Source organism: Pecten maximus, chromosome 11, assembly GCF_902652985.1.
Source record: "Pecten maximus chromosome 11, xPecMax1.1, whole genome shotgun sequence".
Taxonomy (NCBI): domain Eukaryota; kingdom Metazoa; phylum Mollusca; class Bivalvia; order Pectinida; family Pectinidae; genus Pecten; species Pecten maximus.
In genome coordinates, this window is record NC_047025.1 from 4619316 (window position 1) to 4763494 (window position 144179).

A 144179-nucleotide genomic window follows, 5' to 3' on the forward strand; every position below is an offset into this window, starting at 1 on the left:
AGCACTTTTTGCTTTACGGTCCAAATGCAACCGCTTTCAATTAAATATTAAGACATTGTTAAATCTTTTTGATTTAAATTACTCTTGTGAAATATGGGGGAGGTATAATTGTACAGTAATAGAAAAAATTCATTTGGAATTTTGTAAAAATATACTTGGTGTTAAGAAATCTACCTGTAATGCTATGGTTTATGTTGAATTAGGTCGATTGCCACTGGCAAATGAGCACATATTTAGGATGATAAAATATTGGTTTAAGTTATTAAGTCATGAAAATTGTATCTTGAATGAAGTTTACAGTTTTTTGTTACTAGAAACTGAAAACGTTTATCCAAAATATAATTGGTTAGTATTTGTAAAACAGAAACTTTTTGAACTTGGGTTGGGTTTTATATGGGTGAGGCATACTCCTTCCGACATCAGATTATTACCTTTGATTAAACAGCGTCTAGAGGATCAGGCTAAGCAGACGATATTTAATTCTTGAAGTATTTCTAGTAAGTGTGACTTATATAAGTATCTTGTAGACAATGTCACTTTAAAATATTATTTAACCAAGTCATTACATAAACAACATAGAATTGCAATAACTAAGTTACGCTTGTCTACACACAATCTTGCTATAGAAGTTGGTAGAAGTAGAAATATTGACAGGAAAAATAGACTTTGTATAAAGTGTACTTAAAACGAGGTTGAGGATGAATTTCACTTTTTACTTATATGTCCTAAATATTCAGAGATAAGGAAGAAATTTATCAAAAAATATTACTGGTACAAACCTTCTGTCTTTAAAGTTTTAAATTTACTGAACTCAAATAAAATAAAGGAACTACACAGATTAGGTCAATTCATTATACACGCAAATAAACAGAGAATGATGTAATATGTGTTTAATTATGTTGCAAATGTATTGATAAATGTATATATAGATTAATCGTAAATATTATAATGTACCTTATGTAATATGTATATTATAATGTTAATGTTCATCTTCATATGTTATCCTTTGTATTCTGTACAATATGTAATATTATGTAATATGTTCTGTACATCACTGATTGGCTGTCAAGCCAAAAGTAATAAAATGAAAAATGAATTGAACTTCAACTTCACAGGAAAACAGAACATCTACCATCAAAATAATGATGTTATCATGACTATGTACAAGTCAATATAATAAGGACAGCGCCCGGTCAATTTATCCGGACTTACGTTAAAACTAATAGATGAATAAAACAAAAATCCGTTTTTTTTTCCGTTCTTACCTGGCAATCCAGACCGGGTAACAGAAGAACAATGAAAAACAGCACGGCCCACACCTGTGGTAGTGGGAAGTAAGTGATGGCCTGTGGATAGGCTACGAATCCCAAAGAAAATCCACCTGTAATTAAAGTTATACTCATATCGATCTTGTTGGTGTGTGGAGTCTGATTGTGAAGGAAACCGGGGTACTCAGAGAAGAAAACAAACGTAGCCATGAAAGTGACGCCTATACCTTTTCACGACCAGAGAATCGAACCGCGGTCACTTTGGTTTAACTAAAGCGGATGTTAGATAATATCTAATAGATTAAACAATTACTATATGTTAGGGTCAACACCAAAATCGATATATAAGCCACATACATGTAATTATGGCAAATATGAAGTGACAAAAATGTCAAAGGTGTGGTTGATCCAAAACGTCTTACGATTGGTTTTCGGCAAAATAATTTTGAAAGTCTAAAACCTAAATGTAAATCAGATTAAACGATCTAACATATTATTTTTGAAAATTATAAGCCAGGTTTTGTTTTGTTCTGAGCTGTAATGTAGCTTGTGCTTATTTTAAAATAAAAAACAATGAGCCCCAAAAGGGAGATAAATCAAGCATAACATAAAAATTAGTTTTCTCCCTTACATTAACCGTATGAAGCAAACGCATGGATGGTTCTGACAAATACAAGTATATATATATATAGATATTCATACTTACCAACCTGAGGAATATGTTTTGTAATAGTTGGGTTTGGCTATGATTGATTAAAACATTGTACAGACAATTACTTTTATTTATCTGTTTTTATAGATACACTCCATCTGCTGATTTAGCAAATGTAATTTTAGCGAACATAGGCTAATTGATTTTCATCAAAATAACATACATTTGCTCCGCATTTCCCCACAAACATAATGCTAAGAGGCAGTTGCCACTATACGCCTATAACACCCAGTGCCTCAGGCTATAACACCCAGTGGGTCATGTGACATAAAAAGGCGGAATTTGTTGTGTTGGTTTAGGTTTATTTTCAATGTTGACGAAAATGGTATAACCATGTAAATGTAAGTATTGAACAGTCGTTTTAACGTTGCAAAAGTATATGAAATAAAATATATAACATTTCATTTCAAATTTTGTAAATTGCAACTAACCTGATGTTATGACCTTGTTGATTGGTACGTTGCTCTCATGTGACAATACACCAATCACAGAGAAGATAACAAGTCCGTTAAGGAGGCCGTAGCAGACCGTCATCACCGTGCTAATTATAGCATCACTACAACAAAAACAAAAGTCGGTGTCGATACTGTACATAAGTCCGAGAATATAACAAGTTCGTTAAGGAGGCCATAATTTACCGTCAACAACTTGTTGATTATAGCACCACTTTAACAACAAGAGGCCTAATGGGTCTGTATCACTCACCAAGTATTCATTTCCAGTCCTTCGGGTAATCAAAATAAGCTGGTGTTTTTTTTGTATTTTTAAGCAAATATATGACCACTATGAACTTGAATATGGGTGGCAATGTAATTTCGCAAACAACTTTGTGGCGTTGAAATGAAAAGGTGGACTACTGAAGGATGACCTCCATAAGCTCATTGGACATGCGGGTTTCTCTATTATACACTAAAACTTCATATTTGGGAAAATGTGTCAAGTACCGAAAGAACGTCATTCTAATCTATATTTTGAGAAAAACACACAAATATTAGCCCCAACTCCTACTACAAGTATATAAACAAGGTGTCACTTAAAGATCGGACGATGCATCGATCGAGGAACGGAAGTAGACTATCTACATTAGAGCTGTTTTAAAACAGGGAGTCTGATTGGTCGACAATTAAAGTTAATGAATATTTTCACAGAGCTGTCGAACAGTCAGATTGCCTGTTGCAAAATCGCTTTATAATAGATAGCCTACTTCCTTCATTTTTAAATCATTGTCACACGACAAAAGGTATAGCATGCATTGATATTTAAGAATTCTGAACAAAGGTTCATCACTGAAGTATGCGTGCATTTGATATTTTAGTCATATTTAAATGAAATTCAAAGTGAATCGAAGCTCGCCCCTTCCTCTTCCGACTTTTCGAATGTTACACCTTGCTGATAAAGTAAGAGTAGGGGTTGATATTTTTTTGCTATAAATACTAAGGAAACATGAAACATTCTTACGAGCCCCTGTGATAATGATGTGGAAACTAAGAATGAAACTTTGGAAAAAAAATTATACCTTAGGAAAATTTTAATCAGTCTTAAAATACCTTTGCGGAAAAACAGTTTGACAATGGTTCGAAGAACCCACCAGAATCAAGTTATATCTGTGAATGTATCGCATGTCAAACTGTACGCATATCCCTTACCCGTACCCTTACCGGAAGCAGTTGTCGGTAAACTTGTTGTGACTTCCGTACATAGCAAGTCCTCCCCAAGCTGGCCCCAGAGTATAAAAGGCCATGAAGGCCGCTTCTATCCATACCTTGTAGAAAAATAACACGTGACTGTACACGACTTGATGAGATTATGTTCAAATTCAACAAAATATTTTAACCATTATAAATTATATGTGTCTTAGGAATGAAAAGTTCTAAAAGAGGATGAATAATGTTAGATACTTTCATTCATTTACTTGCAACACAGGGTTTTTAATCACACAAAAGGAATTATTGAAAACATTCAACGGAATAAGGTGGTCTTGAACAAAAAAGATTCGGAGAAAAAATATTTTCGTTGAAAAGATATAAAGTTGATTTCCAGACAAAATGCAAAAGAATTTCATATTATATAAAGTTTTGTCAGTTGCCAATTATTTCGCAAGATACTGACATACCTCGGAGTGAGACAGGCGCTCGAAGTCTGGTGTAATAAAATAAGCCATCCCAGTGGTTGACCCCGGAAGCGTGAGAGCCCTGATCCAAATGACGAATGTGAGTACTATTGGCGCAATAGCTGTGACGTACATCATCTGAGGATAGGATGACGTTCATTGTAACAATGACGTAACACGTCTGTGACGTACATCATCTGAGGATAGGATGACGTTCATTGTAACAATGAATGTAAGGAACGACAACTCTAGGTAGGAGTAGAGAGAAAGTGAAAATATCAGTTCTGTTAAGTTAAGATAGAGAGTTCCACAACGACCAAATTAGCGATCACATCGAGTAGTGATTGAGAACTTTTAGTATAATTTGCCTACCTTGCCAATGGACTGTATACTCCTGACGAGAGACAACCAAATGATCACGTGACACCCCAGTAGATAGAGAAGATATTTCCAGTTCAGCCTGCCAATATCATCCAGTCCGGTGGAAATATCAAGTACCTTGTAGCTTCGTATAAAAAAGGCGTACAGTGATGGCAATAGAAGTGCATAAAAATGTCCCATACCCGCCCCCGCTAAAAATAGTAGCAATGACCTTGACATTGACACCCCCCCCCCCCCCCCCCCCCCCTCCCATAAAAAAAAGACTGAAAATCAAACTTGTTCTGTAGCTACTCATACTGAAGTTGCATACCAAGTTTCAACAACATACATTGAAGTATGGCTGACAAAAGTGCAGAAAACTGAATTGAGGGAAACTGAGCGAACGGACATACAGACAAGATTCAGTTATGGGGTGTGGTCTTTTGTCCGTGAACTTGTGGGGTGCAACGCACAAGTTTTAATGAGCTATGGACATTACATTTAATTTCCGTTCATTCCGTCGCTAAAACATCACATGCGCAGTGAGGTTTAATGATGAATTATGGGAAAAACCCTAAATTACATTCAATTTCATCTTCTATAGGCGACGAAGATATTTGCACGGAATGAATCGTTAATTCACCCCACAAGTATATCTTAGCGACTACGGACGGACGGACAGACGCGGAGCTATAGTCCCTCGGTTTCACCGGTAGGGGGCTGAAAATCATAGAGTCAAATATCCCAGACTTCCATATCAATCAAAGTCTACGTTCTCTAGAAAAGAGCAAAAGCAGTCACATTTAATTTTTTGCTTTTTAAAATGTTTACCTCCCATTCTCAGAACGTTTTTGAGGTCGGTTGCAACAGAAACTTACTTCCAGAATTCCTCCACGGACGACATCGGGATCAGCGTGGTGACATTGTCTCCAATGACAATAGATTCTGGTGACGAGGAATACAGAGGCTGCAGGTATAATATAATTAGTATGGATAATATTTCTATAGATGCTGTTGATAAAAGTAATGTACAAATGATTTAATCAAGGATTAAAGAAATATTAATGTAATATTTAGTTTAAACAATATTTTAATTATATTCAAATACTTACACACAACATCAAAATACTAGTCATATATACATATAGGATTTGAAAACAAGCTAAAAGCTTATACTAATATATATGGTTAGTCAATGGAATTCTAACGACAACTGTGAATTTTATGGGGAAAAATGGTGTAGAACTTCAGCTTTTGTTTTTGTTTGAAATGTACACTTTATTACACGCTCATGGTAAAAAATAAACCCAAGTGTTCCGGAAGAGTTCTCGTCTTCTGTTTCATCGTCGACTCCCGCCAGGTAAATTTATGAAGCATATGCGCGGGTCAAGCAGGAAAATACCGAAATAAAATCTAGGTTATTGTTAAGTACGGATTTTATTCATTTTCACAAGCATTTGCCGCAATTTTCGCACTGAAACAAGAAACGGTTTTGTAGCAGTAACTTGCACCTTGTCGTTGCTATGGAAACCATGACGTCACTTGAAATGTGATTACATACCATGTCAGTTGTGAGATTGAAGGTTGAATTGAAGGTGATGTTGGTGGCGAGTGATTGACCGGAGTGGACACAGGCCGGAGTGTTCCAGGCATTGTTACATGACGTCCAAGGGAGTTCGGACGAAAACGAGGCTATGATGTACTCGATGATCCAGGGTTTATGAAGCATGGTGTACGCAGCGACGATCCAGTTTATGATGAGGAACGCAATGCCAAATCCTAGTCAACAAAGCAAGAAAAGTGGGTACCGCTGTGTCGACCAAATCTATAAATCCTAGTCAACAAGGCAAGAAAAGTGGGTACCGCTCTGTCGTCCAAACCTATAAATCCTAGTCAATATAGCAAGAAAAATGGGAACCGCTCTGTCGTCCAAACCTATAAATCCTAGTCAACAAGGCAAGAAAAATGGGAACCGCGCTGCTGGTCTAAACTGGCATAAACAGATACAAACAAACTCGTTAGATTTACATAAATATTATTATTATCAAACACTAAGCGTCGTATTATCTTGTAAACCGAGTATTACTGACTCAATCGTCCCACAGTCGGGTACTTTCCAGTGTCGCTAGGGGTAAAATAGTCATGATACAGAAAATGAATGGAAATCTATCATTGCTAATGTATGAAAAAAGTCTGAAATAGATCTAAAGAAAAAATTGTGAAAAATATTGATAACAAATTTCAACTGTAAAAATCCAAGATGGATACATGTTGGCGATTGTTGACAGGCACAAATAGCGACCAAAAGAAATATACAATATATCTGAGAAAGATCAATGAAGACAATAACGGGGAATCTGCACATTAAGTTCCACAACAACAACAAAAACAACAAACAAACAACAAACAAACTAAAAGACGGAATTATGCATTAGTATTACTGCGTTCTCGATCGCTATGGTCGCGACCATTATTTTTTTTAATTTACTGGCGCTAAAACATGATATTCTTACCTCTGAATAATGGACAAAAGTCCCACACACGCCAAGTCCCTTTCCCGGAAAATTGTGACGTCATGATCTCCAGAAAGTACAAAGGAATCCCACAGACAAGCATGAAGAAAATGTACGGAATCAAGAACGCACCTGCCCAATAAGAATAAGAAATCATTATGACGTCATCACAATGCAGTAATGACGTCATACCATTGTTTAGATCCTCTTTGTCATTTTTGTGATTAAATTGTCAAATATTAAAATTTTATTAAGCTGAATATCAGATTTTTGATATATTTTGCATCGCAACGAGATTTTAACCGTTGAATTTTCGTTAAAAAAATATAAATAATGTAAAAGAAGTAAATTTGCTGTAATGCTGAAGCATAACAAGTCCTTTGTGCAACACATAAAAGAGCTTGAGCACAAAGTCGAGGTAAACATTCCATTCTTGGAAATGGTAATCAGGGCCCAGATGTTCAAAAGGTGATTAAGCTAATCACAGTTTAACAATCTTATAACACTAACTTGACAAAATTTCATGAAACTACAACACTCCTCAGTTTCCTCATACCTGCCGATTTTAACGAATATACACTCAGAGGTTTTGAAGTAAAGGCAAAACGAGATTTTCACTTATCAAGTAATTGAGCTAATCAACTTTTAAACAACTGGACCCTGGTATCTGTACAATAATTAGTCGGGTACGAAGTACGGTGACGTATAGATGACGTCAGATACTCCGATATTTTTTCGGCATAGCCGTATAATTTTCTTTTGGCCCCGGATATGACGCGACAGGTGGCGTTACTGGTCAAGATGAAGTATGTGATTGGTCAAGGTAGCGGTAAATGCAAAATGCAGATATGCAGTTTTAAAAAACGAAGCAAAGATTAGATTGAATGCAAGCTGAACAAGTAGAATATTTTTTTAAATGACACATTAATAAAATCATATTCCTGATTCAAATGCAGTTTTACTATTACCAAAAATGATTCAAACTGATATAATTTTGTTATTCGTACTAAAATGCTTTAGTTCGTTAATTTATTTCATCGTCAGTTTTACATTATAACCATCAGCATTACAACTATGCCGTTTTTCTTTTTTTAAAGATATTTCTTGTTTAAGTTTACCTCCTCCGTTTCGGTAGGTTAGATACGGTACCCGCCATATATCCGTTAGGCCAAGCGAGTAGCCGAGGAGAGAAATTATGAACTCTTTTCTCGATGACCATTTCAGCTGACTCGCTTCTGCCAGAACATGAACTTCGTCTTTTGAAGATTCTAATCCATTTTCCGTCTTTTTCTTCATTTTTTTTCTGGAACTAGGAACAGGTCTACACTCCGCCAAATACCGCTAGTACCTTTTCAATTGTTCATGAATTGTCCAGTGACCTAGACTATTTAATACAGAGCATTGATTCAAGATCATGTTTAGTTATTATGCTTGGATATAATTGAACAAATCTTATGTCTGATCATAACATCGACTTTGCAGCTAATATATATATATCTCCCACATAAAGTTTAATATATAATTTAATTTAATTCAAATCCACGCGTTTATAAGGTATCTCGTTTTTGACGAATGTATGCAAGCTCATACATGTACATTAGAGTTCAATATGTAGGTTCTAAAAGTACATCGATGGTGGACCATATAAACTGGTGAATTAGAAACATTAAACCCGCATATTAAGTATGCGTAACAATTCTGACGAAGGCAGGAAAGCTGTGATGTTTAGTTTCAAAAAAGTGAATTGCAAATATTTAAGATGTTCGCACACAACTTCCAAAGGGACGGCTGCATATGATTAGGTTACCTGATTTGTCACGAGGGCTCGAGAAACAAAGACACTATTTTGCTATTTTGATATGTTGGAAAGTTCAAGAATTATTTAGAAGTACATGTACACTCTTATATAATGAAATTCTGAAGTTATAGGTTCATATTTTAGCAAGGACAGATTTTCCTATTCAGTATTTAACTTCAATAAAAATAATTTACTTTTAACAGCTTTTTGTTTTAATATTTTCCAAGACTAATCACTCTGGTGACTGTACCATCTTAAAATTCAGGTCGCATTTCTCCAGAATTCTGACGATTTTCGGCTCATCTGCTTCATTCCTGTCTGTTAAGATTTGCTCCGTTATTCCATAAACCATGCTGGTGTCTTCGGCAGTATGCTTCAGTGAGGTAGCACTATAAATCGGCGAAAGTTCCGGCCTATCACAGGGAGACTTAACACGAACATATCGCAGCGTCCCAAAACACACACACGCACTCACCACATGCATGAATGTCGCTCGCACGAGAGGCTGTCCGTAAATCGGTATCGATTGTCTTAGGTCTTAGACCAGTCCGAATGATTCCGGGTACCTGTTTTCTTTGATATACCCCTATCATCCACCCCTAATAGTATATTAAAGCGGGTAGTTGGAATCATTCGGAATAGTCATGGAGTACCTGGTATTATTTGAATTTCACGACGGCTTGATAGTTCTTCTTTCAAAATTTTATCTTCGATTGGTCCGTGTATTCGTCCATGGCGTCTTACAGACTGCTGGGCCGTTTTCGTTTTTGCGGTCCAAACGGTTGGTCCAGTTGGACAGATACTGTTCGTTATGAAATAAAAACGGACCTAGATTGTATATTATTTTCAGACGAGCCTGGACAAAGACTCCCAAGGCCTGTATACCATTTGCAGGTCCGTCAAGATATATGTTTGAAATATTACATCTAAAAACTAAAGAACCGGTTTGTCCGCATAAACGAACAGGCCCCTGGATACATTCATCGAAATAAACTAGACACACTTCTTATGAAATGCGGCTTAACTCAATGGAAAAAAATACGTGTGCAGTCCAAATCGAGAAGTGCTTCTAGATCTCTTCACACATACCTATCCCATCAACATTTTCCTTGCAGCGCTCTCATTCCAACATAAGACTGGTCATCAGCCCTCAGTTTCTGATACTAGCTTATCTCCCCCCCCCCCCCCCCCCTTCTTCAAAACCTAGATCAGAAATATCCTGGAGATCAAAATCATAAAGGTCAATCTTATTTGATGATTCTTATATTCTAGAGACAGGGGGCCAGTCCAATTCCAACTCTTTAGCCTCCGGACCGATCCATGATTTAGTTAGGATGGGGAATCTAGTTTCTTTTCTCCTGGTCTAAAACTTGTACACCTTTCCCCCCTCTTCCTTTGGCATGTTCCAAGTATGCCATGACTCCCGCAAATGTATCGTTTACTTCACGATTTTGAATGCAGTTTGACCCTACTAGAGCAGGAACGTCAACTTTCTTGACAAAATTTCCCCTAGGGTGGGTAAGTACAACTTTTTCCTGGTTCAAACTCGGAAAGTATTTTTTGTATCTATAAACATAAAATTCGTCTGAATTGATAACACACACTTGTATAGCTAATTACATGATGTTTATTTCTTTGGTCTAAGGTTGATGATAGGCACACAAAAGACAATGAAAATTTGATACTGCTGGCGTACAAATGTACAAAAAGATTCAATGATAAACATATCGTTAATTTTAAATTTTTAGGGATAAACAGAAAGTTTTTTTTTGTTTTTTTGCAAAACAGATCAATAAAATTCAATTATCTGGCGACTAAAATAAGCTAATACAATATTTTATAATTAGGAAGATTTCAGTAGCCTTAGATGGTGTTAAATTGTACATAGAACAATTATTTACTAACAAAATCTTGCCATATTTCTTAAAAATAGCTCTGGTGATAGATTAATCAGATGCAAAATCTCAGCAGGATTTGGGTAATGATTGGAAATATAACTTTGAAACTTGAAAATAGCTTTTCAAATTCCCAAAATAAATCATTCTTTCAGCATCAATACCGCAATGATCTCGAGTTCAAGCTGAAATCTAAATAATGGTTTTCATCACAGAGTTATTTCCCTTAATCCATTTTTTCCTTTTATTTTTTTAAAACAAAGAGTTATCTCCCTTCATCCAATATTTTTTTCCTTTATTTTTGACAAGTCTGCGACATTGTTTCAACATTAATGTATTATTTTTCATACAAACAGAAACAAACACATATATGTAAGTTATCCTAGGAAAAGTAATCACAACTACAAAAAGTACATGATTTAAATAAGAAAATACATAAAAAATTGATCTACCTTCAATTCATATGCCAATTTAAAACAATATCAAAATCTTCAATCCAATAAATTTACTATTTCCATACATAAATGAAACACTATTAAACAAATCTTACATAATAACCAGAAAAATGATATGGTCAAAAAGTTTTAAAACCAATTTCCTCTAAAGGAATGACATAACATTAATGGTTTTAGCTAAAGCATATTCCTTGAAGTCCAAAATAAAAATTCCCTTCTAATTTCTTGGAAAAAATATGAGGCCCTGCAGGCCGCTCTATACATTTGCATACCTTTTTATATGTATACTTATATCTTCATCATAATATGTTATAAATTATGTAAATGCACAACCGTGTAAAGTTTAAACATATACAATAGTTTGTAAAATAACTTTGAATCTATAAAGATTATAAAATTTGATCTTTAAAATAAAAACTAAAAAGGGATAAATACACATTTCTTTTGGAAGAACGATGTAAATTAAAATATAAAACCTGGAATTAAAACATGCTTTTTTAAACCAAAGTTTATTGTTCATATAGCACCTTATTTGCATACAAAAGTGAACTAGAAAATCATGCTGAAATTTCCCCAAGAAGTTGTATTTGGAGTACAATGGACTACGCCCTTGCTCAAATTATAAAACTTGGTAACAAGCAATTGGATATTTTCATTTACATCTCAGATTGTTCAAACCGACTGCAGTTGAAATAGTTTTTGGTCCCTTTCATTTCAAATTTAATTTTTAACAGAAAAGATATAACTTCATTTCAACATTATTGAAAAAAAAAATAAAAAAATTGACGGTAATTTTTCTATTGTCTTCATTTGAACATTTCATTTTTAAAACTTTGGCATAATTATTCCACAATTTTCGTACCATATAACCCAAACGATGACCCTTGGCCAGTTGGGTTAATCAACATCAGTTGTGTGGGCATAAAAAGGCTGATAACTCTTCCTCATATTACAAACTATTTCATAATTTTCTAAACACAAAAATCCAAGGGACACCCCAACATTTGTGACAATGACATATATATATAGAGTATCTAACACGAATGGTTTGACCTCAAAGAAAACGTTTTGTTTTATAAAATATGCAGTTTATAACAATTGGTTTCTATAACTATACAAAATTCTGTACAGCTAACAGTGTAGGTGTCAAATCCCCATATTGGTGGGGCAGAAAAAAAAAATCTTCAATTACCAAATTCATCAACATACAGCTGATCAATAAGAACATAAACAAAGGAAAATTCCCACTTAATTTTGAAAGACGGAAAACTCGGACATATAACAATCTGTTTTTTCCTATTTCTCAAGAAATTCCTAATTCATGAAAATTTGTTACAAGGAAGAGAAAATTCTCAAGCTAACAAGATTCTATATTATGCATTTAAAATGGCATAATGCTCTAAAAAAGGTTTTACCAACTACAAATACCTAGATGGTGAAGTTATGAGAATTAAAGCTATAATCGGATTGTAACATCTGTGGGTTTTTGACATTGATCACAAAATCTGAATTTGTAGATGTTTCATTAGCATAGGATAAAACAATTCATACAAACTTGTAAAAAAACTAAAAAAAATTAGATATGAAGCTTTTTTGTTATTTCAATTGTTGTGGGTTTCCTTTTTCTTTTTAGGAGACAGCTGAAGCAAAAAATATGTATTTTTTTCAGAATTTACAAAACATTTTATAACTTTCTCTATAGATATTATCATCATTTTATGTATTCTATACATTAAGATAGAGAACCACTTGACAGGACTTGAAAGTTGTTGTCATGGAAGTAATATGAAAATACAAGGTCCGTCCTTATTTCTTAAATGAACTCTTGTAAAAATGGTCAATCCGTACACAAGAATAAAAATGGCCCTGGACAAATTTTGCTGTCTATTTCTTACCAAGGACAATATGTTTAAAAGTTCTGATGAAGATGATAAAACATATATCCAGATAATGAAACAAAAAACAAATTGACAAGACGATAGCAACACATCATACGGTGGGGTAGTTACAAGGCAGGTCTGATATAACCCATATAAATTAACATAGACTTTAAATAAGATGACCGCTAGATGACCGCTAGATGACGGTGTGAATGATTACCAAATAATGGTGTAACATATATAACAGTTCACAATCAAATGCCACTTGACCTACAATGGTCAACTTAAGTTATATGCTACTTTACTGTGACATGGAGAATTAAGGCTGTATGATACCTTACTGTGACATGGAGACTTAAGGATGTATGCTACCTTGCTGTTACATAGAGACTTAAGGCTGTATGCTACCCTACTGTGACATAGAGACTTAAGGCTGTATGATACCTTACTGTGACATAGAGACTTAAGGCTGTATGATACCTTGCTGTTACATAGAGACTTAAGGCTGTATGATACCTTACTGTTACATAGAGACTTAAGGCTGTATGATACCTTACTGTAACATAGAGACTTAATGCTGTATGCTACCTTGCTGTAACATGAAGACTTAAGGCTGTATGCTACCTTACAGTGACATGGAGAATTAAGGATGTATGCTACCTTACTTTGACATGGAGACTTAAGGCTGTATGCTACCTTACTGTGGCATGGAGACTTAAGGATATATGCTACCTTATTGTGACAGGGAGACCTAAGGCTGTATGCTATCTTACTGTGACATGGAGAATTAAGGATGTATGCTACCTTACTTTGACATGGAGAATTAAGGCTGTGTGCTACCTTACTGTGGCATGGAGACTTAAGGATGTATGCTACCTTACTGTGACATGGAGACTTAAGGCTGTGTGCTACCTTACTGTGGCATGGAGACTTAAGGATATATGCTACCTTATTGTGACATGGAGAATTAAGGATGTATGCTACCTTACTGTGACAAGGAGAATTAAGGTTTTATGCTACTTTTATAGTTTATTGTGATGCAAATACTGTAAATCTTCCATTAAGAACTCCACACTTGGATGTAGGTATTTTTATGACTCATCCATTTCCTGAAAACATGCTTAAGAAATGACATATTTAGTTTAACAGGAGAGACAACTCTTCCACAGATCTCATTTGTGACATGTAAGGTAGAATAAAACAGGAATTTGTTCTAATAAAATCACAACTTAACAATAAAACAACAGTACAAATACTGACATGTTTGATTGGTAAATAAATTAATTCAATCCACAATACTACAATTAATGTGTTGAATTAATTTGTAATGCTAATTAACGTTTCTACTGTTCAAGTTACAGTATTTTGCGAATTCTTGAAATAAGCCAGACGCTAACACATCAACTTTGAATCAAAGTGTCGGGAGTGCTTATTGCCGGGCAAATAGGTCATTTTCACAGAACTGCAACAGAAGTCATCAGGGATAACTCTGGAGGGGGCCATTTGCCCCATGTTTTCCAAAATGGCCCACCAAAACTCACAAATTTCTTCAATTTTCTATGTTTTGGCCCATACGATTTCTGAACTCTTGTCAAAATGGACCATGATTTTTGGGTCCAGGGTGAACCCCGAGTCATGGGTGAGCTTATAATTATGGTGGGTACTGGGCATGACCTTATTGTTGGAGAAATACATTATATACACAACAATTTCATTACTGTAACTAAATTAATTCACATAAATACCTCTTAACATAGCATTTGCCATATATACGCTTAACTGCGTAACCTAACAAACATATTTCTTAAAACATAGTATTCCACATGTCGTATGCTTTTAGCATATACTAACTCAGATTTTTCTAAATCTATAGCAGATGAATAGTAACTTTAAGTCACCATGCGATTTCTGAAAGTTACTTTCAACTTAATTTGTTTTTTATTATAATGCTAGTGGGTTTTTTTTTGTGTGAAATATTCACATTGTTCAACCTTCTAAATCAACTTCAGGTTCGTCATCGTCTTCATCATCATCAACATCATCATCATCCTCAAATTCATCGTTGATTTCTTCTTCCATCTCCATAACTTGCTCGTCTATTCTGTTCATCTCCTTAATAATCTTTTCTTCCTGTTCGATGTTGTCGACCTCGTCAGGTGGCGGACAGTTGGAGCAGCGAGGACTGTTCAGGCCGTAGTTGAGGCATGTAGGACCAACACACTGACAGCAGCCGTGGTCATGAAACCATCGGTACTGACTGGCCCCCATGGACTTACAAGCATCTTTACACTTCTGCATGGCGCTACATTCGGACATGAACGCCACTGTACAGTTAGTGTCTTCCTGTAACTCCGGCTTTGTCCTTTCTCTTTTACCTGAAAATACAAAAATAATATCGGTATCACTTCCAATTCCCTGCAAAACGTGTTTGGACGAATTTCTATAATTGTAATCTACATTGTAGTAATGCTTATAAAAATACTGTACTGATTTCGCCGAATCAGTTCGCTGTCATTTTGACTTGAAAAGAATTAAATCCCAAGCAACTTAAAGCAAGCTCGCCTGATGAGGGAATGAGCATGTGAAGCTTGAGCTTGATCAATCCACTTTCGGTTATTGTTCGGAAATGATGATGCAGATGAACAGACAGACAGAATGGAGGACAAACAAGGGCAGTAATATAGAATGTAATACCCCTTACAATCTACAATCATGGGAATAATAAATTTTAAATTGATCAGTCTAAAATAAGAATGGTAATTCAGTCGAAAAATGAAAGAGGAGATTGCCAAACAAAAATCATGCAAATACTGAAATAAAATAATGAAACAAACAAAGAGCAATAACTTTAGCAAATATAATTGAATCTGAATTCTTTTTAAGCAAACATATCTTCATATCATGAATAGAATTGGTCAGAAAAACGTAGGAGATCTACGTACGGATCCAGAAAAAGCATGAATACTGAAACAAGGGCCCAATGGGCCCAAATCGCTCACCTGCAATGCAGTGATCTTTTCATATATGAATCCTGCAGTTATTTGAAAGCATGCTACAGGACCAATATAATGTCTCTCTGCACTTTGGCTTTTCACTAAAAGTCATTTAAAGATTTAAGCATACTTGATTGACGTGACCTTGAATGTGAGTCAGGGTCATTCATTTGAAAAAACTTGGTAGCCCTTCACCCCAGCATGCTACAGGCCAAATATTAGGTCTCTGGGACTGTTGGTTATTGAGAAGAAGTCGTTTAAAGATTTTAGCGTTTTTGACTCCTGTGACCTTGAATGACGGTCAAGGTCATTCATTTGAACAAATTTGGTAGCCCTTTACCGCAGCATGCTACAGACCCAATATCAACTCCCTGGGACTCTTGGTTATTGAGAAGAAGTCGTTCAAAGATTTTAGCCTTTTTGGCCCCTGTGACATTGAATGAAGGTCAAGGTCATTCATTTGAACAAACTAGGTAGCCCTTCGCCCCAGCATGCTACAGACCCAATATCAACTCCCTGAGACTGTTGGTTATTGAGAAGAAGTCGTTTAAAGATTTTAGCCTTTTTTGACCCCTGTGACCTTGAATGAAGGTCAAGGTCATTCATTTGAACAAACTTGGGAGCCCTTCACCCTAGCATGCTGCAGGTCAAATATTAGGTCTCTGGAAGTGTTGGTTATTGAGAAGAAGTCGTTTAAAGATTTTAGCCTTTTTGACTCCTGTGATCTTGAATGAAGGTCAAGGTCATTCATTTGAACAAACTTGGTAGCCCTTCACCCCAGCATGCTACAGACCCAATATCAAGTCCCTGGGTCTTGTATGTGGCTATGTAGAAGAAGTCGTTTATTTTTTTTAGCATATTTGACCCCTGTGACCTTGAATGAAAGTCAAGGTCATTCATTTGAACAAACTTGGTAGCTATTCACCCCAGCATGCTACAGACCCAATATCAACTCCCTGGGCCTCTTGGTTATTGAGAAGAAGTTGTTTAAAGATTTTAGCCTTTTTGACCCCTGTGACCTTGAATGAAGGTCAACGTTATTCATTTGAACAAACTTGGTAGCCCTTCACCCCAGCATGATACAGGCCCAATATTAGGTCTCTGGGCCTTTTGGTTATTGAGAAGAAGTTGCTTGAATGGAAAGTTGACGCCGGACGGACGGCCGGACGACGGACACCGCGCCACGGCATAAGCTCACTTGCCCTTCGGGCAGGTGAGCTAATAACCAAAGGGAATAACTTTTGCACAAAAAGTTGAATTGTAATTCTTTTCAGGGAGATGCAACTTCATATCATGAACATATAAGGTTTGATTTACCGAGCTTGAAAGAGATTGGTCAAAAAATGAAGGAGATTGTCAGTCAAATGAAAGTTTACATTGTACGAACAACATTATACCATAACACTATCGTCAAATTTGAAAAGGGAACTAACATTATTGGGCAGGGGCTTATTTGCAGGTAAATATTGGTAATTCGTGTTAAGTTGAATAAATGTTTAAGCATAAGATTTTCACTGATTGTGCGTAGAAAATGCTACAGTTTTAGTGTTGTGCTGGCTATTATACATATATTACCTATACAGTTAACGTTTCAACAATAAAACTGCTCCTAAGATAAAATAGGAGAGAGACTTGGAATCAAACTTCTGTAGTTATACCTATTAAATTCTTAAATTTTCCTACCCTACACATAAACTGGTGTTTTTCTTCAAACATCAAAAACGCCTCAAAATCAAATTAAGCTGCTATGTAGCTTTTAAATTAAGTTACTGTTCTAAATCTCTTCAGATCAGGAAATGGCTTGTTGCTGGTACATGTATATACTCAAATTACCTTCCAATACACAAGTGAAAATATCTCAATAGATGTACCTCTCATCTGGTTGGCCAAGTATATAACTTGTACATGCATTTTATAAATTTGGAAATGATGTAGAACAAGTCCAGTAAATTAAGAAATTCAGTACAAAGCACATATCCAACATGTAAATATTATAAATTTGATATTCTATAACACAAATTTCAAGTGCATGATACAGTATTGATCAACCACCAATATGCCGACTTTCCCAGTGTAAAAATTTGGTATAAAATTTTGGGGTGAACCTAATATTAACCACTTTTAACAAAGTTTTTTTTTAATTAGGGATAATACAAAAATGAAGAATTTGAAGCTAATTGAGGTAGCTTATTTATTAACAGGGCAGCTGATGATAATGATTTTTGAGTAAAAAAAAAAAAAAAAAAAGGAACTGAGTACATGTACAAAGTTTGTATGTAAATACAGGTTTTGAACATAAAAAAGTTTTTTTTTTCCAATCTCAAAATTAAGCAAAATGAAAGTCTGTTTCTTGGAATCAGTCCAATATCTAAAATCAAAATCTGGCAGACAATTCCGACTTGTGGTGAAAATTCGTTTTTTAAAATGTAAATCCAATTTACATATCATAATGTCATCGATATGCTATTGTCACGTTTTCTGCCTGCCAGTAAATTTAAAAGTACACGCAGTATGCTCATTTGTCTCACAAAAGGTCGCCCTTAAATAAAATTCATTTCTATGTACTGTCGTTGTCAATGAATTTTCATTACATACGGCAGACATGTACAAAATTTATGTATGTATGTACGGATTCAAACAAGGCCTGTCTGAGTATATAGTCTACAAGTGCACATGTTAATCGCGAACTGTGGTAAACAACTTGAACACCTGCACAAACTAGAAAGCTCTTGAGCCTGATAGCTTCTAGTCATTGTACACAGTCTGGCCGTTCAATACAATGTGAGGCATTGGGACACCTGTGTGTATGGAAGGTTGTATAGGGGAGGAGATGGGGGAGAAGCTGTGGATAGGAGTCAGGTGCATGTGGGGGTGATGAGGGGTGGGGAATTCAGGGCTAGTGGGTGGAGAAGAAATGTATACCAGTATATGGAAGGGGTGGTGGTTATTGGGAAGGAGATCTAGAGGTGGAAGAAGGGGTGAGAGGTTCAAGGGGGAAGGAGAGATGGTAGTAGGGGTGGGAGTTAAGGGAAGGAGAGATGGTAGAAGGGATGGGGGGTTCAAGGGAAGGGGAGATGGTAGTAGGGGTGGGAGGTTCTGGGGAAGGAGAGATGGTAGAAGGGGTGGGAGGTTCTGGGGAAGGGGAGATGGTAGTAGGGGTGGGAGGTTCTGGGGAAGGAGAGATGGTAGTAGGGGTTGGAGGTTCTGGGGAAGGAGAGATGGTAGTAGGGTCGGGATGTTCAAAGGAAGGAGAGATAGTAGTAGGGGTGAGAGGTTCTGGGGAAGGAGAGATGGTAGAAGGGGTGGGAGGTTCTGGGGAAGGAGAGATGGTAGAAGGGGTGGGAGGTTAAGGGAATGGAGAGATGGTAGAAGGGGTGGGAGGTTAAGGGGAATGGAGAGATGGTAGAAGGGATGGGAGGTTCTGGGGAAGGAGAGATGGTAGAAGGGGTGGGAGGTTAAGGGAAGGAGAGATGGTAGAAGGGTGGGAGGTTAAGGGAATGGAGAGATGGTAGAAGGGATGGGAGGTTAAGGGAATGGAGAGATGGTAGAAGGGATGGGAGGTTCTGGGGAAGGAGAGATGGTAGAAGGGGTGGGAGGTTAAGGGAAGGAGAGATGGTAGAAGGGATGGGAGGTTAAGGGAAAGAGGGATGGTAGGAGGGATGGGAGGTTAAGGGATGGAGAGATAGTAGTAGGGGTGGGAGGTTCTGGGGTAGGAGAGATGGTAGTAGGGGTGGGAGGTTCAAGGGAAGGAGAGATAGTAGTAGGGGTGGGAGGTTCAAGGGAAGGAGATCTAGAGATAGTAGTAGGGGTGGGAGGTTCAGGGAAAGGAGAGATGGTAGAAGGGATGGAAGGTTCAAGGGAAGGAGAGATAGTAGTAGGGGTGGGAGGTTCAAGGGAAGGAGAGATAGTAGAAGGGGTGGGAGGTTCTGGGGAAGGAGAGATGGTAGAAGGGGTGGGAGGTTAAGGGAAGGAGAGATGGTAGAAGGGTTGGAAGGTTAAGGGGAAGGAGAGATGGTAGAAGGGGTGGGAGGTTCTGGGGAAGGAGAGATGGTAGAAGGGATGGGAGGTTAAGGGATGGAGAGATGGTAGAAGGGTTGGGAGGTTAAGGGAAGGAGAGATAGTAGGAGGGGTGGGAGGTTAAGGGGAAGGAGAGATGGTAGAAGGGGTGGGAGGTTCTGGGGAAGGAGAGATGGTAGAAGTGGTGGGAGGTTAAGGGAAGGAGAGATGGTAGAAGGGGTGGGAGGTTCAGGGGAAGGAGAGATGGTAGAAGGGGTGGGAGGTTCAGGGAAGGAGAGATAGTAGTAGGGGTGGGAGGTTCTGGGGAAGGAGAGATAGTAGTAGGGGTGGGAGGTTCTGGGGAAGGAGATATGGTAGGAGGGGTGGGAGGTTAAGGGGAAGGAGAGATGGTAGAAGGGGTGGGAGGTTCTGGGGAAGGAGAGATGGTAGGAGGGATGGGAGGTTAAGGGATGGAGAGATGTAGAAGTGGTGGGATGTTCTGGGGAAGGAGAAATGGTAGAAGGGGTGGGAGGTTAAGGGATGGAGAGATGTAGAAGTGGTGGGATGTTCTGGGGAAGGAGAGATGGTAGAAGGGATGGGAGGTTCTGGGGAAGGAGAGATGGTAGAAGGGGTGGGAGGTTAAGGGAAGGAGAGATGGTAGGAGGGATGGGAGGTTCTGGGGAAGGAGAGATGGTAGGAGGGATGGGAGGTTCTGGGGAAGGAGAGATGGTAGAAGGGGTGGGAGGTTAAGGGAAGGAGAGATGGTAGGAGGGATGGGAGGTTCTGGGGAAGGAGAGATGGTAGGAGGGATGGTAGAAGGGGTGGGAGGTTAAGGGATGGAGAGATGTAGAAGTGGTGGGATGTTCTGGGGAAGGAGAGATGGTAGAAGGGATGGGAGGTTCTGGGGAAGGAGAGATGTAGAAGTGGTGGGAGGTTAAGGGAAGGAGAGATGGTAGGAGGGATGGGAGGTTCTGGGGAAGGAGAGATGGTAGGAGGGATGGGAGGTTCTGGGGAAGGAGAGATGGTAGAAGGGGTGGGAGGTTAAGGGTAAGGAGAGATGGTAGGAGGGATGGGAGGTTTAGGGAAGGAGAGATAGTAGGAGGGGTGGGAGGTTAAGGGAAGGAGAGATAGTAGGAGGGGTGGGAGGTTCTGGGGAAGGAGAGATAGTAGTAGGGGTGGGAGGTTCTGGGGAAGGAGATATGGTAGGAGGGATGGGAGGTTAAGGGATCGAGAGATGGTAGAAGTGGTGGGATGTTAAGGGAATGGAGAGATGGTAGAAGTGGTGGGATGTTAAGGGAAGGAGAGATGGTAGTAGGGGTGGGAGGTTAAGGGAAGGAGAGATGGTAGAAGGGATGGGAGGTTAAGGGAAGGAGAGATGGTAGAAGGGGTGGGAGGTTAAGGAAAGGAGAGATGGTAGAAGGAGTGGGAGGTTAAGGGAATGGAGAGATGGTAGAAGGGATGGGAGGTTAAGGGAATGGAGAGATGGTAGTAGGGGTGGGAGGTTAAGGGAAGGAGAGATAGTAGGAGGGGTGGGAGGTTAAGGGAAGGAGAGATGGTAGAAGGAGTGGGAGGTTAAGGGAATGGAGAGATGGTAGAAGGGATGGGAGGTTGAGGGAATGGAGAGATGGTAGTAGGGGTGGGAGGTTAAGGGAAGGAGAGATGGTAGTAGGGGTGGGAGGTTAAGGGACGGAGAGATGGTAGAAGGGGTGGGAGGTTAAGGGAAGGAGAGATGGTTGGAGGGTTGGAAGGTTAAGGGAAGGAGAGATGGTAGGAGGGGTGGGAGGTTAAGGGAAGGAGAGATGGTAGAAGGGGTGGGAGGTTAAGGGAAGGAGAGATGGTTGGAGGGTTGGAAGGTTAAGGGAAGGAGAGATGGTTGGAGGGATGGGAGGTTTGGGGAAGAAGAAAGGGAAGAACAGGTTGGGGTCTAGGGGAAGGAGAGATGGTAGAAGGGGTGGGAGCTCAGGGTTCAGCAGAAGGAGAGATAGTAAGAGAGAAAAGAAGTTATGGGAAAGGAGAGATGGTAGAAGGGGTGCATGGGGGTCATAAATTTGTTCATCTTATTTTTCATAAAATTGTTTATCTGTTTGATTTTCATTATGTTTTTTTGCAATTAAAAATGTCAATAAAGATGTGAATCAAATTGTTCAATAAATTTAAAATATTTACAACCATTACAAATCAACAGAAATGCTTAGTTGTAAGTTAAAAAGTTCCCTGTGGGGAGCCCCCCTCTCTCTAAGCCTCAGTTTGCCAGTTGGGAATGAAGGAACACACACCTGTGTCTGTCAGTATCTGGAGGAGAGCCAAACTTTTTCCAAACAATCTTATAGAATTTACATCCACCTTCATTTGAACTTTTGTCAAAAATTTGGTTACATAATATGGTTAGACGCAAATAAAGAGGAAAAACTTGTATAATAGTTCAGAGATTAAAATCTTTCCAAAATTATCATCTCAAGAAATCTGTGCTCTCCCCTCCATTAGATTAAGGGTGTTTGACTTGAAAAAATTCTTTTCATAGTTTAAAAGTCTCGTTTGTAATATTTTACCTTTAATTGTTTGCCTGTCAAATTAAGATCTCGCCAATGATAGAAACTGTTTGACATTAAAGAAATTAGTTTTTTAAAAGGCATTTATGAATTATAAATTTCTGCTTCAGTAATCCCGATGTAAGATGTTTCTTTCATAAAACAAGATAAGAGATGAGGAGGCCTTTAACTGCTTATCAAATCCCTCTGTTTTCCTTTTCCATTTCGTTTTTCTTTTAAATAATTACATATACAACAAATCTTCATGCAAGTTTAATATGCCAATTCTGTCACCAAACATGTCCAAATTAGCTACATGATGATTTATGAATTCCATTTCTAGGGTTTGCTGCCAACATAAATTTGGCATAAAACACATATACATACCAAATTCACAAAATATAGAGCCAGGTTTGCTTGAAATCTATCTATTTTGGATGGAGCATATGCATGATTTATGAAAATAAAAATCTTGTCAATATAACGTCTTTTACATTAGTGATTACGGAATATAGACTAGAGGGCTTTTGTTGTGGGATTTTTGAGGCAGTAAATTAAATCGGCCCCATTCAAAATTATTTCATATTTAAGCAAAATCCCAGTTTATTTCTGAATTTTTTTTCTCAATTCACCAATTTTCTTCCCAAAATGAGACAAAGAGGCCCCAACCAGTAGAGAAAGCCAGGCATGCATGCGCAGTTACAATTGTTGAAATATTTATATTATAATTACCCCGGTTAACCATTTAATCTGGGTGCAATTTTTGAAGAGGAAAATCTGATTGATATTAAACTGTAAATAGACTCACAAATCAGATGTGAAAATACTCATATTCTTGGCAGTTGACTATTAAAACACAAAACTAGCTACAGAATTTCATTTTACCAGATGTAGATGAAGTTATATACAATGTATATATGCAGTCTACGATTATGATGCAAAACCACCCGGGGTATATATAGCTTCATTACCATAACAATAAATTCACTAACCCATTAGCTCTCCGACAATGTGTGCTAATACCAGGGTTTTTTTGCAGATAAAATATTTTTGAATAGAACAGGATTTCAATTATCATTATATACAAAATCTGTGTTTGATAACATCTGCAGATGTGGTATATGATAAACGCTGCTTTTATTTGACAGATACGTATGGGTTGTCAGCATATATCTGTCTTCTAACGAGAATGATAACTGACAGCAATGGTCCTCCTGATGGCGTTGATGAACATTAAATTTAATTTCTTGTAACACTTTAAACTTATCACTATTGTCGGACACGATCATACATCATTGCCAATAAAATTCATTAATATGCATGCTGCCGTATAATTTAAATTTATAAAATATTACCAAATTATAATTAAATATTTGAACTTGAAATACAGTTTTACAATGATATCTCGTAACTACATTTGTGACGTCAACAAATTAAAGGACTTACAGATGTCGCCATTTATTATTATTGATCGAATTTTTCCCTTTTAATTTTTCCAGGAGCTTTATATATATGTATACTGTATAAGAGCTTTCTTTTTAACATTTCACTGTAATGATATAAGTTTTCATTTTTTCAGTAACAAATTTTTCACTGTTGTACAGTTGTTTTAAGTGCACCCCGGCCCGTTTGTGTTTTTGTAAGAGTGACAGTACGTCACATTGCGCTTATTAGGTCAAATATGTATATCATTACCTATAAATAATAACCAAAATCCTTGAAATTATCAATAAACATAATACTACTGTATGTATACAAACTTCTCAAATTAATTCTATACAACTGCAGGACTCCACCTCACAAATATACAATAGATTTCAGGATGAAAAATTCTGCCAACAGTTTATTTTTAAACAACTATGATGGCCTTTATACAATTCTTAACATCAGTTTAACAAAAATACACTTTTAATGACTTTAAAAATATTGAAACAACGTGTACAAAATAGCTTCATTATACCAGTTCATGTTTCCTCAAATCCCTTCATCCAAGGCTGACGATTTCCATTTTACCTGAGAATATGTATAACACAGCACACCTGTACAGGTAAGAAATCGTCGGGTAATTATAAGCGGCACTGATCGTGAACACCTGTGTGGTGTCAGGTTTAGATGAGAACCCAGCATTATTATCCCTGTCACCGACTTTTCTACCAGATCACTGTTCGCTATCTTTTAGTATATAGCTACAATGGTATTCTTGTTCTAATCAACTCAAATCAAACCGACAGACATCAAAGAAAGTTTATCCCAAAATCTGACTCAAGATTGTCGAGGACACAGTGGTATATGTGCCCCTTTGTACAATTTTGTACTATACATTAAAGCCACAAAATTGTACATTCTCAGGTACATGTGTATGACTAATTAGGCGAAACTAATATGTCCATGTATGTTAAATTTTTGGTTTCCTATTCCATGTTTTTTTTTTAATTTAAGTATGTTAACGTACATGAAAAATATCAACACAATTTCTATGATTTTGTGGTTTTTTTCTACTCTTTCTTTTGGAAATTACTATTTTGGACTTAAGATCTGTGAGTCATCATAAAAGATGAATTATCAAATGAAATGGTATTAACAAAACATCCAAAAATCATGGTCAGTTTTGCGTTTGATTCCGATACATAGATTATATATATATATATTATATACAGTGGAACTTCGTTAACTCGAACTCGATGGGACCACGAGAAAACTTGGAGTTATCCGAGTGTTCGAATTAAGCGAGCTGTCATTTTTGGTGCAAAGTTTGGTCAATATTTGTCAACATTATATAATCATTTATAACTCCGCTCTGTCGCTCATCGGTTCAGTGTAAAGACTGGTCAATACATGTAAATGTATATGTAATATTTCGTTCTGTCACTCGTAGTTTGGTGTAGTTTTGCCGATATACAGTCTCGATAAAGTTTTTTTCACTTAGGCCTAGTCACTTCAATAACGATCCGATATTCATGTCATGTTTGCAAAAGGAATAACGATAAAATGGAATTCAACCGAATAACAATTTATTAATGTCATATCAAATAACCGATTATATGTAAAACGTAACATAACCATTATCTTATATTGGACATATAAACTACTGTTTGATAGTCCAACTTACGTTTTACCGACAACCACACCATTTCCATGTGTATTAGCACAGGAAGTTGGTACTGCGCATGTGCGTATAAAATGTTACTGTTACTGAGTTGGCGTTTTATCCGATTTAATAGACAGCACTGACCGTTACAGTTGTACTCTGAACACCTTCGCAGTTGTTATGCTATTGTTTCAGCAGTAAGTAAAACAGTACTTTTTATCACAGACAGTTGTTGTTATGATTCCACCGACAATTTTCTTTCATGAATTTATGAAACACTTATAATCGCGTATAATAATCGGTAGAATTGTAGTGCCGTTACAAACGGAATTTCGATGTTGAAAAAATGTTGGCGTTTACAACCGATCGTTGTTGAGTTATTCGATCATTTTAAGTAGGATTTTTATTGTTGGGACCAAATTTTCACTTCGTATTATCCGAGTTTTTCGAGTTTTCTTAATTAGAGTTTTCCGAGTTTTTTTTACTAGGATAAAGAGAGAATTCGGCCGGGACTGACGAAGTTCTTCGAGTTAAGCGATCTAAGAGGACAAAAAAAAAAAAACGCCTGCCATCTGGGTTTTTTTCAGCCTAGATCTGTAATCATGATGTCAGATAAAATTGAGATCACTATCGACAGCAAACAGCTGCAGAACTTAAATCACTATAAAGCTTCAGACTTATGTGTTAATACTACTATATACACATCAGGTGTGTCGAAGATGGAATCTCAAGACACATTGGATACACATTTACATGGTAAAATGTAAGGTGTTAAAAAGAGAGTAGCTTGTTTTGAGGGCTTAAACCACTGATAATATGGGTCAACGTGCGCTCCATTAATATTATAATGGTTAAGAAAATTACATATCTGATAAAATTTTCCAAAACTTACAGTTTTCCCAAGAAAATTTCTTTCCTAATTTCTCAATTTTCTTTCAATATTTCACAAAATGGCATCATCCGAACCATTGAAACAGCCCTTCCCTTATTTTTTATTCAAATTTTCCAAAATTTACAGTTTTCCTCAAGAAAAAAATTTCTTTCACGATTTCTCAATTTTCTTTCAGTATTTCACAAAATGGCATCATCCGAACCATTGAAAAAGCCCTTACCTTATTTTTTTTTTTTTTATTTATTTTTTAAAAATTTTTCCTATTTATGATGGGGGGGGGGGGTATCAGACATCAGTGAAAACAGTTGCAAATGGAATTGACTAAAATACACAGGAAATGCCCGAGGGCCTATTTCTAAATTGATGGGTTATCATGTCTGATTCATTGTAATGACAGACAGCAGGCGGAAGCACCATGGTAAAGGTTACCATGTAAAATTACAGTGAGAACGTCTGGTCTATTACAGAAGGTGAAACGAAGGTCGTCTGCAGACAGACACTTGCAGCCATCTCTCAAGGTGCACAGAAATAATACATATTGGTTCTTCACGAGTCACAGCGGGCAATTAACTTGAGATAAGTAACGGCCTGTATTATATAACAAGTGCATGATAAAATTTTAGTTGGAGCAGCTCGGATATTATTGTGAATTTTTCATTCTTTTTTTTTGTGGATATTTTTTATTTGCTTTGATTACCTGGGGTATATATATTCTTCGTGAAAAAATTCATGTATACATATAATTCATAATGAATTTGAATTGATATGTGACTTTTTCATTTAGTCTGTGTTTAAATATTTGTGATATAAAATTATATTCAAATTGTTATACTTTGGACATACAATACATTTATACGGCTATCATCCAGAAAATCAAGCTATTTTACTTATTAGTACCAATGAAATAGTATTTTTTCAGTTTCTGGAAAACAAAACCCAACAAAATATGAGCCCCATGATCCTATTTTACAGTATTCCAAACTTTAATAGGAATTTTATGATTGGAATTTCATTCAGATATATCATGGACACAAGCTTCTAATATAATTGATAACAGTATGATTAAAACCAAGTATGAAATTATTCTGTGTTATAAATATTGATTATTTACCTTTAATGAGAAGAATATTTTTGACAGGTTTAGCGTCAGAGGCAGGGTATGTGAAGGATTTCCATCTCGCTAATAAATCTTCCTCCTCTGTCAGAACATTGAAGAGTTCGGGGAGTGGTTCCTTTAATTCCTCTACAGAACTGGAGTTATCCATACCCTCCTCATTATCTTTGGGCTTACATAATCCTGTAACAAACAATAGGAAATTAGCGACAATTCAGCAAAAAAATATAATTTCTTAAACACATGTAACATACCAAATATATACTGCAAGCTATTTTTATCTGGTGCCAAATTTAGCTATATACTGTAAACGTGGTTATTTTCGCGAGTGGTTAATTTCGTGATTTCATTATACATGTGGAAATCATTTTTGCGATCAACCCACCTGCATTTGTAGTTCAAATATACTCAATCAAATAAATATCAAAATAATACATGTGGGGGAAATTTTCGCGATCAAAAGGGATCCGTGTAATTAGCGTAATTTTCCCCCTCACGTAAATTTCCACATTTACAGTATGCTAAACTACGATTGAAAAGCTAACAATGGAACACAGCCCTATAGCTAGCTAGCATTTCATCAACTATTGGTGATTTTGTTTCAACACCATCTCTTTTTCATATTTGTCTGTTTATTGAGGACTTCTGTTATCTATAAAATGTGAATATTTGGACTCCATGATCATGACGATGAAAACACTTTTTATCAGCCGGTAAACATATGAATATGGCCATGGTCATGTATCACTTCAGCTGTCCATGCCATGGAATGTTTATCTAGCAAAAAAAGCCATTCTAAGGCATTACTTGTAGTTTTTGGGATCAGATTTAAAACTAGTACTGCCTCATTATAAATCAGGTGATGAACTACGTATACAGCTGCACCAGTCTAACCTGCAGATATAAGAGTATATATATGTGTGTGCATGTTTCTGGCCATGAAGCAATTGAAGGTGTTTTTTTTTGCTTTGTTTTGTGTATGGACATATAGGATGTTTTGTTTGCATGCTGGGTTTAATTTATCGCCCTGTGATGACAGCAAGCGTAATTTTGAGGCAGGGTCTCCTTGTAGTAGTTGGTGACTACCTCACTGAACAATGTACAGGAGGCCTGCTGCACGCCACCCAGAGCAATTACATAATTAGGGTTACAAATGTCTTACTCAAGGACTACCACAACGACACAGACTGGCCGGCCTGTTTCTCAGCTTCCAGAGAAACACAAACTCACATGGGACGCACGCATGGAGCATCGATCACTACACACCTTGGATCTTCACCTGAGATTAAGTTTCCAGCCATCAAAGGACTGAGCTATCTACCATGGTCCCAGCTGGCATACATATGCATGAGATGACCGTGATTCTAATGATATCATTTTCAAACAGCCACCTCATTTACACCAGGGACACTACATATACTACAAAGTGCTTGCAATTAGCCGTACCCAAGATAATTTTTTCTACTCCATCGGACAGGTTTTTAAAGAATTATGTACAGCTAATAAGAATCATATTTTAAAATCCATGCATGTTACAACAACTTTCAAAAGATGTATAGCTTGGTAACCTACGCTTGGATGTCCAGAGTGTAAAAAGTTGCTGGCTATTTATCAAATTGTCTGTCATGGCCAATTATCTGGTACTCATCAGCTATACGTCAATTCTGATCAAGCTATTTACATGGAAATAAAGTAGTTATAATCAAAATTTGGACTGGAGCCACTGGACGTTTTTGTGTTCATGTTATTACTAACTCCCAATCCCTCTACAATTCATGGCTGCCGTCCATTAGATGAATATTTAAAATCAATAACAACTTAAAATCGTCTATATATATATAGACATGTTTATGTGGATTGGTTTTTATTATGTTCAAATTTACCAAAATATTTAATGGTACTAGTACATGTACAGAAGCTTAAGATCGGAAGAGCTGTGACTTGACGAATTTCCATGTATGGCAATTTTATAATCTTTAATATTTCCTGTTGGAGAATATTATGAATTGAACATTAGATTAAAGCATTTTGTAAATTAATTCATCACATCATTTGATGTCAAAACCAGAACCTCTGTTCGCATCAGACAGAATAGCCAATGAATCGCCTTTTCAAAATCATCATTGATAATTTCTTTTTTTTAACTAATTTTCTATCTTTTTCGATATATCATGCAATGATGCATATGGACAACAATGATTTAAGTAATTCCTCGGACAGACTTACCCACACAAGCACAACAGTCCATAAACAAACTGTCCAGACACAGAGTGCAGTTTTTAAGGCACTTGGAGTTGGTAAAATTCCCAAAGTCACATGAACAAGCGTCTATGAGAATACATTTGCTCACAATAGGACCACAGATGGCTTCATTACAAGCTTCCACAATACACAGACTTCCCAAAATGGTCACCAAGGTGACACAGAAAAATGCACAGCCCTTCATCCTGTACAGTGGTACCTGAAAAGAAGGAAAAATTTTAAAATCACATCATAATGAAATAATTATAAATCAACAGCAACCGGCAAAGTAAGGGAGATAACCGACAAAATAAGGGAGATAACTGGAAGCAACAAATCAAACTTGGATATTTTTTTTAATAAGTTGATGGTTACAATTCCAAAGGTACATGTGCTTGGAATCGACAGAGAAATCATATTATATTATTTTAATGTCTTTTTTACTTGACTTTTGCAATAGACAATAAATATGATTTTGACTCTCCAGGGATCTATCTACAGATTTTCACTACTGATTATGTGAAGTTAAATTTCTCCTCAGGATTTTGTTCCATTTTCCCCCTCAGACTTCTGTTAATTTCCCTTCAATATTGAATTTTCACTCATTTTGAAGGCAATATATCCCCAAATCCTCCAGATTTCTTTCCTTATTAACCATTTGCTGTTTTCACTTGGAAGAAGTGGTTTTTTTAAGGTAAAAAACTGAAACTTTGTGATTTTCCCCCTTTTCAGAACATATTTACATTTATACCTCTTTTGTCTAAAAAGTTACATAGTTTCCCCTTAATTCTAGATTAATCCGTGTCTGCTCTCCCGTTTTCAAGAATACCATTCTTCAATGTCTATTCGACATATATATTATACATTGTTTGATAATTCTGCCCTTTCAGATTTGTTTGAGTTCTAGATATGAAATCAATACATGAATTATTTTTGTAAAAGCTTAAGGTATAAATTTAACCAGGCCCTTATATAAGGTTTACATGAATGTGTTTGTCCTCAATCTATCAGTCTAGTGTCTGGTTATAATGAAGGAATTCTTCATAAGGCAGTTATCTAATTCTTATAATATATTAATTAATATAACAGCTCTTTTAATGGCTATATATAATATTCCTAAATATATTGTTTCCTTTTCTGAAATGAAAATTGGAATGATAATAATAATTTTCCAAATTTTTATGAAAACTTTGTCCTAATTGATGTACAATGTAAGCAAAAGTTATTGTAAAATTGAGGTTAAAAACCTTAAACCACCGGAAGTTCACATTTTTTAAAAACATAAATGAATATAACTGTGATTTATCTAGGAAAACACTGCCCCATATAGTGCAGACTAGACCATCCTTAATATAATTACCTGTTTTTACTCCCTTGTTCATTAATCAGTCCATTTACCATAACATAAGGCCACATTAAAAATATATTTGTTTCTTTTCTCATGACTAAATAAGTTACCAAGTCACTATAGGATTAGCAATATAGACAGTGTGCCATATAAACACATCTTTAATTTGTAGATTTATCAGGCTATGTGAAAGTGAAATGGCGCAATTGTAGACAAGATTTGTACATGTGTTGAAGGGGGAGGGGGGGGGGGGGGGGGGGGGGGGGGGGGGGATTTTAAGGAAAAATATATAATGTAAGTATGTATAATGTTCATGAGCTAAATGATCAAATATATATCAATAGCATTATAATATATTTGATACAGAGATCTAATATCATACATACAAGCTTATAAATCTACATCACTACATGTATAATTTATATGAATTTTTTTGTTTTTTAATTAGCCAAAAGTCAAATAAATCAAGCCATGATTGTGTCCTGGCCATGGTGAGTCATGTATTTTATATATATAATTCAACAGTATCTTTATATATAGTGATCACGATCGACAAACTCATCCTAGTTTAAGACAATTTAATTATATGACTTGTTACTTGTTGGAGTAATTAATCTAATTTTCTCTTTCAAAACTTACTCAAAAACATCCCTTAATTCATAAGGTAGTTCAACAAATTCTGTTTTATGTGTATACGTACCTACTTTAAAAGGTTGTTGTTGTTTTCATTCAAATATGTGATGGCTGAAATAAACATTTCAATTTTTTCGGTTTGGTCTGGTGAAAAATGAATAATTATCAATGAAATTAGTTGAATAGCCAACTCTACGCTTGGTTGAAGACGAGAAACAATTACAACTTGGGCCTAATTGCATTCCCACACACATTGTTTGTGTATCTGGTCGACGAGGGAGGGCTTCACCTGTAGTCATAAACTAATCGTGTGGTATATACTACAGCGGTTAGGTTGCGATGTAACTGTCACTTTGACAGATGGACTGTACTAAATATAAATGATCTACATGTATACATATATATAAATTTCATCATTTTCCTAACAAGAAAAAGTCATGTCTACGACTCTTAATAAAATTTTTAAAAATCCTCCTTTAATCCCTCTATGATTTTTTGGTGTGCATTAATTGCATCAGGTGATATCAAAAAATGAAGGGAATATCCCTATGTAAAATTAAAACGCATATAAATCATTCAACTTGTCTACATCCTCTAAAGAATGTCATCCTATATAGCTAACTTACAGAAAGCCAAATTCTTCGTAATTAGTCCCCACAATAAAATTAAAACATCATTTGGACAACAAGAACTCCATAATTGCTTCCTTATTTTTCTGGCCCCTCGTAATTTCCTCCTGGTGGGAATTTACTACCAGAATGACCAGGAAAACACTAGTAATATAATATAAGCAGTAATGGATCAACTGCCGATGACACCAGGTAGCTGGGTTTACAGTTTCTGTCCAGAGCTCTGAGGTCCTGGGTTCAAATCTAATGACCAGGTGGCTGGGTCACCGTTTCTGCCTAGAGCTCTGATTATGAGGTCCTGGGTTCAAATCTGATGACCAGGTAGATGGGTTACAGTTTCTGTCTAGAGCTAGTGCTCTGATCATGAGCATGATGAGGTCCTGGATTCAAATCTGATAACCAAGTAGCTGGGTTACAGTTTCTGTATAGAGCTCTGAACTCCGGGGTTCAAATCCCTATTATCACTCCATGGAGGGAGATGAATTTATAGGATCTCGGTTATGTCTATATCTTCCAGGTACAAGACTTTCTTGGAGGAGTACTAGTCAGTATTGTATACGTAGAGTGTATGGATTCTGACAATCAGTATTGGTGGGAAGCTCAAGTTCGAGGTCCCAGGAACAAGAACATGTAATTATAATGGGTTCAGCTGTTTGTCCTCTTACTATGTCCAAATTCCTTTACCGTCATCAATGATGATGATTATGGTATGTATACATGTGCATTGTATTACATCAGCTTCAGGCAGCAGGGATTTCAGCACTCTTTTTGACATTTATATTTTGTTTGAACAGTTTTTTGTTTTTGACAGCTTTAATTTAAATTTCTTTTTTATTCCAACTTTCGACGAACAGTGATCTTGGGCACTGCAAAATCAGCGAAAATTGGCAAAAGTGAAAATTGTTGAAACAAAAATTGTTTATGATTTATAATAAGGTACGTAGTGTCATGTGGTTATATTCACACGGTCATCTGAATCTAAAGTAGAGCACATCAATTTGTAAAAAACAAAATGTTGTCTCCCAAAACCGAGGCTGTCTAAGTTGATTCTCTTGATGAACTTCCAACATGTTTAACCTAAGAAGGACCTTAGAATACACAGTACAAATGAAGTAAAATTCTTATCACCATCGACATCGCTAGCTGTATATAGGTCTAGCTGACACACAGTTGGTCACATACAGTTGACAGTTATGGTCATCGTGTACCGACTGCTGTGTGGAGTGTGTGTATAATGTTGGACATTCATTTTACAATCATGTATATGGCAAATACAACTTGTATTGTAACATTGTCTGGGGTAAATAAAAATGTCAGATAATTTCGGAATCTAAACATGCAAGAATGGTTCCCTTCCATTTGACATTCGGACGAAGCCAAAACTAGCCCTTGAAATAAGATCTAAATATTATTTTCTATTATGTACGACGTTAATCTCGCGTAGATGACAATTTAATTCGATGTGGAATCGTTAATAAGTATCATCATATTCAACACTTGGTGTGATTTAACAGTTGAAATAAGTCTATATAGCCTAGCAAAAAGTTATGAGAAACTTCGAAATAGTGAAAATACGTTGAGAGTCGAGTCCTGCAATAAACTCGTCTCTTGTGATAGCCTACCTACAATACACAGGCTACAGTATAACAGAAAGAACGTTACCTGATTCGTTGTCCTGCTCAATCACATGCTAAAGAACTAAATCCCAATTTTCCTTTGTGGCGATGAGTTCCTCACGTTAAATTCTGTACCTACTGCACCCAGTCACTTCCTACGGAATCTGGCTCACTTATAAACAAAACCACCAAACTATCGCAGTATCTTCTCTGTAAAGCGCGTAATTGATCGTGATCTGATCAGGGGCCCTCCACGGGGGATTCTGCTATTTCATTTAATTTTGTAGCAGCTCACATGCGCCACTGGAATTTATTTAAGGCGTGCAGCTGGATTATAATTAAACTATTTTAAGAAAGTGGCAACTCTTACATAATTCATAAACATGGTGGAATCTAGGCTTTATTTTTTTCTGTACACTCCGTCAAGGCGTATTATACAGTTGTTGGCAGAGAGTGAGTTCGCCAAAATTAATTCTGGGGCCTAAATGCAAGTTATAGCAGAATTAATTTTGGCGAACTCACTCTCTGCCAAATCCTACAGTATACACTTTTTTCAGTGATTTTTCGTGAACTGTTCGAAATGCCGATTTTAAAAAATCTTTGCATGCTGAAAGATATTGGTTTAAAGTTCCTTTTCATAATATTTTCATTAATTTCCTTTGCGATGCATTAGTCAGGGAAATCCAGTTATTTACACATTTTTTTTTCTTGCATCACCATTTTGACGATAGAATACTTAATTTGGTTAGCATCGTATGAAGGAGCACGGTGCCAAGAGAAATAAGGATTTGTGGTTAATTTTGGACATAAAATGCATAAATTACGCCAGAGACCTATATACTAGTATATAGGTCTCTGATTACGCGTGGAAACTCTTGATATTTCTTTTTCAATACACAAAATATTTCAAGAAATCCATCCATAATGGATGAAGTATTTAAAACAGTTGAAAAAACAAATCATTTAAAGCATTATCAAATTTTGCAAACTTACCTTGTACTTAAATATTGTACATCCATGATTTCGCTAAAGTAAACTGCATACGACTGGAATTTCAGTCAAACATCGTCATCTCTAATACTGTAATAAACATGTCATGCCCGCACTGGGGCTTGAAATAGTTCCACACCAGAAGGTCTGAGCTAAATCGGGACATAAAATTAAACATTTCAGCACACGAAAAACAAACAAAAACAAAAACTTCATCCCGACCATAAACATATTCAGTGACCCAAGGGTAACACATTCTAGCCAAGTTCGCCGTTACACTGAACACTAGATCTATTTGACGAAATTTATGATTTCTGGTGCTGCTAGCCTGAACTTTGAATAGTTTAATTTGATTTCCAGGTTAATGTTATTGCTGAGACTATATAATCAGATATAATTATTTATAACATTACCCTATAATTTTTTGCCAGAGGTAAGGGAGATAATTCTTTCAACCAGTTTCGTAGAGAATAGGCCTACGCCAAACAAGAAACGGTACTTGAAAAAACCCCCATTTAAATCTAGAAATTAAAATGATATTAGAATAATAATACTAATAAAAATCTTCTTGCCTCATTTACATTGACCTAATTAGCATCTTTTTTCTCTCTCAAATTTTTAATTTAATTATGCAAAACCAGAGATATACGTCTTTCTTATAACGAACAATCCCACTGTTCAGTTTTTTATTGTGGCTAACACTGACTCGCTATCTATACTAATGGAGTTTATATTGTAATATCTATATGATGAATGTGTTGTATGTGTGTGTATGTGCATGTATTATATCTAATGTATCAATATGTTAGAAGTCTGAAAAAAATGTTAACCTTATTATAGAATCAAATTGTGATTCGCTTGTGAAAAAATAAGCAGTCATATTGTATATATTAAATAACAATTGATACAAATAATGAATGTTTCAATTGAAAAAAAACTTACTGCAATAGGTATGGCATTTTAAAAGAATCCATTTGATAATTTGAGAAATGGATAGGTGGTGCAAGGGGAACAACTCCTTTAGAAATCGTGTAAAATGTGGTTTGTGTCTATGTGGGATCTCATAACGAAGGATTATCTATACAAAATCTATTCATTTAAAAACAAAAACAAAAACAAAATAAAAAAAAAACCACCAAAAAAAAAACCAAAAAACTCATGTCACCGATATGTACTACTCCTATCCGTTATATAATGGAAATAGATTGAAGAAAAGTTCCAGATAATATAAATTGTTTTTATTTACATTAGGTAATAAGTAATTAAAATATTCCCTTAAGAGAAAATATGATTAAATGTAAAATGGCTAATCATACTACATTCATACACTTATATACTATCCGACGATGTATTTATTTGTACACATGGTTTTAAGATTATGTAAATTTATTGGTAGGCTCTTAAAATCTAGTTGTTCAATTTTAGGGCTGACCATAAGCAAAATAAAGTAATATGTTTTTGTGAATAAAACATGTGAAACTTTTTTTTTCTCCTTTGGGCGAGCTTTATATTAAACTTCGGACCGACATTATCTTTTCCTTCAGGCGAGCTCTATTTCTAACCCGGTCTTGTTACACACTTACAGTCCTTAAGATCATCTGTCTGTTTCTGATGCCATTTACACAAAGTGTTTTCATTTTATAGATCTTCATTCGAGGTCCACTAGACCAGATTATCAGATGTAATCTCCTTGAATTGGTAATTGGTTGCTACAAAAAATTGTACACATTAGAGTTTAAATCTGTTTTCTTAATTTACAAATGTATTTTACTCCTTCATACATTTGTAAGTATTAATTAAATAACCAAGAGGCACAATGGGCCTGTATCTCTCATATGATTCAAAATGAATGCCCCTTCTTTCCATTACTTATCATTATACATGTCAATCATCAAGTGGTTCTCTGCTATCCAGATGAAATAATTTGAAGATGTTTTTGCATGTTTAACCCCAGTGACCTTTAAAATTGGTCAAGGTCATTCATTTAAACAAATTGTGTGGATCCTCATTCCATTATGCATCTGACCCAATTTCATGTCCTTAGGGCTATAAATAAGGGACAGACGACACATCACAGTATATTAGCCCAGTAAAGAGGAGCTTAACATTCAAAGCAAAATATAAAATTTGTTATCAAACTTAAATCCATGACAAAAAACAAGAATATCTGCATTATTTGCTCAGCATTTCCTTTGCACAGCAAAGTTTATTTATTACATGAAATGTATCACTCACAAACAATGGAAATAAATTTCTTCAATCCTACATGGTATGTTTATAGAGACGAAATGGTACCAATCCTACAGGTAAAACATACAACATAGGTAATACATATTGTACAGGTAATACATATTGTACAGGTAATACATATTGTACAGGTATACATACTGTACAGGTAATACATATTGAACAGGTAATATATATTGTACAGGTAATACATACTGTACAGGTGTACATATTGTTCAGGTAATACATATTGTACACGTAATACATATTGTACAGGTATACATATTGTACAGGTAATACATATTGTACAGATAGTACACATTGTACAGGTAGTACACATTGTACAGGTATACATATTGTAGAGGTAATACATATTGTACAGGTAATACATATTGTACAGGTATACATACTGTACAGATATACATATTGTACAGGTAATACATATTGTACAGGTAATACATATTGTACAGGTATACATATTGTACAGGTAATACATATTGTACAGGTAATACATATTGTACAGGTATACATATTGTACAGGTAATACATATTGTACAGGTAATGTATATGTTATAAGGGTAGGATGCATGGTAATATACTCAAAAACCTCAATAAGCAAAGAATATATCTAAACCACTGAGTATAAAGCTAAACGTTTACACATTCAGGCTGGATAACCTAATACAAGGATACATAACAAAAGGGCAGGAAACAATGGAAAGGATTAGGGAGAAAGGGGGACAGGAGGGTCTTATCTCAAGTGTGACAGAGTGGAGGGGAATGAGCGAGGGAGGGGGAGGGGGTGGATGAGGGGGAGGGGACAGAAGGGTCTTATCTCAAGTTTGACAGAGTGGAGGGGAATGGGTAGGGGAAGAGGGTAGGGGACAAAAGGGGGTCTTATCTCAGGTGTGACAGAGGGAAGGGGAATGAGCAAGGGAGGGGGAGGGGGTGGGGGTGGGGGGTGGATGAGGGGGAGGGGACAGAAGGTTCTTATCTCAGGTGTGACAGAGTGGAGGGGAATGAGCAAGGGAGGGGGAGGGGGTTGGGGTGGGGGGTGGATGAGGGGGAGGGGACAGAAGGTTCTTACCTCAGGTGTGACAGAGGGAAGGGGAATGAGCAAGGGAGGGGGAGGGGGTGGGGGTGGGGGGTGGATGAGGGGGAGGGGACAGAAGGGTCTTATCTCAGGTGTGACAGAGTGGAGGGGAATGAGCGAGGGAGGGGGAGGGGGGGGGGGGGGGGGGTGGATGAGGGGGAGGGGACAGAAGGGTCTTATCTCAGGTGTGACAGAGTGGAGGGGAATGAGCGAGGGAGGGGGAGGGGGTGGGGGTGGGGGGTGGATGAGGGGGAGGGGACAGAAGGGTCTTATCTCAGGTGTGACAGAGTGGAGGGGAATGAGCGAGGGAGGGGGAGGGGGTGGGGGTGGGGGGGTGGATGAGGGGGAGGGGACAGAAGGGTCTTATCTCAGGTGTGACAGAGTGGAGGGGAATGGGTAGGGCAAGAGGGTAGGGGACAAAAGGGGGTCTTATCTCAGGTGATTTAGAGTGGAGGGGAATGAGAAGGGGAAACAGGATGAGGGCAAAAGGGTCTTTTATTAGGTTTGACAGAGTAGAGGGGACATTGGGGCAGGAAAGGGGAAAGGAAGAGGACAAAAGAGGGGATAATTGGAGGAGGGTAAGTGACTTCTTTTCCCCTTTTAAGGGGCAGGGAAGGGGGTGTGGTGGGGAAGGAGGTGCTAGGGGCAATAGACATGGTCAGAATACTGGATATGACACAAAATACTACAGGATCACATGCACAGCATGTCCCAATAAACACTGTTTAAAAGTAGCCCAGCTTATGTACAGATAACAGATAATTAATGTTCAAATCCATGTATCTTCTTATAAAATATCACCTTCAGCTATCTACCCCTGGTAAATATCACCCTCAGTTATCTACCCCTGGTAAATATCACCTTCAGTTGTCTACCCCTGGTAAATATCACCTTCAGTTATCTACCCCTGGTAAATATCACCCTCAGTTATCTACCCCTGGTAAATATCACCCTCAGTTGTCTACCCCTGGTAAATATCACCCTCAGTTATCTACCCCTTGTAAATATCACCCTCAGTTATCTACCCCTGGTAAATATCACCTTCAGTTATCTACCCCTGGTAAATATCACCCTCAGTTATCTACCCCTTGTAAATATCACCCTCAGTTGTCTACCCCTGGTAAATATCATCTTCAGTTATCTACTCCTTTTAAAACTTTAAAGACCTGGCAAACAAGCTGAACGGGCCTCAATTTGATTCAAACAAATAATTCTTTGAAAAACTGTGAATGATTTAATCATCGCTATATTTATAATGAATATACCCCACAACAGTGTAATTAATGCTAATCTAATCATTTCAATTAAAATCATAGTAACTGTTCAATAACAAATGGCGTTAAATACCACAATTATCCACAAATAAGCCCCTCCCCCAGTGTAAAAGTTTAGCATCATACTTATCCTCAAATAAGCCCCCCTATCCCAGTGTAAAAGTTTAATACCGTATTCATCCATAAATACGCTCCCTCCCCTAGTGTCAAAGTTTAGTACCATATTTATCCTCAAATAAGCCCCATCGTCCAGTGTAGAAGTTTAGTACTGTACTTATCCTCAAATAAGCCCCATCCTCCAGTGTAAAAGTTTAGTACTGTATTTATCCTCAAATAAACCCCTTCCCCTAGTGTTAAAGTTTAGTACTATATTTATCCTCAATTAAGCTCCCTCCCCAGTGTAAAAGTTTGGCAGCACTTGCATGTAATTCTGAACCACTAATTAGGTGAAAATAACCATTTTGATATTGACGATTCTGTACAAGTACAATTTAACAACATCCCATAAAGAGTCACGTCGGGGTGACCTTTAAGATGAGTGTTTTTCACTTTCAGGGGGAATTGTCAATTTGTCGATGTCATTGAAGCAAAACATTTTGTCACATCATACATCTGAAGCAAACCATTTCGACGCAACATGTATATAGCTATATGCTTTGTGGGTCAAAATGGCTTGAAACAAATTGTCAGAGTATGCAAGCTATGCACTCTAGTCATGCTAATTCGGTCACAACAAATTCACTTCCAAGATTCTGGAAGTGGTCATTTGATTGGCTAATCCAAAAGGTCGACCCGACGTGACCCCTTATGGGATGTTGTTAGATGTTCATGTAACGTAGTGAGAATGCGGATCTAGATTTTAATTAGATTGGTACAAGTAAAGGTGGAAGGGTTGGGGTTGGGGGCTTATTCACAGATTAACACGGTAAAGAACATGCCTACAAGTGACTTGCACAGAAGTTTAAAACATATGGCTGACAACAAGAGAAACACAAACATTTTTACACAGGTCATTAAGCTCAAAACATTCTGATAGCACCTATGAGTATGTAAAGGAAAGAGAATTTAATATCTGGGTTGGATCCTGTGATCAATTCTTAATGGCAAGACAGGTCCTTAAGACTCTTTTTAATTAATTGACATCTGGAGTTATAGAAAAGATGGTAAATTAAAAGGGAAAGAAAGAACTCCTTTTTCAAGTTTTGTACAAAGCGAAAAAAAAACCCAAAAAACTGTATAATAAAAATGTTACTTATTGGGTTTTAAGTAAGTTTTTTCAAATAAAATGGATTTAGTGTGAGTGATTAAAAAAATTATTATTATTTTTTTTTATATAAAACAGTAATTTATCTATTTTTTTTCCAATTTAAACATAATTTAGTGGATTTAAAAAAAAATTATAATTTTATTTGTGTTTTTTTTTTTAATATATTCAGAAACACAAGATAAATTCTATGCCGAACCCAATACATTGATGATATTTATAGGGACCTGCCCTATGTATTTTGTAAAACAGACTATAGACTAATTAGTTTCTAATTTCACATGGTTTTGGAGAAATGGTCTTAAGTTTGTGGAGAAAACTGCTACTGTATAGTCTGTTCTTTTATTGTACATTCCTGGAAACAGGGATTCTTTGTCTGGTGCCAAAAATAGGCTATAGTCTGTTTCTGTAAACATTGGCTATCATTTGTTTTTTACTTTACAATCCTGAAAACAGGAACCTCTTGTATGAAATAAAAAATAGGCTATAGTTTTAGAGTGTGTTTCTCTTTTTACAAGTTCAAGTAGAAAGGGTCTAAGTTTGAGGTTAAATTAGGCTATATAGCCTGTTTCTCAAATCTCAAGCTGTCCTGTGTGTGGGTGAAAACAGACTATAGTCTGTTTCTGTAAATATATTGGTTATAGAATGTCATATATTTACGTCTTGTAGAGACAAGAGAAGCACATTTTTGGCAAATATAGCTTAAGATTACAGTTTGTTTTCCAAACACACAAAAAACTACCATGATGAAAGGATTATACAGGAAATGGTGCCTTATATCAAGAATACACTTGAGAAAGTGAACAATAGCATAAATATAATTTGATTATTATATATACTAGGACTGTTAACAAATCATAAGCCATCACACTCCAGAATGCCTCAATATATATAATACTGATAATTCTTTTAACATACAGGATTCAAGGATTTCTAAATAAATTCCAATAAAGGACATGTATGCATATATTTTATCAAGAGGCACAAAGGGGCCTTAATTTTCATATGCTGTTGATCATATATGTAACAGTATATATATATGATAAACAGCATATCACATGGAAACCAACTTTTTTTCTTGCTATATATACATATATGTATGTATACAGTGTTTATATATCTATAACTCATAATTTTAAATATATTTCAAATGAATAAATTAAATTTGGAAAATGAGAACTCATTCAGTATAAACATAAATGTGCATAATTTAGTCATTTCAATAAATGTGCATATTTCTGTAATTCCATGGACCAAGCAAACAAATTGAAACCTGTTACAATTTTGTAAAGATATAACATTGAACAGGTGCCCTGTGCAAGTGAATACTGCAAGCTTCAGCACGAATAGTATATGGAATAGAAACTAGTTACAACTCTATTTTAATATCACAAATAGCACAAACTCCCTAAAATGGATGATTTTTGCTTAAAGAATCAGTCGTCAAAGAAGCAAGGAAAAGAAAAACCACACAAACGCATTATTTTCATTACAGGTTTTACACAGCAAAACCATGAAACGGTGCCCAGGTGTACGTATAATACATCTAGCACACATACAGTTACTGGTAAAGATTTTTTTCTTTACATAAAAACAATATCATACTCATGTATATATGAAGTAAAGCCAATGACTTTTCCAGGTTTTTCAACTGATTTGCACTACAAATGAAGACAATTAACAATGTTCATATAATATCTAAAGCATTCAATATGAGTAACAGAATCTCCATGTAAATTAACCGTAAATACTTAGCAAAAATCATTCTATCGACTGTAAAGTCACAATAAAAGCTAATGTACCCTTGAAAATTTGTATACTGCACCAGGCATTGACAAAAAAAAAAAAAAAAACAGAAAATAAAATAGATTCTAGTACAAAAAAAAATTAGCATAAAAATTAATGAATTGAATATCAATTATTGATGATAAAAAATCTAAATCCCACAACCACTATAAAGCATTGTTTTTTCCAAAAAAAAAAAAAAAAAAAAAATAAACAAATCAAAGGAAAATGGTTAATTTTCACCATATACTATAGTACTTTTAAATTAATTTCATTACAAGTGGTTTTGGACACAAGTTAAAATATACATCGAATTTAAAGATAACAAGATTTTCTTGAACAGTTGTATAGGTCATCATGTGATGGCTGATAGGAATTTCCCTTAAAGCTTAATGTTAGGATGTCCGTTCAGAAATTTAAGCCAAAGGTTGCTAGTTCCAGTCGCAGGGCAGACAGAACATTTTTCTTTACTCCTTCCTGTTCTAGATTTGGAGCTGTTTACCCCTCAAAGTGTAAGCTACAGTAGTTAAAGAATGCGGGTTGTGGTTGTTTTCGGGATCAAAGACTGAAAGGCCAAGGTGCATTTTGTAAAAGCTTATACAGTATATGTTTCCTTTACGTTTCCTTTACTAATTTTGGCTGATGTGAATTAATACTAAAATCCTCAGCGAGCCTTGCTGAACAGCATATAAACAAAAATCAATCAATACGTGGCAAGAAAACTGATGATGCACCAACATGCTTTCAAGCCTGTTATATATATTCAACACAAAAATCTCATTACACTACGATCAATTAAATGATTGACTGATGATTCTATCAAATGTCAAAAAATATTGGTCTATGAACAAAACACAAAGGTTTTTTATATTGGTTTAATTCTGGAAGTTAAACAAAAATTAGAAAGAAAAAGAAATTAATTTTTAGTAGAAGTTGAGAAATACATCAACATTTTATCTTAAATATATGGTTTTTTGTTACTTTTTGGCCCTGAAAATTCTCTCCCTTGAAAATAATAAAAAAAATTCTATCAGAAAGGAATGCCCTATTAGAAGTCTTTATCACAATTTATTGAGTAAAAGGAACAAAAAGATTCGAAGGATTCTTCGCCATCATAAAGTCTTAATAAGTTAATTTATAAAGTGATTACCATAGTTATCATCAAATAAGCCCCCTCCTTTTGTGTTTAAGTTAATTACCGTATTTAAGCTCAAGTAAATTAAGCCCCCTTTCCTATCATATAAAAGTTTAGTACTGTATTTATTCAAAAATAAGTCCCCTCCCCCAGTCTAAAAGATTAGTGCCACATTTAACCTAAAATGAGCCCTCTCTCCTAAAATAATGGTTTACCCTGAACTACCATATTCATCCTCAAAATTATAAGCCTATAGTGAAAAAGTTCAAATAAGCCCTCTCTCCTAGTGTACTATTTAATGTCATATTTATCCTAAAATAAGCCCTCCCATAGTATAATGGTTTACCCAGGATTACCGTATTTATCCTAAAATCTACTAGCCCTTTCCACAGTGTGAAAGTACTAGTTTAGTACTGTAGTATTTATTTTCAAATAAGCCCCCTCCTCTCGTGTAAAAATTTAATATTAAAGTTTTAGGAAGGTTTATTTATGAATTATTTTTTAGCTTATAATTCTAAAATTTAAAGATTTTTTTTTTTTTTTGTAAATATAATGGTTCTGCAAAAATGAACGGCGCTTATTTGTGAGCATGGGCTTATTTGTGGATCAATTAAATAAAAGTGAAAATGAAATATTAATTCAATACTGCTTGTATATGATCTATCAATATTTAACATTATCTATGTTATCATCTTATCAGAGTGTTACTAGTGCAGTGTATAAATATCTCGTCAATAACTGTTATATAGATATCAAAATTAAGGAAATATCCTGCAGAACCAACCAACACTTGCATCTTTGAAAATGATGCAATAAATTTTGAGTACACCAAAATGGGCTCACTTACAGAACATAAATAACAAAAATAAATACAAACAAAAACAATCCTATGAACCTATCTCTCCCCGAGATAGTCGAGTCAAACATTACAAGTGGCATAATTTCATGGAAAATCAAAGAAATAAAATTTATATCGCAAGTACAAAGAGTTTTCTAGAGATCAGTTTAGTGAGTAAGGAGTATTTATTGCAGAAAAACCTCTAAAAATGATGGAATAGAATCATACATCCCCAGGCATATCATCTAACACTGGAAATTAATTATACACATACAGGTACGTAAGGTGATGATAGTATGTATCAAATCTCACAAAAACAGGTAAAGAATGTTAGAATTTTTTTTAACTGTGGACAATATTCGGTTGGGTGGTCGGGTGGCGCAGTGGTAGCACACTTGCCTTTCACATAGGCGGCCGGGGTTCGACTCCCTGATCGGACGTTAAAAGGTATGTGGTCACCTGCTGACTACGAGGGTTTTCCCCGGGTACTCCGGTTTCCTCCCACAGTAAGACCCCTCGCACGCTTACATCCGGGCCAACAAGAGTGATTAATTGAAGTTAATATAACTTGTTTCACAATTGTTGTAAAATAAATAAAGTTGACATCTTTAATAGTCTGTCTACCGGACAGATGGACACTTTGATTCCTGTATAACTCATCCCCTTAACTGTCAGGGGTATACCTGTATAACTGTTGATGATTTCCTGAACTTTGTCAACTGAGAGTTGACCTTCAACCTGAAATGATCTCCTGAACTATATTTGTCTTTAAGAACTGATACACGTAGCTGACCTTTATCCGTTGAACTCTAGTTGACCTTTAACCTAAGATGATCTCCTGAACTGTATTTTTCTTCAAGAATTGAACTTTATCCCTTGAACTCTAGTTGAACTTAAATATGTGATGATCTCTTGAACTTTTTCTTCGTGTACTGAGAGTTGACCTTTAACCTAAGATGACCTCCTGACCTCTACAGGAACTGGTATTGGAGGTGACAGGAGAGAAATCTTCAGTAGCTGTGCCTTACGTTTGTGGTCGACAACATTGCTACGTCAACAAATTCACTACTGGTGTTGTCCGAATCCCTGAAGGCTGTGTGAGTTGCCAACACCTGAAACACAGATATTGTATGTTATGGCTGATGGGACGTTAAACAAATATCTCTCCCAGACTGTAACATTCTCCATTTTCCAAACTGATTTATCTAAACCTGTTTGATTAATTATCTGTAAAAATGAATTTATATGTTGTTTGATTAACTTGTGTGGAATCCACATACAGATGTAAAACAATCTACATTCATAAAGCCAAATGTCAATTTAAAAACTCTTGATGATTATTTTTTTTCTCATAAAATAGTAGATGAACACAGGATCACTTTGGTGTTTGTAATGCCCATAAAATTGTGGAAAGCACCTGTATGACAATGTAGTTTGTCGCCTTCGCTGATATGTTAATAAAGATAAGTTGACGTATTTTTTTTCTCCCGTATGATGGCGTATCAACTTATCAAGTGACTTGTTTCAGTTTCAATTTGAATTTCAACGTTTGCCAGTGATATTCATGCTAAAGTAAACGAAACCAAAAGTTACATACTGACTGGTCTGTTACTTTACAACTTTGAACAATGGCTTTAGTTTTGGATTACGTTGACATGTTATGAGAGTATTATACAGATTGTGGATGGGAAATAATAACAACAACGTCTCGTATGACTTCTTCTATTTCTATTAATCTGGTATGTTCATTGGAAACTTGTTAATATTGTTTTAAACTTTTAATCATGAATTCACAATACATTTTTTCAAATATTCATAATAAATTTACATACTATCCGATTATAATCGATAATCGATCGGAAGGGGCTCTCCGATTCCCAACACTAGTTTACACAACAATGACTTGTTTTTCCAGTAGAAAGGGAAGAAATTACATTCTCCATAATCAAAGATAAAAATAGGTCTCCAATAAATTACAAAAATGAGGCATTGTCTTAAAATTCAGCACAATTCTGTTTTTATGATTCTGATGCTTGAATATTAAAACTAAACAAAATAGATGACCTTAACAACGAGTAAAACAAGGAACAAACATGAAATCATTACAGGGGTCAAATTTCAGGAGTTCTCACCAGACACTGGCCAGACATTCCTGTTAGCAAGAGGATCACTCCACTGCATAGACACCGGACGATGTGATTGGTTTACAGACTGGTCATATGACCCTTCAGCAGCCTCTTCATTGGCTAGGACTTGTCCAGGCTGGTTCCAGTTCTGATTGGATGGCCACAGACCATGCACTTGTTTTTCGTGCTAATAGACAAATAAAGACAACAAATGTTTGTAAATCTTACAGATAAGTCTTCGACCTTGGTGGAGCTTAACACAAGGTCATAAGAAGTTAAAATCTATCAAAAATTAGAAAAGAAAAAATTAACGATGACCTACATTTGGTGTAATGGTGTGTTACTTGCCAATTTATGATGATTGACAGCTAGGGTTCAAAATCAGTAGGAAAGTAATAATTGATTATTGGTTGAACATAATTTACTCATTATTGATTATGTAATCAGGTGGTCAATATCAAACATTTAATTTTTGTTCACAACATTTTAATGTAATGTTGCTCAGTTTTCCTTGTTATCAAACGACTGATTACGTGTATCAATTAAAAATGAGAATTGTCTGACCAATATTGATGGTTGTTAGACTTTCAATCAAGCAGACACTAGTAGAGTCAGACATTTGGAATGAAGATGTGTAAACACGTACCAGGAGACCTTCAGCACTGTGTGGGCGATCGTCGCAAGAAGGTGGGCGGTCATGGTTGGGTGATTTTACACCTGGCTTACGATTCTCGTCATCGCTGCACCCACTCCTGTGAAACAACTCGAGCATAAAATCACACAAAACTATATCCACATGATGCTTTCTCCTTCCTTTTGATTAATATGTTGTGTCTCACAGGGTACCAATGAGGTGCAAACTCTCGAAACTTTGAACATTATCTGGCAATAAGTTTCTTGCACTCGACACATTACAGATTACTAAATTAGTTTCTTACGTTTGAGCTTGTACGGTTTACTGGACTTATAAAATTTTTCACTTCCTTGGAGGTGAGACAGGGGAATTTCAACCTGAGAGGAAGATTCTTAAGTTGCCAAACATGAGTGTATCTTACCTAGAGGGTTGAGATTCCCCTGTCTCACTTACATGGGGGTGAATGATTATTTTTCTCTTACCCTGTTTACCCTCTTATGTATCTAATATGGAAGTTACATCAATGCAAGGAAATACTGACATGACGTCATTGCTATTGTTTGTTATAACAAACTGCAATTGTTCAGAATTTGTAAAGAGCATATGCATGTGCAGCTTGTCTTTTCCCTAGGGTGAGGTGAGAAAATCTCACCCCGGTAAAACTATGCATATCCCTGTCCATGGTAAGAGAAAATGAGTTCCAAACCCTTGAAATCTAATAGCTAAACTTACTTTGACTCTATGGCATGTACAAGGTCCAGCCCCACTGCAAAAAACTGCTCCCCGCAAGACGAATCATCACTGAGGTCGTCCGAGTCTTGAATGGCAGACCAGCTGCTATTGAGTGTATTGTCTGACCTGAAACATCCAAATGAATCCAATTAAAACACAGAGCACAAAGTGCAACAACCAATCAAAGAAGAGAGCACAAAGTGCAGCAACCAATCAAAGAAGAGAGCACAAGGTGCAGCGACCAATCAAAGAAGAGAGCACAAGGTGCAGCAACCAATCAAAGAAGAGAGCACAAAATGATATTTAAGGAATCAAAATACCGCAATCTTAAATAAAGATATCGTTTTGACCTTACATTAACATAGTGGGGCCTTAAATTATACACACCATGACCATAAATTAACATTTTTTAAGCATTTTTTTCATTTCAACAAATTTTAATTTTATTGCTATAAAACAAATGGATTGAGCATACAGTAAAACTCGGAAAAGTCGAAGTCGTCGGGACCAAGCAAAATATTCGACTTATCCGATGGTTCGACTTATCCGTGTTTGTATACGGAGACAAAACCCAACTATCATCGGTTGTATGCAGAACAAGTGCTTGCATGATAAGATAGTCAAAAATAAGCAATACATAATAACAAAGAAATTAATTAATTGTACATGATAACAATTATTCCTTTATCTAATAAACAATATTGTGCACAGTTACAAATAAAAACAAAGTTCATGCGTAAAATAGTCTTTGACATAGACACACGATTTACACACGGGAGCCGCAAATGACAGCATAATATTCTATGAAAACGTTACATATATTATAAGAATATAAATGTATATATTGTACTCATATTATCTATCTTTAAATCCGTTTATATTGTTCTCCAATTTAACAATATTAAACAATAAACAGTCCGGGAAAATTGATCGACCGTACGCGTGCTGATTTTGTATCAAAGGTGAAGGCCGCGGTCAGTGTTTTATCGGCTGCATAATCATGCATTGCCACAATCTTTGGAACAGAGTAAAAACATTCCGCATATCATTGTTACTATTGCATCGTCGTATTCAGAATTTAGGCATATATAGATAAATCAATGACAGACAGGTATTTTTCTTTGCATTTTTCGATGGAAGATATGTAATTTATCGCTTACTTTTTCCTTATTTTTTTCGGCGGCCTTGTGCATCAAAACAGTAAACAGAACACATTGGTTTGTAGACTAAAACGTGCACATTTTATTCTTAGTTATGTATACCTGAATGTTTTACTTCACCTGAGCACCTGTACAAACAATTGGATGATGCGTAACCGACAGCCGGAAACTAATAATAGGCTCTGTTTACACCGTTACGGGTGATCGGTCACACTCGGTCAATCAGACGAGGCCAGCAAATTTTACCTGAGACAGCATGACGCCTCGATGTTCGACACAAAAATGGAAATTTTGGTATAGTTTAGAAGGGAGGGACCACAAAATATATTCGACACAACCGCAGTATTCGATTCAACAGTGTTCGAGTCATCCGTGCTTAATTTACTAAGATAAAGAAGGGAAAAAATCGGGACCGAACGAAACGTTCGACTCATCCGATGTATTCGATTCAACCGTATTCGACACAAGTAAGTTTTACTGTATATCAAAATACCATGATCTTTAATAATTAACATACTGTGACCTTAATTAACATACCCGTGACCTGACAGGCCACCACTGTTGAGTGGCCACGTCCTGTTGTTGTATCGAGTGTCGGGGAAGCCACCCCACTGTAAGCCCCCGGATAGATTCTGTCCCGACCCCATGGGACTGTTGTAGCTGTGGGAGGGGCGATGACACATGTCATGAGAGTATCGGCGTGGCACGGTATTTGAACCAGACAGATGGTCCGGGAAGCCATGCTGATGGGATGACAGTGAGCTGGTTGGGAGACTAGAACGATGCGGCCAAGTGTTGCGGCCCTGGCCTCCCATCCCAGTGAAATCGAGACATCCGTCGGACCGTCTGTGGGTCGGCACCTGTCACATGACTTTGTTATGAGCTACAGGATATACATGTAAACAGGATACATAAAATACCTTTACAGGTCAAGTTCAATATACATCCCATTTCTTCATTGTAGAAAACTGTTACTCTGCTGTCCAAAAACTCATGATTCCTGAAATACCTAATAATACATGTAAATTTGATCAGTATTGGGAAATTTTAGCGACCTTGAACTTTTTAGTAACATTTATCTGTTTTGAATTTTGAATTACCTTGATTCTGAACTGGTTTTAGAAATGTACTGTCACTATTTTGACCTTGAGAACTTTATGTCCTTGCCCTTCACTGAAGGTTGTTGTTACCTTAGAAAGTCGAAGGTCATCCATATCTCTTGGCGATGGGGTACGGCTGCTGAAGACCGTTGGCACGCTGATGTGGGTGTGGTTTTCTGGGATGGGCTCCATGTGACCGGATGATCCACCAATCCCTGACAAAAGGTTGATGACAAGGTCAAGGTCTTCTTCAGTGGCAGGATGGCTACTGACAACTTGACCAGGATACTGTACACTGACTGTCTGACCTGAAATCCAACATCGAGTCAAAAGAAAAGGTCTACAAGACATGTATCCTCAGCTGCTGTGTAAATTAATCTCTAAGGTAGAAACTCACAATCCACAATTAAAGGCAAATGAAAATTCACATGAACTTAGCACATGCATACACATTAAAGTCTGACCTTCACCTTTAGTGTAAAATGACCTTAATGCATTTGAAATTTTGAGGAAATTTAATAATTCAATACCGTAACGGTACATAATAACCATGTATCTTATTAACTCTATCCTCAGTATTTTGATTTTTTTTTCTGTTTGACAATATCATAAAGTTTCTGTTTTTCAATGAATCTCTAAATTTATTATTATTATGACGCCATGAACTTTCTGTAATATGTAATCATGTCAACGACTATTTTTGTCACTAATTTCCACAATCTTTGCCAGTAATTTTTTGTGATTTCAGTAACTTTCTGCTCTTGATGATCTTAAATTTTCTGTTATTACAACGTCTTAAACTTTGTAGTTGCAATAATGTCATTACCTGGGCGACATTTTCACCTAATATTTAATAACATACCTGCAGACATAGTCTGTACATCTTCCCTTGCACTATCAACATCCTGTAGTTGCATCAAATTCTCCTCCTCTCTGACATCCTCATGTACAGGATCTAAGCCAATCGGAACCAGGATATCTGATTGGCTCTGTGGTGTCACATGATTGCTGGCAAAGGGATCTACATTTTGTAACTGGCCACTAGCACCATTCTGGTTAAGATCTACATAAAAGGCACATTTGCTTTCATCGGGTGAAGATTTCCTTTCAAACAACGAGAACAACGAAGACTTAAATGTGTTGTTCTTGTTCAATTTTGGTGATCCGTTGTTGGGACTATTTTTCTTTGGCGGAGGAGCACTGGTGTGTAAAGGGGAATCTTTGGTAACTTTAGGAATGAGATCTAAGGCAGCCATTTGCTGAAGCATGTCATTATTCTCCGTACTCTCATAGATTTGGACTAGTTTGTTGAGCAAGGTTGTCAAGGTAACAGAACACATATGGTGGTAATCGGAGTGGACTTTTAGAAACAACAGCAGACATTGACATAGCACCTGTCAAAATAAAATATATTACTTATACAATTATCATCAAAAAGCTAGTTTTTTCCCTTTATTTTCTTAAAGCCTCCCTATGTTTTCATAACACATCAAAGTTGACATCATTATCAAAATATGTTAAATTTTAGAATATTTATAACCTAATGTTGCCATGGAAACCAATACAGTATTTTTTCATATAATTGCAATTAAAACTGGGGGACTCCCCATTAATTACAGGAAATCTCTAATTAATGCAGTGCTCCACTGTCAATTTATAAATGAGGCGTTGAAAATATGTCATACAATTGCACACATGCACAAACTGGTTTGTTTTGACGAATGGCGGACTGACAAAGTCACACATCAGAAACCCAAAGTCGATCAGAAGTACTGGTTATTGTCACAGATCGATAAGCAAAGGAAAGGATTGGGTAAAAACACAACAGTATCTACAACGTACAGAGTCAACGTTAGTCTGCTTGACCAAAATTAAAGATAGGTTACCCCTGAAAAGCCACCGTGAATTGGCACTGAAACTTCTCGGCATTTGATAAACAAACACATGCTTTTCTGTTTATCATCCGAGGATGTCATTCTGCATGAACAGGACTGGTTCACATTCTTATTTTTAGATGTTTATTATAATTACATACTTTACTTATGAACTGTTGATGAGCAGAATGAGCAGATTTGAAGGGAATAATATGGAGATAAATCTATAAGGTTTGAAGTTTAGTCTAAGTTTTATTTCTACAAACAAAAACATATAGAGGCTATAATTATAATACTTTTGTCAATTCTGCAGATTCTATAACTAGTAGCTATATAGTGTTTCACAGACAGTTTCCACCCCTTAAGACAGACACTTAAAAAATTTATGTTACTATAAAGTAAAATATTCTTGTTTCAACTGCTGTATATTCAAACTCACCTTAATATAAAATAAGTTGAGGATCCTGCATTGTACCATATTTTTACAGATTAACATATAGTACTTAATAATAAATTAGAGTTTTGCCAAATTTTACAAACTCATCTCATGAAGAGTTATCATGTATCAGTTTTCTGAAAATTTTCTCTAGACCAGATTTTACAGAAATTGATCAAACCCGAGAGAGTCTTTACATATCTAACTTACCTGGGAGTTATTTGTTTTTAACTAAATAAATTACAATGTGTTCTCACCTTATCATAGCTATACATGTATTAATATTGTTACCTTACCTGAGAGTAAGTAGGGGTTTTCTCTAGTTTAACAAACTCACCTAAAAGTTAGTACAGGTGTTTACTATTTGTACCTTACCTGAGAGTTAGTAGGGGTTTTCTCTAGCTTTTCTCCTTTATCTAGCCTCGACTTCAGACTGGACATGAGTTTTTCCATCTCCCTGAGTTTGCCGCCTGGGTCGATTCCATTGCTACTACTGTACACGGTCTGAAATGCCCCACACGTCTCGCGTCCTAGCCTCTCACACCGAGTATCCTTGGTAACACTTTGGAGGGAGTCGAGAAGATGGGTTCCTGCCCCATCAAACTTCTTCCAAGCATCCAGGTACTCTACAACACCCTCATAACTATTTTGCACCTGTCCTGCAAAAACACTCTCTCCATCTTCAACGAAGAACGCTGACTGTGACTCACCAGCTCCGAGAGGTCGACTCCCAGAGGTCATCAGTAGATGTTTCTTCAAATTCTCCATAGCGACAGTACTTTGTCAACCAATCAGATGGCTTGTGTCCAAATCTTTTTCATTTGTGTTTATCATAATGACATTAACTTTTTTTCCGGGAATGGAATATGACTAGATGAAATAAAAACACAAAATGGCAGAGAATTTCTAGTACATAACTTACATGTGTCATCAGTTGCTACAGAATAATCACTTGTTTACCACAGACTGCTGTGATGCATGATCTGACCTTCACCTTCTTCATCATGACAATCATATTGACCTTTTGCCCTTTGAGGTCAGTGTCAATTTGATTCTGTATTCAAATCATAAGGCTGGTAAGGGCTTTCATTGTTGGAACTCAGCATTGGCCAGTACAGGTGATCTGAAACAAAACAAAAAAAACCTTTCAGTTAACACAATGATCTTAAATTGTTTCAATGGTCAAGACTGGACAATGCGAACAGTACTTGATCATCACATTGACGTGGCATAATTTTTGGAAAAGCAGAGAAAGCATTTAGACACATTCAATGATTTATATAGAATCTTTTTCTCTGAATGGTCCCTAAATTTAAAGTGCCTAAATCAAATATGATACAAATCATATTTTGTTTTAAAACTGATATATATCACACAAATTACCATATGTATTAAGCGAATAGATGCCATGTAACACAAATTATATCGTTTTAATGTCCTTATCAATATAACATACACATATTTTTAACGAACTTCTTACGAAAACAATCTATAACTTTAGCTACCTCTTGCTTTAACTCACCTATAAATAGCTAACACATATAGATTATCTGGTTATAATTTAATTTTGCTTGTAACAAGCATTTTCATTGGCTCAAAAAATTATATTATCATCTCATAACATAAATAATGACTGTGACGTCATGATCAGCGGAATAATCGTTGTTCACAGGATTTTGTATTTATCGATGTGTTTTTAAATATCTGGAGCAAAATTTAATTTTGTTTTGGCCCTGGATATGACGCGACAGGTGGCGTTTCTGTCAAGATGAAGTATGTGATTGGTCAATGTAGCGGTCCATGCAAAATGCAGATATACAGTTTAAAACGAAACAAAGTTAAAAGGACCTCACGGTAAACCAATATTTATTTTGTATTTTCTATCATATTATTGGGTATATCTTTTAAAAAAATAACCTTCTGAACAATAACCATTCGAATTTGATGATGTATGTACATAAAAACATCAATTATCAATTATTAAAAGGTTACCACTCTGAATATGCAAATTTTGTGGCATATACGATAAACGCATGCGCACAACAAACTAAAACACATGGAAACAAAAATGGCTTCCATTGTGAATCGACTGCGGTTGGAAACGATAACAGCTTCCGCAATGAAGAGAATTAATAGGGAAATGGGTCAAACACAATCCTAGAATTAAACTTGGGAAGCAGTACAATAGATTGTAACAGTTCAAACATGAAAAAAGCAGTAATACGGACGACGCTCGTATTCTGCTTGATTGTTTGATAGTAGGTCATGACAATCTCGGTAGGCTAGTATTTACACAAACTCTGTAATATTAACACAAACTCTGTAATATTAACACAAACTCTGTAATAGTTCCACAAGCTCGGTAATATTTACACAGTCTGTACCAGTACATCGCTACTGTCACTATACTATATGAACAGTGTTTGCACTTATTTACACATAAATATGTGTGCCGTAATATATAATGAACGTGTTATTTAACATTTAAACCACTGTATAATATGATTATCCAACTAACCCAGACGGAATATAGATATCGCCTTGTAAACTATCGTCTGTTTGTGTTGCCACGATTTCAAAACAGTCACGTAATAATTTAAAAATAATTTCCGCGTTAAATTAAGAGGGGGATTCCCAACTAAATCGAGTGGTCAAGTTGGACATAGGGATTGACTGTGAACATTGGGACAGCACAGAAACATAACTGGAAAGGAACAAAACGCGTACATTCAGTGAAAATTGCAACGTTTATCGTGATGTCCCTTTTAAATTGAATGCAAGCTGAATAAGTGGATGCATCTATTCAAATGACACATTTGCAGTCCTATTATCACCAAAAATGATTCAAACTGATATAATTTTGTTATCCGTGCTGAAACTGCGTATTTATTAATTAAAATGTAGTTCATTAATTTATTTCACCAGTAGTTTTACATTATAACCACCAGCATTAAAACTATGCCGTTTATCTTTTTTAAAGATATTTCTTGTTTGTGTTATTGCTCAATAACGTAAAAAAAAAATATTACAGTTAACCCTTAATTAATCTTCCTTTCAATTTTAAATTTAATACAAAATATTGTTTTATCATTATTTATTTGCCCTACAAATATATATATATATATAACACATAGAATATCTTGCTTTATATATAAATTCAAAAAAATTAATCGATAATTCTTATCAATGCATATAACAACAAATAAATCATACTAATTAACTGATGTTACCAAAAGCCGAATATACTTTTACATTAAAAATACATCTATTTTAAGCAGAATATACTTATAAATACAATAAAAATACATTACCGGTATTATTTTAATTAAAAATACATTAATTATTTCATGCTTATATTTATCGACCTGCATGCTCTCAGTCTAGATATATATATTATATATCTATATATTCTTGTTAAAAAATCTGTGAGGATCGATATATATGCTGTACCTGGACCGAAACATGACAAAATAACTATACTTTTCCGATATACCTGGTAGTGAATGAGAATCGGTTAAAATTTCCTGATCGATGATCTGAGTTTTGTCTATCCGATCGATGATAGATTGAAAACAATTAATTTTCAATCATTCTACTTTGGTATATATTGATACTTACATTTCTTCATTATGCTTAATTACTGTACAAGCACCTTATTTTATATGATACGAGTGACAACCACAATCAAGCGATGGATTGTGACTAGATTTTTTTCCACGTGTTATACAGTGAAACCTGTCTAATCCGACACCTGACATTTCCGACATCCTGTCTCATCCAACACTGTACCATATTTCCGTGATGCCAAGTGTAGTCAACAACAAATACCTGACTTTTGCGACACCCTGTCTCATCCGACCAAAAGTGTCACTCCCACATAGTGTCGGAATATTAGACAGGTTTCACTGTATATCAATCTTTTCATTTATCATATCAGGCATTTCTGATGAAATTTGATAACTGATTGCTCAATTGGTCAAACATCTCAAACAAGTGATATACTCGACGAACTTGATTTATTCCGAACACTATATATACACTTATATAGTAAACATACATCTCCGGCCCTTGATTCTGTATTTGTGATATAAATAGGACCAGGTCAGCCTTGCAAGGGTTCATTCATGCTATTTTTGTGTCTTGATTACCTGATCAAGCTCCAGGTATAAGAATCTAACATGTATACATGTGGGCTTGAAATAACAATAGGTATTGATTTTGTGTGTTATCACATACACATGTACATATATCATGTATCTGACTTATCACCATCAATTTCAATTCACCTGGGTATAATCTGATCCTGACAATCCAGGATGAGAACTGATACAGAGCATGCATGGATCTATAAATATCTTTTTAATCACAAGGTTATGCCTTTAATATCATGATCACTACCACTGGTATTTCACAGTTATTTAAAGCTTCAAACTACCAAATAACCTAAAATTCTACACACATGTATTCATGGCAATTCCAGATGCTCATTCATGCTCTCGTAATAATAAAATTATATAATTAGTTGGACTGGACACTTGATCTGGGGAATCCTTGCATTGCGACATCATGCAGTGTATGAAAATAACTCACCGCATTTATTTTTATTGCTAGATTTGTCACGGAGCCGAGAACGGGGCTACATCAATGTACACTACGCTATTGTTGTTGAATGATAATTATATAACCCGCCCGTTTCATTGTGGGACTAATTTGCATAGAAACTTGGGTCTGTCACACCCAGTTATTAATTTTGGGAATTTCCCCTATACTTCAATAAATACACATTTTCCTTCAGTTTTTTATTCACAATAATTTGTTAGGTATATATTAAGTTTGAAATCTGTAGAGAAGTCAAAATGTAAATATTTATGTATATTTTTTGGGAGTATGGAACTTTAATATAGTTCTATTATGATAAATTGCAATTGATTGTTAATTGATATGTTGTACCACCACGTACACAGCATATATCTTATTCCTGCATGTAAATCCCTGGTACCTTGCATATCTCTCACCATTATAAGAGTTTCGAATGTTAATTATGACATTTTCTGAACTTTTTCATCTGATTATATAATTATCTGGATGCCATCTTTAAGCAGGAAGCTTAATCAGGTAGGTATATGTAGAACTGCATCCTCATCAGTGAGTCTGGTAACATTCTTATTTATACGGATGGCTGAAGGTCCTATATATATCAGATTGACTATAGGTGTTAAAAATGTTACAATAACATAAGGCTGGTGGATCAGATCATGGCGCGGGTCTGGTACAATAACATAAGGCTGGTGGATCAGATCATGGCGCGGATCTGGTACAATAACATAAGGCTGGTGGATCAGATCATGGCGCGCGCCTGGTACAATAACATAAGGCTGGTGGATCAGATCATGGCGCGGGCCTGGTACAATAACATAAGGCTGGTGGATCAGATCATGGCGCGGGTCTGGTACAATAACATAAGGCTGGTGGATCAGATCATGGCGCGGGTCTGGTACAATAACATAAGGCTGGTGGATCAGATCATGGCGCGGGTCTGGTACAATAACATAAGGCTGGTGGATCAGATCATGGCGCGGGTCTGGTACAATAACATAAGGCTGGTGGATCAGATCATGGCGCGGGTCTGGTACAATAACATAAGGCTGGTGGATCAGATCATGGCGCGGGTCTGGTACAATAACATAAGGCTGGTGGATCAGATCATGGCGCGGGTCTGGTACAATAACATAAGGCTGGTGGATCAGATCATGGCGCGGGTCTGGTACAATAACATAAGGCTGGTGGATCAGATCATGGCGCGGGTCTGGTATACTCAAAAGATGATCACAATAAAGGCAACGTTAACATTCGAAGTGAAAATTAATATATATGATATAATTACACCACACTCGACATCATCAGCAAGTATACCCTCCCCGCCTCTCTAAAATGAAGGAATCTCCTCTCCCACCCCCTTCATAGGCCTCTCCCATTATCCACCTTATAACTCTCTAATATCATAAAGCAGCATAATTAAAGCAACATAATTTCTTTCTTACTCTGAAATACATGTAAAAATTATGTTACATGGATTCTCCATATATATTCTCGGCTATATTTAACCTACATGGAATATACAAAGGTACCCTCCCCACCCCTCTAACATTAAGGAATCTCCTCTCCCCCACCCCTTCATAAGCCTGTCCTATTATCAATCTCACAACTTTCACATACTAGTGTATACTTCATTTTTAACTTTCTTTAATATCCCTCTACTAATATTGATACTATTTACTTCACTATTAATAAAACTGTAAGCACATTGAAGGAAAAGGGCACAGATTAGTTACTTAAGATTGCAGACAATTTGAACAGTTTATAGAAAAATATGTGACAGTTTATATATGTAACAATATTTGACAGAATTGTGTTGGAATGGAATAACATGAAAGGACAAAAGAAACAAATCCCTATAAATCACATGTAAGTTACAACCCATTGGCACCTTAACTCTTAATCCCCATTTTACCAGATGGGACTTAAAACTGTGGCCGATGTGGGAATGTCCGACCATGCTGCCTGAAAAAGAACCCTTTGTAGTTTTTTATATTAAGTAATTAGAGAAGATGTGATAATGCCAGCCCAGAGTTTATAGGGTTAGGCAATAATTAGGTATGTTTAGAGGAACTTAAAAAATATAGAACTAAACCAGATTCAATCGACTATAGGACCTATATATATACTCCTTAGTCCGTGATCACAACACAGGACATCCAGAGTTATGATAGGGCAACTATTTGGATAAGGAGCTCGAGTCGCCTTCAAACTTATGAATATATTTCAGACTACAGACGACTTCCCTCTTTTAACTTCCCTTTCTCTCCTGACACTCCATTACTATATCTCTTCTTTTCATTTTCCTATATTTTCTCATCCACTGAAATGCCTTTCGGTGGTAATAGCTGGCGGTAAACACGTTAATAATGATAATTTAAGTTATAAACTGTCATATGGTATACAATCTATGATTGGATGTGTCATAAATGTGCAATATGAACAACTGCGATAGATACATATATATAAACAAGATGCATGTCCACCGGTCTGAACTGGCCATCAACTGGCTATCAAGGATCCAACCTGAGTGATTGGCCATCAACTGGCTATCAAGTATCCAACCTGAGTGATTCAGTGATAAATTCCAAAATTGTTTGAAAATTATTTGGTCTACAATTTTTCTGACGCACAACGGCTGAATGGCTGTCTGTACAAAAACAAGTAATAAGGAGTTACTTAAATAATCTAAATACCAACGTAAAGTTTTACATATTTAGGTCGTAACCACTGAATTTTCCATCATTGAGTCTATCAAACATACCAGATATACAAGTCATGATCAGACCGGAGTCGTGACAGCGGCATCGTAAGAGATTAAACCTGAAAACTGATCACATCAACAAACATATTCGATTTTATCCATATAAACTAATTGAACATAAACAACCGAGCCAAGTAAAAACTTGTCCTCAACAAACACTGCTTGTTTGAAGTCTGAATTATGCAAAATACATGATGTTTACCTTCAAAAACACATGCAGCGATCAAACCGGAAGTAGGTATCACCCCTTCTTCTCGGGTTGTCTTTTGAGTTTTCGTTTACCAGCACACATTCTAAGGATAAACGACGAAGGATCCAAAATGAGGACGTGAAGGTCACTTTGGTTTCACATTGCACCGATAGAATGGCGGATATTCAACGAGCTCAATTGACTTCAGAAGCATCATGGAAAAAGTTGCAAAACTACTTTGACAGCAATGGATCAACAATTAATATGCTTCAAATGTTCAAAGACAACCCGAACCGCTTTGAAAAATTCAGGTAAGGTGCAGCAGAAGTTGATGAGGCAAATTGATACTGATTGTCAAAATGAATAATGGCTCTCGTAAGAAACAAACATTCTTGAGATTCTGTGATATTGACAGTAGGTCAAAGCTAGCAGACGACGGTAAAACTGATAAAGCCCTTGGTTCGAGTCCTGGTCTGGTTGTTGCATTTTCCCTCTCCTAGCCGTTACTATAGCATAGTTTTTTTTTCTACTAGCTGATTTGAATAATTAACAAAGTAAACAGATAAATAATCAACTAGTTAGGCTAAACAATGAATGGTACTGAGTAGACATTAATTTAGTTTTGTGGCAGATCAATATATTTGGTTAAAGTATTTTGATTTTATTTGGAGTCATAATCTGATGGAGAATATACATATATATATAAAAATGTAGTTAAAAGAGCAGGAAAAACCTATGTACATGATAAACTACCATCAGATGTGCTTCAGTGATGCGTGACATTAAACACTAATTTGTAGCCACTTAAGTAAAGTGACTACATCCTGGTACGTCATGTGTACAATTTTAGGAAATGTTTGATAAGTTGTTAAACATGTAAACTTGTCACACATACACTAAACCTGAGTGGGACTTATATACTTGATGTTTTGTTTTAAAAAAAATGAAAAGTGTGAAAATTATCAATTAAATGTAGACTACAAATGTATTTCAAAACTCAAAAGAAGACAGCTCCTGAGCTAGCTTAAATCTGTTTGTCTAGATACAAAACAGTAGGGGGAAATCACAGACCATTAATCCTACTATCAATATAATGTCCGGAGGTGTTGATAAATTATTAGATTTTTTTTATGTTTCCAGTAAGGATTATTAAACACTGGACTAATGGATTTCGGACCTGTCTCCTGGTCTTATTTATAAAATTACAAATAAGGTTTTCGATCAAACCATTTCCTTTGGATTTCGGCCCTCTGTCCTGATCTTATTGATAAATTTGAAAATAAGATTACCAATTTGGGAAACCCCTTTTGATAACCCTGTATACACGTACATAATTTCATATGAAGCCTTAATTCATCTTGGTGGTCTCATTTGAGCTTTTGAGCTAGTGTTATAGGCATATATGTGGAATGTAGGTGGGTCAAGTTACAGACCATAACAAAATTTACCACTTTATTGACTGCAAGTGTTAGAATACCTAGTTAAATCAATTTAACCTAAGCCTCAGTTGCATGATTACCAGATATCTTTCAATAGCAGTAAATTTTTCGGGGGCTTCCTGGGACAGGTTATTGGCCCCTTTCCTAATTGACATTAATTCATAAAATCTAAGCGAAATTCCCAAAACAGTTCTTTCCTGAATATTTCTTTCTTCACTTACCAATTTTCTTCCCTAATGAGACAAAAAAAACAAACCAGTGGAAGAAACTTGAAGTATACTGTGTAACTCATCATAGTTAGATCTTATTTGAAATTGGAAACTCATACACAGGTCTGTAAATTTCTCCATAAGCAATACGTTTAATATATATACATGTTTTAACCCAAATTGAGTTGTCAATTTTAACACATGGCTGAATGGTTTCATCCTATTTCTGTTTGTATTGTGAAGATATATCTGATTTAGGTAAAAGTGGGTGTCGGGTTTGAAATGTAATACTCTTTCCTTCATGAGTCTGAAAACAACAATGGGCTTGTATGGGTCATGCAGTAGTAAACATGAATGTATTTCTCTAAATTCGTATGTATAGTGTTGCATGTACATAGGGATTCTAAATCTTTTGATTTCAAGTAAACAACAAAAAAGTAGCTTGAAGTTTAAAGATAGTCAACTTTGAAAAATATGTGTGAAAATTTTATCGTAACAACTACCTCAGAGTCAGTGTTGCAGTACAGAAATGGAAAAGGACACCCTAGTTTCAAATTAGTGTAGTCTAGGACCCCATTAAATATTGTAAATGCTGAAGTAGTATATTATCATCCTATTAATATTGGATTGGATATTTAGGAAGATGTATACATATATACAATGTATATGCAATATTTATTTGCAAATAAGCTCCAGTCCACAAATAAGCCCCAGTCCATGAATAAGTTCCTGTCCACAAACAATGTAAGATCCCTCCTTCATTTTCTTCTATAGTAAGCTAAAAGTGGTTTACAAATAAGGCTTAATAAGCCCTCACCTGAAAACTTGCCAATTAAACTTTTACACTAGGGAAGGAGCGAGGCTTGAAAGAGGATAACTCTGGTATGTAATTTTGTATGACAAACATGTTTAAAAAACACTTATCACCCAAGAAGGCCAAAATAGACGGATTCTTTTTAATATTATTTGTACCAGAGACCTCAATACACAGGTGATGAATGGTGTCTTAAACAGTATTTTCTTGAAAATTGCAATAATAAATTTAAGGTAGATAAACTAACAGGGTAGCTCTATATAGGAAGCTATAGAGTCAATCTATAATTAAAATTTAGATGGTCTTTCTCACTACCTTACATCAACATCTAACAACATCGCATAAGGGGTCACTTCAGGATGACCTTTTGGATTAACCAATCAAATTACTTCTTACAGAATCAGGGAAGTGAATTTCGTATCTGTGAAATAGCATGACTGGAGTGCACAGCTTGCATAATCTGTCAATCTGTTTCAAATCATTTTGTCCAACGAAGCATTTAGCTATATACATTATACATGCATGCTGTACCGAAATGGTTAGCTTCAGATGCATGATGTGACGAATGGGTGAGATCGATGACATAGAAAAATTGACAATTCACCCTGAAATATTGAGATAACAATTAAAGGTCACCCTGACGTGACCCCTTATGGGATGTTGTTAGATATTCCTGTTATGTAGTGAGAATATTTAAATAAGATTGCTGTAATCAATTAGAGTTGGTTTAAGAGGAAAACAGAAGCAAAACTCTAAATTTTTAGGCAATTGCCTATGTAACAGAACTTTTTTGAAACACTGAACTTACAATACATTGATGTTTTTATTGAATTAAAATCATTCTTATATTTATACAGCACCACACTTAATACTAAGGATGGAGACCTTTTATTGGACTACTCCAAGAACCTCATCAATGAGGAAGTGATGCAAATGCTGTTCGATCTGGTGAGTTTGATTTATGGTTCCACTCCAGATACAGTGAGCAAGTTAGCAATGCATTATCTTCTTGGTCCTTTTGTTATGCAAATTAAACCACCTACGTAGCATAAACTTTCATTATGAGACAAAAAAGTGTCACTTCGAAAGATGAGTGGTTCTATATAAACATATTATAAGTTAATACACTTTTTCCAAGAATTTAAGATGAAGTTAAAAAAAGGGGGGAAATATCATTTAAATTATATTCAATCCCGCCTTTTTGTGTTGCCTGCAAAAGCAGGCAACATATAGGTATCACTATGTCGGCACCTTCGTCGGCAGCGTCCGCACAGAGGTGTCCATGCGATAACTCAAGTTCCCTTGGGCCGATCAAACTCAAAGTTCATGGAGATCTTCCTTATCACAAAGTCTAGGTCACTGTTACTAAAAATAGAAAATTTGTGATACTATAAATAGAAAATATGTTTTCATGCAATAACTCTTGTAATCACCCAACTTTCTACGCAGGCGACACATCCTCCTCCATCAAATTCTTGTTTCAATAAAGAAGCCATAATCACTTCTTATACGCCCGTCAACGACGAGTCGTATTATGGTATACCCTGCCCTGTACGAGTGTACATACATAATTCCTTCCGTCCATCCGTCCATTAACTTTTCCTTGTTAGCGCTCTCTAGTCTTTATTTATCTACACATTTTTATGAAACTTGCTACAAATATTCTATGGCACAATAGCTCAATCGAGTTAGTGTTACTGAATTTTGCAATTATTTTTAGCAGAGTTATGCCCCTTTTATTTGCCAAATATGGGCATTGTGTAGAAAATGCAAGAAGTTTTCTATTTTTTATTCAATTTCTCTAAGATTTTGCACAATACAACTAGAAGCAATTATGTTTAACATATCATTGCAGGTTATTGGCTTTTGTTTCAATATTGTATATAAGCTTTTCCAGTGACAGGGGTATCATGCTCCCGCTTGGGGAGCTAATGTTTCATTTTGCAGTTGCATATATGTTTTGACATTTTAGTTTAAATGATGAATTAATTCATAAATATCTTGTTTTAAAAGGTCCGGCCGATCCTGATTGTCAGGGGCTTCTTACATCAGAAATTTATTTTGCTTTCATAAATGATTTAGTATTGACATGTAGTCTATCGCCCACAGTTACTGTTTTAATGCTTCTCAAACTCAAAAAAAGGATTGGGGGGGAAGATATTTTATTTTCACTGTTTGTCCGCTCTTTCATGTCAGGAGCATACCTTTACTCACAGTTATGTACAGATCAGGAGACTTGGTGTGTATGTCAGGTACACTAAGACAGTGTGTAGTGGACTAGATTAAGACCCACAACCCCTTATTTACAGAGTTATTGCCCTTTGTTAAAATTTCATGTAGGGAGCATAACTTTGCCCACAACTAAGTTAATGTGTAGTGTACTAGATGTACTAGATTCAAGACCCACGACCTCTTACTTGTAGAGTTATGGCCCTTTGTTTAAATTTTGTGTCCAGACCATTACTTTGCTTATAGTAGGGTATTAAATTTGGTTCAAACATTGCATGGTCTTAATAAAATAATGTTTTCGGTATACTCAAGTCAGGGATGGCATCCCCTTGTTACACAGTTGTTCCCCTTTGTTAAAATGTTTGTGTATGGATACACATGTAACATGTTAACATGTTAAATCATTATTCTTTAATTCTTCTTCCAAGCTCTTTATTACAATATATTGATGCAGATATTTGCCATTAATACGACCTCATATAAAATTTTCATTAGAATTGTTTTTGGGGAGCATTCCTCGATTCCACTGTTACTCTTGTTGTTTTAGTTTGGGTTTGGGGTAGATACATCTGTTCTGTGAGTTTCATTTTGTTTGACTAATCTGTCATAAATTTTATTTCTGAGGCTCGGGACCGGAAAGTGACAGAAATGCGGAAAGCCATGTTTGGTGGGGAGAAAATCAACTTCACTGAGAGCCGAGCTGTCTTACACATTGCACTCAGGAACAGGTCCAACGAACCTGTCATGGTGGATGGAAAAGATGTATGTCTCGTATCTATATAACAGAAATTCACAAAAATATGAAATTTCTCTCAATTAAAAAAAAAATGAAGTAAAAAGTTAATGTAAAATAAAGCTATGACAGTTATGAAAAAGTGTTCAACCTATAATAAAGGCTATCCTGTTTGGTCCAAATGTTATGAAGGAAGACCTTTTCATGTCCAATCTGAGGCCATATATGCAGGTTGTCTTGATAAACGAGAACCAAGTGTATCCTAATTTTGCAGTCCTACCCCACAAGTAATTTTTTTTGTCATTGATTTTACATCTGTTATTTCATTACTTTGCTGTGCATTGCCTTAAAAACACGTTAAAGTTGTTGAGAAATACAGTTAATTTAAAGATCTGTTAAATGTTTGTGTTAAGGTGATGCCTGATGTCAATGGTGTTTTGACACACATGCGTGAGTTCTCGGACGCAGTTCGTAAAGGCGAGTGGAAGGGTTACACTGGGGCGGCCATCACTGATGTCGTCAACATTGGCATCGGTGGATCCGACTTGGTACGTCTTCTACTGTAAAAAGTTCTTCTACAGATAGATCACCACTGTAACAAAATTTGGTGATATTTCCCTGGAATAATTATGTTACAAGTGTTTAATCATTTTCTCAATACTTTTTGTACTGTAAAAGTGGAAATGTATACGGCATGAAAATTTTCCTTTATTTTGTGATAACTCTTAATTTAATTTGTCTGTAAAAATATCCTCAAGCAAATAATATATATAATTAACATGGGAAAATACTGACATATAAATATTTCCATCAAATAAACTAAATACAACAAATTCAAGATGTAAGTTCCTGATGGTAAACCATGTCGTCATTCAAGCGTCATGTCGCTCAGATTTACATCATGTACATGCCAAATGACATCACAGCGCTAAAATATATTTTCAGCATGACTAACATCGCGAAAATATCAATACTGTGAACAGTTTAGAAGCTGACTAAGGAAACATTTTAATGCGCGAAAATATCCACTTTTACACTACTCTTTTTTTAGTTCATAGACAAGTTAATATTACGTTTATCACTATCAAGTTATAAGCCCACATGTCTATTGCAGTTCAGTAAAAATGGTAAATAATTTTCATTGTCCTACTATAAGCCAACACTCATCTCTTTGTCAAAGTTTACAAGTAGCTTGTTTAGGATATATATATATGTCCAGGCATACAACCTCTGATGTATGTTGTACGTTTTACTAGGGACCATTAATGGCGACTGAGGCACTGAAGCCATACCAGAATGGCCCGGATGTCCATTTTGTGTCGAACATTGATGGTACACACATGGCCAAAACACTAAAGAAACTTAATCCAGAAACTACTCTCTTTATCATCGCTTCAAAGGTGAGTAAAAAAATAATGCCCTTCATCATTGCCTTAAAGGTGAGTAAAAAGCTGACCTCTCTATCATTGTCTCATAGGTAAGTAAAAAATTATGCTTTTCATCAATGGCGAGTAAACTAAGTAAGCTAACCTCTTCATCATCTGAGTAAAATGCTGACCTCTTCATCATCGTCTCAAAGTTGAGTAAAAAGATATAACCTCTTCACCGTCGCCTCAAAAGTAAGTAAAAAAACTACCCTCTTCATCATCACCTCAAGAGGCTGCGGTGGCCGAGTGGTTAGGGTGTCCCGACACTTTAACACTAGCCCTCCACCTCTGGGTTGCGAGTTCGAAACCTACGTGGGGCAGTTGCCTGGTACTGACCGTAGGCCGGTGGTTTTTCTCCGGGTACTCCGACTTTCCTCCACCTCAAAAACCTGGCACGTCCTGAAATGACCCTGGCTGTTAATAGGACGTTAAACAAAAACAAACAAACAAACAAACAAAACATCACCTCAAAAGTAAGGAAAAAATACCCTCATGCTCTTCATCATGGCCTCAAAGGTAAGGAAAACTACTCTCTTGTCATGTCTCAAAGGTAAGGAAATATTATCCTCTTTGTCATATACAATGTACCTCAAAAGTAAGCAAACGCATAACTAAGGTGCCATTATTTGACCGTTTATTGCTTAAAGATAAAAGACAAACAATTTGATTAGAATATACATATTTAAATAATTTTTTAGCAACTGCCAAAGCCATTTAACTATATATGTTCCATGAGACCAAGTTATGGGCTATCAGAATTTTTTAAAAACAAATTTCCCTTATCCTATTAGACTGAAAATCTTATGTTTGCCAATGCAGCTCAAAAGAAGGTGAGCAACACAGGCCCATTAAGCCTTTTATTGTAAATCTATCTTCTCATTATATATTCTTCACTGTTAAATGATGATCAGATCAATTTCACTTCAGAGATTAAATGCCATATACAATGTAAATTTTTATAATATTTCAGACATTTACGACACAAGAAACGATCACAAATGCTACATCAGCTAAGAAGTGGTTCCTGGAGGCTGCCAAAGATGTAAGATATAGCAGACATACACATCACATATGTGATATATATATATATCTACATCTCTGGTTATTATGAATTTCCTGTTGAAGTTGTATTCGATGAATATTTGTAATATATGTACAATATCGCATCCATGTATGTAAATACATTGCGATCCATGTATTCATATCATCTTATAGACGACTTCCACAATCATCATGTCAGAATATCGGGCTTACTATCACTGCGCCATTGAAACGTTCTCTTTTAAGAACGCCGATGTGGCGTAGTAGTATAAGCTGTGGGTATTTCTGGCAAGGCGATTGGGTGCCGTAGATAGTCTGGTCAGGGCACGAGTCATAAAGTTGTCTTCCTTCGTCAGTTGTGTTACTGTGTTATACATCTCTGGTTATGGTATATAATCTATGAAACGTATATTTTGTCTTGGTGAAGGATAAAAAATCAAAAAAGAAAACATTTTTATTATAGTAGAGGTATGTTTGAACTGATACATGATTTTATCACTGGTGTTATACATGCATGTGACACTGATTTCAGACTAAACAGCTCGAAGTCCTAATTGTTTGAACTTTATTTACATCTATCATTTGTATATATAATACCTGATTAAGGAGAAATGACTATTTTTGCAAAAGTTATTGGTCTTCGTTTATTTCATTGTTTGACTTTTTGTTGGGAGATGTCCTTCCTACATTTTCTAGTCAATTTCTTGGAAACCTTTTAGGCTTTTTCATTTTAAGATAAAGCTGTGTTTCCCAGGAAGGCATTTTGAGTTCGCTGTTGTTGCAAGAGTTATTGCCCTTTATTTCTATTACTTCAATCTTATCCAGAGATCATCTACAATTTTCGACCGATTTCTTTGAAACTTGGTAGGCTTTATAATCATGATATCAAGATGTTTTTAATGAGCTGGAGGTTAACTCCTGATCGCTTGTATGATTTCATGTAATTGTTAGAAAATTAAATATTGACTTTGTTGTGAAAATGAGAGTTCTTTAATACATGCCAAATAACCTCTCATAAGGTAATGCAAAATCCTATTTCAGTGTAAAAAATTATAATATATATAACACAATTGACCGGCAAATATTGCTCCACCCTGTTGTACTCCTTTATCTCATTTATACCATTTCTGATCGATAATTAATTAATATCCAATTATTGAAATTCAATTTAATTTTTGTTTTGTTTTTTGCAGCCTTCACATGTTGCAAAACATTTTGTGGCTCTGTCAACTAATGCAGTAAGTAGATTTTTTTTTGTGGTCAAACATATTCATCTTGATATACATGGTAAGTATATAAAAAAGTATAACTTAACTTAATGATATGGTACCTGTCAGAGAAAGCCTATCTCCATTTTCTTTATCATTGAAACCATTTTTTTTTGAAAATGTACATTGGTAAATTGATATTTATAATAAAATTCCAATGTGTGTGAGGATAAGTGAAACATGATTCTGGTATTTGTTTTTGATAGATTATCAAAAGAGTCCAATTTACACTGTTATAAAGTACATGTATGTTTCTGTTGTGGTGAATTAAAGTTTTTTATTGACAGTATACCATTGTCTTTTCCAGACGAAGGTCAAGGAATTTGGAATTGATGAAAAGAACATGTTTGGCTTTTGGGATGTAAGTAAACCTGATATATATCAGACTTGTTTTGGGATGTAAGTAAACATGATATATATCAGACTTGTTTTGGGATGTAAGTATATACATAATATATATCAGACTTGTTTTTTTTTTTTTTTTTTTTAGGCACTGGGCAGTATTTTCATGTATAAATATAAGGGTTGGTTAAAAACCAATCTCTCATGAAAATTACCCCAAAAATGTTCTAACAGTTCTGTTTTTAACCTACATATTTATATATAGGTCCAAAGGCTGGAGCAATGTAACCAAAGAGTTACAGCCAGCCATTTTATAATAAGTAATGCTGGAGCAATGTAACCAAAGAGTTACAGCCAGCCTTATGTATGACAGATACATAGACCTGTAACAAGAGTTACAGCAGTGTCTCATGGTAGAGCTGGAGCAATGTAACAAGAGTTACAGCCAGTTCTACAGACATCTATAGCTGAGTCTTGCCCCATGTGCCAAATTTATATTTTATATGTTTGTTGTATGTGTAATATAATCTTGAACTTTAGTGTCCATGTACAATTGTAGTATTTTTATGAATGAGTATGTTTATATATGTAAATAAATATGGTAACTATATATCAAGCATCACTGTTATTTGTTCTATTTAAACATAATATATAAATATATATCAGACTTGTTTTGTGATGTAAGTATATACAAAATACATATCGGACTTGTTTTAATTACTTCTTGGATGAAATATGGTGAAACATGTTAATATTTTTGACAAATAAAAAACATATTTGATCGTCAAATACAATCATATTTGATCGTCAATTACAATCATATTTGGTCGTCAATTACAAACATATTTGATCGTCTATTACAAACATATTTGATCATCAATTGCAAAATATTTGAAAGTCAACTACAAAACATATTTGATCATCAATTACAAAGTTAACATATTTGGTCGTCAATTACAAGTATATTTGATCTATTTCAATATCTTTTGTTTACAAAAAAGTAAGGGTGAGGTTTACTCTAGTCTTGAATAATATCATAACGAATCGGCTTTTGAATATATTTTTTGTTCATTTCTTTTTCTTTTTTAAGGATTTTCTTGTTTACTAGTCTATGACATAAAATGTACAGTTCTATTAGATGAGAGTGACTTGATAAACATGTATAATTTATTTTTATTGTAGTGGGTAGGAGGACGATACTCACTATGGTCAGCTATAGGCATGTCCATCGCCCTCCATGTCGGTGAGTGTAAGATTGTGATATTTTATATGTCCAGTTAATGGGAAAAAAAATGTCTATCTCCTGGAATACTCAGGTTTCCTAAATAAGTAAGACCCCTCGTGTAATTCCAATAATCACTTACATGATATACGGTTCACCTGGACGATCAGATTGTTTGTTGGACAGGTATGGACAATTTTGAAGAAATGTTGGCTGGTGGACACTTCATGGACAACCATTTCTGTACAGCTCCTATGGAACAAAATGTAAGTTATATGGAATCTAGAATAATTAATTCAGTCATAGAAATTAGGAATCTAGAGTGATTAATTTAAAGAAGGGAAAATTCCAGTCGGATCAGCTTGATAGGAAAAACTGTAAAATTGTAAAAATAAAAATATCATGTACCATAAAAACTCGTGTAAGTAGCACAGTTTTTTTGTACTGAAATAAAGTTTAAAGTTTGGGGTTCGCAAATTATACAGGTAGAGACATTTTCCAGTTTTTTTTATAGAAAAAAAAAGATAGACAATTCTCAATGTCCCTCATCTTGGAAAACGACGGAAATTCCTGTTAAGAACATGAAGATAATAAATATACAAACATTGATTTATTCTTGTTAAATATGTCAGGTATATTAAAAGTGAAAGTTATTTTGATTTAATGCTTGTATTATTTAATAATATTCACTACTCAACTTTACATAAGTTTAGAGAAATGTTTCATTTGACAATTCTTCTTGTTACATTTCTATAATTTTGTGCATTTTGATGCAAAATATTTGTCACTTTTGAATAGTAGTGTTAATTGTAGTAGTGTTGAAGTAATACTTGGGAAATTCTGACTTGAATATATAGCATTCGAAATCAAAGATGTTATATTTAAATGTAAACTGAACTAAAAATTCAATTGTAGATCCCCATTCTCCTGGCACTCTTAGGAATATGGTATAACAACTTCTACAAAGCTGAGACACAAACTCTTCTGCCGTACGATCAGGTATGATATATCACAGAACGTGTGAGTTTGTACTCTTTTTTTATAAAGATCCTACACCCCTGACAGTTCTTACATGTACATTGCCTCTCAAAAAATGCATAAAATAGCAACCACAGTTACTGTATAGAAATTTACACCATCAAATGAGAACAATCAAAAAAAAAAAAAAAAAAAACGTACTAATAATAATCAATTTTATTACATTTTTACCAGTGAAATATCAAAAATTATTCATTCTATAAAAGTGATATTTTTCACTAGTGACAAATATCATATTTCACTAGTGAAAAATATCACTTTTGCTGATTTGACCAATCAAATCAATGATTAGAAAATACCAAAATCATTGACCAATCAGAAAGCCCAACATATATGTCAGCACCTGGACAGGGGAAACTACTTTTTTTGTTTACAAATTATCGCTGTAGTCCTAGTTAGCATACGGGGTAGGGTTTTCATTGATAAACGCACTCGTGAAAAATATCAAAATATTAGCCCCACTCGTGAAATATATTTGGTATTACTGAAGACACTGTTAGATATCCTCTATATAAGGCCAAAACATTCATACAAAATATAAAGGGGAAAGAATTTCGTCTGGATGTAATGAATTATTTATCCGCCTTTTCAGAAAAAATAAAATTGGGAGGTTAAACTTTTGGAGGGCAGTAATAGCCTTAAATACGTGATAGATTATTTCAATTTTGATGAGTCTTCAGCATTTTTAGCCCACCATCATCAGATGGTGGGCTATTCAAATCGCCCTGCGTCCGTGGTCCGTGGTCCGTCCCTCCGTCCCTCCGTCCGTCCCTCCATCCGTCCGTCCGTAAACAATTCTTGTTATCGCTATTTCTCAGAAAGTGCTGAAGGGATCTTTCTCAAATTTCATATGTAGGTTCCCCTTGGTACCTAGTTATGCATATCGCATTTTGAGACCTATCGGAAAACAACATGGCCGACAGGCAGCCATCTTGGATTTTGACAATTGAAGTTTGTTATCGCTATTTCTCAGAAAGTACTGAAGGGATCTTTCTCAAATTTCATATGTAGGTTCCCCTTGGTGCCTAGTTATGCATATCGCATTTTGAGACCAATCGCAAATCAACATGGCCGACAGGCAGCCATCTTGGATTTTGACAATTGAAGTTTGTTATTGCTATTTCTCAGAAAGTACTGAAGGGATCTTTCTCAAATTTCATATGTAGGTTCCCCTTGGTTCCAAGTTATGCATATTGCATTTTGAGACCAATCAAAAAAACAACATGGCCGACAGGCAGCCATCTTGGATTTTGACAATTGAAGTTTATTATCGCTATTTCTCAGAATGCACTGACGAGATCTTTCTCACATTTCATATGTAGCATCCCCTTGGTGCCTAGTTATGCATATTGCATTTTGGGACCAATCGGAAAACAACATGGCCGACAGGCAGCCATCTTGTATTTTGACAATTGAAGTTTGTTATCGCTATTTTACAGAAGGTACTGAAGGGATCTTTCTCAAATTTCATATGTAGGTTCCCCTTGGTCCCTGGTGTTGCATTTTGGGACCAATCCAAAAACAACATGGCCGACAGACAGCCATTATCGCTAAATCTTAAATTTTATATATAGGTTTCCCTTGTTTGAAAAGTACTAGAGGGCTGTTTCTGAATTTACACAGATTAGTAAGACTTAGAGGAAGGGAAAAGTAGAGAAAAGATCAATCTGACATGGAACCTATAAAGATCATTCAATGGTGGGCGCCAAGATCCCTCTGGGATCTCTTGTTAACCAGTATGATTACCAACAGCACTGTAAACAACGAATTCAACATTAAGCTATTTTATTTCATTTGTAATAAATGCCTAGTAAAAATAGTTGAGTCAATAACTATAATCATAAAATGTTGAAAAAGGATTGTAGTTAAATACTATATTTATCTGACAACAAGCCTATGTTAGGGTGATATATCCTACCCCTGTTGATTGAAGTTGAAAGGTCAATGGAAAATTCTGACAAATGATAATCTATTGTCTTGCAGTAAGTTCAGCCCCTTCCTTTTTGCAGAATCATCAATTTTGAAAAATAGTAAGCTAAAGCTAAAAGTTGTTAACAAACAAGCATCCTTCAAAAATGGTATTCATCTTTTACACTAGGGGAGGGGGTTTATTTGAGGATAAATACAGTTCTAAACTTTCACACTTTGAAGGGGGCTTACTTGGTGAAAAACATAGTCCTAAACTTTTACACTAGGGGAGGGGGCTTATTTGAGGATAAATTTGGTACTTAACTTTTAAACTAGGGGAGGGGGCTTATTTGAGGATAAATATGGTACTTAACTTTTAAACTGGGAGAGGGGGCTTATTTGAGGATAAATATGGTACCTAAATTTTACACCAGCTTAAGAGGTCTGAAACTGCAATCACATGATTTACACTAAACGGTCCTTCAGTATCTACACAGATTTGCTGCCTACTTCCAACAAGGTGATATGGAGAGCAACGGTAAATACATCACACGGAGTGGTCAAAAGGTCGACTACAAGACTGGACCGGTCATCTGGGGGGAACCTGGCACCAACGGTCAACACGCATTCTACCAACTCATACACCAAGGTGAGCATTACATCAAATTTCCTCAAGTTTCATCTCGCATCCTTCACCTCATCATTGTTAATTTGGGCTGCGGTGGCTGAGTGGTTAAATTGTACCGACACTTTATAACTAGCCCTCGGACACCTCTGGTTCGAGAGTTCAAAATCCACTTTTGGCAGTTGCCTGGTGCTAACTGTAGGCCAGTGGTTTTCTGCGGGTACTCCGGCTTTCCTCGACCTCCAAGTTCTAGAAGGTCCTTGAATGACCATTGCTGTTAATAGGACATTTAACAAAATAAACATAAACTATTTTAGTGTAATTAGTTTAATTACATTCATAGATGGGAGTTGGGGTTGGAGAGGATTATAGATTTCCTCCCAGTTTGTAGGATTAAGGTCATATAGATATGTTCACTTTTGGATTAGTTGAATTAGGTGCTTGTGTACATAGACGCCTTTGTTAAACATGATACAGTTCAAACCCCTTTTGGTAGAGTTATCGCCCTTTGATTTTACAAGGGCTGGTAGGGGACATGTATTGCTGAATTGACTTGATGTCTTTTCCAGGTACCCGACTGATCCCATGTGACTTTCTGATGCCTGTGGAGACACACAATCCTATACAGGACGGCCTCCATCATGAGGTAAAATAATAATACAATGAAATGGTAGTTTCTTTGTCATAGATGTTGATAGGATGTTAAACAATACTAAACCAAACCAAATCTTCGTCATCAAACTTTTTGTAAACTCAAAAAAATTTCCTGGATGAAGATGTCATGTGGCCCTGAAACTGTACATGCTGTAGATTTTGCTGGCTAATTAATTCTCTCTCAAACAGAGCCCCAGGTACTGTCAATGTTGTAAAATTTTGTTACTAACTTCCTTGCCCAAGCAAATTTAGGCCTTGATATTGCATATATTTTGTTGATTTTATTGATTTTCAAATTTTTATTTCTTGCTGAGAGGCCATGATACTGTATATTTTGCCTTTTGCTTGGTAACTGCTTCACTCGAACAGAGGCCCTGATACTGTATATTTTGCATATTTACGGACTTCCTCCTTCAAACAGTGGCCCTTATACCTGTAGGATAGTATTTTCGGAGATTCTGCTGGCTAACTTCCTGAAGACAGGCCCCAATACTGTGTATCAGTTGCAGATTTTTCTGCTTGACTTCATTCTCTAATACAGGCGACCCGGTACTCTATCTGTTTTAGATTTTGATGGCTAACTTCCTCGCTCAAACAGAGGCCCTGATGATGGGAAAGACGTCAGCTGAAGCACGTGCAGAGCTCGAGAAGTCCGGCATGAGTCAGAAAGATTTGGAACATATACTTCCTCATAAGGTACATTATCCTGTAGAATTATCCGAGCTCTGGTAATTCTTCTTGTCATGAACCCACGTCCTAATGGCAAAGCTAAAGTGTAAGATTCTGTACGTGTGTCATGTATACAAAATGTATTTATAAATTGTCGTGATGAGAGAAAAGACATGGAAAAAAGTATGAAAACATAAGATAAGATATTCATAATGTAGAATTATCATTACAATGATTTAAATTACTTAATTAATGGTTGTGTCTGACTAATTTATGTGTCTATAGAATCAGACTTGTATCCTTTCATTACAGGTATTCGAAGGCAATAGACCCAGTAACTCGATCCTGTTCCAGAAACTCACTCCGTTCACCTTAGGAGTCCTCATAGGTACGCACACAACATATATATACAGTACCGCCTGGGAATATAGGGTTATAGGGCTTTTATATATCCTACGAGAGGACTCCAGATATATAAAAAATATTGTGCATGGCCTGTGGGTGGAGAAAATGTGTCTGATTATGTGTTACTTTGTTTGAATTACCGTATAATCTCCCTCCTCTAGTGTAAAAGTTTAGTACTAAAGTTTGGGGAGGGCTTGCTGGTACTTTGTATTTGTGAATCATTTTTAGCTTACTGTTTTAAAATTGATGATTCTGTGAAAAGAAAGAAGGGGAGCTTATTTGTTGGGCTTATTTGCAGATAAATACAGTGTACATTTTAATAACTTCTTTCAGTGAATGTAATTTTTAATAAATCTGCGGTCTTCGCGTTGGGTAGATATTTTCTCGGAATAAATTACGATAGAGTTAGATAGTAGCTTATTATATAATCAATTGTTCAAGCTGTGTTGTGATTTGATGTATTGGAATTAATAATTTTTTACAAGGTAAGGGAGTCAGAATATTGTAATCACATGATTCACTGGAGCAAGTAGGGAAACTAATTGTGATTTCGGGTATTTTTTGTGAAATTTTGCAGGAATTAATTCCCAGTCACTCTAGGATTCATGATGACAATTGCATTAAAGTGAATTTTAATGAATTTCTGGGGACATTCAATTGTTATTATACCCCCGCAACGAAGTTAGGGGGGGATATACTGGAATCAGGTTGTCTGTCCGTCCGTCCGTCTGTCTGTAGACGCATTTTGTCCGGACAACTCCTCCTAAACCGATGGGCCAATTCCGATGAAACTTCACACAAATATTAATGATCATGTGTAGATGTGCATGCCACTCCTAAACTGAATGGCCAATTTCAATGAAACTTCACACAAATAAAGAGGACCATGTGTAGATGTGCATGCCACTTTCTTTTCTTTCAAAATTATGGTTGCTTTGGCAACTGGTCACTAAAACAGGTTTTCCGATAAGAACCATAACTTTAAGTTTGTCCGGACAACTCCTCCTAAACTGAATGGCCAATTTCAATGAAACTTCACACAAATATAGAGGACCATGTGTAGATGTGCATGCCACTTTCTTTTCTTTCAAAATTATGGTTGCTATGGCAACTGGTCGCTATAAACAGGTTTTCTGATAAGAACCATAACTTTAAGTTTGTCCGGACAACTCCTCCTAAACCGAAGGGCCGATTTCAATGAAACTTCACACAAATATAGAGGACCATGTGTAGATGTGCATGCCACTTTTATTTTTCTCAAAATTATGGTTGCTATGGCAACTGGTCACTATAAACAGGTTTTCTGATAAGAACAATAACTTTAAGTTTGTCCGGACAACTCCTCCTAAACCGAAGGGCCGATTTCAATGAAACTTCACACAAATATAGAGGACCATATGTAGATGTGAATGCCACTTTCTTTTTTTTTCAAAATTATTGTTGCTATGGCAACTGGTCACTATATTACTGGGTTATGTTAGTTAGCCTCTGATTAACAGTTCCAATTCACCATTGACTCGTGCAGATTGCGGGGGTATTAGTCAGCCATCCTGGTGACAGTTCTAGTTAGTATATTATGGTAATGGGCATATTCATTAAAAAATCAAAAGCTATAATATTGTTACATCTCGAATGATGACATCTGTCTGTTGTAGCCATGTACGAGCAGAAAATATTTGTACAAGGTACAATCTGGGACATCAACTCGTACGACCAATGGGGGTAAGTTTGTGTATTTACAATCTGGGACATCAACTTGTATGACCAATGGGGGTAAGTTTGTGTATTTAAATCTGGGACATTAACTTGTATGACCAGTGGGGGTAAGTTTGTGTATTTACAATCTGGGACATCAACTTGTATGACCAATGGGGGTAAGTTTGTGTATTTACAATCTGGGACATCAACTCGTACGACCAATAGGGGTAAGTTTGTGTATTTACAATCTGGGACATTAACTTGTATGACCAATGGGGTTAAGTTTGTGTATTTACAATCTGGGACATCAACTCGTACGACCAATGGGGGTAAGTTTGTGTATTTACAATCTGGGACATCAACTCGTACGACCAATGGGGGTAAGTTTGTGTATTTACAATCTGGGACATCAACTCGTACGACCAATGGGGGTAAGTTTGTGTATTTAAATCTGGGTCATGTCATCTCATACATGTATGACCAATGGATTAAGTATGTGTACTACAGAAGCAGACTTACACGCATACAATCTAAGAACCTAAACGTGCCTTTTGATCAAATTTAAGTCTTGGCATTTTTTCTGGGCCGGTCGTCGGGGCCGGGTCGTCGTGAGCTTTCAGTGGAGTTTTCCGAAAAAAATCTTACTTTACGTTCTTCATTTGACAAGTTCGAACTATCCGAAATACTGTCAGTTATAAACAAGAGTTTTAACTATTACTAGCTAAAAAATATTGTTTTTCTGGAAAAAAAATGTGTGTTCGAACTATCTGCGTGTTTCGAACTAATCAGAGGTTTACCGTAATTGTTTTAATTCTCCTGGATTTCCGTATTTCTGATCCCTATCTATGGCCTTACTGTAGAGGTCTCTAGGGACCAAACAGCTATGTAATTCAGTCTATTGCAATACCTGGTACTTGACACAAGTGTGAATTATGACTGGTTTCCTCATCATGATGGTGCTGTCATCAAGTAAGATGGGAGCCTTACAGAAATTAGCTAAATTTGGTGCTCAATTGAGCAACGACGTATCTTTTTCATTAAACGACTTCTAAAGGGTTAAGAACATTAGTATTGGTGGATTTTCTTCCAGTTGGTGCTTAAGAAAACATGTGCACTTAGCCTCCAGTTAAAAAGACTGTTTTACTTGAATAATTTGTTGATGTATAGTATTGTTGCCCCCCCCCCCCCCCCCTATTTAGGTGGGAGACTCCAAATATTTTTGATTAATTTATAAGTTGATGAAAATTGTCCAATCAGTCCATAAATTACATTTGTAGTATAATTATTTATTAATAAGAGCATATTCAAATAATGAAGTTTTAAGTATTATTAAATCAATATATGTTAGTAGGTGTATAATCATTACCTATATATAAATCAATATATGTTAGCAGGTGTATAATCATTACCTATATATAAATCAATCAATATATACTTTTCTTAGGCTTCAAATTTTGAACAGGCATAATATAATTTTAAAATTTTTACTGAAATTATGTTTTAATTGTGTTTTAGAGTTGAACTGGGTAAACAACTTGCGAAGGTTATCCAGCCTGAACTGGCAGGGAAGGATCCGGTGTCCAGCCACGATTCCTCAACAAATGGTCTAATCAACTACATCAAGAAACACTCATCCTAAACACAGCAGGGGTCAAGGTCACAGGGCCTACCCAAGGTCAAGGTCACATGAACACTTGATTGTCTCCCTTTGATTGACCAGGTTGATCTGTTTAGTCAATGTTTGAATAATTAAAACCGAAGAAAGCAGTTTTAATTTAGCATTAAAATGGTGGTTTTTGTTTTGTGGAACTCTTTGCAAGTGTCCAAGGTACTGTAGCTAGTATCAAAGAATTCAGAATCTCTAAAAAAAAAAAAAGAAACCCAAAAACTTCTTGTTTCATAACAGGAAATTGCTATTTGATTATAATTTTCTGTGTTTTACATGACTTTCAAATGCTAAATGTATTGTATATGTACATGTGTACCATACCTGCATGTCGACTATTTGAATGTGGGCAGTAAGTGTGTGGTGAGGGTTTATAACTGTATTAACAACCTTGACTCTCTGATAAAATAGCGGTGCAATATTTTTTACGTGAGCTGTTCTATGAAATGTATTTATTTAATTCAGTACAGATACAAAATCAAAGAAAAATTCAGATATAACTGTTGCAAATGATAATGACAAAGATTCTACCTAAAATTGAAATGGTTTAAATGTATCGTGTTGACGTGGGAGACAAATGTTCGGGAGCATTTCAAACGGGAATGTTTGTACAGAAATATTTTTTTTTTTTTTTTTTGTATTACACTGACCATGACCATAAACATAGCAATTGAATTTGAACTTAGCTTGAAAAATTCACCTCTTAATGATTTTGTCGGCAATCACAAACAGAAGTAATAATTGAACATGTATGGTGTTTAAAAGTTTCTTTCTGTGACAGTTCACCGATAAATATAAAATTAATATGAAAGATTTGGTAAAATTACACAAGTGAAATCTCCAAAAAGTGAATCCAATCTATGTAAGCTCTCCTTACGAATTCAAAGGTTGAAAACTTCTCACCATTGTGAACTGTAATGCATTCAGCCTTGTGTTCACCCATAAATTCTAACTAAGAATCCGGAAACAAAAGTCATGAATGCTATGAATTGTGGATTTTCAGTTTTGACAATTACTCAATTCTTATAATTAAACAAGTTTGATATGTTCCAAAGATGTGGGGGTTATTTCTGTTTGAAAGTTCAGAAGACAAATTTGGCAGGGCTTCAGGCTGAAAAAAAATGTTAAATTTGTTACGAAAAGAATTTTGTTTTGTTTATATGTTCACTATGTTTAAGGCTTTACTTCTATCGTTTGATGAATCGTAGATTTTCGTGCTATTTGTTGCCCCTTATTGTTGTCTAGTGTTAAACTAACTCCAAGATGTACATGTGGATTCTGTGTGTCTTGGTTTAAATATGATATAGAACAGTTTTCTGCACAGATAAGGCACCTTAATTAAGTTCATACATATTTTACAGTAAATGTTACTTTTGTCAACAGGTTCTATTTCTTGTAGTAAAGGGATTATTTTTCACTATTTTTCGAGGAAAAAATAAAATAACAAAATAAACATATTAATTTGATAGAATAAATCTAATGAAAGTAGGAGCAGTTTAAAAATTGATGAAAATTATGAGCAGTTTTATAATTTTTATTTTCATTTGGATTTATTTGTCATTATTTTTGAGGGTGGAATAAAATTGGAAAATATGGTTATATTGAAAACAAATCAGTAGAGGAAATTAACAGCAGTTTCATAATTTCCGCAAAGAATACTTCCTTTACCTTCAAACTTTTATAGGTAAATCTGTGAAAATTTTATCATGTACAATGTCTATGAAATGAAGTTGTAAGTATGAATACTAGTTCAGTTGTCCTTTAGTAAGGTAAAAAAGCTTACAGTAGATCTCGCTTAGTTTAGTCTGTTTTACCTAAGGCCAGTATGTGCAGACAACATTGAAGAAAGGTTATTGTAGGAATATGTCAGACCAGACACACTTGATAGTTATGATGGGCAGTAGGACATATTAAGATAGGCTGATGTAGTACTAACCTTTATATCATTACTAACTTTAACACTGCTTTATTCATAGTTAGTATTATTGGTAGTAAATCTGTAGCTGAAAATGTTAATTTTCTGGATGAATTTCATTTTGGTAACAAAGTTTATTATTAGACTTTAGTCATATTTTCTGTCTTTTCATGTAATATACATGTATAAGGTTTATAAGAGATAGGTTTAAGTGGAAAACTTACCATACATTCTGAAACAGAACTTTTGATGGTTACAGACTGAGGTCTTTCCATATTGTATGTATTTAAATATTTATATTCTAAACTAAAAATTATCTTTAGTGGGTATATGATGTTATTATAAGATGCAATTGCTAAAATGTATATTGTCATTTGTGGCGATATTATGTGCAAATCTAATCTAGGTAAAGGTTAATCAACCGAGATTTTGTTACGATGGTTGTTTGTTTATTTAAGTTTTTGTTACCAAAATCATGTATTAAAATCATAAACGTTTTATTAAAAACCTAGATTGGCCACTTAACGAGAAAAGTGGACTTTTCTGTAAGTAAGGTCGTAAACTTCTTTGTCGTTGAGACTTATTGAACATTTTTGTTATGCATTGTTATTGCAAAAGTCCACTAAATACTATTTAGACAATAGATATGTTTTAATCAAACATTTGGAATTTATTTCAAAATTGCAAATATTCTTGAAATATTGTACACAAGTTTTGACAAGAGGGCTAATTTACATGGTGCAAATAATTGTGTGGCAAACATGGTGCAAATAATTTTCTGGAAAAATGTGGTGCAAATAATGTGTGATGCTATGGTGTTATTATTGATAATGTACTTAATGTCTCTTGAATTGTGAGGTCAGCTATTTGTTGTTTCTGTGATCTGATAATATTAGAGGGTATGTGTAGTACAGTTCTAATGGTTTAGCTTGTAACTTAAAAATCTTTATTTTTAATTACATGTATGTATATAAATATTTCGTAAAGTCCCAAAAGCAAATGGCTTACATAGTTATGTGTATCAATTATTAATCTGGAAATAAAATGCACTATAAGCACATTGTGAGTTAATGTTCTTATTGGTCTGGACGCCAATTTGGACAGGTTCAGGGAATCTGTTTAAAAAGGAGGACTCCCAAGGGCTATTCGAGTAAAATATTCATCAAAGGGAGGACTCCAGGTTTGTGAAACAGGGACAAACATGGAAGTATGCTGCAATTCATTCAAACAACTGTAACTTATGTTATAAGCTGCCTTTTCTCCACCATCCACATTGTATAGAATTTGTTTATTTCTATAGGCCTGTTAGATGTATTTTACTACAATAGTACTAAAAATGTTTTTTAGTTGATTGAAGCAAGGTGGGGAACCATCTCGCACAAGGAGTTGCCAGCACTGTGGATATTTGAGTTCCACATCATTGTATTAGAAATTAAGTTTCATATGGAAATAATTAATTTTTCTTTGTTTTCATGGTAAATACTCAAATCTGATTGGTCAAAAATTCTTTTCATTCTTCTATGAAAGAAATTCCGAGAATGGCGCGAAAAATGTGACGTCACAATACGACAATTGACGTTGCGTATTGATTTGAGAAAAAGAATCCCATTTAAAACCAGTAAAATTGTACATAAAACATGTTTTAAATTAGAAAATTATTTTCAAAAATCAATTACATGTATAAGCGTTATGTCAATTTCTTTTAGTTTCATCGGGGTATGAAACAAATTTTGTTTGCAAACTTCTGTAAGGATTCATACAGTTTGCAAACAAAATTTGTTTCATACCCCGATGAAACTAAAAAAAAAATGACATCGATGCTTAATTGCTTGTGAAACATCATACCTGGATGCTGTAGTATCCCTACCCATCTAGTTACATTATACTGACAAAAGGGAAAATGGTGAAAAAGGCATCACAGAAGAAACAAATAACCTTGCATGCCAAGTATACCCACTGAAATAGCTTGCTATAAGCCGTATATAAATAGTAATAATGACCTTGACCTTGGCACCCTGAAACACACGAAACCAGTTCAATAGATTCTCCTTCTTGACCATTGTATGGAGTTTCATCAAAATCTGTTTTAGAGTGCTGACAATGATTTTCTATAAATAGTAACAGTGACATTGTTCTTGACCTTGGCACCTTCAAACATGCACTTGTTTAACTCTTTACCACCTAATGACTACATATGACGCCCCTGCTATTTCCCCAAAAGCTATACTTGGTGAAGCCCTAGAATGATTAATAGCTAACTGAAAAATTTAAATTAATTAATGATTTAAAACACGGAGAAGAAAAGAATTTATTGTTGAAGATATGATTCCCATACACCAAATTAATCATGAGAGTCTCCAGAATTGAATTACAGTTTGCAAATCCAAAAATAAAGTTTCACTTCAACTCATATTTACAGGTAAGTCAGCGAGCCCTACAAAAAGGTGGCAAATTTGAAATGTCGTCATATGTCGTCATTAGGGATACAGGTAGGGGCATCATATGTCGTCATTAGGTGGTAAAGTATAGGGAGTGCTAAGTGGTAATGAGTTAAAGGTAATCTCCTACTTGACCAGTGTATTAAGTTAATCTCCTAATTGACCAGTGTATTAAGATAATCTCCTAATTGACCAGTGTATCAAGGTAATCTAACTGACCAGTGTATTAAGATAATCTCCTAATTGACCAGTGTATTAAGGTAATCTAATTGACCAGTGTATTAAGGTAATCTAACTGACCAGTGTATTTAGATAATCTCCTACTTGACCAGTGTATTAAGGTAATCTAATTGACCAGTGTATTAAGGTAATCTAACTGACCGGTGTATTAAGATAATCTCCTACTTGACCAGTGTATTAAGTTAAATCTCCTACTTGACCAGTGTATTAAGGTAATCTAATTGACCAGTGTATTAAGATAATCTCCTACTTGACCAGTGTATTAAGTTAATCTCCTAATTGACCAGTGTATTAAGGTAATCTAACTGACCAGTGTATTAAGATAATCTCCTACTTGACCAGTGTATTAAGTTAATCTCCTAATTGACCAGTGTATTAAGGTAATCTCCTACTTGACCAGTGTAATAAGGTGATCTCCTACTTGACCAGTGTATTAAGGTAAATTCCTTCTTGACCAGTGTATTAAGGTAATCTCCTACTACATATGTACTTGACCAGTGTATTAAGGTAATCTCCTACTTGACCAGTGTATTAAGGTAATCTGATTGACCAGTGTATTAAGGTAATCTAACTGACCAGTGTATTAAGGTAATCTCCTTCTTGACCAGTGTATTAAGGTAATCTCCTACTTGACCAGTGTATTAAGGTAATCTCCCAATTGACCAGTGTAATAAGGTGATCTCCTATTTGACCAGTGTATGAAGGTAATCTAATTGACCAGTGTATTAAGGTAATCTAATTGACCAGTGTATTAAGGTAATCTCCTACTTGACCAGTGTATTAAGTTAATCTCCTAATTGACCAGTGTATTAAGATAATCTCCTAATTGACCAGTGTATCAAGGTAATCTAACTGACCAGTGTATTAAGATAATCTCCTAATTGACCAGTGTATTAAGGTAATCTAATTGACCAGTGTATTAAGGTAATCTAACTGACCAGTGTATTTAGATAATCTCCTACTTGACCAGTGTATTAAGGTAATCTAATTGACCAGTGTATTAAGGTAATCTAACTGACCGGTGTATTAAGATAATCTCCTACTTGACCAGTGTATTAAGTTAAATCTCCTACTTGACCAGTGTATTAAGGTAATCTAATTGACCAGTGTATTAAGATAATCTCCTACTTGACCAGTGTATTAAGTTAATCTCCTAATTGACCAGTGTATTAAGGTAATCTAACTGACCAGTGTATTAAGATAATCTCCTACTTGACCAGTGTATTAAGTTAATCTCCTAATTGACCAGTGTATTAAGGTAATCTCCTACTTGACCAGTGTAATAAGGTGATCTCCTACTTGACCAGTGTATTAAGGTAAATTCCTTCTTGACCAGTGTATTAAGGTAATCTCCTACTACATATGTACTTGACCAGTGTATTAAGGTAATCTCCTACTTGACCAGTGTATTAAGGTAATCTGATTGACCAGTGTATTAAGGTAATCTAACTGACCAGTGTATTAAGGTAATCTCCTTCTTGACCGGTGTATTAAGGTAATCTCCTACTTGACCAGTGTATTAAGGTAATCTCCCAATTGACCAGTGTAATAAGGTGATCTCCTATTTGACCAGTGTATGAAGGTAATCTAATTGACCAGTGTATTAAGGTAATCTAATTGACCAGTGTATTTAGGTAATCTAATTGGCCAGTGTATTAAGGTAATCTCCTACTTGACCAGTGTATTAAGGTAATCTCCTACTTGACCAGTGTATTAAGGTAATCTCCTACTTGACCAGTGTATTAAGGCAATCTAATTGACCAGTGTATTAAGGTAATCTCCTACTTGACCAGTGTATTAAGGTAATCTCCTACTTGACCAGTGTAATAAGGTAATCTCCTACTTGACCAGTGTATTAAGGTAATCTCCTACTTGACCAGTGTATTACGGTAATCTCCTACTTGACCAGTGTATTAAGGTAATCTAATTGACCAGTGTATTAAGGTAATCTCCTACTTGACCAGTGTAATAAGGTGATCTCCTATTTGACCAGTGTATTCAGGTAATCTCCTAATTGACCAGTGTATTAAGTTTTATCAAAATCTGTTGAAAAATGAAGTCACTAGAGATTTTCTATAAACAAGAGGCCCAGGGGCCTTAACGGTCATCTGACTCTAAATTAAAACCCTTATATTATTGTAGTATGCATTCTCTGTAGCAAGTATATAGTGGCACTGTTGGCAATGGTGGCCATCTTGGATATCTGACCGACCCAATAAATAATAACACTTGGTCTGGACCATCTAAGGATCATTTCTGGTAAGTTAGCTAGAGCTGAATCCCACCGGTGGAATTTGAGAAGAAGTTTGAAATAGGTGTTGTTCAGGAAAACCATGATTGCGCAATCATGTTACAAAATGGCCGCCATTGCTGCCATGCCAAAGTTTTTACAAGGCCGAAAAAATAACAACACTTTGTTGGCACTCCTTCCTTAACATCCTCACCAATTTCGAGCTCAATGGCACCAGTGGAGAAGAAGTTTAAAATGTGTTTTTTAAGATGGCGGATATGGCGGCCATCTTGCATTTCAGACCAATCTAAAAAATAACAACACTTGGTCGGGATCATCTCAGGAACATTTCAGGCAAGTTTCAGCCCAACAGCACTGGTGGAACTTGAGAAGAAGTTTAAAATGTGTTTTTGAAGATGGTGGTTATGGTGGCCATCTTGGATTTTGGACCGACTCGAAAATAATATCACTTGGTCGGGATCATATCAGGATCATTTCAGGCAATTTTCAGCTCAATAGCACTGGTGGAACCGGAGAAGAAGTTTAAAATGTGTTTTCAAAATGGCGGCTATGGCGGCCATCTTGGATTTCGGACCGACCCGAAAAATAACAACACTTGGTCGGGATCATATCAGGATCATTTCAGGCAAGTTTCAGCTCAATAGCACTGGTGGAACTTGAGAAGAAGTTTAAAATGTGTTTTTCAAGATGGCGGCTATGGCGGCCATCTTGGATTTCGGACCGACCCGAAAAATAACAACACTTGGTCGGGATCATCTCAGGATCATTTCAGGCAAGTTTCAGCTCGAAAGCACTGGTGGAACTTGAGAAGAAGTTTAAAATGTGTTTTTCAAGATGGCGGCTATGGCGGCCATCTTGGATTTCGGACCGACCCGAAAAATAACAACACTTGGTCGGGATCTTCTCAGGATCATTTCAGGCAAGTTTCAGCTCAAAAGCACTGGTGGAACTTGGGAAGAAGTTTAAAATGTGTTTTTCAAGATGGCGGCTATGGCGGCCATCTTGGATTTCGGACCGACCCGAAAAATAACAACACTTGGGTGGGATCATCTCAGGATCATTTCAGGCAAGTTTCAGCTCAATAGCACTGGTGGAACTTGAGAAGAAGTTTAAAATGTGTTTTTCAAGATGGCGGCTATGGCGGCCATCTTGGATTTCGGACCGACCCGAAAATAACAACACTTGGTCGGGATCTTCTCAGGATCATTTCAGGCAAGTTTCAGCTCAAAAGCACTGGTGGAACTTGGGAAGAAGTTTAAAATGTGTTTTTCAAGATGGCGGCTATGGCGGCCATCTTGGATTTCGGACCGACCCGAAAAATAACAACACTTGGTCGGGATCATATCAGGATCATTTCAGGCAAGTTTCATCTCAATAGCAATTGTGGAACTTGAGAAGAAGTTTAAAATGTGTTTTTCAAGATGGCGGCTATGGCGGCCATCTTGGATTTCGGACCGACCCGAAAAATAACAACACTTGGGTGGGATCATCTCAGGATCATTTCAGGCAAGTTTCAGCTCAATAGCACTGGTGGAACTTGAGAAGAAGTTTAAAATGTGTTTTTCAAGATGGCGGCTATGGCGCCATCTTGGATTTCGGACCGACCCGAAAAATAACAACACTTGGTCGGGATCATCTCAGGATCATTTCTGGCAAGTTTCAGCCCAACAGCACTGGTGGAACTTGAGAAGAAGTTTAAAATGTGTTTTCAAAATGGCGGCTATGGCGGCCATCTTGGATTTCGGACTGACCCGAAAAATAACAACACTTGGTCAGGACCATCTCAGGATCATTTCAGGCAAGTTTCAGCTTAATCCAACTGGTGGAACTTGAGAAGAAGATTGAAATGTGAAAAGTTTACGCACGGCGCACGACGCACGGCGCACGACGACGGACGAAGCATGATGACTATAGGTCATCCTGACCCTTCGGGTCAGATGACCTAAAAAACTATTAAGTAACGTTGGCACCCTGACAGAATTTGAACATACAAATGGATCGTTACAACTTCATCGTGAGGGGATGATAATATGGAATAAAGACAATTAGGCCACTTAAAAGTCTAGACCAATCAAGCCATTCTTTTAATAGCAGAAAGAATGGAAAGCATACAAACAATAAGACATTAACATTTATTCATTCAACGCTTCAACTATTGTACACAATTTTCTGGACTTCAATTATAAAGTTCTTTTCCCTTCAGACAAAATTGTTCTTACTGAGTTTTATAAATATATGAAATCACATGAAATGTCAACGGTCACACTTGTCCAGCTGAGTTCAGGTCAATGGCTATTTTTTCTGCACTGGGAACATCCTACTTTTCTTGGGTGCCTTTTTCTTCAGAGTAATCACCATCGACTTGAGGTAAGAAAATTTATGCCGCTTGTAGTAATACATTACTGCTGTGAGTATGACCAACAGAGGTACCCCCTGCAAAAAAGAGGGGAAAATGTTAAATAAAAGCATATTTCAACTCCTATTAATAGGTAAATTTCACTAGGATAGAGAAAAGTGATTACTTCATTCAATTTGGTGGGTTATGAAAGGATAAAAACTAAACTAGTGGATTGCTGATAATAAGTTTAATTGAAAGCTTAAGGGATAAACAAATTTAGTTTCCAATGCTGTGATGAAAAATATGTGACTATACAAACCCCTAACCAAGGTGCTTAAAGATCTGGTTTAAATTCAAAGTAAAGTCTTTTCATTGCGTTAAATTTTTCAATGATCATTCAAAATATAATTATTTTATTTGAATTAATTTTGCAATTTCTGATGCTTCACATTTTTCATGTATAATTTCATTGCTGATTTTTCCAATTTCGCATGGTTTATGATCAGTTTGTGCCACAAAATGCATTTAGCCTCCGAAGTGACACCTGAATTCACCAACTCAATGTTTAAGATTTCCACCAAAATCCTTAGGCTTTTTAAGACTACATCTTGCTCTTGTAATTCAATTTGTTTAGAACCGTCATCATTGAATTCAACAACTCAAAGATTTAACTGCTCATGTAATATGTTACCTACCCTCATTCCCCAGATCTTTCTGTCGTCAAACTCTGGTTCGCCGACCCACTTAAGGAAGGTGATGACATCCTTGGCTAGCTGACTCTTTGTCGCAGGTGTTCCTGAATTTAAACATCACCATTAAAATTCAAATTTTCTTTGTATCTTAATAGAGGTCAATATCTATTTCAATGCCTCCACCAGGGATCGAACCCAGGATCTTGTGCTTACTGGTCTTAAGCTCAACTGATTGAGCTAAAGAGAAGATTTCTCTTAAACTAGCTGAGCAGTATATTGAGGCTAGTATTTACCAGTCTGAAGAGTATCATTGTATAAAGTTTTCTATCATTTCTTCTACCATAAATACATGGTTTTATCATAATTAACCATCGGTCAATATCTCTTTCCTCAGGTTAATAAAACAATGTATCAACTTTATCAGAAGGCTATAGTTGGCTAGAGTCCTTTTGATCGCGAAAATTTCCCCCACACGTATTATTTTGATATCGATTAGCATAATCTCTCAAACTACAAACAAAGGTGGAACGCGAAAATTACCCCAACGCGTATAGTTAACATATCAAAATCGCGAAATTAACGCCCCCCCCTGAGCGAAATTCACCACGTTTACAGTAATGGTCATCCTCCACACTGTCAATATTACAAATTTGACCTAATATGCCATAACCCTTTTCAAATCATTACTGCCAATAGGTAATACTATTACACTCACCGTCCTCATATTCTATGATTTCATTATAAAGAGGTGGCGCCATGGCTAACACTCCTCCTGGAAAATATGGATTATAGTGCTGGCCCTCGCCCAGTTCAAGCCCAGCTGGTGGGTCAGAATATCCAGTCAGTAACGAGAAAATATAGTCCTGAAAAAGACGGGAACATATTTATTGCCCTAAAAAATTGTAAGAATATTTTAATCTTTTACATCTCTGTATATTCATAGAACTTTTATCATTATCAGTGTAACTTCTAATGAGGCTTTCTCAAAAAGGATTTTAGAGGGGGTTTCCAGTCAAGTTAAAAGAGTCAACAAGAGGCCCATTCAGCCTGTATCAATCACCTGTTATACAACTACTCGAGAACTTATAGTTAGTATCAAAGTTTGTTACTATTAACTATCAAATTAAATATGATCTTGTTCAGAAGAGGTAAAAGTTGAAAGGTTTAATCATATCTTAATTTATTCCAAAGTTGATAGAAGACTTCCAAGGCATTTAACCCATGTGATTGTATAAATGGATTAGCACTTGTTGCCTTTCATATCAGCTAGCTACCAACTCATTATCTTAAATCAATGCCTATCACTCCTGAAAAGAAATTTAAATCACTATATTTTGAGGGTGGAGACCTCTGTCCCTTGTCTAGACAATACAATGAAGAACATTCTTATCTGAGGAACGGCGACATTCGTTTCCTGAATAGATAACACAATTAACGACATATCTACGATAACGATGTACAGACTTATCCCCTGTTCCCTCTCTAGATAACACAACGTACGACATATCTATGATAACGATTTGCAGACTTACCTCTGTTCCCTCTCTAGACAACACGATGTACGACATATCTATGATAACGATGTACAGACTTACCTCTCTAGATAACACGACGTACGACATATCTATGATAACGATGTACAAACTTACCTCTCTAGATAACACGATGTATGACAAATATATGATAACGATGTACAGACTTACCTCTGTTCCCTCTCTAGCTAACACAATGTATGACATATCTGGGGGTGCTGCCCCGTTGTTCGCAGCCTGTGCAGCCTCCTTGTTGGCATAAGGTACAGGGAAAAGATCAATGACCTTTCCTGGTCGCTCGAACATGTTCCCATCCTTGTCCGGGCCATCCAATGTCATTATCTATTGAACAGAAACAAGAGTTGTATAACCAGTTGGTTTTCATGGATCTGTTTCTTGAAAAATCTTGATCTATTAACCAGTTAACCAGATATTGAAAATAACAGTTTATTTTGGCAAATTAAGTACCACAAGTAAAATGAACTACACTACCTAAAATATATCATATTGTATAACTTAACATTTAAGTTTTTTTTATGATAATCAGCGTGGCAGAGAAAACTGTCTACATACTTTTGTTGAACGTTGAAGCTCTGTGCATACTGTATGAAGTCGTATGTACATTGTGTTAAGTTGTTTGTACACTGTATGTGTGAAGTCGTATGTACAGTGTTAAGTCATATGTACAGTGTGTGAAGTCATATGTACACTTTGTGAAGTTGTATGTACACTGTGAAGTCTTATGTACACTGTGTGAAGTTGTATGTACACTGCATGAAAGTGTATGTACACTGTGTGAAGTTGTATGTACACTGTGTAAAAAAAGTATGTACACTGTGTGAAGTTGTATGTACACTGTGTTAAGTCATATGTACACTGTGTGAAGTTGTATGTACACTGTGTGAAGTTGTATGTACACTGTGTGAAAGTGTATGTACACTGTGTGAAAGTGTATGTACACTGTGTGAAGTTGTATGTACACTGTGTGAAGTTGTATGTACACGGTGTGAAGTTGTATGTACACTGTGTGAAGTTGTATGTACACTGTGTGAAGTCTTATGTACACTGTGTGAAGTTGTATGTACACTGTGTGAAAGTGTATGTACACTGTGTGAAGTTGTATTTACACTGTGTGAAAGTGTATGTACAATGTGTGAAAGTGTATGTACACGGTGTGAAGTTGTATGTACACTGTGTGAAGTTGTATGTACACTGTGTGAAAGTGTATGTACACTGTGTGAAGTTGTATGTACACGGTGTGAAGTTGTATGTACACGGTGTGAAAGTGTATGTACACTGTGTGAAGTTGTATACTACAAGTACTCTACCTACCTCAGATGCTTCTTTAGTTGCTCTCTTGGCCGACATAAAAACATCAGACATGTACCGATATCTCATGTTCTTAATACTGTGACAGGCCGCACACACCTGTTTATAGACTTCATAACCTCGGCGCACACTGAAAATATAAACAGCATGTGATCATATCTCATAAGTATTTTGCAACTTGATATGTTCAGGGAAGGGCTAAGTTATCTATATAAGTTTTAAGACAGGAGGTAGAATTTATATAGTAGCAATCGCTGGTGTAAAATTAGAAAATAAGAACAGGCTGATTTCTATTACCTTGCCATGTCCAGTGAAGCTAGATAGGGTCTATGGCCCCAGGCATAAGAAGGAGGATGCACACCATGAGCTGAAGCAGATACACCAGCAAACACAGCAGCGCCTACTCCCACAGTCCCCACAACAGCTGAACCAACAACAGCCTTCAGCATGACCTGTAACACAACATGGAAAAGTTACTCACAACTTTTCAGAACAAAACAAATAACAAACGAATGATCCCAGGTTTGTTGGGCCATCATATTTTGCTAAAAACTTGCTGAATGATTACTATATATATATACTGTATATATATTTATTACTCACCGAATTTTTCTTGACATATTCCTTAAATGATGATGTCTCTGCCTGCAAAAGAGGAGATATATCTTAAAATTATTTTACATTTTAGTTATTCAGCTTGTTATAACAATAATATAGTCAATGTATATTTTCGTCATTTAAATATTTTGGTTGGGAGGGAATTCAAAACTGCAAAATGTTACTGCATACTATGTAAGCATACCAGCATTAATTTAGACACATCCTGATCACAAGATCTTAATTGATGCTTACCTGTATACTCAAATGATGATCATTCATACATGTATTTAAGCCAATTTCCCCAAATTTGCAGTTTACTCCTGAAAAAAATCTTTCCTTATTCAAATTTTTTCTTCCCAAAATGAGACAAAAAGGCCCTTTCCCAAACCAGTGAGAAAAAACCCTGTGATCATTCATACATACATGTATAGAGGACCGATGATCATTCATATATGTATAGTGGACTCGTCAGGGCATCCAGTAGACCCTTGAGAGTATGTTTTTGACTTCCTAAATTGAGATCTGACTCGTGTGTTTGAAGGGACTTGTCTATTTGATATATGTTTAGACCCTTCAGATTTCTTAGAAATAGTGATTTGACTTCAGAAATTGCCCAAAAGGCCAGCAAATTTCACAATTTTTTTTCCTGTCCCGATACAGGCCTTGTCCACCTTAAGCTTGTGGAGATTTCCTTTTAATCTCATGCATGTATAATGTATAATGCTCAGGCCATGGCATTTCATAAATTTATGGGGTCCTTTTCAGATAAAATGGGGTCTGGCCGGGTCCCTGTCAATAATTTGAATGGAGCTTCCAGAAAAAGTGGGGTCCTTTCAATTTTCTATGCTTCAAAAGGCTCAATTTGGAAAGACCTTTTTCCCTTACTCATGACCATGTGACCATTATTCTATTGTAGATGTAAAAGTTCAAGGAGTAGTAGTGTGCAGCCAGCCGGGATCGGACCCGCGACCCTCGGCTTACTGGTCCGCCACTCTACCGACTGAGCTAAAGGGAAATTCCCCCTAGCCGGAAGCTAGAAGCTTTTTTTAAGGCGACCATACAACTATGCACAGTATTTACAATTAAAACCCGGCCTGCTACACTACTCCCTCCTTCAAACGTGTTCGCCCCCGAACACACCAACCCAGGTTCTCTCTCCAAGGAAGCCTCATTGCTTTCACTTTCAGTGGTCTGCTGCACCAATGTAAAAGTTCAAGGAGTAGTAGTGTGCAGCCAGCTGGGATCGAACCTGCGACCCCCGGCTTACTGGTCCGCCGCTCTACCGACTGAGCTAAAGGGAAATTCCCCCTAGCCGGAAGTAGAAGGCGACCATACAACTATGTACGGTATTTACAATTAAAACCTGGCCTGCTACATATATATAGATTGAATTTGGTGCCCTACTACTGCAAGTGAAAGCTATATTGCAGATGGAACAATGAAATAACTCTAATCCCAGTGCAGACAGGCTCTATTTTTACTCTCTTAAGTAATTTTCATCACATAATCATGATCAATTACAGCAATTAGATGAATTAAAATTTTATATACCTAGTTATACAAATTCATCTAAACTTTGTAATGTAGAAATGTAAATTAGTTATATGTATTTTTTGTCATTTAGTAAACAGATACTATATCTGTAGCTTAATATGCTTTGCTCTTTATCCGATTCAGATAATATTGCAGCATTACTATAGTAACAATTGTTGAATAATATTGCAGCACTAATATAACAGGTGGTTCTTTTCTCCAGGGAATCTGTAATATAATTGACCCTTAATTTTTAGCAATTTCAGAAGTCAAATCACTATTTCTCAGAAATCTGAAAGATCAGAGCACATGATAAAAAGACAAGTCCAATCAACCCCCATTCAGATATCATTTTGAGCAGCCAAACACATATAAACCCTCTCAAAGGTCTACTGGATGCATCGTTCACCCTCTGCATGAGGGAATTCATTACATGAACAACCGAAGATTTGTGAAAATTGATATTTCCTACAGGAAAAAAAATACGGAATATTTTTACTGTGACATTATGGATAAAGTCATGATCCTAAATACAGTTGTTCCTAGTGATTGCTTTGAAAAGATGTTGTGTATGATCGGTTGTGTAACGATATATTTTGTATGCCCTTGACTTGAACCGGCGTAGGATACACCAAAGTTGTGACTAAGGAGTCCATGGCACAAAGACGAATTTTAAGCAATAAATGAATTGGAAATATCCGGATCGTGGTTTCTTTGTTCTCAAAGATACACTAAAACCATACCTGTTGTGTTATCACACTACTGTTGACACGTAAAAGTACCCGTTTGGGCACCTTGCAGACTACGGCAGCCGCCATGTTGCTTTTTACCCAAGATGTAAAAGGTCTGTAGATACCCTTTACCATGAAAATTAACATGACCTTGTTTAAAAAATGGATATGCTTACAAATACTTATTAAATAGGTTACGCATTTAAATGCAAATTTGTGATTTATTTTTGTTTATTTTCTTAATTATTAAAAATGGACCCTTCAGAATAAGGTGAATTTTCTTAGGTAGCTTAAACGTTTGTGAGACTGCTAAAGTTGATGTTAAACAAACGATAATTCAAAGAGCTCGACTGACGTTGAGTGTACACAAAATAATGGATTGAGCACCGGCATAGGAACTTGATTTACTTGACAAAAACCTCGGAAAGTCCACCTGTCATTCGAAATTCCGTAAGCTACCCGAAGAATGACAAAACGAAAATTATGAAGCATTTCATTTCTCATTATATCAATTATATTTCCCCTTGATAGTGCATTTTCAATGGTTTGCGGGGCAAAGCCACGTACTCGGTCTCGTACGCAGGAATAGGACGTTGTCATGATTAAATAATTGATGTATTGATAAAAATGTTAGACCCCTTCCAACTTTTCCTGTTGTCCTACCTTCTTAATGCTGTATCTGGTATTTAAAAAGTGAAAATCCAGAGTTAAAATCTACGATATATACAGTGTATATTTTGATTTTTACCTACTCCTATAACATAAGAGGCCAATGGTCGGCTCTTTCTATCGGATATGATTTTGCCGACTGTCAAAAGTATCTCGCCGTGTAAAACCTCTAACATTGTTGGAGTAGATTTTTACCCTGATTTTATGTTCAGCACGAATCCGGATCGTTTCGCCCTAAATCCCGTTCGACCAGCAAATACTTAGGACTCACATTACAGAAAAATCTCAAATGGGATACACACATCAACAACATCACTATAAACGCCAACAGATCACTAGGCTTCCTAAAACGCAACCTGAAAATAAACTCACAACATATAAAAGAACATGCATACAAAGCCCTAGTGAGACCCAAACTGGAATACTGCTCTTCCATATGTGACCCGCACAACACAAACCAAATCAACCAAATAGAAAAAATTCAACGCAGAGCAGCACGATACGTACAAAACAGATACCACAACACAAGTTCAGTACAAGACATGATGGACAAGCTCAACTGGCCCACACTTCAAACACGTAGACTCAAGACCAGACTCATACTATTATACAAAATCATGCACCATCATGTCGCAATAGACCCACACGGCATCATGCACCCAGCAGACCCTAGGACAAGGCAAACACACCCAGACACCTATCTGCCACCAATGACACATACAAATACTCCTTTTTCCCACACACAATAACACAATGGAACCTCCTCCCGGTGGCAGCAGTACAATGCACTACACTAGAGATCTTCAAGGCACATATACACAATGCAGCCCTTGATGATCTCAAACACACACCGTAAACACACCCTCATAATGTTTTTATCTTATAGTTTCCACTAAAAAAAATTAAAAAAAAAACACCTCTCACTGTACCCAAATCCCTGCACTTTTTTTACTTCTTTTAAAAAGCATACAACGATCCTTCCTGTAACCGTAATCGTCATTTTTGACGGAGGTTTAATAACAAAGAAGAAGAAGAAGACCTATATGTATGTTGTTTCGTCCTAAAATAAAATTTTAGGGTGAAACCTTGTTTGGCATTTTCTCTCATTTAAGTTAGCTTTGCTTAGTTACAAATCAACTGTGGTACAATGTTTTCCTTTCCTGGTATCTGTGATAAATTAACAAGTTCGTTCACAGTCTTAAGGTATAAATCATATTGTTATATTGAAGATAAACACCACCTGATGAAAAAAATAAAAATAAGGGCGAAGCAACCTGAGGTGAGCGAGATTTAGCATGGAACGACCCTTAGGGTCGCAAAACGAAATATTTTACTCTATGTTATTACTAGTGACTCCATTCCTTCTTTCGCTGCTTTGAAGTTTAAATGATGTGAAATTCATATCAAATTAAAGTATATATTTTGCAATTGATTATATTTAGATAGCTTGATATATTGGTAACAGTAGTTTAGAGTAAAGTTACATAGAACTTCCATTCTCTCTTTAGTGAAATTAAAAGTAGAACTTGCACTTCTGGTTTTGAAAACAATTGTCAATGTTGACATCTCACAATAGATCATTGAGAATTGGATGTCTTTCCAATTAGATAAAAGAAATATTTATTATAATCGATAATCAGAACAACACGAGATGAAAGAAGAGTGGTTTACTTCTAGTTTGTTTAGCCATCAATTAATCCATTAGATTTTCTGTCGGTAAAGATTGACCAATGATCTAGTATTTTCGAGGTCACGATTTGGATTGCTATTTTTGTATACTTTTGAAATTCATAATCTGATTGTAATAAAATGATTCTCTTTACCTGCTATATTCAATGAAAAATCATACTCATATTCACAAGTACTTGTGTATCAAATAAGGATGACACTTGACGGTATTGTTTCTGTATTTTCAGACTGAATAACAATGGGTATACTGTCCAATCCACAACAACGACAGAAGATTGTTGATGTCATTGCCAAGTACAACAACAAACTGTGTTTCGCTTGCTATGTTGCTGGAGTTGTCTGGTTTCTGGCTCTGGCCTATCCTCCCATGAATGCTAAAAATTACTTCTCGGAAAATGCACTTTTACCAGGTAATATTATTAAAAAGGAAAGTTGTTAGAACGTCTTGTCAATAATTGACTTGTCTACCCTTTTGTTTTGGAAATAGAATAGATTGTTAGCATACTTCACTGATTTAACTGAAAGTTCTGTTCTAGAGAAATGAAATCCAAAATGTATTCTAAAAAAATCCCTTGTTTTCTACTCTCATTTCACATGGACTTTTTTCCTTTCATCGAGTTTGTAATAAGTGTGCAATTTTTGGGTTGACTGACTTATAACAAGATATTAACACTACTTCTGCAATGGCCAGATATGTGTAGGCAAACATTTGTTAAACAAACAATTCAATTCCAACAGTAAAATTTACATAATGATGAAATGCTTGTAAACTCATTTAACTCATCAATAAATACTCAAGATATCTCAAAGTTGTGTCATGGATGAACTGACTTTGAGATAACAAGCTATTAAGGTTTGACTGTATTTGGTGACGTCTTTGTTGAGTTCAGATTGAGGTCCCAGGTTAAATTTTTAGCCTGGTCAATGCATCAATTACTGTACATGTATCACAGTGGAAAATACAATGACCAGACGAAAATCTAGATCTCTGGTATATTATGATACAATTTTTTTTTCTGACCAGGTCTTGTGGAGAATGAGTTTTACTCCAGTGTTGATATCAAAGCATATATAGACGACTATAGAGCTCAGCTGAAGAAAGACGCGAGGTAAGAATTTTGTGCAGAAAACATTCAGTGTTGGAGAAGTGTTGTAAATGTACAACTCTAGATTGTGTTATTGAGATAAATATTAAATTTTACCTATATATATATATATTATTGGGAGATTTATAATTTCTTGATAATATTTGGTATCTTGATACATTAAAACAGTTAAGAATTTTAAAGCAAATTATGAAATAAATGAATTATACAACAATGAAGTGTAAGTGATCAAATGAATTTAAGAATTGACCTTGAACCACAATCAAGGTCACTGGTCAACATTGTCTTAAAAACAGGTTCCTGGGATGAAGTCCGACAGAGTTTAACTAAATTACAGAAAAAATAACCTCGACCCAAGGTTCCATGCGTCAATTTTATTGAATCATTAATATTCAGACCACCTCTTCAGATATTTCACCTTCATATCTCTTCATCCAACACAAACAAGGTTGTTTTGAAAAAAACAATGAAACTTCCCTTCAAGTCACAAGAATAAAGTTTTACCTTGATTTTGTAGATCACAAATGTATAATGTGTGGACAGCATTGAATACCAGATGAATAATGTAGGCCCATTGGGCCTCTTGTTCATGCTGTTAGATATATTGTAGACAATGTCACTAAGATTTGAAAATGATAACAGAAATACCAAATTTAGATGCACCAAAATAAAACCGTCCCTTAAGCTTTTTGACCTGTAGGCATCACATTTTTCTGACAAATTCTGATATTTATTATATATTTGGTATGTTTGAAAATAATTTTGTGAATTTTCATGATCACCTAGTCGTGTTGATTTGTGTTTTAAAGGAAGGTACCTAGAGAATGGGTGTACGATCAGTTACGATCCTTGGGTCTGGACACTTACATCCAAAACTACAGCATCCGTTATCCTCTCGGGATCACCAAAGATAAGGTAGATAATACATGATAAAATCAGATAATATTATGCATGTGTTCGCAAGCCCCTTAGAGGTGCTACAGGCTCTCACAGAGAGTATTAAGGATAAATTGAATACAAAAACAAGCTGTTGTATATCTTTATACAGTATAATACGAAAAATTACATTTACACTGTTACAACTCTCAAAAAGTTTGAGCATATCTTTTTAAATTGAATGTTAATGATAAAAAATAATAAATTGTATCCAGAAAAAATTGGATCATCCTCCCCTTCTATATATTTTTGGTATGAAACTTTTTTTTTTAATTAAGCTGTCATTTATAGGATGCCGTCCTATTTTTCTCTTTTGTTGATGATAATTAGATATATTTCAATCTCTAACTTGCTATTTTATGCATTTCTGTGATGAGCAGTGTATAAACAGTCAACAGTATAACATCCTTAATCATCGACTATTTAAATTCTGATATTATTTTCAATTGTTAGTAAAATATGCATTTCACAAATTACTGCTTCAACACTTTGGAATAAATACATACATACAATTATCACGTCTAGAATAAACCAAGCTTCATATTTCAAAGTTGCTCTGCATATTCTACGGTTTGAAAATATGATGTACCTATAGAAGATATGTTTTTACCCATGTGGAAATATAATGGTCAGGAAAGTTGATATAAATAATTATTTAATATTCAGTAAGCTAAATTTGATCAATATCATTCTGACAGTTTAGGGTCTATTAACTTAATTAACTTGGACATTTTGGCTTTTGAAAAAAAAAAATGTAAGTTTTAGTGAATTTTGAAGGTTTTGCTTTAAATTTACTGTACTGACAAAGGGGAGGGTACAAGGTATTATGATAAATATGAATACTTCTTATGTTTCAGACGGTCCCTGGACAGAATGTGTATGCTATTTTGCGTGCCCCTCGAGCTGCCAGTAATGAGGCTTTAGTGATGTCATCACCGCTGAGAGCAAAGGAATCGGACCTAACCTCTACAACAGGGGGCATTGCAGTCATGCTTGCAATGGCACGGTTCTTCAGGCGTGAGTATGACAAGGGCTATATAACTCTGACAGTTCTATACAATACTGGAACTTTACTGTTTATTGAATACCACAGGTTCAATGAAATAATCAGAAACTCATAGCTTAATGCTTCGATGTAATATATGATAATACAAGTGCATTGTTCACGAGAGGGATACCAAAGTACATTTCACGTTTTTGGGATACGATTAAGCTGTCGTTTGTCGGGTTAGCGGGGTGGTCGTTTAGAAGGGGTAATTTATTGTTGGAAAACGTCGGTGAACGAGAAACTTGGTTGCATACAGGGAGTGGTCGTTCTTGAGAGTGGTCGTAAATAGGGGGACCACTCACTGCAGTACGATTAATTTTTTTTTTTTTCTTGTCTACCAATATCACCTACGTCCTATTAGTCAGGAGTTTACTTACGACCTTAAACAGTCTGAAATCCTGGCCCATGACCTTGAAAAATCCTTGAATCTTGGGCCCATGGTCTTGAAAAGTCCTGAAATATCTCATTCAGTGTATCATATAATGGAATTACAAAGAGAGTCTGGGATTGTACTTTTAATCCAAATTTTAAGAACACCTCAATCTTTTTATAAATCTTGGGTAGATGAATTCAAAGATGGCAGTTCACAGGCTAACAGTGTTTTATATCTCAAACTGATAGACCTCAAGGAAATTGGTGAAGAAGTGTTGAAATCATCCAAGAAATATGTGAAATATCAACCATAGCAAAAATTGCTAATGTCTCTCTTTTCTCTGTATGAAAAGCTTCTTGAAACTTAAATAAGGACCTTGAAAAAGCTAAAATTTGGTTTGACCAGATCTTTATGCACCCAGCTGTCAATAAAAATCTCTTAACAGATTTCAGGGTCTGATATCTCCACTATACAATTTTGTCATTTCAGAGAAAACTTACTGGGCCAAAGACATCATCTTCCTGTTAACTGACCATGAACAGATTGGAATTCAGGCTTGGCTGGACGGTTACCATGACATCAAGGCAGATTGTAAGTCACTTGTTTACTTCTGAAGTGCTTTGGTTTGATTTGTTTAACGTTCTATCAACAAGCTAAGGTCATTTAAGGACGGTCTCCTGTGCATGCAACATGCATGCTGTGTGGTGAGTGCGTACTATGTTTGTTTTGGGAGGCTGCGGTATTTGTTCCTGTTAAGTCTCCTTGTGATAGTCCAGAGCTTTTGTCGATTTATAGTGCTACCTCACTGAAGCATACTCCCGAAGACATCTGAATTGGATTTAAGCAATGTCTAGTAATAAGAAATGATTTTTGTAAATCATCTGTTTCATTTACAATTTGAAGTATTTGGGATTAGTACAGCTTTAGAATCTATAATTTTATTGTCTGAGCTACAAGGAAAATTACAAAAGCAAGGCAGTGGTTTTACTTTTCCGGATTGACATCAACATTTAACTGTGAGGTAATTACATAATTGTGTGGAATTTTTGGGTTTTACAGACATACAGCCTGGCGAGTTGATGGGGCGCAGTGGGCAGATCCAGGCCGCCCTCAATCTGGAGATTCCTGATGGAAACATAAAAAAATTCAACATCAAAATTGAAGGGCTCAACGGTCAGCTTCCTAATCTGGACTTCTTCAACCTGGTGGTGAGGCTTTGTAAGAGGGAGGGCGTCGAGGTCACACTTCACAAACAGGTACTGTTGACTTCATCAAATTCTTCATGAAATTCTATTTATGTAATATGATGTTTTTTTCTGTTATCAGTCCGATCCGTACCTATGGGACACGGTCGAGGGCTACCAGAGTTCTCTCAGTAATATAATGATTTTTTTCTGTTGTAAGTCCGATCCGTACCTATGGGACACGGTCGAGGGCTTCCAGAGTTCTCTCAGTAATATAATGATTTTTTCTGTTGTAAGTCTGACCCGGGGCGCCCGTACCTATGGGACACGGTCGAGGGCTTTCAGAGTTCTCTCAGTAATATAATGATTTTTTCTGTTGTAAGTCTGACCCGGGGCGCCCGTACCTATGGGACACGGTCGAGGGCTACCAGAGTTCTCTCAGTAATATAATGATTTTTTTCTGTTGTAAGTCTGACCCGGGGCGCCCGTACCTATGGGACACGGTCGAGGGCTTTCAGAGTTCTCTCAGTAATATAATGATTTTTTCTGTTGTCAGTCCGATCCGTACCTATGGGACACGGTCGAGGGCTTCCAGAGTTCTCTCAGTAATATAATGATTTTTTCTGTTGTCAGTCCGATCTGTATCTATGGGACACGGTCGAGGGCTTCCAGAGTTCTCTCAGTAATATAATGATTTTTTCCTGTTGTCAGTCCGATCTGTACCTATGGGACACGATCGAGGGCTTCCAGAGTTCTCTCAGTAATATAATGATTTTTTTTCTGTTGTAAGTCTGACCCGGGGCGCCCGTACCTATGGGACACGGTCGAGGGCTTTCAGAGTTCTCTCAGTAATATAAGGATATTTCTGTTGTCAGTCTGACCCGTACCTGTGGGACACGGTCGAGGGCTTCCAGAGTTCTCTCAGTAATATGATGCAGATGATGTGGACACAGGCCAGTGGTATCAGCTCCGGTAACCATGGACTTTTTCTTCGTTACCACATTGAGGCTCTCACACTAGAGGGCGTCACACCAAAGAAAGGTCAACCCAGAGGTCATGAACAGGCTGGAAGGTAAAAAATTATTTGGTTCAGAAAATATTTGGATTGATGTGTTATTGAAAAGGAGGATTTTATTTCAATCTATCAACACTTGATATAAAAAATTATCAAAAAATGAGATCAGTTTAGCTTTGAAATTCAAGACAAAAAATAAGTAAATGTAAATTTTTGATTTCAGGATAATTGAAGGAGTATTTAGGAGTTTGAACAATCTACTGGAACGATTCCATCAGTCTTTTTTCTTCTACATTCTGCCTACGACATCCACGTACGTCTCCATTGGCATCTACATGCCACCGTTTGGGTTGATATGTGCCGCAGGTCTTATCAAAATATCCTTTTTGTCATCGTAAAGGGTAATTATTTACCCTCATCAAACTTTCACCATTTTCTCCGTCTTGGTTTTAATCATATTTATAGCTGCTGCAATACTTTTAACTACATATTTTAATGTTGAATTTCATATTTTACCCATGGTAAGGGTAAAATATATTTATTTAATATCGTGTTCAATTTTTAGCTCGTCTCTTCGAAGAAGAGTGAGAGCTTATGTCGTCACTCTGGCGTCGGCGTTGGTTGTTAAATTTTTGGTGCAAGTGTTGAAAGGCATAGTAATTTATGGTAATATGCTCCCTGTGAGGGTCAAACTATCCCCTGCCGGAGTTAAACTAAAAGATTTTTGAAAAGTTTTGGACTTCGAAAATTTCTGCGTTAAGTTTTTGGTGCAAGTGTTAAGAGGGTTTAATACATCACTTTATAATTGTACTAGGGTGCTGATATTTGGCAATAGAGTCCCTATGGAGTAAGACAATCTGTTTCTGGAGTAAAACTTAAAAAAAATTGGATTTTTCTTTTTAGATGTGTTTTTAGCCCACCATCATCAGATGGTGGGCTATTCAAAACACCCTGCATCCGTGGTCCGTCCGTCCGTCCGTAAACAATTCTTGTTATCGCTATTTCTCAGAAAGTACTGAAGGGATCTTTCTCAAATTTCATATGTAGGTTCCCCTTGGTGCCTTGTTATGCATATTACATTTTGAGACCAATCGGAAAACAACATGGATGACAGGCAGCCATCTTGGATTTTGACAATTGAAGTTTGTTATCGCTATTTCTCAGAAAGAACTCAAGGGATCTTTCTCAAATTTCATATGTAGGTTCCCCTTGGTGCCTAGTTATGCATATTGCATTTTGAGACAAATCGGAAAAAAACATGGCTGACAGGCAGCCATCTTGGATTTTGACAATTGAAGATTGTTATCGCTATTTCTCAGAAAGAACTGAAGGGATCTTTCTCAAATTTCATATGTAGGTTCCCCTTGGTGCCTAGTTATGCATATTGCATTTTGAGACCAATTAGAAAACAACATGGCAGACAGACAGACATCTTGGATTTTGACAATTGTACTAGGGTGCTGATATTTGGTAAAAGAGTCCCTATGGAGTTACACTATCCCTTCTTGGGGTGAAACTGAAAATAAAACAATGTGAAAATGCTCACAATAGACAATTTATACCGGTCCACATTTTTCAAGGGAGACAATTGCAACTCTCATTAGGATAATATTTTGTCAAAAAATTGAAGAAATATGTCCAAAAGCAATTACATTTGTATTTAATATATTCATTTAATCTACAACAGCATAGCTTGTCTCCCGAATGTTTGTCAATAAATAATTTATATATATATAAATTGGTATGGTTTTGAAAATTGCATGAATTCACAAAACATAATCTGATCAAGTAAACAATATAAATATTATTAATGCAATTTGCGAAACCATTCCAATTAATATATTTTAATTATTTGTTGACAAACATTTGCGAGACGAGCTATGCTGTTCTCCAACAGCTTTTGTTTTTTGGTCTAATTTAAAGACATATGCTACATTCTGTGATCAATAATTACTTCCTTTGTGAAAGAGTTCTGTCATTGTTTGAAATAAGAATACTTTCATTGGTTATCGCCATTTCTCATATGTATAGATATTTCTCCTTCGATCATTTATCAATCTCAAATTGAAACAGAAATAAATACGAAAGTTTCAAGCCAAAACAATATGAGGTTGAATTTTTGTATATTTTGTAAGCTGACATCACACCATAATGGCCGACTTAAATATTACAATATTTTTCTAGAAATTTTAATTTCTGTTTCATCTTTATCAATGATAATAATTTGTTTGTTTCTCTCCATTGGTAAATCTATCATTATTGTTCCTGACTGAGCTTAAGCCATTGCCCTGTGGATAGCACTCACTGCTCGTGAAAACAAACTTAAGGAAATAGAAGAAAAAAATAGCCCGAATGAAACAGAAGAGGGAGACCCTGAAACAAAAGAGAGCTCACAAGAGGACGAGGACGAGTCTTCCAAGGACAAGGACGATGAGAAGAGGAAGATGGAGGAGGAACTCCTGAAAAATCTCAAAGAAAGTCTGGGTGGGGGAGACACCAGCAGTCTGGACGCTGATAAGCAACAACAGTTACAGGACCTACTGGACGATGTGGCGGTAAGTTGTGTCATGATTTTAACAATTAAGGGTATAGTTTAGTTTTATATTAGTGAACGTCCTATCAACAGCTAAGGTCATTTAAAGGCGGGCTCCCCTATGTGCAAGATGCATGCGTGTGATGAATGCGAGTCTGTTTTGGGAGGCTGCGGTATGGTCGTGTTTGTCTCCTTGTGATAGAGCGGAACTGATCTGACTTTATAGTGCTGCCTCACTGAAGCATACTGTCAAAGACACCTATCAGTACACTCCATCTGGTCACATTATACAGATAACAGGCAAACTAGTCGCATCACTCCTAAAGCGCTTAACATTATTAACTACCATTTTGATAGACTTTTGTATGTATTGGCCAGGAGACAGAACCCAAAGCCTTCCTCACAAGGGCAAATACTCAACTAGAGGCCAAAAGTAGAGCATTGTCAAGGGAGACATTTGGAAAAGGAAAGTTGGTTAGAAAGAAGAAAAAATATAAGATCCTAAATTTAATTGCCTTTTATGATCTTGCAATGAGCAGGTACAATTCTTACCTGCAGGGAGGGTGTAAAGGAAATGTTTCATTTAATATGTTTTCAATTAGCAGAATTTGAGAGAATACTTTGTACTAGAATACATTTATGCCTCACAGTAGCGGCTTAATTAATAGACTTACTTTAGAAGAACCTAATTAATTTTACACATGTTAGTTTACTCCTTTTTCAAAGTATAGAAAGAATATGTACATGTATAAAATATTTTGTGTTACCCATGTAGGAGCCCCATTATTTGTTATACCCCTGAAGGGGCCCCATGTAATGTATTTTGTGTTACCCATGTAGGAGCCCCATTATTTGTTATACCCCTGAAGGAGCCCCATGTAATGTATTTTGTGTTACCCCTGTAGGAGCCCCATTATTTGTTATACCCCTGAAGGGGCCCCATGTAATGTATTTTGTGTTACCCCTGTAGGAGCCCCATTATTTGTTATACCCCTGAAGGGGCCCCATGCAATGTATTTTGTGTTACCCCTGTAGGAGCCCCATTATTTGTTTTACCCCTGAAGGGGCCCCATGTAATGTATTTTGTGTTACCCATGTAGGAGCCCCATTATTTGTTATACCCCTGAAGGGGCCCCATGTAATGTATTTTGTGTTACCCATGTAGGAGCCCCATTATTTGTTATACCCCTGAAGGGGCCCCATGTAATGTATTTTGTGTTACCCCTGTAGGAGCCCCATTATTTGTTATACCCCTGAAGGGGCCCCATGTAAGGTATTTTGTGTTACCCCTGAAGCGGCCCAATGTAAGAGATTTTGTTCTATTCTTGTAGGAACCCCCAACTGGGTTACTGTCAATCCTTCCACTGATCCTGATTTCTATGTTAATGGGAGTCTTGTCCTACACTGGCCCGGAGTTCATCACTAGTGTTGCGCCACCCATCCGTATGAAGATTGACGATGTGATCACGTTTGGCCTCATGGCGTTATTCACGGCCTCCTTGCTGTTCCCTCGAATGATTGGAAGGTTTGTACATGTAACAGATTCACAGATCAGTGAACCACATCTGGTCTCTCAGAGACTTCTTTCTCTTCTGTCTAGTATACCATAATTTCCTGTGTATTACAGAACGTACCTGCTTTGGGATATAGCCTGAATATTGCGAATAAAAAAAAACTTAGCTTACCGGTACCGGTAGATTACCTGCAGATAAAACTGTGAATGTTCTCTCCGACAAAAGTTATAAAAGATGGTTGAGCATCAGCATATTGGTGCTTAAAGTAACAAGCATTACATTTAATATGGCTTGTCAGTAATCTCATCAACAGAATATGAATTAAAGAGATATAAATGTGTAAAACTGCTACATTTAAATACTTCTAGCGTTCCTGTGCATACTAGGATTAATAAAATCTTTCCTTGGCTTGGGGGTGCAACAAAGAAATCTTGACCTGAGGCTGAATTCATGAATGTTGAATCCGAGGTTTGCCAAGAAGTACCTATCACAACCCCCCTCCCCCCCCCCCCCCTGAAAAAAATGCCAAAAAAATATTGCACAAAAAAAAATAGGTCTAAAATTAATTCACAATATTCTTCAAACAGACACTAAAATAAGGTATCAGTGATATTATTCTGACGTTAGCAACAGTATATCTTGCCATTTCATCAATTTTATATGTCATAGGCATATCTAACAACACGGAAACTCTAGTGGCATCACTCAAAAAGTAGTACTTTTGGCTCAGAAGGTTAGCATGTGCAATCTGTCATACCCTAGGGGTGGACAGAGAAATATCTCGCATCCAAAACTGGAGAGAAATCAGTGAACTGTGGGAAAGAAAGAAACCAACACATAGTCTGACTGTACACACATCAATGTAGGAAAAGACGCAGGCAAATATGTAGCCAGTAAAAGGCATCTTCAGATGAGAGATTTTATTTTTAGTCTATGGGGTATAAGTAGAGAATAATATTAGCCTGGAGTCACTATATTTGACCAGTAGTGGCTTTAGTCTATCAAAATGATGGCAGTATGGCCTTGACCTTTCTTTGAGGTCACAGATGTTCATCTAGTTTAATTTAGGAGATACTTTCATAAGTTACCTAGTAATTTAATGCAAAGGGTCAGTAGTATTGGAACAGTTGGTAGTAGAGATGGATGGCTATTTAGTTTATTCAGTTATAAATGGCCTAGACATTTTTTTCCAAATTTTTTGAATTTGGTAATAGTGTCAAGTATTTAAATTTTGGTATTGTATGAAAATGATTGATCATATTTAATATTTTCGGGGATGTAGCATGGTTCAGAATTGTTTAACGGATTTCAACTGAAGTTTTTAATGAAAGATCACTAGCAGAAATGATAAATCTGACAGTCAGGTCCTCAATTGACCTCAGGACCTCAGATGACAGTCAGGACCTCAGATGACAGTCAGGGCCTCAGATGGCTGTCAGGGCCTCAGATGACAGTCAGGACCTCAGATGACAGTCAGGACCTCAGATGACAGTCAGGGCCTCAGATGACAGTCAGGGCCTCAGATGACAGTCAGGACCTCAGATGACAGTCAGGACCTCAGATGGCTGTCAGGGCCTCAGATGACAGTCAGGGCCTCAGATGACAGTCAGGACCTCATATGACAGTCAGGGACTCAGATGACAGTCAGGGCCTCAGATGACAGTCAGGACCTCAGATGACAGTCAGGACCTCAGATGACAGTCAGGACCTCAGATGACAGTCAGGACCTCAGATGACATCAGGACCTCAGATGACAGTCAGGACCTCAGATGACATGCAGGACCTCAGATGACAGTCAGGGCGCTCAGATGACAGTCAGGACCTCATATGACAGTCAGGGACTCAGATGACAGTCAGGACCTCAGATGACAGTCAGGGACTCAGATGACAGTCAGGGACTCAGATGACAGTCACATCCTCAGATGACAGTCACATCCTCAGATGACAGTCAGGACCTCAGATGACAGTCAGGGCCTCAGATGACAGTCACATCCTCAGATGACAGTCAGGGCCTTAGATGACATCAGGACCTCAGATGACAGTGAGGATCTCAGATGACAGTGAGGACCTCAGATGATTGTCAGGGCCTCAGATGACCATCAGGACCTCAGATGACAGTCAGGACCTCAGATGACAGTCAGGGCCTCAGATGACAGTCAGGGCCTCAGATGACAGTCAGGACCTCAGATGACAGTCAGGGCCTCAGATGACAGTCAGGACCTCAGATGACAGTCAGGACCTCAGATGACAGTCAGGGCCTCAGATGACAGTCAGGACCTCAGATGACAGTCAGGGCCTCAGATGACAGTCACATCCTCAGATGACAGTCAGGGCCTTAGATGACATCAGGACCTCAGATGACAGTCAGGACCTCAGATGACAGTCAGGACCTCAGATGACAGTCAGGACCTCAGATGATTGTCAGGGCCTCAGATGACAGTCAGGGCCTCAGATGACAGTCAGGGCCTCAGATGACAGTCAGGACCTCAGATGACAGTCAGGGCCTCAGATGACAGTCACATCCTCAGATGACAGTCAGGGCCTTAGATGACATCAGGACCTCAGATGACAGTCAGGACCTTAGATGACATCAGGACCTCAGATGACAGTCAGGACCTCAGATGACAGTCAGGACCTTAGATGACATCAGGACCTCAGATGACCATCAGGACCTCAGATGACAGTCATAGCCTCAGATGACAGTGAGGACCTCAGATGATTGTCAGGGCCTCAGATGACCATCAGGACCTCAGATGACAGTCAGGGCCTCAGATGACAGTCAGGACCTGAGATGACAGTCAGGGTCTAAGATGGCTGTCAGGGCCTCGTGATCAGTTGACAATCATGGATTTCATTAACCACTATTCCACTGGTGATGTCTCTTATTCTACTAAAAGACAGCCTTACTGATACAGTCTTTGTAAGATCTATAACTTGAAATGAATATGCTCATATTATAAGGTTTCATTTCACAGCTCTTATCTTCGTTTTTCTGTTTACAGGAAGTCGGAGCATGCCAAGAATCTTGCGTTTGACTGGGAGCTGTTAAAGAGCCTGGCACTGATATTCCAGTCGTTGATCTTATTTTCCATGTCTCTGATGAACATCTCGCTGGCATTCTTCTTAGCTGTTATTCTGATACCGATCACTGTTATAGTACATCCCACACAGAGCAGGTAACATACGGAACCAATATGTCAGGAAATTGATGATTATTATAACCCCCTCCCCCTCCCAACATGTACATACACCCTCACATTTAGTAGTAAAGGGTTGATGTTTGTGTGTTAAGCTCATGTACAATGTACCATCATGAACCCTGGAAAGAGTCCATATATACAATGTACCATCATGGACCCCTGGATATAGTCCAAATGTACAAGGTACCCACATGAGCCCCTGGATATAGTCCATATGTACAAGGTACCCTCATGAGCCCCTGGATATAGTCCAAATGTACAAGGTACCCACATGAGCCCCTGGATATAGTCCAAATATACAAGGTACCCTCATGAGCCCCTGGATATAGTCCATATGTACAAGGTACCCTCATGAACCCCTGGATATAGTCCATATGTACAAGGTACCCTCATGAGCCCCTGGATATAGTCCATATGTACAAGGTACCCTCATAAACCCTGGATATAGTCCAGATGTACAAGTTACCCTCATGAACCCTGGATATAGTCCAAATGTACAAGTTACCCTCATGAACCATTGATATAGTCCAAATTCACACCATTACATTCCTATGTTCTTTACCTATTTATATTATGGTGTTTCATGGGTCAAGGTTAAAGGTCAAAAGTCTCATTTGACCACTTTTGAAATAGAATACAAGCTTGTGTAGTGTATATTTTCTCATGAGTCATGGACAGATTAAGTTATTCCTACCATACATGTAACAGGGGGAGGGTATTTATGTGAACCAACAAAGTCACCAGCTTTAACCCATCTATACAGAACTTACCGTCTGCCTAATGCTACTGCCGGCAGAGATCTCTCCATGGAGATACCAAAAATACTTTCAGTTTCTAAATATAAATGATTATATTTTTATCCACAATTCCACTGACCGTATTTGGTATAATTTTTTTTGATGTGGTATTCAATAGAGATCCTTTCTATGTGGTGAACATAATATTTGGAAATAAAGACTTTTCAACATCCAAGATAGTACCGTATCTACTTTACTGTGGTCTGAATGTTGTCCATGCTTCGACCACCAGGCATCCATTATCAGGACGACTTTTACAAATTTCATATACCGTATATGACCTAATAAGGGCGCCTGTCATAATAAGGGCGGCGCCTGCCCTAATAAGGGCTTCTTTATGTGTTCAATTTTCTTCAGCAAATTAAGTCACTGGAACACAAGTTTTCGTCACATTTTGTCTATTCCTACAGATGTCGGTGCAAAATTCACCGTCACTTTCACCGTCACTGTCACCTTGGGTATTCTGCTATAAGGTAAATTCTGTTTCATAAAACTTCAGAAAAACGAATCTAATAAGGGCGCCCCCACTCTCAATTACCTGCGCCCTGCGCCCTTATTAGGTCATATACGGTGTACCCTGAGTTACACTACTGCAGTTCAGGATAGCTACAGATAAAATCAGTGATTTCATGATTACCTAAAACTAGTGAGATGTTTGTACTCTAGATTGATAAAACACCATTTTTGTCTTTTTAGGGTAATAAACCTGATCCAGAAAGCCATTGTCTTACTAGTGTCTCCGGCGTCCATCGTCCTGGCGGCAGCCATGATTTCCTGTATTGGGGAGAAGTCATCATTCCTGGAGATGCTGGGGTTATCCTGGGACACGACCAAACATGGCCTACTCCTCACAGTCATTGATAATTATTTTTTCTCCAGTTGGATGTATCCGTTCTTCAGTCTCCTCATCCTTCCAAACTGGCTTTTTTTCTGGGGCATCATACATTGTCAGCTCCCGAAATCTGAAGCATAATCAACTCACATTTTCTCTAGTTCTACAAATAATTCACACAACTCACTGTCATTCCGAACATTTCATTGATCACATAATCAATCTGTTATCCAGTGAATTCACCCATGTGATATTTTTGCATATGTCACTTTATGTTGTGTAATATACCCTAGGCCTGGAGCATTTTCATTGGCTGCGCCAGTCAGAAAGCGATAGTGATGTCATAATATGGACAATGATTTTACATCATGAATTTTGAAATTTGAATTTTAAATGACTGCCCCATTTGATTTATTCCCAAATTTTTTGGCGTAAAACCTGACAATTTTGAAAATATTTTTGCAATTATTTGATGATAAGTATCTTGATAAGGCAAAAAAAAATATTGTTACTTCTCAGACTTGCTTCATAAAATTTTATTTTTAAAGAAATTTCAAGTAGAATTTGTCACATTTGGTTTTAGCTCACCTCCTTCAAGGGCAAGGGAACTGATGCAGTCTGCATCCATCAGTGTAGCATCAATGAATGTTTTCAAAACCGAGATGAAGGGCTGTTAATTTTGTTCAAATGAATGACCTTGACCCACTTTTAAGTTTACAAGGGTCAAATGTGTTGAAAGTCTTTTCAAACAAGTAATTTTGGAACACTCAAAGGCCCATGATCGTGACATTTAACCAATATTACAAGAATTAAAGAATGTCAACCTTGTTTAAATTGATGACCTTGGTGCTTTTTTAAGGTCACAATGATCAAATGTGCTCCCAAGACTTTTTAAGACGTTCTTATGAATTATAGATAAAGAACAAACCAGACCATCATATTAGGCCAATATTATACTGAATGGACCATCAAGTTTCCTCACATCAACGAGTTTCACCTGCTTTTAAGGTAATGGGGGTCAGGAGTAAATCATGAAACCATGACAGTGAACCAATGGCATGTTGGGATGAAGTGCTCTGGGATCAAGTTTGTTTAAGGTCACAGAGGTCAAGTGCGTTAAAAGATTTAAAAAGTGTCTCCTGAATAACCAGGATTCCCAGAATCATACTACTTAGCCAAAGTCATGCAGAGATGAAATTTATTCAAATATTTCAGATTAGCAACCTTCAAAGTCACAAAATTGAAAAAAGTTGTTGAATCTTTTAAACAATTTTTTCCTTTGCATATGGAAGGAGTCTGGGTATTTCACCTATTACATAATACAAAATGTAGGATGAAAGAAAATTAAGTTTGGGATCCACATGAATAAACTAGGTCACAATTCAGTTCCTGTCTAATAAAAGTGAAATCTTCTCACAACGTTTTCTCTTCATAAGTGATAGAACAAAGACCATGTGAGCAATACAGGCCCATTGGGCTTACTGTTATTTTATCTGAGGCAAAATATGAAAAGGAAAAAAAAATATATAAAATTGATTACACATAATGTGCTATTATATGTCAAATAATGAATAAAAAACTGCACCCTTCTGGGACTTTTTCTTAGTATGGTGCAGGAAAAAGTACAGAAATAGTATAGAAATCTAAAATAGAAGTTTGGAAAAATCAGGATAGACGTCAGCATATGTAGAAATATTGAAGGTGAATTCACAGTTTCCATATCTGCATTACATGTAGCGGTTTTTATACAGGATTATGTGGGTATCAAGTTTCTACAACAGATCAACTACTTTATCAGGGGACTGACAAGGCCCAGGGGGCCTCTTGTTTTGTATTAAATTATGTTGTGGTGTATATCTACTTTTAGAAGTACTTGTCCAGACTAAATTAGTCTGAGTGTTTAGTGTTTTCCTTGCAATTTATACATGGATATTTATATTAAGCAGATTTAATTTGTAATATAGTAGTATGTTTTTGAATGGCAATTAATGCTAAAACTGGAAATTACGTATGAGTCATAATCAAGAAAACAGAAAATAACTGTCCCTCCAGATGTTTTTCAGTTTTGAACTTGACAGGATCAGGTATGGACGTTATCAACATTTATCATTTTTACACATCATGATGGTGATTGTGTGAGGCTATAAGACTTTATACTGCTGTTGTACTTGGGTCGTTATTTGAAAGTGCCATTCAAAAAATCTTGTGAAGGCTGGTAGATATTTATTCTAGATTTCCTGTGGCCAATCTTTATTTTTATTGATTTAATTACTAGTTAATTGTAAGTGTAGAAACATTGTTTTTTGATTGTTTGTTTGTTTATGATGTGTGCAATAGGCAATATATGATAGATCATGTGACTCTGTAAAGTAAAACCCCCATTACACTCATTCATGTTCCGGCTATGTCCAACAACGTCACAATGACAACTCAAAATCGGGAAGTTCTTCTGAACCTTGTTCTGATTCCAAGACAACAGGTTCTACTTGATGCACAAGCTGCATTTTGATGCTGAAGAGGCGAAGGAATAGAGGACAGCCTAGGCTTCGACTTTCCAGATTTCCCCAGTGGTATAGTTGTTTATAGACTGTTGATGTGGACACGAGGACACTTGCAGGATGAATGAAAAAATAAAATGTCAGGACATACTTATTTTTGAATTGGAAGAACGTTTTGAAAACGTAGTAGGTGCATGGTACATGCGTAGAAACATCTTTTTACGGCCGTAATAAGAATGTTGCGAGAACATGTTAGGCGTGGTATCATGCATGTGGTAAGGAATTGGTTTAAACATGTTGGATGCAGAAGGACCTTATCAGAGTCCTAATGATAATGTAATATTAACTTTAATAGGTAGATAATTATCCATTTTAACCACGTCCCAACTGTGTTTCTCGAAATTTTCAGGACACATTGGGAACTTTGTGGTCTATGTCCGAGTGTGATGGGGGCTTAACATATTGGTTTGTATGTGTAAATATGGTTTGAAAGCACATTATAGAAAATTGTGGAGTTAATCATGCAAAATGTGTAATAGACTGATAGCTGGATAGCGATCCATGGCAATTTATAGAAAGATCTGTAACAGTTACTAAAACCTTGTTATACCATCACCATCTGTACAGTAAAACCTTGTTATACTGCCATCATTTGTACAGTAAAACCTTGTTATACTGCCACCATTTGTACAGTAAAACATTGTTATACTGGCATAATTTGTCAGTAAAACCTTGTTATACTGCCACCATTTGTACAGTAAAACCTTGTTATACTGGCACCATTTGTACAGTAAAACCTTGTTATACTGCCATCATTTGTCAGTAAAACCTTGTTATACTGCCACCATTTGTCAGTAAAACCTTGTTATACTGCCACCATTTGTACAGTAAAACCTTGTTACACTGTCACAATCTGTACAGTAAAACCTTGTTATACTGTCACCATTTGTCAGTAAAACCTTGTTATACTGCCACCATTGTACAGTAAAACCTTGTTATACTGCCACCATTTGTACAGTAAAACCTTGTTATACTGCCATCATTTGTACAGTAAAACCTTGTTATACTGCCATCATTTGTACAGTAAAACCTTGTTATACTGCCGCCATTATACAGTAAAACCCTGTTATACTGCCACTATTTGTACAGTAAAACCTTGTTATACTGCCACTATTTGTCATTAAAACCTTGTTATACTGCCACTATTTGTCATTAAAACCCTGTTATACTGCCGCCATTATACAGTAAAACCTTGTTATACTGTCACCATTTGTACAGTAAAACCTTCTTATACTGTCACCATTATACAGTAAAACCCTGTTATACTGCCACCATTATACAGTAAAACCTTGTTATACTGCCATCATTTGTACAATAAAACCTTGTTATACTGTCACCATTATACAGTAAAACCCTGTTATACTGCCGCCATTTGTCAGTAAAACCTTGTTATACTGCCACTATTTGTACAGTAAAACCTTGTTATACTGCCACTATTTGTACAGTAAACCTTGTTATACTGCCGCCATTATACAGTAAAACCCTGTTATACTGCCACCATTGTACAGTAAAACCTTGTTATACTGCCACCATTTGTACAGTAAAACCTTGTTATATTGCCACCATTTCTCAGTTGAACCTGGTTATACTGCCACTATTGTAGTTAAACCGTGTTATACTGCCACTATTTGTACAGTAAAACCTTGTTATACTGTAACTATTTGTCAAAGTCCATGGAAGGGTATAAAAGAATATTGAAAAAGTGCAATGGATGGAAGTATGTTATGTCAAAGTTTTAATTATGTTTCACAGAACTATACCGCTAGAGTTATAAAGTATCTTTCTGTGTAGTTAATATTGTGTTCAATACATGAGACTAGTCAAATAATGAGTGAAAATCAGCGAAGATATGGAATCTCATCTCATACTAGGAGCTTTTACAAAATTAATGTTGCTTTTAAGTCTTAAGGGCATATGGTGCCTAAAATAATATGCTGGAAGTGGGTGTTAGAGTTATCTCTCTTTGAGTATTGGGATAAATTCCTGTAGTGTCCCCATTAACTTTTACCTTTCAACAATCAGGGAAGATAATAATGTAACAGTTTTTATATGAGAATGAATATGATCGCACAAATCACAGAGATAGTTCAGAGTGGCAAATGGTATTGTGCTAGCATGAATTTGGTAGATATGTACACGTTTTTTTATTGGATAACTTAAATAAATATTTTCCTACAAACACTTAACTGTGTAATAGTCTTGTGTGTGTGGTTTTTATTTGTCCCCCCCCCCCCCCCCCCCCCCCCCCATGTTCCCGCCATTTTATTGGGCGGGGGTGGGGGTGATGTGTTAAACATGTCCGTCTATCCTGTCCAGTTGCACCCCTTTGGTCACCTTTGACCTTATTGCAAGGAACACGTTCTCGAAGTTATATCTTGAGAACTCATTGTTCACATTACCGTCATGATGTAACACCAAGTTCTACACGTGCTCCAGTTCTGGGGGTCATCAGCCAAGGTTCAAGGGTCACGTTTAACCCCAGATTAATGGGACAATTGCAACGTGTCCTGTCTTGTTCCAAATTAGTGCCATTCCTCGAGAGCCCCTCAACAGATTTGGTTCATAACTTCACATTGATATAGCATAGCATCAAGTCCTTGTGTAGGAGCGAGGGCATTCATATCTTGCCGACATTTTCTAGTTCTCGTGAGATTTATAAGTATTTAACATCAATGATTTAATTAAACTTGTCTTTATCTTTTTTGCTTTAACGCTATTACACCTTTAAATCTTTAGATTTCACTACATTCCTGAAAAATATGGCCGCGCGCACGAGACATCGATCTTGCAACTTTCGCTCCACCTCCTCGGGGAATTTTCTCTTAACAAATAAAAATAATACCAGAATATTTATTTCCTTCAAGGTTGTTTTGGATCGAAAATTCAACACAAATTCGTTGTTATTATCATGAAATACGAAATCTCCCAACACGCGAAACTCTGAAACACGTCTGATACGCCATGGCTGAACGACTGCACAATGCTACACTTCAACCGTGGGTATCCGGCGATGGTCGCATACTGCAGTAGCCGAATGAAAATACGTGTATACTTTTATTTCAAATGCCATTTTCTCTATAGGTGTTGCAATACATAAACTACAATTGATAAACACCATATTTTCTATGTGAAACATTTACTTTAATTGTTTGACAGCAAGATTGTTGAAAAATTCTTTAATGTGCATTTTCAATATAAATGTAGTCAGAATGACGTCATTTCCTACAGCGTTATGTCATGCGCATTTTGAGGTTTACCTTAGCAGTCGTAGAAGTTTAGTTTTTACTTGCAATTGAGTGACTTATACAGAAAGAATTGACACTAAAAAAGGATAATGCGATGTAAGTTTTGCTCACTGGCGCGTGACATTCCCGCAGCTAAAACGAAATATTCGATATGTCATCATTGGGTCGTAAATTGCCCTGTGCGTGCACTTATGTACAGTCATATAAGTATGTATTATTACCTCTGCCTGTACATCGTAACAAGGGTGAAGTATGTAATATACATCAGCGGTGGTGAAGGACACATATATGTATATACTCTCTTCAAATACGTCTCTGATCTAACGAAATCAAACAGAATAAGATATTCTTTTTAGTAGCAATAACAGTTTAATCTACAAAGGGAAGAGATTTATTTATTGGGAATTTTCCAACTTTGATGTTCTCTTCCAAATATATCATAGATTTATTGATTTTTTATTTATTGCATTAGATTTTACCTTTGGGGGCACCTGCCATAGGTTACAAACCTGATCTTGAGAGTAACTCGATATCTTGAACTTTTAATAGAAGTCAGTTCAATCGGAACCCCTCGTCATTTCCTGACGGAGGCGAGGTGTTCCGATTGAAGTAAGTTGTTAGTCTGGTTCATATTAAGATCACAGGCACAAGTCGCACTGTTATATGGTCATAATAGTAAGATTTGTCTACATAGCAGCGATAGCATTCAAGTTTATAGGGAAATAAATTGTGACAAGGACCTGTGCTTGTATCAGTACATATGATGCGGCCACATTTTTTTTAGAACTGGATATATTGATACCTGTTCAAATACGAAACTATCGAACGTTGAAAGTTAAAGATTCGCGCCCTCCGACTTTTTGCTCACCTGATCGCGCCAGCAATGTAGTCCTTAGATTGAGTACTCTTTTTTTATATAAAATAGTAGCTTTAAAATTTTCACGAATACATCAAATTTAATATTAATTAAAAAGTTTGGGTTAGAATCCATCATCGATACAAATGGCCAAAATAATTGCGATTATTCGCATAAAAGCAGCAGACTTATCACCTCAATCAAATTCCTCCGCGAACTCAATTCTTGTGAACGTGCTCATCAGTTCGTGGTTGTTTTTATGTCTAACGTACTCTTGTTAATTAATTTTTTTTATATTAAAAAGAAGAAAAAAGTAATGAAATATCGTGTAGTATACAAACGCACTCTGGGTAGATAAACATGATTGGTTTCAGTAACTCGATGTGGACCCTCTTTGTACATTTGTTTAGTACAATAAACAAATAGAAATCCGCCGTAATTTGCATATCTGATCGACGAATGGCTGTTCTGAAGTCGTCACAGATGAATGTCCGTCAGGGGTAGACTACCACAAATATAATTCGATTAGTTTAAGTGATGAATTGATGATCAAAAGAATACATGTTCTGTTGGGAATTACACTCGATCGAAATTAGAAGGCCCTATTCTGTGTGTAATGGACATAACCAGCGTGTCACCAATATATTCCAAAATGGACATTTCATCCCTTGAAATATAACATGGTGTCGGTCTGCGTGGTATCTCGCTGTCGCCAAAATGCTATATAGATTTTGACAATAACTGTCCAACAGTGTTTCGATAATCTACCTTTTCAATCGTCAGATGGGAAACGTAATTACGACACGGGACGCGGGTGATCTATTAATTGACAAGCACGTGCTGTATATACTGACGTCACTGACTGTCATCAGTGGAATTGGATGTAGATTTCCTGCCCGCTGATATCCTCCCAGGGGGGTCTATATAAGGATATTTTCCGGTAGTATATTGCCTCGCTGATGTATAACCAGCTATCGTTTACACAGGTAGGCCGTCCCTACCCCGGACTAGTTACAGGTATGCTACGATAGCATAAGGTTTATGTAATTGTCGATAGCGAGCTATCATCCACTGCCGAAATTTAACCTATTTTACTACTAAGACGAGTTATGCTGCCGGTGATCGTAGGCGGGCTTACACACAGGAACAACAACGACAGTTTGATGAGTGTTGTAATCCATAATTGGAAGCACCTATCGTACTGACAGTATCTTTGGAGTATTTACTCAATTTATTACGTGAAAGATTAGCCTATGCCTGAGTCAACTTCCAATAAGAAGAAATATAGCCGTGATTCTGTTCCTGCGAACCACTGGGCAAGGAGATACAGGATGATCACAAGCATTGATGATTTGAAGTCCTTGCGATTTTGGAAGGCTGTTGGTGCCGAGTTTCTCGGGACTTTGTTACTAGTAATTGTAGGATGTGGATCTTGTGTTGCTTGGGATGCTGATAATAAAGTTGTCCAAATCGCCTTCTGTTTTGGACTCAGTGTCGCCACAATTGTCTGGAGTATCGGTCATGTAAGCGGGGGACATATAAACCCGGCGGTCACGTGTGCATTCTTCATCACGCGCCAAATAAGCTTGGCACGTGCAGTTCTCTACATAGTAGTCCAATGTTTGGGTGCAATAATTGGAGCTGGGTTGTTGAAGGGAATGACACCCACCCGCCGCCAGGACAGTTTGGGTGCCACCGTGCCGCACAATGACGTCGATGGTGGCAAAGCTTTTGGAATTGAATTTTTTATCACTTTTATCTTGATCTTTACCATTTTTGCGACATGTGACAAAAAACGTAAGGATCTTGGTGGCTCCTTTCCCCTGTCCATCGGCCTGTCTGTTACCATGTGTCACCTGTTTGCGGTAAGTATGCTATGCATGTAGGTTAACCATGTTTACGTAAATATCAATATTTACGGTATATGACTTCATAACATCACGTCTGTAATATAACTAGAAGTTTTACCCCATTTTTAGATTATCGCCATCTTACTCTGAGAATGATTTAGCGCGCTCTGTGACGTCACGTTTTATTAATTATCAATTAGTAATGTATAATATACCCGAGAAAAATATTAAATCACTTCTGAATATCTTAGAGATAGTTTTTCAACCTTACAAGATAATTCTAAACCCATTAGTTGGACATTCCTGTATCCCACACTATAGTTAGTAAAATATTCCTTTATCCGGATCTTCCGTTATTCCGAATGTTCCATTATTCCGGATATTTCTTTTATACGGATATTTTACATCCGATCGAATGACAAGTTATACGTCATATAACGCATTTACTAGATTTCCATATAAGGCGTGAATTATTTCATTGTTTTATATCTAAATTCACTCAAAATGACAATATTACGATGACGTATATGTCCCTGACAGTTTGTGCCGTATCGTTAGCCGGCATGCTGTTGTTAAGATTAAGTGGAATTCCCGGATTGAAATGTATCTTACGGCACGACCCTTTTATCTTTACCCTACAATACAGGACATATTGTATAGTGAATTTATCAGTGAAGAATTCACTTATGATATCGACCACTTCCTGTGGGGAATAAACTATACACAGCCTGAAAGCAATTCTTATATAACAGAGTTTATGTCGGGTGATCGATTGTAAAACGAGTGAAATACATTTCATACAACATGTAGTGTCCTTCACCTTGACCTGTACCCGTAATCAAAGTAAATACAGTGTGATAATGAACGATAATAAGTCGACCGTCGTGGTTAAAATGTTTCCTTTTCTGTATTCCATTTGCCTGGTATCTTGATGGGTTCGTGATTCTTGTATTAAAAAAAAAAGTACGATTATTCTTGTATTTCCTTTTCGTGGTGCCTGAATGACTCCAATAGGTTTGATTTCTCTTTGGCTCCATTTCCCCAAAGTTTCCAGTATTTCTTTGTCTCCTGAGTTTCCACGTTGTTTTGATGTCCCCTCAGTTCCTGTTGTTGTCCTACCTTCTGTTTTGGTGTCTCCTCAGTCCCTGTTGTTGTCCTACTTTCTGTTTTGGTGTCTCCTCAGTTCCTGTTGTTGTCCTACTTTCTGTTTTGGTGTCTCCTCAGTCCCTGTTGTTGCCCTACCTTCTGTTTTGTTGTCTCCTCAGTCCCTGTTGTTGTCCTACCTTCTGTTTTGGTGTCTCCTCAGTTCCTGTTGTTGTCCTACCTTCTGTTTTGATGTCTCCTTAGTCCCTGTTGTTGTCCTACTTTCTGTTTTGGTGTCTCCTCAGTCCCTGTTGTTGTCCTACTTTCTGTTTTGGTGTCTCCTCAGTTCCTGTTGTTGTCCTACCTTCTGTTTTGTTGTCTCCTCAGTCCCTGTTGTTGTCCTACCTTCTGTTTTGTTGTCTCCTCAGTCCCTGTTGTTGTCCTACCTTCTGTTTTGGCGTCTCCTCAGTTCCTGTTGTTGTCCTACCTTCTGTTTTGATGTCTCCTTAGTCCCTGTTGTTGTCCTACTTTCTGTTTTGGTGTCTCCTCAGTTGTTGTTATATACCTCAACATTCTCGTTGTTTCCTTGTATCTTGTTGTTTTCGTTTCCGAATGACACGTATTCAAAACAACACTGTTGATGTTTTGTGGTTTGTGGAATCTGCACCTAATATTGTTTTTTTTTAATTAGACTTTAAAAAGCCAGGAATGTTTCTGTGCACTAGACGTGCACAATTCATGGGCAGGTGTTTAATGGGACAGAACCGTTCACATCTCCTGTAATGCATATTCAAATTGTCCTCATGAATAATTCATACAGAGGCAATAAAAGCGTATTGTTAAAATTTCAAAATTGTAATTTTGTTACGAAGTAATTTTCTTTTTTTCATGACTCGCCTCAGAAAGGTCATGAATTGCAATACCTGTAGTAGTTTATATCTATATACCTCATGTTCAGGTGTATCATTTGTACAGGTACATAGATCTGACACGTGATAATTATCTACATCAATGTTTGTAGCCATACTATAGGGTTAAAAGATGGAGTGTGGCGATGATAATATGCCTATCTAATGGGTATGTTGTTGAGTTTGTCAGAATTTTAACTAAAACAGCTAAAATGTACATCCAACAAATACACACACACACACACACGCACCCTCACACACACACACACACACACACACACACATATATATATATATATATATACATGCTCCTTATGTGTATGTGTATAATTACATATGTGTATTCACGCGTTGCATGACCTGTGACACGACGTTTTTTCATGTTATTCTCTGCATCTATAATCTTAACTTCATTAAAAAAAATAGTTAAGGGATGAAAATATAAAATGTTGGTATCTATCAGAAAGGGGAGACTTAAAACGACATCAGTAAGCGTCACCAATAAAGGGTACATATACAATAATTGTGTAAGAAAACTTAAGATATGTAGATTTAGAAATATTCACTAAGATAACCAGACTAAAATAGTTGGTCAAAGAAATACGGACTTAGAAATTTAGATTAAAAGATGTAGATAAGGACCAAGAGAAGAAATATGGACTGAGAGATACATATTAAGAAATAGCGACTTAGAGTTCAGATTAAGAGATATGGACTAAGAAATGCAGATTAAGAGATACATATTAAGAAATAGCGACTTAGAGTTCAGATTAAGAGATATGGACTAAGAAATGCAGATTAAGAGATACATATTAAGAAATAGCGACTTAGAGTTCAGATTAAGAGATATGGACTAAAAAATGCAGATTAAGAGATACATATTAAGATATTCAAATAAGATATACAGATTGAGAGATACTGACTAAGAGATACATATTAAGAGATACAGACTAAGAGATACGGACTAAAAGATACAGACTAAGAGATACAGACTAAGAGATACGGACTAAAAGATACAGATTAAGAGATACAGACTAAAAGATACAGATTAAGAGATACAGACTAAGAAATGCAGATTAAGAGATACAGATTGAGAGATACTGACTAAGAGATACAGACTAAGAGATACAGATTAAGAGATACATACTAAGAGATACAGATTAAGAGATACATATTAAGAGATACGGACTAAGAGATACATATTAAGAGATACGGACTAAGAGATACAGATTTAGAGATACGGACTAAGAGATACAGATTTAGAGATACGGACAAAGAGATATAGATTAAGAGATACGGACTAGGAGATATAGACGAAGATATATTGACGAAGTGATACAGATTAAGATATATTGACTAAGAGATTTAGGTTAGGAGATGTACTCAGAGATGCATAGTATAGGATATAGACTAAGTGATGTAGTTTAAGAAATAAAGCTTTAGATGTTTATATTCAGAGTTATTGATTAACAAACTCACTGGAATAAAACAATTCCCGGCAATTTCCGAATTCTACCGGATTTTGTCGAAATGTTCAGCCGAATGATATCATTCCATAGTCCCGATAACTGGAACTATTCGATATCCTTGTCCTTTAAGACAACAACTTTACAGTTAAACCCAACCGCAGTTAAAGTCTAAACAAACACTTGGATAAAAAAAAAGACAGTTCGTGTCTTAAATTGGCTTGATGTACCAGGACACTGATCTGGTTCGGAGATAATGATAAGATAGCGTTATGGGATGGTATGATAATGTTTTTGAAAAATACAGTTTAGGCCTTTTGCCTACCGCTCTCTATGGATTTCTCTGAAGGCACCTACTTACTGTTAGGCCTACTGCTATTGGTTATCACTAAATGTAGTTAACTATAGCATGTATATGTAGCTTATGGAGTATATATTTTTCAAATTAGAAACAAGAAATGTCTGTTATGTGTAGAAACATTTAATTCTCACCTTTTAGAGGAAATGAAATATGAATAAATGTGTGTATACCTGATGATTTTACAAACTCATACTGTCGAGTACAAAAATATCAGAGGTCATGGTCAATGTGTAATCTGCGTACAGTTTTATTTACCTACACTGAAACACCCGGAGAATGCGGTCACAGGTAAACACACTGCGGTCACAGGTAAACACACTGTCTCAGAATCTGCCGGTATCGTTAACAGTCTATCAGTAAGATATCATTTTATAATTCTAAGTGTTTCACCATCTGACGTTCGATGTCACATTGAATAAAATAAATCAAGTTTATCATGTCAATAGCTTGATTGAATCCGTTTAATCGTGTCACTTTTGATGGACTGAATCTAATTTATTGTGTCACTTAATATTGATTAAGTCCGGTGTATCGTGTTACCTTAGATTGAATTACAAATGTAGTCCGGTTTATCGTCTCACTTTTGATTGATTATGTCCGGTTAATCGTGTCACTTTAGATTGATTAAGTCCGGTTAATCGTGTCATTTTAGAAAGACTAAGTCCGGTTTATCGTGTCACATTATATTGACTAAGTCCGGTTTATCGTGTCACTTTGATTGATTGAATCCGGTTTATCGCGTCACTTTTGATGGACTGAATCTAATTTATTGTGTCACTTAATATTGATTAAGTCTGGCTTTATCGTGTCACTTTAGATTAACCTAGTCCGGTTTACGATGTCATTTTCGATTGACTAAGTCTGGCTTTATCGTGCCACTTTAGATTGACTTAATCCGGTTGATCGTGCCACTTTAGATTGATTAAATCCGGTTTATCGCGCCACTTTAGATTGATTAAGTCCGGTTTATCGTGCCGCCATCGAGTGATCAAGTCCGGTTTATAGTGTTACTTTCGATTGAATAAGTCCGGTTATCGTGTCACTTTAGATTGCATTAATCCAGTTATCGTGTCACTTAAGATTGATTACGTCCGGTTGATCTTGCCACCATCGAGTGATCAAGCCCGGTTTATAGTGTTACTTTCGATTGAATAAGTCCGGTTATCGTGTCACTTTAGATTGCATTAATCCGGTTATCGTGTCACTTAAGATTGATTAAGTCCGGTTGATCTTGCCACCATCGAGTGATTAAGCCCGGTTGATCGTCTCACTTTAGATTGACTAAATCCGGTTAATCGTCTCACTTTGATTGATTAAGTCCAGTGTACCGTGCCACATTAGCTTGATTAACCGGATTTGTTTTGTGAGTTTTCTTTTTTTGTTTTTTGTTTTTTGTTTTTGTTTTTGTTTTCTCAAGGTTGTGATAATGTTAGTTTTGATAATATTTTACTCTCGTTTTTAACCACGAAATTCTATCCCACATTGATATAGACTAACCACGAAATGATAATCTAGTCTACAGCTATTTAGCCGAGTCATCGTTTATTTCTAGTATCTTAATAAGAAATCTACAGAAAAACATCTGTGGCCTGTAACTAAACTGTGTAGTTATCATACTGTGACGATGTCAGCTTTGTGAAATATATTTAGTGTCTCTTAATTACTTACAATTCTCGACCTATTTTGTTCCGGTAGGACGAATTTTAAAATACTAAGTAGGTTATCATTCATCTACGAGGTAGGCACAATTGTCTAATTGACAATATTAGGTATTTTTACTTAAAAGACAAATTTCCCTGACAATTACTGCATGATGTATTCAATCATAACATATCGATTTGATAAGAATCTCCGTCTCAAAATGACCCTGGCTGTTTACGGGGCGATAAGCACAGCAAACAAAGAAACAAACCATACGTTGTTTTGTTGTTGTTGTTGTTGTTGTTGTTGTTTTTTAAGAAGTCTTAGGGATAGATATTTTTTTACCCATTCTGTCTCTTATAAGTGGGTATTATGTTAATGGATTCTTCGATGCACTTTGCAATGTCAATAAACATCAACAAACCCCAGTTTGAAGAAATAACAGACTTGAATTATTTTAAGAGTCGACCAATATTAGGCACCAGTAGAATCGGAGTCGGAGTTGCGAGATGTCCAGGATTGCAAATCGGAGATCTTTCTTGGGGCAGATTATCCATACTCGCCCGTAAGGCTGTTTATACATTAGTGTTTTACGCTTGTGTCTTAACTCTTGTTTACATTTTTGTTTACCTTTGTTTACATTCGTTTTAATTTGATTGGGATGATGATAATAATCTCTTACCGTCCTCCAACAACTATGAAAACTATATTCAACAAAACCCGCTTTCGTTTGTTCATCTTCCTATACCGGTTTTTTTTTTATTCCCTGTTGATAGTGGTACCGATGTTCCATGGTGTTAGGGCAACTGTAAACAGCCCATACAAACAAAGTGAATCCCTGATATGCTGTAAAACCACACTTTATCCAACTATCGCCGTGGGCAGGCTTGTACACTCAACACCAGATGTACCGTCCCGGACAGCTGATAGACTCCCTTTGTAGCATGGCAATATATTTTAGCAGTCATCTACCTAGCGCTTTTAGCCATATTGCATGGCAGTGTTGCCCAGAGGAGCTTTTCCTGTCCGAAAAAGGGTTATGTTAAGTAGAATGTCATTGTGATCTCTGGTTGATGACAAGGTGACCTTGCAAATGCGACATTCAGGGGACCACGATTGCTCAATCGGTTAGATCACAGGCGTCTGCTTCTGGTTAGTATTGATGAAAAAAATATATATTAGCCCCTACTCCTGCTCTATCAACAGCCCTACTAAATATATAATTGTCGACCAATCAGATCTACTTCCGTTCCACAGTCGATGCATCATGGATTTTAAGTGTAACATCTTGTTGATATAGTATGAGTAGGGTCTAATATTTTTTTCTATCAATACTAACCAGAAGCTGACGCCTGTGGCTAGAGCGACCGTCACGTTACCCCAGGTGCGTGGTTCGACGCCCCCCTACCCGAGAAAATGAGAAAACGCACCGGTCTGTGCTGTCATGGTTGTGTCTTTGGGCAAGACACTACTTGCTCTGGACGGCATATGACAGGCCTCCCGTATGTTGTTCGTTAAGGTAGTCACCAAAGGAGACTCCGCCTCAAAATGACCCTGGCTGTTTACGGGGAGATAAACCCCAGCAAACAAATAAACAACATGCAGTTAGGATATTTGCACAACTTCATCGACCTATCAGAGTATAATTTGTCGACATCAAATCTTAAGAGGCTCGTTTGTAATACTTCAACGGATCGCCCGAAAAACACGCAAAGCATTGGCACCATTCATAACAAATTAACTTTAGATACAGCAGAGTCAAATGAATTGCACTACATCATACAGCTACATATTCATTCTTCTGGGACGCGTCAGTAATGCTAAGGGCATAAATTTATCATAGGAGCGACCAAAGACTTGAAATATGTCAAAACCAATGTCAAAATTTTGATTGGGAACGCAAAAACCCATATAACTTCAATAACAAATTTTAAATTAATTTGATAAAATTTTAATATTGGGTTTCCAAAGAATGCTAAGTATATGTGTAAATTCTTAACCTTATCACTGTTCAAATCAAGTGACTTCATCAAGGAGTTTTTATGCAGCTCTACTGACCAATCAAAAACGGCGTAACAATCGACGACATCCTACGTGATGTTAGCGTAAACGAACATACATTTTTTTAACCAATGCAGTTGTTTTAGAATAAGATTAATTTATTACTCTTCACAAATATGCTCCCGTTGAAACTGCATGTTTAAGCGTTTGGAGTTCAGATTGTGAATGTTTGGTCCGGTCTTACAGCAGACTAATTAAGGTTTAATTAAGGTTTACTGATTAATTGAATCATTGTAGTCCCTGTCTTTATATCTCATTCTCATCTTTATTATTCTAGTTTTGAGTTTTATTTTTTAATTATTCTTGGAATACGCACATACGTTGTTGTTGTTGTTGTTGTTGTTGTTGTTGTTGTTGTTGTTGTTTCTTTGGCTGAAGCGATAATATATTACATCATTGTTAATCTAAGATTGGAGAAATTTGGGGTTTTGTACAATTTTGGGAATAACTGAATATCTCGTGTTTTTCAGATCCAGTTCACAGGAGCCAGCATGAACACTGCCCGTAGTTTCGGACCCGCGGTTGTCATGGGGATTTGGGATAAACACTGGGTATGTTTGAAAAGCAAAGTCATAAAAATAGAAATGGGAATAATGTCATTAATTATTCCTTTGATTCTATATTTGTCTCACATTTCGACGATTAAGTACCTACAGGTGCAGGAATCCGTCGAGGTTAGCCGAATTATATTTGTTTAGACTAGTTCCTTCCACTAGGTGTCTATTCTCCACCAGGGTGCGCTCCGCTCACAACGGCTATATCGTGTTGGTGTGTTGGCGCACTGGCGTGTTGGCGCATTGGCGCTTTGGTGCCTTCGTAATAGAGACCAACCAACCAATTGTTTTCCCATAGACTTTAGTGTTAACGTTTTGGAGTATTTCATTCAAATTCTTGAATTCAATATGACAATTATTGTTTATAACAAAAGTTTAGGGTCTTATATAACACCTAATCAAAAAAAAAAAAGTTGGGTCCTTCAGCTCAAATTTTCTCCAGGGTAGCCATTTTGAAAATGGGTGAATTTCGCAGTAAAAATTCTCAAAAATCTTAAATGTTTACCTGTTAATTATTATTACCTGAACTTTTGGGAAAAAATCAATCGGACTTACGAAATTAATATCAACATTTCTTATTGATAGTTACCTATCAGGCTACATATCTATTTTCTCGCTTCATAACATACTGGCCAATCAGTGGCTGCCAGACATTTTATCCTTGGCTCAACTTTCTATACACAGGGGCTGTTTCAAAAATCTATTTTTTCAATTGGTTGGTTGTTCCCTAAAGTTGGCGCTTTGGTTTGTTGGTGCTTTGTCTTGGTTCAAAAACGCGACAAGACGACACTCTATAAACAAATCTTTCCCAGAGTGCATTGCGGTTCCCTTCCTATGACGGGAACCGCAATGCATTTTGGGAGACCTTGTATATAAACTGCACCAGAGCGCAAACACAAGAGGGTGTAGCGTATAGAATGGAGGAAGCCGAGTAGGGTACCAGTCAAGTATTTGTTTGGCGATAGAGAACCCGGCGTGTAACATATATTCTATTCGGAACTCTCGAATTTGATTTACAGATCCCGAGTTCCGAATGAGGCATGATCCATTCTTAACTGCGTAACAAAATAACTACGCCCAATGAAGGGCGAAATTGATAAAAAAAAAAACACTCGTTTTAGTTTAGAACCATATCCATTGATTTGATCCATATACACATCCAAGCATCTGTTGTATTCTGATGTGGAATACGGGCTGGAGGTCTGGAAAAGTTTTTTGCACATTACACATGAAAGGCATTTAACAATATTGGAAACTTTGAATTCACACACTCCATAATGCTAATTAGAACATCAAGCAGTCGTTATTCCGAAAATCATCATTTCAGTACACTGCGAGAGTGTTCTTCATATCATTCTGAATACGACGGACCTCCATGGCTAAAAGTGTTCTCTGCACTGCAACAACTATACTTCCAGAATAGTCATACATTTTTTATCGTGTGTCCAACGAATTAATAAGCATTTGAGATAATACCAATTTGTCTGCAATGACACCATTTTAAAGCAAAATCTTCCCATCTTTCCATACGTTTCGCAAGAGGAAAACAGGTTTAGTTTAAAGAACAAGTACGAAAACCTAAGTCGGCCCGTTTCCGACAAATTCGTCCTAACATTCGTCATTGTTTGGTGGGGATTTTGTTTGAATTTCTTTATACTTCCAGTATCAAGATTTTTTTCTGAAACATGTTCAAAGTTATGAATTTTATCGATCTTACATAAGAGAATTTTTTTTTTTTTTTTTTTTTTTTTAAATTAAGTCCATGACATGTCCGCTGAAGTAAACATATTTTTAACAAGATATATCTTTAAACAAGAAATATCTTTAAAAAAGATAAACGGCATAGTTTTAATGCTGGTGGTTATAATGTAAAACTACTGGTGAAATAAATTAATGAACTACATTTTAATTAATAAATACGCAGTTTCAGCACGGATAACAAAATTATATCAGTTTGAATCATTTTTGGTGATAATAGGACTGCAAATGTGTCATTTGAATAGATGCATCCACTTATTCAGCTTGCATTCAATTTAAAAGGGACATCACGATAAACGTTGCAATTTTCACTGAATGTGTTTCTGTGCTGTCCCAATGTTCACAGTAAATCCCTATGTCCAGCTTGACCACTCGATTTAGTTTGGGAATCCCCCTCTTAATTAAGCGCGGAAATTATTTTTAAATTATTACGTGACTGTTTTGAAATCGTGGCAACACAAACAGACGATAGTTTACAAGGCGATATCTATATTCCGTCTGGGTTAGTTGGATAACGATATTATACAGTGGTTTAAATGTTAAATAACACGTTCTGTATATATTACGGCACACATATTTATGTGTACATAAATGTAAACACTGTTCATATAGTATAGTGACAGTAGCGATGTACTGGTACAGACTGTGTAAATATTACCGAGCTTGTGGAACTATTACAGAGTTTGTGTTAATATTACATAGTTTGTGTAAATATTACCGAGATTGTCATGACCTACTATCAAACAATCAAGCAGAATACGAGCGGCGTCCGTATTACTGCTGTTTCCATGTTTGAACTGTTACAGTCTATTGTACTGCTTCTCAAGTTTAATTCTAGGATTGTGTTTGACCCATTTTCCTATTATTCTCTTCATTGCGGAAGCTGTTATCGTTTCCAACCGCAGTCGATTCACAATGGAAGCCATTTTTGTTTCCATGTGTTTTAGTTTGTTGTGCGCATGCGTTTATCGTATATGTCACAAAATTTGCATATTCAGAGTGATAACCTTTTAATAATTGATAATTGATGTTTTTATGTACATACATCATCAAATTCGAATGGTTATTGTTCAGAAGGTTATTTTTTAAAAGATATACCCAATAATATGATAGAAAATACAAAATAAATATTGGTTTACCGTGAGGTCCCTTTAACTTTGTTTCGTTTTAAACTGTATATCTGCATTTTGCATTGACCGCTACATTGACCAATCACGTACTTCATCTTGACAGAAACGCCACCTGTCGCGTCATATCCGGGGCCAAAACAAAATTAGACGGCTATGCCGAAAAAGATAAACGGCATAGTTTTAATGCTGGTGGTTTTAATGTAAAACTGCTGGTGAAATTTATCAACGAACTATGCCTTTCAGCACTGAAAACAAAATTATATCAGTTTGAATCATTTTTGGTGAATAAATATACATCCACTTATTCAGCATGCATTCAATCTTAATTTTGTTTCGTCTTTAACTGTAGATTTGCATTTTGCATTTACCGCTACATTGACCAATCACATCCTTCATCTTGACCAGTAACGCCACCTGTCGCGTCATATCCGGGGCCAAAAGAATATTATACGGCTATGCCGAAAAAGTTGCGTTCAAGCTTCCCTTGCCATGGTTATTTTGATAATTGAAACATGACGTATTTTATATGGAAAGTGGGATGTGTTTCACAGTCTAGTGGATTATCTACTACAGACGAAAAGTAATCAAACCCTCCGTAACAATGGCCGGCTTGACTGATCTCTGTAAATTAATGAGCAGACGATTTTGTCCCGCGATATTACAATCGACTTGATACTGTCAGTTTACGAATACATAGAGGAACATTGGGGGTTTAAGTACTGTTCGCATTTTTTTTTTTTACTTTGCATTTTCTATTTTTAGAATAATTGCCCTTAAAGCATAACAGTATTCAACTACAATTGATGTTATATATCATTATTCAACTCCGATATATGTTATTGGATATACTATTTAATGTGATATTTATTTATCGAGAGTCCCTTAAAAGGGCCTCTTAGTTTCAGCCAGTGCAGATAGGGAAATTGATCGCGTAGAAATATATTTCATATCAATTTGCGTTACACCAATAAAACTATCACGCTGTGGAACTTTTCATCGCTTGTTAATATAACTCGATGGTGATGATGATGATGAAAATGATGAATATAATGATAACATAGAACTTAATCAATTAAGGCCTGAGAATAAAAGGCAAACCCAATCGGAACAGAGAGTTAACTTTATTACTTTTAATTGTGTAAAACACAGCATCAAATCCGTCAGGCAAGATTCTCTTCAGAACAGATTTACGAAATAAACAACAGCTCTGTGGTCATCGCAATTGTTTTATTTTCGGGCTTTTACGTTGAAAACAAATTATCATACATCACAGCTGCCATTATTTTGTGCAATATGTCTGATCCACATGAGCTTTATTTGTTCCCCTGAAACATGCTTTTTACGGGTTTTTTTTTTTATGTTTTGCCGAAATTAAAAGGTAGCTTAACAAATTAGATGTCAAAATCAAGACCCATGGATAGCCATGATACATATTAACAATTTGTCAATTTACTTCTGTTTAATTGCAACAGAATAGTGATTTTTAATCTGGATAAATATCACTTGATATACTATTTACATGAACCTTAAATCTAAGAACAATATAGAGGAATAATTTGGCCACTCAAGAGGCATGACTCAAATCTGCCAAAATATCGTCATTTTAGTAAACAAACTGTCCATCCCTTGATAGATACAATTGCAATGTAGATATGATTTTACTGTTCTTAAGAAAGTGTTAATAGTTTATTGGAATAGTTTACTTGAATTATTTATTCATTTGATGATCTATAGCCATAATGATTTTTTAAAAATTATATCTTCATTTATATTCATTTAACTCTCTCTCTCTCTCTCTCTCTCTCTCTCTCTCTCTCTCTCTCTCTCTCTCTCTCTCTCAAATATGTAAATAAAATATATGTCATCTTGTAAAAATAAATGTATTATATGTATGTAAAATTATTAAAGGGCTTAATATAAATTTGATAACTTGTGCCCAATTCCCATGTATATATTAAGATACAATAAAATATGTTTAAATCAAATAAAGAAAGTGTTTTTTCAAATGGACGATTTACAATGTACATTTTTGTAAATATTGTAAGCTAGGTTCTAAGTCTGCATTTTGTCTTTCTATATTTTTTTGCCCTGGTTCCATTTATATGTGTAAGTTTGCAACACCATATTTATGTGAGATATATATTATTTTCGTGGACCTAAATGTACAGTCTTTTAATTGTTGTCATTCAACAAATTTTGGTGACCCTGGCATTGACGCATATATATATAGAGATTTACCAGCCGATGCCCTCCTGTCAAGTAATTTTTGTTCATAAATTGTACATTAGACCATGCCACTTCCCAAATTCTTTATAAATGTTAAAAAAAATATAATAAATAGTCTCTATTTACGTATGATAATAGAAACATATCTGAGATTTGATACCCGGTCAATTGCGTTTATTAAATTTTATATCAACGCTTTGAATACTCAGATACTCCACAGTTTCCCGCTGACCCACATTCTTATTTGTAAAAATACACGATCCCTTGTTGCACGCCGCGATAAAACACATTCCACAGTGGGAGCAATGTGTTGTAGATGTCATAAATATATCTTGATAAGACATTTATACATATTACTGATGTTCATTTCAGGTTTATTGGTTAGCCCCGCCCCTGGGAGCATGCTGTGCCGCTCTTCTCTACGACAACGTGTTTTCCATGAATGCGTCACTTGAAAAGGCACGTGGATTCCTTCTGTCCAGTGACTACGATCACGAGGACTTTCCCGCCAAACGTAAAAAGGTCAAGGTGATTCACGAAGAAGCGGAAGAACAACTCAATGTCGACATGAATCAGAAAACATCGGAAACAGCTTAAGCGTAACCATGGAAGCGTATCCGAGTCATATTCTTGATTATGGCAATACTGATATTGGAATCATAGGTAGCTTTTAAAAGTTTTTAACGAGAGTGGTTTCCCTTTAAAATCACGTTGACAGGTTGGCAATTGATCGACACTTCCGGTAATTTTCGGAAATCAACTCCAGAGAAGTTACGAGTAGTACTAACCAGTCACAGATTACTAACAATGTTAAGCTTGGACGAAAGTTAATGTAAGTAAGTTGTCTCCCCTTGTAGACGATAATGATACATGTCGACACGCCGATATCATAGAACATTTTCCTTTCACTAAAATATACACAGCGGAATGAATCTGATGAGGGAGGACAGCAAACTTTTTGAAATGGCGGTTCCCGGAAGTATTTCTAATCGTATCCTGTTGTCACACCGAGTGTTTACATAGAGTTGGTACTGTATACAAATCGGCGTTAAGGAGTGTTGGGCTGACTTGATAAAGATGTAAATCGGCGTTAAGGAGTGTTGGGCTGAGTTGATAAAGATGTAAATCGACGTTAAGGAGTGTTGGGCTGAGTTGATAAAGATGTAAATCGGTGTTAAGGAGTGTTGGGCTGAGTTGATAAAGATGTAAATCGACGTTAAGGAGTGTTGGGCTGAGTTGATAAATATGTAAATCGGCGTTAAGGAGTGTTGGGCTGAGTTGATAAAGATGTAAATCGGCGTTAAGGAGTGTTGGGCTGAGTTGGTAAAAAATTGTGAATCGATGTTATCGAGTTTTGGATTAATTTGATGAAAATAGAAATTGGCAACAAGGAAATTTGAATCGTTTTGAAAAAGATGTACATGTAAATTGACGTTAAGGAGTTTTATGCTGATTTGTAAAAAGATTTAAATCGGCGTTAAAGGAATTTTGTGCTGATTTGATAAAGATAGAAATTGGCATCAAGGAAATTTGAATTGGATTGGAAAAGGTGTACATGTAAAAGGCAATGTTAAAGGAGTTTTTTGCTGAATTGGTAAAGATGTAAATTGGCGTAGAGGAGTTTGTGTTGATTCTATAAAGATGTAAACTAGCATTAAGGAGTTTGTGCTGGTTTGATAAAGATGTAAATCGGGGTTAAGGAGTTTTGTGTTGATTTGATAAAGATGTAAATTGGCGTTAAGGAGTTTTAAGCAGATTTGAGGAGATGTAATTTGGTATTTAGAAGTTTTGAGGAGATGTAAATCGGTGTTAAGGATTTTTGTGCTGATTTGATAAAGATGTAAATCTGTTTCTTTTATATTTTGTCTTGTTGAAAAAAAGTGCATTTATAGGGAATATCGGATGACACCCGGGGGGCCATATCGATGTATTTCCTTGTTGAACAAAATACATTTTTCAGTGATTTTTTTTTACGTTTTCTGTTAAAGTCACCTATTCATAGTTAGAAACACGTGTTTGTAGGTAACACGTGTATCTATAAATACAACGTGTGTATCACAAGTATCACGTCTTTAAATATTCTGTATGAATGTAAACATCTATTTGTACCACGTGATATAACCACATGCTTGTAACACATGTACCACGTGTTTGTATAAAATATCTAGAACGTGTTTGTAAAATGTATCACGTGATATTTACCACGTATATGTAATAACTACCACGTGATTGCATTATATATATATCGTGGTTGTAATATGTACCACGTGAACGCAATATGTATCACGTGGTTGTAATGTAATATGTACCACGTGATATATACCACGTAGTTGTTATATGTATCACGGATTTGTAATATGACAAATTAGTATAAACCAAATTTGGCGGCATCAATATCTAATCTGATTACAACACGCTCTAAGTATTTGAGAGTTACTTCCCTTTAAGCTAAGTTTTATGTTGATAAGCACTTGCGATGTTTGTTCTTTTCTGCCTGTGATCTGTATATCATTGTATGGATTTAATTATGATAATTAAATTAATTACTAAAAATGTTAATTATGAAATTTTTAGAAAGTAGCGATATAATATAGATCAACCGTTCTTATGTTAGATATGCCTCCCCGGTTTGCTATTACTACGATATATATAAGACCCCGTATATTTCAACGTTTGAATACCTGTTTTTGATCCCTGGAGTATGTAAGTGTATATGTATTCACACTGTATTGTAATGTATAATACTCTGTTCAAAATTTATTGATTGTAATGAATATTCATTAACTTAACTGTTGTACACTTCGTTTGCATTTACCAATGGATATGAATATTCATAAGTTAGCTGCTGTACACTTCGTTTTCTTTTTTCAACTACTATGAATATTCATAAGTTAGCTGTTGTACACTTCATTTTCTACTTTCAATTCATATGAATATCTTTGAGATATCTGTTGTACACGCCATGTTACTTGATCTATTGATATGAATATTCATTAGGTTGATGTATGTCTGTATAAATTGATCTTATTAAAGTAATTCTGTTGATACTCTCTCATGTGTTATTTTAACATGTCATCAAATTTGTCCAATTTATACTTGACGCTGTATTTAAACGATTTGTGAAAGAACAGGAAAAACACATTCCTTTGAATGCCCTGACATGAATCGAACCTGGTCACCGGCGTGATAAGCCACGCCTCTTCTGAGTGACAGAGACTGCATTTAACACTATTTTACACATAATATATTATTTCTCTCAAAATTAAATCTTATTAAAATAAAATAAAAAGCATTGTAATAAGGAAAACAAATAAACATAAACATTATGATGTGGAAGGTCATGCTGACATTTAAATTTTACACTCCTTTTTATCTGGTTATGAATCGTAAAATTTGTCAAAATTTGAGAGTTGCTTTAAAATCAGGGTCTAATTCAATCGTATTTTTGTTTATTTCTAAAGACTTTTTCATGTTACCCTACTCTCAAATTCTATTCAATGTCTGTTTGAATTATAAATCGCATTTAATGTTGCAATACTTATATTGTACGTAAGTCAAACTTATAACATATTCGTGTAATAGGAAGGACTAACGGAAAATACCTTGCCCGCGCTGGGACTCGACCTAGTGACCTCTCGCTCTCCAGACAAAACCTTCTACCACTTGGGCTAATCTCTCCACTTTTACACTCGAATAAATCATATATGTAACACGCATATATTGAATGTGTACGGTACGTTGGTATTTAAAATACAAGTACTGTGTGGTTTTGGTTTATTTAGTTTAACGTCATATAAACAGCCAGGGTCATTTATGAACATGCCATCTTTTGGAGGCGTAGGAAAGCCGGAGAAAAAACACCCGCCTACAGTCAGTACCTGGCAACTGCCCCACCTGGGTTTCGAACTCGCAACCCAGAGTTGAAGGTCTAGTGATAAAATGTCGGGACACCTTAAAAACTCGGCCACCGCGTTGTGGAACAGCCAATGAAAACCGAGCTCGACTACAGATAAATAAATACCTGTCCTTCGTCAGAGGTATGCAGATAATTAAGTGTTATCACGATTTGGGAACAAAATATTCAGATACCGTCTGTGAGGTGACAGGGTGCCCGTGATAGGGAAAAAAGGACAATGGCCGAGAGATATTAAACTAAGTCGATAAACACGTTATTATCGCGAGCGTAGGAGTTTTCTAGGAGGTTCTCGCTGATACCATCCAAACATTTCTCAGACGAGGTTATTTTACGATTTAAGGAACACATACGATAATATAAATAGGGTTAATTTAAGCATTGATGTCATTTTTTGTTTGTTTCATCGGGGTATGAAAAAAAATTGTTTGCAAACTGTATAAATCCGCGTAGCGGTTTGTTTGTTTGTTTGTATTTGTTTAGCGTCCTATTAACAGCCAGGGTCATTTAAGGACGTGCCAAGTTTTGGAGGTGGAGGAAAGCCGGAGTACCCGGAGAAAAACCACCGGCCTACGGTCAGTACCTGGCAACTGCCCCACGTAGGTTTCGAACTCGCAACCCAGAGGTGGAGGGCTAGTGATAAAGTGTCGGTACACCCCCGCGTAGCGGATTCTTACAGAAGTTTGCAAATAATTTTTTTTCATACCCCTATGAAACTAAAAAAATAACGCTTATAATTTATTTTTGAAAATTATTTTCTAAGTTACATGTTTTATGTACAATTTTACTGGTTTTATATGGGATTCTTTATCTCAAATCAATACCCAACGTCAATTGTCGTATTGTGACGTCACATTTTTATCGCGCTATTCTCGGAATTTTTTTCATTTAAGCATTTATGTCATTTTTTTTTTAGTTTCATCGGGGTATGAAACAAATTTTGCTTACAAACTCTATGAATCCGCTCACATTTTTCGCGCCATTCTCGGATTTTTTTTCATAGTGGGAAACCGCGTTCTGCGTACAAACAATGGAAAATTAATTATTAACTAATGGTTTGGTTTACTTTGTTTAACGTCCTATTAACAGTCAGTGTCATATCTAATGGAACAGCTCTAACGAATAATTGTGTTGCTTGATACAACATATATAGCGTATATATATAACACTAAGGAGACCATATTTCGCGCGGTTGACTACAAGAAATTAGCGCGAAATACTTTTCTCTAATAGTTCGCCTAATAGTTGGTACACCTGTAGCAGCATGAATGGTCGGATTGAAAATTTCAATTCTTATTTAATTATTCAAGATGATACAAAGTTGTAAAATTTTGAACTGTATTATCTTAGATGATTACACAATTCTTTGTAATTTTGTGTTTGTTGATCGTTAGGTCATTCTGAGCACGTGGACAGAATTATTTTCTTAGTTATTTAACCTGTTCATCTTTCAACGGAGTTCTTACATTTCAAAATTTTCTTGAACAAAAACACTACAAATAGGTACTACCTATGCAAAACAGCTGTGTTCATTTTATAATATCTATTTGCGGAATCTTCCATGAAAATCACACAGTAATCATGACTGATTGCCGGCGGCACCTTGTCTCCTCCTATGGCATTTTAAAAAAAATTGTCGTTAATATTAAAAATACCCGGACGAGTCTCGTTAACACAAAATTCTCGATAAGACGTTACGTATACAGGTGTTTAATACACCTGAGATTATGACGTCATCAGGTGAGTAGTATATCTAACTCTGCTATGTACATCTATCACCTGTCCTTGTTACTGATAAATAACCTGTCAGCGATCAGAGTTGTATATCTTAAACAATAAACTGTTTTCGTTCTCGTTTGGTCATAAACTGTTAGCGTTGTTTGCAAGCTTTTATTTTGAAATATATGATATTAACTTAGTAGTATTATTGCTGTCTTGTGTTTTTGACTTAGAATGGCCGTCGTTTTTCAGTGAATCCAAAGGTTATGACGAAATCAACGCCAGTCAAGATACAAAATCATTTCCTCAAGAAGATGTAGAACTTCAACGACGAATTATGTACATTTGTATATCGTTGAGTTGTATAAATGTGATATCTTGTTCTCACAATGTTTGGTTCAGTGAAATGAAATCTCATTAAAATCCCGGATATGACGTCACATTTGGTTCATGTAAAAAAAAAAAATAACATAAAATAATAACAAAACAAAACCCTTATAAACATTTTCTATTTTACAACAATGCAAAATAAGTTTTATAAAATTGGACACAATTGAATTGCGCGAGAGGTTTTACTTTTGTCGAAGAGTTTTACCTGGGAGGAAACATGCATAGCCGATTTAAACCCCCACACCTTCCGATCGTGAATTCGAACCCCAGGCACTTATATAAATCAGATGAAAATGAAGTATGTTTCAACTTCGACGCCCGACAACTAAAGAATGTTTTTTATGTATCACACAAGGTAAACACGTAGGTCTGATCCGCATGACATTTTTTTATTGATTACGCCACACAATAAATAAATGGCATGAAGACCTATCTGTTTTTCCCAACAATGGTGAAACCTACCAATCGCTGCTTGGCATTAGAATAGATGTACCCTTATGGTCTAATTTGACCGTCTCAAACGAACATAAATAATTTATCATCACAACACAAACACTTGTATATGGGAGGAAGCCTCTGTAGTGAGCAAAGCACCATTTATTGCGGGAGATTCTTACAAATAAATCGACAGATGCGAAACTCTGGGATGTAGGCAAAGCAATTGGTCCATGGAATTAATCCGTCACCATCGAAGTCCCTCTGTGTACCCAACACGTGTACACATGATTAATACATAACTCTCTCTTACTCGCAAAACCATGCTTATGGGGAATTAGGCAAACTCCGTTGTTATGGGGAATGGTATTTCCCGCTTCATTACCGCTTCAAGGATAACACTTATTAATTCCATGCGCTAGATTGGACGGTTTCACTCAACACATTTCTTAAGTAGCTGCCAATAAATGAGGTACTGTGTATGCTAATTATCCAGTCAGTATGTATCAGAGAATTGAACAAAAGACATTTCAATTTCAATTTTTTTTTTATAATTTTAAATTTTGGCGGGAAAAGAATAAACTTATCGGCCAATGAGGTGGTGTTTGACGTGAACCAAGTATGGTATGTTAAATATTCTCATTCTTTGCTTGAATATGAATGTAGACTTATGTTTCTCTCTTAATATGCCTATTTATGGGGAATAATTATCACTGCTCTTAGGTTTGCGAGGAAGTCGTAATTATCTCTTTATAAAGTCGTCTTGTGGGGAATATTACCCATAATTATTCAAGCCCACTTCTACGGCAGCGTGAGAGAATGAAATTTGCTAGTTATTCTAAAAATAGCATATTTTCAACTTTTGGCGGCAACTTACACATTTTCGCATCCGGATTCTTTTCAAATAGTGCTTGGATTTATGGGGAATCAAAGGAATCCCCATAAAACCGATTATTCCCCACACTGTTGGTCAAATGTCTAATTATATTCTCCATAGGCATGGTATTGCGAGTTCTCTCTCTCTCTCTCTCTCTCTCTCTCTCTCTCAAAACCCTTATAAACATTTTCTATTTTACAACAATGCAAAATTATTAACCCGTCACTCACGCATAACCCCGCCCTCCCCTACACGTGTACACATGATAAATACATAACTCGGCCTTGATTTCGAAACAGCGATATTCGAGAAATACATAGAAATGTATAGAAATACATGAAAACAGAACCACAAAACAATCAATAATGTTGACAGCAATGTTAAAAGATATAAAAAAAAAAAAAAAAAAAAAACAGATAAGAGGAAAGGGGTGATGGAGTGCATACCGCCACAGTGACGAGTTTATCAACATTAGCAGAGGTTTAACAACAACGAGGCAGTTTTCAAACCCACGTTTGATAATAAGGCGATTCTAAAAAAAAAAACAATTTGCTTTAAGGTTTAACACTCATTTTCCTTTTTCTACGTGTAAGTAGCGAAACTTTTATCCAATTATTTTATTGTTCGGTCGAAACTTCAGTAATGTTGATGTTGATATGAATGTCTAAGACATTTTTCGCGACACAGGTAGATAAAATGTTTGGGGTCAATGTACTACTTAATCTCGTGAAAAATATATAGCATCATAGCAGATATACTATTTCGGGAGATAAACCCATTTTATTACATTTTTACCAGTGAAAAAAATATCATATGAAAAATATCACTTTTGCTGATTTGACCAATCAAATTAATGATTAGAAAATACCAAAATAATTGACCAATCAGAAAGCCCGACATATATGTCAGCACCTGGACAGGGGAAACTACTTTTTTTGTTTACAAATTATCGCTGTAGGCCTAGTTAGCATACGGGGTAGGTTTTTCGATGATAAAAAATGTAATAAACAGAATATCTAACAGTGTCTTCAGTAATACCAAATATATTTCACGAGTGGGGCTAATATTTTGATATTTTTCAGCGCACTCGTGAAAAATATCAAAATATTAGCCCCACTCGTGAAATATATTTGGTATTACTGAAGACACTGTTAGATATCCTCTATATCTTTACGTACCCTTACTTGACGCCCGTCATGAAGACTGGAAATTGACAATACACATCAGTACGCGTAAAATTAATATTTTTGAGTCAGTTGATGACGTCATAGCTGATAACATCCGATGTGTAATATGTGAATTGAAATGACCTTACTTCAGGAAATCGCCCCCTCTCCTTCAACTAATACTACATCACCAGTACACATGTACCACATGTATGACTGTATATATTTATATTGTGCCCAGACTTTGTTTAAGAAAAGATTGAACTATGGGTCTTTTGCACCTTTTTATCCAGGTCTTGGCATTTCATTTGATCTATTTCGAGTTTTGTTTTGGTCGCCTTCTAGACGAAATAGCTGTATGTTGTCTCTAGCATCACTGACGAGTCATATTGGAACGAAACAGCTTTATGATGTCCCTAACATCACTGACGGGTCCTATGATGGCGACACAGTTGTATGATGTCCCTAGGCATCACTGACAGGGTCCTAGAGAGGCGATACAGCTGTATTGCAGTCTTTTTTTTTTTTTTAAATTTAACTCTCTCTTTTTATATACATGGTATTTATATTATTTTGCAGCATATTGATAGAATATAATATATTGAAACAAAACATGTACACGTCATTTTGATATCAGACGGGACGTATAACGTTCTGTTATTAATAGATGTAATCTTATTTACATTTTACATTCACGAGAATTAGAGAGCAATTTGGTTTTTTTTTTTTTTTTATTTGTTTAACGTCCTATTAACAGCTAAGGTCATTTAAGGACGGCCTCCCGTGCGTGCGATATGCATACATGTGGTGAGTGCGTATGTATGTTTTGGGAGGCTGCGGTATGTACGTGGTAAGTCTCCTTGTGATAGGCCGGAACTTTTGCCGATTTATAGTGCAACCTCACTGAAGCATACTGCCGAAGACACCTAGCAGGACACCCCACCCGGTCACATTATAGAACCAGTAAATAAAGGAGCAAAAGAAAAGAAATAACAACGAAAATAGTGGACGATAAGAAAGATACATCCTTTGTGAGGCTGCATTGGGCTCCAAACCCAGACATTTCTCAGGCAATGTCCAACGCAGACATTTCTCATGCGATGCCCAACCCAGACATTTCTCATGCGATGTCCAGCCCAGACATTTCTCATGCAATGTCCAACCCTGACATTTGTCAGGTGATGTCCAACCCTGGCATTTGTCGGGTGATGTCCAACCTTGACATTTCTCAGGCGATGTCCAACCCAGACATTTGTCAGGCGATGTCCAACCCAGATATTTGTCAGGTGATGTCCAACCTTGACATTTCTCAGGCGATGTCCAACCTTGACATTTCTCAGGCGATGTCCAACCCAGACATTTCTCAGGCGATGTCAAACCTTGACATTTCTCAGGCGTTGTCCAACCAGGCATTTCTAAAAAATAAATATGCCGTAGAGAAAAAAACTATGAAATCTTACCAATATTAACAATCTTAAAACATTACTCCGTACGGGCATTATCGAGAACTTAACCGATATATCAATGCAATCTTGAAACTAATATCTACTCATCACTGATTATTGCAGTATCACGCCTTAATTTCCGTTTTACACTTTTTACTAGACAAACTTAACATACCAAGGATGTCAACGCGGGCAATTGTTGACCAGCTCGATCAAGGTATTATTAAAGCTAAGAAGAAACAAGACAATTACTGTATTCACGGAGGAATAAATATGGCCCCTTCCTCAATTAGATAAGAGGAAAATAACAAGAAGATATGGTATCCTTTTTTAGTATATTGTTTCTACTTGTAGTTTTATCCGTCTGAT

At 36.2% G+C, this 144179-nt stretch overlaps 7 protein-coding genes across 7 annotated transcripts; 3 read left to right on the forward strand and 4 right to left on the reverse strand.

Moving 5' to 3' along the window:
* Positions 1 to 1265: 1265 nt before the first annotated feature.
* On the reverse strand, positions 1266 to 8357 carry LOC117337947 (sodium- and chloride-dependent glycine transporter 2-like; the record flags this gene model as incomplete). The annotated part of the gene is given in 9 exon segments (XM_033899105.1): positions 1266 to 1381; positions 2412 to 2536; positions 3639 to 3742; positions 4094 to 4228; positions 4463 to 4595; positions 5329 to 5417; positions 6012 to 6229; positions 6964 to 7095; positions 8082 to 8357. Coding segments are annotated over 9 exon segments (1230 nt in total), but the record flags the coding sequence as incomplete, so codon positions are not given.
* Positions 8358 to 14925: 6568 nt separating this feature from the next.
* Positions 14926 to 34271, reverse strand: LOC117337391 (twisted gastrulation protein homolog 1-A-like). Its single transcript, XM_033898364.1, has 4 exons — positions 34116 to 34271; positions 29829 to 30063; positions 27600 to 27785; positions 14926 to 15366 (listed from the first exon to the last, which is right to left on the reverse strand). Exons 2-4 carry the CDS (start codon positions 30046 to 30048, stop codon positions 14978 to 14980), a joined length of 795 nt encoding a protein of 264 aa, XP_033754255.1. The 5' UTR covers positions 30049 to 30063; positions 34116 to 34271; the 3' UTR covers positions 14926 to 14977.
* A 9836-nt stretch (positions 34272 to 44107) lies between these two features.
* On the reverse strand, positions 44108 to 60335 carry LOC117338641. Its single transcript, XM_033900000.1, has 9 exons — positions 60299 to 60335; positions 53112 to 53859; positions 51289 to 51820; positions 50517 to 50734; positions 49864 to 50186; positions 48167 to 48292; positions 47447 to 47552; positions 46807 to 46987; positions 44108 to 45786 (listed from the first exon to the last, which is right to left on the reverse strand). Exons 2-9 carry the CDS (start codon positions 53502 to 53504, stop codon positions 45740 to 45742), a joined length of 1926 nt encoding a protein of 641 aa, XP_033755891.1. The 5' UTR covers positions 53505 to 53859; positions 60299 to 60335; the 3' UTR covers positions 44108 to 45739.
* Positions 60336 to 60392: 57 nt separating this feature from the next.
* LOC117338642 (glucose-6-phosphate isomerase-like) lies at positions 60393 to 82648 on the forward strand. The gene is made up of 17 exons (XM_033900001.1): positions 60393 to 60597; positions 63606 to 63696; positions 65602 to 65739; positions 66124 to 66258; positions 66967 to 67110; positions 68108 to 68179; positions 69372 to 69416; positions 69754 to 69807; positions 70971 to 71031; positions 71197 to 71276; positions 71926 to 72009; positions 74443 to 74605; positions 75151 to 75227; positions 75803 to 75931; positions 76217 to 76292; positions 77965 to 78031; positions 79523 to 82648. Exons 1-17 carry the CDS (start codon positions 60461 to 60463, stop codon positions 79644 to 79646), a joined length of 1677 nt encoding a protein of 558 aa, XP_033755892.1. The 5' UTR covers positions 60393 to 60460; the 3' UTR covers positions 79647 to 82648.
* Positions 82649 to 88571: 5923 nt separating this feature from the next.
* Positions 88572 to 95379, reverse strand: LOC117338644 (cytochrome c1, heme protein, mitochondrial-like). The gene is made up of 8 exons (XM_033900002.1): positions 95285 to 95379; positions 93012 to 93053; positions 92706 to 92860; positions 92412 to 92538; positions 91251 to 91421; positions 90263 to 90410; positions 89551 to 89651; positions 88572 to 88950 (listed from the first exon to the last, which is right to left on the reverse strand). The coding sequence occupies exons 1-8, from the start codon at positions 95357 to 95359 to the stop codon at positions 88810 to 88812; spliced, it is 960 nt and encodes a 319-aa protein (XP_033755893.1). The 5' UTR covers positions 95360 to 95379; the 3' UTR covers positions 88572 to 88809.
* A 262-nt stretch (positions 95380 to 95641) lies between these two features.
* LOC117337645 (glycosylphosphatidylinositol anchor attachment 1 protein-like) lies at positions 95642 to 113727 on the forward strand. The gene is made up of 13 exons (XM_033898733.1): positions 95642 to 95722; positions 97858 to 98040; positions 98655 to 98739; positions 99546 to 99651; positions 100530 to 100689; positions 101583 to 101684; positions 102153 to 102349; positions 103153 to 103349; positions 103516 to 103669; positions 105572 to 105847; positions 107157 to 107350; positions 110342 to 110515; positions 112033 to 113727. The coding sequence occupies exons 2-13, from the start codon at positions 97869 to 97871 to the stop codon at positions 112307 to 112309; spliced, it is 2094 nt and encodes a 697-aa protein (XP_033754624.1). The 5' UTR covers positions 95642 to 95722; positions 97858 to 97868; the 3' UTR covers positions 112310 to 113727.
* A 6066-nt stretch (positions 113728 to 119793) lies between these two features.
* On the forward strand, positions 119794 to 136910 carry LOC117337617 (aquaporin-4-like). Its single transcript, XM_033898681.1, has 3 exons — positions 119794 to 120692; positions 128668 to 128748; positions 134238 to 136910. The coding sequence occupies exons 1-3, from the start codon at positions 120081 to 120083 to the stop codon at positions 134460 to 134462; spliced, it is 918 nt and encodes a 305-aa protein (XP_033754572.1). The 5' UTR covers positions 119794 to 120080; the 3' UTR covers positions 134463 to 136910.
* The last annotated feature ends 7269 nt before the right edge of the window (positions 136911 to 144179 follow it).

Bases quoted from the DNA above. Each gene is read 5' to 3' on its own strand.
- LOC117337391 (XM_033898364.1), bottom strand. From the start codon at position 30,048: ATGAAGGGCTGTGCATTTTTCTGTGTCACCTTGGTGACCATTTTGGGA. The intron at 27,786-29,828 runs GTAAGTCTGTCC...TGTTTGTTACAG, and splicing joins GGACTGTTGTGCTTGTGTGG to GATTATGTAAGCCCAAAGAT. The intron at 15,367-27,599 runs GTAAATAATCAA...TTGTATTTTCAG, and splicing joins AAATATTCTTCTCATTAAAG to GTAAAAGAGAAAGGACAAAG.
- LOC117338641 (XM_033900000.1), bottom strand. From the start codon at position 53,504: ATGGAGAATTTGAAGAAACATCTACTGATGACCTCTGGGAGTCGACCT. The intron at 48,293-49,863 runs GTATGTTAATTA...TGGATGTTTCAG, and splicing joins GGTGGCCTGTCAGGTCACGG to GTCAGACAATACACTCAATA. The intron at 47,553-48,166 runs GTAAGTTTAGCT...GTTGTTTCACAG, and splicing joins GTACATGCCATAGAGTCAAA to GAGTGGGTGCAGCGATGACG.
- LOC117338642 (XM_033900001.1), top strand. From the start codon at position 60,461: ATGGCGGATATTCAACGAGCTCAATTGACTTCAGAAGCATCATGGAAA. The intron at 60,598-63,605 runs GTAAGGTGCAGC...ATATTTATACAG, and splicing joins AACCGCTTTGAAAAATTCAG to CACCACACTTAATACTAAGG. The intron at 76,293-77,964 runs GTACGCACACAA...TGTCTGTTGTAG, and splicing joins CACCTTAGGAGTCCTCATAG to CCATGTACGAGCAGAAAATA.
- LOC117338644 (XM_033900002.1), bottom strand. From the start codon at position 95,359: ATGGCGGCTGCCGTAGTCTGCAAGGTGCCCAAACGGGTACTTTTACGT. The intron at 92,861-93,011 runs GTGAGTAATAAA...GTTGTGTTACAG, and splicing joins AATATGTCAAGAAAAATTCG to GTCATGCTGAAGGCTGTTGT. The intron at 88,951-89,550 runs GTAGGTAACATA...TCTTTTTTGCAG, and splicing joins GAAAGATCTGGGGAATGAGG to GGGGTACCTCTGTTGGTCAT.
- LOC117337645 (XM_033898733.1), top strand. From the start codon at position 97,869: ATGGGTATACTGTCCAATCCACAACAACGACAGAAGATTGTTGATGTC. The intron at 100,690-101,582 runs GTGAGTATGACA...TTGTCATTTCAG, and splicing joins AATGGCACGGTTCTTCAGGC to AGAAAACTTACTGGGCCAAA. The intron at 103,350-103,515 runs GTAAAAAATTAT...TTTTGATTTCAG, and splicing joins GGTCATGAACAGGCTGGAAG to GATAATTGAAGGAGTATTTA.
- LOC117337617 (XM_033898681.1), top strand. From the start codon at position 120,081: ATGCCTGAGTCAACTTCCAATAAGAAGAAATATAGCCGTGATTCTGTT. The intron at 120,693-128,667 runs GTAAGTATGCTA...CGTGTTTTTCAG, and splicing joins CCATGTGTCACCTGTTTGCG to ATCCAGTTCACAGGAGCCAG. The intron at 128,749-134,237 runs GTATGTTTGAAA...TGTTCATTTCAG, and splicing joins GGATTTGGGATAAACACTGG to GTTTATTGGTTAGCCCCGCC.